This window comes from Gossypium hirsutum, chromosome D03 (genome assembly GCF_007990345.1).
Source record: "Gossypium hirsutum isolate 1008001.06 chromosome D03, Gossypium_hirsutum_v2.1, whole genome shotgun sequence".
NCBI classification, from domain to species: Eukaryota; Viridiplantae; Streptophyta; class Magnoliopsida; order Malvales; family Malvaceae; genus Gossypium; species Gossypium hirsutum.
The window spans coordinates 51,784,141-51,907,605 of NC_053439.1; the positions used below are offsets into that span (position 1 = coordinate 51,784,141).

The 123,465-nt window shown below is 32.1% G+C and overlaps 13 protein-coding genes and 1 long non-coding RNA gene across 22 annotated transcripts; 9 read left to right on the forward strand and 5 right to left on the reverse strand.

The window, feature by feature from the left end:
* The first annotated feature begins 1,636 nt into the window (after positions 1 to 1,636).
* Positions 1,637 to 4,839, forward strand: LOC107929188 (replication factor C subunit 2). The gene is made up of 7 exons (XM_016860553.2): positions 1,637 to 1,870; positions 2,343 to 2,449; positions 2,542 to 2,643; positions 2,887 to 3,082; positions 3,872 to 4,000; positions 4,080 to 4,274; positions 4,371 to 4,839. Exons 1-7 carry the CDS (start codon positions 1,712 to 1,714, stop codon positions 4,479 to 4,481), a joined length of 999 nt encoding a protein of 332 aa, XP_016716042.1. The 5' UTR covers positions 1,637 to 1,711; the 3' UTR covers positions 4,482 to 4,839.
* Positions 4,840 to 9,069: 4,230 nt separating this feature from the next.
* LOC107929308 (RHOMBOID-like protein 2) lies at positions 9,070 to 11,939 on the forward strand. Its single transcript, XM_041090494.1, has 5 exons — positions 9,070 to 9,762; positions 10,669 to 10,832; positions 10,950 to 11,113; positions 11,245 to 11,495; positions 11,598 to 11,939. Exons 1-5 carry the CDS (start codon positions 9,467 to 9,469, stop codon positions 11,707 to 11,709), a joined length of 987 nt encoding a protein of 328 aa, XP_040946428.1. The 5' UTR covers positions 9,070 to 9,466; the 3' UTR covers positions 11,710 to 11,939.
* A 13,895-nt stretch (positions 11,940 to 25,834) lies between these two features.
* On the forward strand, positions 25,835 to 27,354 carry LOC107929230 (protein AGENET DOMAIN (AGD)-CONTAINING P1). Its single transcript, XM_016860607.2, has 3 exons — positions 25,835 to 26,392; positions 26,539 to 26,992; positions 27,106 to 27,354. The coding sequence occupies exons 1-3, from the start codon at positions 25,898 to 25,900 to the stop codon at positions 27,111 to 27,113; spliced, it is 957 nt and encodes a 318-aa protein (XP_016716096.1). The 5' UTR covers positions 25,835 to 25,897; the 3' UTR covers positions 27,114 to 27,354.
* Positions 27,355 to 29,947: 2,593 nt separating this feature from the next.
* On the reverse strand, positions 29,948 to 31,475 carry LOC107929254 (protein AGENET DOMAIN (AGD)-CONTAINING P1). The gene is made up of 3 exons (XM_016860625.2): positions 30,907 to 31,475; positions 30,309 to 30,762; positions 29,948 to 30,193 (listed from the first exon to the last, which is right to left on the reverse strand). The coding sequence occupies exons 1-3, from the start codon at positions 31,399 to 31,401 to the stop codon at positions 30,186 to 30,188; spliced, it is 957 nt and encodes a 318-aa protein (XP_016716114.1). The 5' UTR covers positions 31,402 to 31,475; the 3' UTR covers positions 29,948 to 30,185.
* Positions 31,476 to 33,869: 2,394 nt separating this feature from the next.
* On the forward strand, positions 33,870 to 35,357 carry LOC121215596 (protein AGENET DOMAIN (AGD)-CONTAINING P1). The gene is made up of 3 exons (XM_041090496.1): positions 33,870 to 34,524; positions 34,650 to 35,073; positions 35,179 to 35,357. Exons 1-3 carry the CDS (start codon positions 34,030 to 34,032, stop codon positions 35,184 to 35,186), a joined length of 927 nt encoding a protein of 308 aa, XP_040946430.1. The 5' UTR covers positions 33,870 to 34,029; the 3' UTR covers positions 35,187 to 35,357.
* A 1,611-nt stretch (positions 35,358 to 36,968) lies between these two features.
* LOC107929231 (protein AGENET DOMAIN (AGD)-CONTAINING P1) lies at positions 36,969 to 38,419 on the forward strand. Its single transcript, XM_041090495.1, has 3 exons — positions 36,969 to 37,554; positions 37,676 to 38,126; positions 38,242 to 38,419. Exons 1-3 carry the CDS (start codon positions 37,009 to 37,011, stop codon positions 38,247 to 38,249), a joined length of 1,005 nt encoding a protein of 334 aa, XP_040946429.1. The 5' UTR covers positions 36,969 to 37,008; the 3' UTR covers positions 38,250 to 38,419.
* Positions 38,420 to 45,834: 7,415 nt separating this feature from the next.
* LOC107929255 (protein AGENET DOMAIN (AGD)-CONTAINING P1) lies at positions 45,835 to 50,409 on the forward strand. 4 transcript variants are annotated; one of them, XM_041090499.1, is made up of 4 exons: positions 45,835 to 46,079; positions 46,230 to 46,401; positions 49,588 to 50,113; positions 50,219 to 50,409. In XM_041090499.1, the coding sequence occupies exons 1-3, from the start codon at positions 45,916 to 45,918 to the stop codon at positions 50,095 to 50,097; spliced, it is 846 nt and encodes a 281-aa protein (XP_040946433.1). In that variant the 5' UTR covers positions 45,835 to 45,915; the 3' UTR covers positions 50,098 to 50,113; positions 50,219 to 50,409. The 4 variants fall into 4 exon arrangements, with proteins under 4 accessions (XP_040946433.1, XP_040946431.1, XP_016716115.1 ...); XM_041090497.1 differs by having other exon boundaries at positions 45,835 to 46,401; XM_041090498.1 differs by lacking the exons at positions 45,835 to 46,079; positions 46,230 to 46,401 and adding an exon at positions 48,884 to 49,451.
* A 2,272-nt stretch (positions 50,410 to 52,681) lies between these two features.
* On the forward strand, positions 52,682 to 54,138 carry LOC121215597 (protein AGENET DOMAIN (AGD)-CONTAINING P1-like). The gene is made up of 3 exons (XM_041090500.1): positions 52,682 to 53,229; positions 53,334 to 53,880; positions 53,986 to 54,138. Exons 1-3 carry the CDS (start codon positions 52,744 to 52,746, stop codon positions 53,991 to 53,993), a joined length of 1,041 nt encoding a protein of 346 aa, XP_040946434.1. The 5' UTR covers positions 52,682 to 52,743; the 3' UTR covers positions 53,994 to 54,138.
* Positions 54,139 to 55,199: 1,061 nt separating this feature from the next.
* LOC121215598 (protein AGENET DOMAIN (AGD)-CONTAINING P1) lies at positions 55,200 to 56,671 on the forward strand. The gene is made up of 3 exons (XM_041090501.1): positions 55,200 to 55,727; positions 55,818 to 56,367; positions 56,459 to 56,671. The coding sequence occupies exons 1-3, from the start codon at positions 55,245 to 55,247 to the stop codon at positions 56,464 to 56,466; spliced, it is 1,041 nt and encodes a 346-aa protein (XP_040946435.1). The 5' UTR covers positions 55,200 to 55,244; the 3' UTR covers positions 56,467 to 56,671.
* A 2,157-nt stretch (positions 56,672 to 58,828) lies between these two features.
* LOC107929302 (protein IQ-DOMAIN 14) lies at positions 58,829 to 63,256 on the reverse strand. The gene is made up of 4 exons (XM_016860686.2): positions 62,595 to 63,256; positions 60,466 to 60,666; positions 59,740 to 59,817; positions 58,829 to 59,655 (listed from the first exon to the last, which is right to left on the reverse strand). The coding sequence occupies exons 1-4, from the start codon at positions 63,060 to 63,062 to the stop codon at positions 58,933 to 58,935; spliced, it is 1,470 nt and encodes a 489-aa protein (XP_016716175.2). The 5' UTR covers positions 63,063 to 63,256; the 3' UTR covers positions 58,829 to 58,932.
* Positions 63,257 to 79,674: 16,418 nt separating this feature from the next.
* On the reverse strand, positions 79,675 to 89,799 carry LOC107929200 (probable serine/threonine-protein kinase SIS8). Of its 3 annotated transcripts, none has more exons than XM_016860572.2 (15): positions 89,426 to 89,799; positions 84,216 to 84,603; positions 83,979 to 84,095; positions 83,774 to 83,878; positions 82,874 to 83,423; positions 81,803 to 81,843; positions 81,640 to 81,708; positions 81,455 to 81,555; positions 81,122 to 81,200; positions 80,937 to 81,035; positions 80,784 to 80,852; positions 80,568 to 80,617; positions 80,390 to 80,471; positions 80,200 to 80,294; positions 79,675 to 80,104 (listed from the first exon to the last, which is right to left on the reverse strand). In XM_016860572.2, exons 1-15 carry the CDS (start codon positions 89,719 to 89,721, stop codon positions 80,002 to 80,004), a joined length of 2,244 nt encoding a protein of 747 aa, XP_016716061.1. In that variant the 5' UTR covers positions 89,722 to 89,799; the 3' UTR covers positions 79,675 to 80,001. The 3 variants fall into 3 exon arrangements, with proteins under 3 accessions (XP_016716061.1, XP_016716063.1, XP_016716062.1); XM_016860574.2 differs by having other exon boundaries at positions 84,216 to 84,641; positions 89,426 to 89,584; XM_016860573.2 differs by lacking the exon at positions 83,774 to 83,878.
* Positions 89,800 to 94,602: 4,803 nt separating this feature from the next.
* Positions 94,603 to 97,567, reverse strand: LOC107929250 (cytochrome P450 87A3). 3 transcript variants are annotated; one of them, XR_005911526.1, is made up of 10 exons: positions 97,227 to 97,567; positions 96,819 to 97,140; positions 96,571 to 96,720; positions 96,209 to 96,460; positions 96,037 to 96,126; positions 95,871 to 95,949; positions 95,658 to 95,764; positions 95,438 to 95,565; positions 95,154 to 95,342; positions 94,603 to 95,062 (listed from the first exon to the last, which is right to left on the reverse strand). XR_005911526.1 is itself a non-coding variant. In XM_016860620.2 (9 exons), the coding sequence occupies exons 1-9, from the start codon at positions 97,421 to 97,423 to the stop codon at positions 95,243 to 95,245; spliced, it is 1,425 nt and encodes a 474-aa protein (XP_016716109.1). In that variant the 5' UTR covers positions 97,424 to 97,567; the 3' UTR covers positions 94,603 to 95,242. The 3 variants fall into 3 exon arrangements, 1 of the variants encoding a protein (XP_016716109.1); XR_005911527.1 differs by having other exon boundaries at positions 94,603 to 95,076; XM_016860620.2 differs by having other exon boundaries at positions 94,603 to 95,342.
* Positions 97,568 to 102,138: 4,571 nt separating this feature from the next.
* Positions 102,139 to 106,836, forward strand: LOC121215599 (uncharacterized). Of its 2 annotated transcripts, none has more exons than XR_005911529.1 (4): positions 102,139 to 102,629; positions 103,672 to 104,934; positions 105,373 to 105,906; positions 106,691 to 106,836. It is a non-coding gene; the product is annotated as an uncharacterized lncRNA (long non-coding RNA). The 2 variants fall into 2 exon arrangements; XR_005911528.1 differs by having other exon boundaries at positions 102,140 to 102,629; positions 105,767 to 105,906.
* LOC107929216 (cytochrome P450 87A3) lies at positions 104,064 to 106,691 on the reverse strand. The gene is made up of 9 exons (XM_016860594.2): positions 106,403 to 106,691; positions 105,980 to 106,301; positions 105,738 to 105,887; positions 105,395 to 105,646; positions 105,224 to 105,313; positions 105,057 to 105,135; positions 104,835 to 104,941; positions 104,614 to 104,741; positions 104,064 to 104,506 (listed from the first exon to the last, which is right to left on the reverse strand). The coding sequence occupies exons 1-9, from the start codon at positions 106,597 to 106,599 to the stop codon at positions 104,407 to 104,409; spliced, it is 1,425 nt and encodes a 474-aa protein (XP_016716083.1). The 5' UTR covers positions 106,600 to 106,691; the 3' UTR covers positions 104,064 to 104,406.
* Positions 106,837 to 123,465: the final 16,629 nt, after the last annotated feature.

The window sequence follows — 123,465 nt, forward strand, 5'->3', positions numbered from 1 at the left end:
TCATTAAATTTATTTTCCATGGTGATACATTTATTTCTTGTGTTCTCATTGGGTAATCAGACATAAACCCAAACATATAATAATTCATAGCCATAGCGGAATACATTCGATCGTTCATCATCTTTTTTGGTTTTTTTTTTGCCATAAGTAGCCTTTTCTAATTATAGATCGTACTCAAGCAGTCGGTACGTTCGTACCTAGTTAAAAAGAAAACATAAAATTAGTTAACACTAGTCTCCAACGGCGATGCTAAAATTTGATGGGTTCGAGTCCACTAAAAAAATTGTTACGCTTAAACCGAAATTAAATTAAATTTGCAGTATAGTGAGTAGGGTCGATCACACAAAGACTGAACTGGTTAATTTTACGATTTCTTATGACCAAGATTAGACAAATTTTCAAAAATAAATAAAAGAGGGATTAAATCTAAATCTAAATCTAAATTAAATAATAAAAATTAGATAAAAATAAGTAAAACAAAATTAAATCTAAATAAAACAAATAAATGAAAACTCTAACCTCAAGTGTGATTTTGACTCCGACTACAAACTGATCTTAGACAATGGATTTTCTCTTTCGCCTAAATCAAAATTAAATTAAATTTACAGAATAGTAAGTAGGATCGATCCCACTGAGATTGAACTGATTAATTTTACAATTTCTTATGGCCAGAAGTAGACAAATCTGCTAAATAAAATAAAATAAATATTAGATCTAAATCTAAAATAAATAATATAAATTAAATAATAATGAAATAAAAATAAGTAAAACAAAATTAAATCTAAATAAAACAAATAAATGAAAACTCTAACTTTAAGCACGATTTTAACTCTAGCTATGAATTGAGCCCGAACAATAGATTTTCTCTTTCAATTGATAAATTGGTTATAGAGATTGAGGAATAGCCTCAAACCTCCTAATTTCTTTTGCAGTGAGAAATTAACTGGGGGAATAGCCCGATAGCTAGCCCTTACCAAGCGGATAACCTTAAAAGCAACTTCCACAATTTAATTCATTGGCAACCTTACGAACTAGAAGAACCTAACTCAAATCAATGGCTTCAACTGTTTGAATTGTTTAAACTTAATCATTAACTCTCTTGACGGATCCAACCACTCACTCGATAGTGACGTCAAATTGGTTCTTCAATGAACCGAATATGATAATTATGGATCATACCAATTCACTAATGGCATGTCGTCCAATACTGAACCGAGGGATACCTTTTCTCGATTTGATGCTAAAATGATGTTGTGAGACGACTAAATCTGTCATCTAAACCAAATAAATTTATTATTATACCAATTAAAATTATGTACAATTGAATGAAAACATTAATATCGTAATTAATTGTCTTTAAGTGCTCGCTTTCGAAATTGGTAGGGATTAAATTGTTCCGATTTTTTTAGAAAGATCAATTTGCTCAAATTTAAAATTGAGAAGGACTTGAGAGATTTTTTTACCTTTGATTAGTTCAGTAAAAATCAAATTATGCTGACTTATTCATATCACAAAAATCCTTCTCCATTAGCAGGGCGTTTACAATAATAATAAAAGTAAAGGGACAATATTGCAATTTTCAAATTTATAGACCCTCGAAACAAAATAAATATGAGCGGGGAAATGTTGTAGGTCTCGTTCTATTTCCCTCCAAATAGTGAAATACCATCGCTTTGCATTTGCAAAGCCTTTCACTGACTCAAAAATAACAATGACGTCCTCTTCATCGTCCACAGCCGGCGGTTACGACGTGCCTTGGGTAGAAAAATACAGGCCGAGCAAAGTCTCTGACATCGTCGGCAACGAAGATGCCGTGTCTCGACTCCAAGTCATTGCTCGCGACGGCAACATGCCCAATCTCATCTTATCCGTAAGTTCTTCGTAACTGTTTAAGTTCAGACCTCTGATTACGATTCAATTGCTTATTGGGTTTCTGAAATGCTTTGTCATTACTGGAATTGGCCGATTCGATTAGTTTAGTTAAAACCCTAACTCATAGTAGCAATGACTCTACTAAAATAACTGGTGGGATCTTCAGTTTTTTATTGAAGAATAATAACCGGTGGATTTTCATTAAGCGTTGGAAATGTGATAAGGTCCCGCAATTAAGTTAAAATTTTAGGGAAAAAAAGGGTAAAGTTGCTTGAAGGACCTTAAAGTAGGCTGATGACTTGCTTTGAATGTAGTGTAGCGAGATCTTGTATAGGTAAAACATATTTTTGAGTTATTTTTTAAGGATAAATGTCTTTGAGAATTAATGAATGAAAGCAAACTTAAAAAAAAACTCCAAGCAATGAATAAGAATTCTTAGTTTCGTGAATATTCTGCACGATATTTCTTAGGGTCCTCCTGGAACTGGTAAAACAACTAGTATTTTGGCTCTTGCACATGAGCTTTTGGGGCCAGTCTATAAGGAGGCTGTTTTGGAGCTTAATGCATCAGATGACAGGTAAACTTTTGGTGTTCGTGGCATTTTAGTTCCTTTAACTTTTGAATTTTAAGTTGGCAAATTCCATTGTTATTTTTCTTTTTATCTTATAGGGGTATAGATGTTGTTCGGAACAAGATTAAGATGTTTGCTCAAAAGAAAGTAACTTTACCTCCTGGACGGCACAAGATAATTATTTTGGATGAAGCTGACAGGTAAAATCTAGTGGTTATATGACATGAATCTTGATGTTGATCATGCTGCCTATTTCTTTTGATAATCTACTTGTATCTGCTAGAATTTGAATAATCAAACTACCTTGTGTATTTATGTTTTGTTAATTTGTGCTGGGAGCTTCTTTTGATTTTGAGTTTATAATGTTATAACTTACAGTTTCACTGGGTTTCTTCTTTTCTTTCTATTAAATATCTGGTATGCTTATATTTTTTTGCTGTTAGCATGACATCTGGTGCACAACAAGCCTTGAGGAGGACGATGGAAATATACTCAAACTCTACTCGTTTTGCTCTTGCTTGCAATACATCATCAAAAATCATTGAACCTATTCAGAGTAGATGTGCCCTTGTTCGATTTTCAAGGTTATCTGATCAGGAGATTCTTGGCCGTCTCATGGTGGTAGTAGATGCAGAGCAGGTATACTAGTTTTTTTGCAATAAGTTTTATTCCTGCATGTTACTTGATGTCTGTAGGGTACCTTTGGCCCCCCTACTTTTCTCATTCTTGTTATCATTAAGGATGAGTCTCTATGAAATGCTAACACTTTTGCTTGTTGCCAATTTCATCACTTCTCTTTTCAAGGGGGTGCCTTTGTCTATTTGCTTTTTAAACACTAAGGGTGTGTTTGGTTGAGTGAAAAAGTGAGGATGGAAGGAGGGAGTGGAAAAGTTATAAGAAAATAAATTTTGGGCGTGCTTGGTAGGAAAGAAAATCGAGATGAAAGAAGACAAGAGAGATGATGAATTTCTATCTTAATGCATAAGAAACAAATCATTCCAAATGAGAGGTGGATGTATTTTAGTTCAAAATTATGCATTTTACAAAGGTTTCATTTTCTGTCCTCTTATTTTTCAACTCTACCTAGCAATGACTAGAAAGAAAATTACTTTTTCTTTTGATTTTCCATCTTTCCTTCCAAGCACACCAATGGAAAGAAAAATTATATTTTCCATCTTTCTATTGATCTGTTCTTCCAATTTTCTGTCCTTCCTATTTTCTTTTCACTTTATCAAGTGAAGTCTATAAGTTGCAATGATGATTCCACAGTTCCATGTGTTAGCTGAAAAATACTAAAGAGGCAGAATTTTAGTTACTTTGAGATAACTGTTTACTGTTGAGTGGCTCAAGGATTTATTGTTCAGGACAATCAATGATGATTTCCATTGATGCAAATGTATAGTTGACCTCACTTTGCAATCAATGCAGGTACCGTATGTTCCGGAAGGTCTTGAAGCCATCATTTTCACAGCTGATGGTGATATGAGACAGGCGTTGAACAACTTGCAGGCTACATACAGTGGATTCCGTTTTGTCAATCAAGAAAATGTTTTCAAGGTTATATCTCAAAAAGTACTTCTAACAAATTGGTACGATATGTCTTTGGGAATGCTATAATATGTTTGTTTCTTTTCAGGTTTGTGACCAGCCTCATCCATTGCATGTGAAAAATATGGTCCGCAATGTACTTGAAGGGAAATTTGATGATGCTTGTTTCGCTCTGAAGCAACTCTACGATTTGGGCTATTCTCCTACTGATATAATCACTACCCTTTTCAGAATAATAAAAAATTATGATATGGCCGAGTACTTAAAACTGGAATTCATGAAGGTACACCAATCTTGCTAGGCCGGTATTTAATTTACATTTAAGTACAAAATCCAGTCTTTTGCCACAATATTTATTATTTCTTATGATGAGTTGCAGGAAACTGGGTTTGCTCATATGAGGATCTGTGATGGAGTTGGTTCATATCTTCAGTTGTGTGGTCTTCTGGCAAAGTTTTCTCAAGTTCGCGAAACTGCTAAAGCAACATAACTTAAGATGGTTAGTAAAATTAGAGCCTGCTGGTTTCTTACAAGAACCTTTTTTTGTGATGATAAGCAGATTTTAGCACTAGATGTCTTAGGTTACATGCATAGAAACCTATTTTGTTCATTTGATTGCTGAAGTTGCTTTTATATGGGCACTTGCTAGTCGCTACCGGTTCCTGAGCTTATTGCCTTTTAATTGGTTTCTCCTTCATGGCCTCCTGTGTGTCATGGTAGTGAATGGCGATGGCGAATCTTTTGATCGTTTTCGGTTTAGATGCCATTTTCCTCATGAATACCATAACGAGTTGTATAACAAAATCAAGGTTTTATTTATTTTAGCTTCAATTTTTAGTTAATCAAAACCTGATTGTTGTTGTCGTTCATAGTTTATTCATATTGTGAAACTTAGGCAAACCAAGAAATAGAAGCAGGGTAGTTATGGCTACGGCCTAAGCCCCTGAAGTGGCTCTAGAGAAGTGGGTTGTGATCATGGTTTGTGAATTAGGCCTAGGTCTAAGGCTTTTAGGCTTTAAGTAAGTGATTATAGACATGGAATGGGCAACTCAGCTACCTAAAACCTGGCCCCTGGGTTGAGACTTGAGACATAGGAAAGTGGATCCAATGGCTCTTTTAGACCTCACTTGGGTTGGTCAAGCTTGATTCTTTTATGACTCTAATTTATTATTTATTAAAAATAAAATGTTTTTATAATTAAATTTAAATAATAATTTGGGTCAGGCTGGTTTGAAGTCCAAATTTTTCTTATTTAAATTCATCTCGGTTGATCTGAATTGCTCAACTCTGCTCTTGAATAGGTCGTTTTTGTGATTTTTTTAAGATAAATTATGAATCGATAAAGATTTGCATCATTGGACGTCCAACATATTTAAGTGAAAAACAGTTTACATCTATAATGTTCGTCTTGGATGTAACTTCTATTAAAGATTTCATTTTTATCTAATCTGTAAATAAGATTTTTTAAAATTTATTTAATGCATTGAGAATCATGAACTATCACTAATTATTTAATTTAGTAATTTCTGAAAGTATTTTAATATAAAACACTAAAAAAATTGAAAAATACTTAAAAGGCAGGGACAAATTTTTGTCAAAATGCTCCTAAAATATTCTCGTATCGCCTGCTAAAGGGATGCTTAGTGTTTAATTATGAGTTTTAAGGCTAGAAATTAATGCCACTTGTTGTCAAACCATCTCAGTTTTATTAAGAAATAAAACGTAAAATGGAGAAGAGAGCATCCCTAATGGTTTATTTTATTGAGGTGGACCTGTTGATTAACACCAGACATAACTAATCAAAGTTCAAAAGGAATTATTATTATCATCCCTGTCTTGGTTCAACAATAAAAGCTGAGGTGAGCAATAGTTTTCAACCTTACTATTTCCTTTTATTTTAAACTTAACCCAAACACAAATACTAAGTAATCGGAAGAGTGGTAAAAGATTTGTATTCAAATTTTTAATGAATTACGAACTTTATATATAAAAAGGACAAGAAAAAACATTTAGTTCCAACTTAAGTTTCAAGACTATTGGGGAAAAAAAATTTAAGGATCAAATTAAAAGAAAGCTATCAAATTTAGGGGTTAAATATATTTTATCTCTATAAAGAAGCATAGAAATACTAAATTTAAAGTGGGTACAAAACATAGATGAAAAATGAGAAAGGAAAGTTCCCACATGACACATAAATATAGAATGAGAGGCAGAGGTTAAAAGTGGTTTTGGTGGATGAGAGGGACTGAAGGGAAAAAAGTCATAAAAAAAAAAAGAAAAGAAAAGAAAAGAAAAGGGGGCAGATGAGAGACAAATGGCAACGTGATGTAGATGAGAGAGTAGCTTGGAAGCAAGCAAGGCAGTCTACCATACCCATTTCACCAACTCATACTTCAACACAATTTGTGCATGTTCTCCTGCAGATTCGATTCATATTTCACATACATATTGATACGCACACGCTTCTTACAACCAACTTCATCATCTATTCCCTCCGCCTCCGCCTAATCTCAGCTTGCGTCACCCTTCCTTTTTCCATTTTGCCTCTGCGTTTTCATCATATCTAAATTAAAGGCCGCGTTGATTTGTGATTGATATAAAAATAATGATGATAGTGAAATTATATATTATATCAAAAAAAATTAAAACACGACATTAAAGATAAATGTTCATTTAAAAGGGCCTCAAGTCCTCTAAACGCGTTTAGAGATTTCATGTGGGGTTTAGGATTTCTTTTCACACTAATTTTTGTTTATAATTTCATTTATATTGTATGTTACAGAGAAATTATTTAAAGAATGATTAGCATTGAATAAAAAATATAAAAAAATTCTAACTATTACCCAAATAAACATAACATAATATTTGCAAACTAAATTTAATTATACCCAAATAAGACAAATGACGAACAATTATCATCCACAACTTCAACATTTAAGTTGTGATTTTTCTTTTATTAAATATTTTCAATTGTAGAAATAGTCATAACTTTGGACTTATATATAATCAATATTATTTCCCAAATTTAAATCTTCTTTTTGCAAATTTATTAGAAATATCAATTACAAACTTAATTTTATTTTTTTTAAATTGCACAAGTTTTTAAAATTAAATTAAATACAATAAACAAATAAAAATGTGTGATAATGATAGATTTTTGTAATTTCAAAAGTGAATTAAGAAAATCAAAGTCGAATTTGATGGTAAATGTATTATGTAGGTCTCCGTATTAAGAGTTAGATTACATATTGGCCTCTATACTAAAAAAGGTAGGCAAATTAATTCATGTACGTTAAAGAGCAAATTAGTCATTCTATTAAAAAGTTTATCTATTTCTAAATTAGTTATTGTATATCAACATGAGGTATACGTGGCACACCAAGTGTCATTGTCTGATTTTTTTGTTAGTTATGCCAGTTTTTAACAGTACAAAATCATAAAATTTTTACAGAAAAGACTAATTTGCCCCTTTTTAATAGATGGAGCAAAATATAATTTGATTCATAGTATAAAAAACCGCTATGATATTTGATTAAATTGAAATTTCTGGAAATTAATGAAAGCAATTTAAAAGAGAAAAAAAAAACATGTGTTTCCCCCATTGGAAAAAGACTTGTGTTTTGAAATATAATTGTTGATCTAAAGGTTACATAATTCCACCAAATATGTGATCTCATCCTATTTGAAAAATGCATTCAAAATCATTATAATTCCAACTTGGAAAAAAAAATCCAACTCAATAAGTGAAGTATTTAAGTGTAAATATAAATAAAAAAAACTATTATTTTTTTTTTACTTTTTCTACTTGTACTTGGAATCAATATTGACTTGAGCTAGTTAATAATGTATAATTTTTTTTTGAAATTTATATAAACTAATTTTAAAATGAGAAAAGTGGGTTAATCTAATGGTAAAAATATATTTTGATCCTTTAAAAATTAGTTTTTTAAAAAATTTAAAAGAACAAAGGATAATGGGTTGCCATTAGGAAAAATGGTTAAACCAAACTTAAAATTTAATTTAAATTGGTCAAAGAAAAAAAGAAAAATGAAAGAGAGGTTAAAATAATAAAATAAATGACTGAAATAAAAGAAAAATAAAGATGGACTTAAATATGATTAAAGTGTTTATGGGCTGAATTCAAATTAATTAAAAATTATATTTATTATATTTGAAATATATTAATATATTATAATAGTAATAAAGAAAACATGATTAAACTTTTCCTTTTGCCCTTTCTAATATATTAAAATGATTAAAAGAAGAGCTAAAAAAGGATTAAAACCTTTTTTATTGCTTTTCAAATCATCATTTTGTCTCCTAATCTCCCTTTTCCCCAAGTAATAATCTCTCCATCTTTTATTAGATAATTTTGCTTTCATTAAAAAAATTATATTTATTTATATTTATTTAAAAATCAATTTATTATTTGGATTATCATACCAATTTAAATCCAATTTAAGTGAATAAATAATTCAAAATATTTTAAAATATTTTTAAAATATGTATAAATTGATAAATATTTTAAAATACCTAAATTGGTAGAGCAACTTGATTAGAAGAATACTTTTTTTTGAAAGATTTAATTAAAGGTATAATAATAAATTTAGCTCTTAATATTTACATATTTTATCAATTTGGTCTTTATTCTTTTTTTGAGCTAAATTTGGTCATCAACCTTTTAAAAAGTGTAGTATTTGACCATCAGTCTTTTAAAAAAGTTAAATTTTTGTATTTTTTAAATGAAAACACTGACTAAAATATTAATTTTTTAAATACAATAACCCGGATAACAATCTATATGCATTTCATGCTATTTTTTTGAACTTTTTATAATTTTTTGAATCTTGATTTTTTAATAAAATATACATGCACTGTCATGCAAGTTGGCACATTAACATCTTTAAAAGAATAATGTTTTAGTTAGCATTGACTAAATTTAACTTTAAAAAAAGAATAAGGATCAAATTGACAAAAAATGTAAAAATTAAGGGCTAAATTTATCGTTACTCCAAAAACAGGTCTAAATTTTGTTGAAGATAGGGGTATATTAATAATTTCATATAGAGTACTTCCATATATTATTTATTGCATTAAAAATAGAGGAGTTAGGTTACCCTATCAACCCCCACCGCTTTACTGACAAAACTACCGAGAAGCTTCATCCCCCAACAATAGAAAGAGACAGACTGTGCTCCAAATCCTAAAAACCAAAGCGAAAATTTAGAAAGAAAACCACTCCCATGTTTTAACTTCAACGCTTTAACAACACCAATTACTTAAACAAAGCAAAACCCAATTATTTTTTCTCCTTTTCTTCCCATTTCTAGTCATCAATTTTTCTTTTAAGCCACTCTTCTTTTGAGTTCATATAAACTTCAACTCAATCCCCCCAAGAAAACCCAGAAAAAAAGATCACAACTTCGTTCATTAAAGAGTCAAAAAGGAAGGGACTTTTTGGTTTTTGAAGGAGAAATGGCAAGTGGGGATCTTGAAAGAGGAGGAGGAAGTAATGTGAAGAACAGGGGGAATAGCTATAACCAATCATCTTCTTCTTCATACTACGTGGAAAATAATGAAAAACAATGGACTTCATGGCTTGTTCCAATGTTTGTAGTGGCTAATGTTGCTGTTTTTGTTGTGGTGATGTATGTTAATAACTGTCCTAGGAACAATCAGGGATTTGAAGGTGGTTGTGTGGCTAGGTTCCTTGGCAGGCTTTCTTTTGAACCTTTGAAAGAAAATCCTCTCTTTGGTCCTTCTTCTAATACGTATGTATCATGTTCCCCCTATCTTTAAATTTCACTTCTTTTTGCTGTCTATGGTTTTCTGAGATTTTGTTCAGTTTTTTTTTTAATGTGATGGGAAATTGGGTTGGAATTGAAGTTGAGGGTCCTTTTGCAGCTTTCAATTCTAAAGAGGGGAAAAAATTGCTTGCAAGTTTTAGATATGGACTGTTGGTATCTATTAGAAGTTGTTCATGTAGGAAGTTATTATTTGATGATTCAACTGCAGTTCCCAATTGATCTTCTATAGGATTATCCTTGGATCATGCTAAAGGATATATCAATCTGTGATTTGTTTTGATTCTATTGGAAATTTGTGTCTGATTTGATTGATACTATTTAAGGTTATTATTAGATTTGCTCTTCCTTGTTCATTTAGCAGCAATAGGAATTCTCAATATGAAATGTCATGGTTTGCTTTGTCTATAGTAGGGGTGTAAAGGTGCTTGCAAACTACTTGAAGAAAGACTTGAACTCGGTCGAGCTATCAATTGAGTCAAATTTGAGCTTTGTTAAATAATGGCATGTCTGGAAATCATGGACTGGGTAATGAAGTTAGTTGCTTTGTTAATTTAAGGATTAATGGTTTTATAGGAACTTAAGTTAGTTGCTTTGTTAATTTGGGTAATGAACTTTGTCTGGAAATCAAGGACTGGTTAATGAAGTTAGTTGATTTGTAGCTTTATTTTTGTTTTTGTATGGTCTAATGCAAATCCTAATGTTTCTGATAGTAACTGGGTAGAAGTTCGGTTTTGGCTATTGTCATTCGGTATGTAAATGAAGTCGAACATGTTATATCCTATGGCTTAGCAACCCTTTTTTTAATTATGCCATGTCGTCGTTGATAATCGCGAGTTGTGTAATTTAATGTTGTTCTTTCTCCTTCTTCAGATTGGAAAAATTGGGAGCCTTAAACTGGGACAAGGTAGTGCATGGCAATCAAGCGTGGAGACTTATCACTTGCATCTGGCTGCACGCTGGTGTTATTCATCTGCTTGCAAACATGTTGAGCTTGATCTTCATTGGAATTCGCCTTGAGCAACAATTTGGATTCAGTACGTTATCTGTTCCCTTTTGCAATTGTATAATATTTCTAGAATATGTAACATTTATAAGCGTTTTGTCAGTCTTTGGTTGGTTTTTTAATTGACATATGTTCTTTATCCTGGCAGTACGTGTTGGGCTTATCTATCTATTGTCCGGTTTTGGTGGTAGCGTACTATCGTCTCTTTTCATTCAACGTAGCATTTCTGTTGGTGCCTCTGGTGCTTTATTTGGCCTTCTTGGAGCAATGTTGTCGGAGCTGCTGACTAATTGGACTATCTATACAAATAAGGTAATATTAGTTGCCTCGGGTTCCTATCTACTTAGAAATGCAATGAAGGGAAACCAGGGTTATAGGTGATTGCTTTTTTCATGTGGCTTGAAAAGTAATAGAGGATATTGATTTCTTACCTTAATTTGTAGGCTGCAGCTCTGATCACACTCATGGTCATCATTGTCATTAACTTAGCAGTGGGGATTCTTCCTCACGTCGACAACTTTGCGCATATTGGAGGTTTCTTAACCGGTTTTCTCCTCGGGTTCGTTTTGCTGCTTCGTCCCCAATTCGGGTGGGTGGGACGTAAACATCTTCCTGCCGGTGCTCGTGTAACATCTAAGCATAAGGCATACCAATACCTATTTTTGGTGATCGCTATGGTTTTACTCATTGTTGGGTAAGTTCTCTCAACCCTACATTACTAGTTTAGCAGCTCGTGTTTATAATTCTGGTCCCGTTTGTTTAATCTCCTCTGTTTTCCTTTTTCGAATGATGACAGTTTCACAGTGGGGTTGGTAATGCTGTTTAGAGGAGAGAATGGACATGACCATTGCAGCTGGTGCCATTACCTGAGCTGTGTTCCTACATCAAAATGGCACTGTGGGAACTAATCAGACCTTTATTACATATCGTTCACTGATTCTTTTCTGGTTTCCTTTACATTTTTTACATTTGTTAATTTCTTGGTGTTGTTACGTGCCTATGTTTATATATATACATACATACGTACATGGTTAGTTTTTAGACTTCGAGTTATTTTATTCACTGTTGTTATGTGATTTGACATTTTATACGCAGCTTGGTCTACATATATATTATAAGCGATTTTACTTGAAGAAAATACAAGAATATCTTTCAGTTTTTCCCTATAGTTTTAGCTAAAGGTTTTGGCTTTGCATTTTTGTCTGTGCTGAGATCAATATTTACTTTCTCTGTGGTCGTATCTATAATCTGTCTCTTTGCACATTAAAGGATGAAAGTTTAATTATTAGAGATACAATATCTCTAGTTTCCGCATTAAATCGTTCAATCGGCCGGTAGTATGTGATAAAGAGGAGCGGTTCCAATCTTGCAAAGAAGCAGCACAACAATCCACCTTATCCATAACCTCACTCGGATCCGATCATCCCCAACTCTCCTGAATCACCCTCATAAAACCCTCAAGCGAGAGCCATTTGTATTCACACGCCATAATGGAGCCATCGTTGAACCATGCAGTTTTATTGGACTATGATCAGAATAAGAACAAGCTAAATTAAACAAACTATGAAAAGGAAATAAAGCCGCCCACCCTTGATTAGAAAGCTCTGTCAAGGCGTTCCCGAACAAAAGCAGCAGACCCCCGACCTCTTTCCTAAGTAAATAGAAACCTAGTTAATGGAATTTCAACAAGCTCACAATCCAAAATGCAGTCCTTGAACCCCTCAAGCCAAGCAGTCGGGTAATCACCTCCACCCCTTTTGTCATTAAGAGAAAGGAGATTGTTAAAATCACCAATGCATACCCAAGGTAACTCTGAAGTACTTGCTAGAGAACAAAGAAGAGCAAAACTAGCAGCTTTTGTCATTAAGAGACGCTATTTACCCAATAACTCATCAGCCACAGTTGCAGCAATGTAATTTCTATAACTGATTGTTGAGATATTAGTTGTAACACTCCTTACTTGGGCTAACCCGAGCAACGAGTGTCACACTTGGACACTAAGAGCATTAAACTTGAACATCATCAAAATTCAATTCAATTTTAACCAAATTAAGCTCATTTGGAGTGGTCCGAGTCATTTTCAAGCTATTTTCAAAATTTGGTTGCAATTGGAACACATTCGGAACTTCTTTAGAGCAAAACAGGCCAAACTAGGTGATCTGTACCAGTTGTCCCGATACAACCATACCGATACAAGTACCTTGAAATTGTTCATTGGGGCATTCTGTCTACTTGTATTCATACAAGCCTGACTTGTTGAGAAATAAGTGTGCAAGGGCCCCCAAAACATGTCCGAAACACCTAAAATCAAGCCAAAACCATTACCAATCATTCCCTAATATTTCTAAACATTATAAAACATAAAACACCATCAAATCAACATATATTCCAAATAAAGCTTAACCAAGGTCATAGAGCTAACAAAATATTCAAGATATGATGAGATGAGTTAAGATGATAACTTCACTCTAAAGCTTTAAGTCGAGCCTTTACCTACGCATTGAAAAAATAATGCGTTAAGCTTGTAAAAACTTAGTAAATAGTCAAGAATTAAGCTTTGCCTTTGCAAGTAATCAATATTAAACATATAAATACTTTGTTTATGATATACTAAAATGGAATTAAGTAGACATTAAGCATTAAGATTCTCAAAACTATTTATTATATGTTACTTATCAATTCACTAATAAATTTCACTTACCGTTTCATTTTAGCCCAAATATAGATTTAATAGGACATAAGGATATGTGGATAGAACACTGAATCACTAGAACAAATGTGCGTACACTGCTATTGCACCAAAGTGCAAAGTCACTGAAATGCATCGAAGTGTCATTGTCATTCGCACTGAAGTGCGGTATTGCTGAATTGCATCAAAATGCCACTATTGCTGGCACACATAAGATTTCTTAATGACATGCCATCTATATCCTACTTCAAATATTGTCTACATCAACATTTAATATGTTAAAATCATCACATTCACTAAACAATTAATAACAATGCAAGCTTTATACTTTTTACAATTTAGTCATTAATCTCATGAAATTCAATAATCATCAAAATTTCACTTGGCATATAATTTCATATAATTAAAAAATTAATTTAATCTTTCTATTATAATATTTTATTTCAGTCCTCTAATTTTTATACACATTGCAATTTAGTCCTTACATCAGTAAACATAATCTATTCACTTTGTTATTTAAATTAAACTTATATCAACTTTTAACTTTAGATCAATTTCATAACAATTATTAACATGTTATTTTATATATTAATCTCATAAATATTTACATGACAAATTTAAAAAAAATTTTACTTAGGTTTTATTAGGTAAAGGTAAAACTTTTGAGGTACTTACAACCAAATGCTTGGATGAGCTTTCTTCTTCTTCTTTCACTCTTTAGCTATTTTCCCCCTTTGTCAACACATTGAAGTTCACCTTTCTTCTCTCTCTCTTAATCAACATAACACATATGCACAAAATTTAATATTAAAATAATGATAAACTGTAACCGTCTGAAAGTTAGTGGTGTCAAAAACGGTGATTTTAGAACCCCATTTCTGATGTCTGGGCCCATAAATATTATTATTTAATATTTACAAGTCTAATTTAGAGGTATATTGAGTTTTGGTCCCTTAATTTTATTGAATTGATGGCTAGTTAAGTTATAAGGACTAAATTGAAAAGTGAAAAAAATTAATCGCTATAAATTTTTAATTGGCCAAAGGTTTAAAAGATTTATATAGTAAATAAATTAAGGTTTTAAATGGAAAATAGGCCATTTTTTAAGTGTAGTGGACGATTGGTGGATGTATTTTTAAGCTCCAAAGGTTCTACCATAAGCATGATAAGGGATTCAAAGTAAATTTTATATTTTTGAGATCGTAGAAGCTCGATTTAGCTAACTTTTGTTTTATTATTCAAAACTGTTAAAGTTTTCAAATGTTACCATTGTTGAATTTGAAGCTTTTGGTACTAAATTGTTAGATTTTAAGCTTAGATATGAAAAATGACTAGTTTGTAAAGTGAAATTTGTTAGTTTTGAACATAGAGACTAAAGTGTGAATAATTCGAAACTAGCATGGAATTTCTTTAAAGATAGATATTAGAGGATTGTAGAAGGATGAAATTGAGATTAGTTTCATAATCTAAGTTCAAGTTTGAAAGATTATGACAAATTTGGTTTTAGGGACTAAATTGAATAAAATCTAAAAATTTTGAGAACTTCTAAAAAATAAAAATTTATAATGGCATATGCATATAACTAAATGTTATAAGGTATTTGGAATTGATAAATTGAAATAAATTATTATATAGATCGTGAATTAAATCAACCGGGGATAACCAAGGAAAAAGAAAAATTATAGTTTAGCCCTCACGTGTGTGTTGTTTTTCACAGGTAAGTTCATATGGAACTTACTATATTAGTTCTTGTTCTTGTTTTTAATATTTTATTTTACTTTTTATTTGAGTTGATGTGGATTTAATGATTTTTGGGATTGTATTGACTAAATTGTATGGCGCATGTGGTAATTAAGGGCATATATGATGTATCGAGTGGATACGAAATGTTTTTAAGATGAGATGATATGTACATCATGACACTACAATGATTTCAAGGGGTAGAATACCATATTAATGCCCGTGTGAACATAGTAAACAATTGGCATGCCAATAGGGTAATTTTACTCGCTTGTACGAGTTTTGCACTTTGGTGCTCTCTATTTAGCACTTCAATGCTATTTGCTTAGCATCTGGTGCTCTCTGCTTGGCACTTCAGTGCTCTCTGTTTAGCACTACAATGCTCTTTGGTGTGGTGTATTTACCCATGCATCCGAATTTATTTACTAGCGTTCATTAGGCTAATTGGTAAATGGAAAACGAGAATAAAAAAATGGAATCATATGATAAATATATATGGATGGTTAAATGTTAAAAGGATACTAAAAATAGTAATTGGATTGTTAATTTCATATGAATATCATTGACTTGAAATGTTAAATGTTTATATTGTCATATAAAATGTTTTATGAGGGACTCACTTTGTTAAATGTATTACCATGTATAGGCCTGTTATCAAGTTGAGTAATTTATTACATTTATGTGTAAAATTGAGGTAAGTTGTTATTCATTACTTATGAACTTACTAAGTATTCGAAATACTTACTCTGTTGTTGTTTTTTTTTGTAATTGTTAGCTTGTGGGATGTGTCAATCGGATTAACTCGAAGATCACACTATCCAACCTTTGATTTGGTAGCTTTTGATAGTTTTATGTCCAGTTATGTGCCATGCATATAGGGCTAATATATGTTATTTTGAATGGTAGTATTGGTTTGAATCTTGATGAATGTTGAATTTTGAATTGGTAATGCTTATATGAAAATGTGAATACGATGGTAGATTGTTAAATGATATAAGTATTACTTGTATGGAAAATTTGGCAGTTATATGACATGAATTATTTGATGGTGCATTGGTATGAATTGAATATCAAAATGACATAGTATTATATGTTATTGCGAATGAATGAAAGAATGATAGGTAGGTTATACTTATATTAAGATGTTTGAGGTATTTTGGTGCCAAATTAAGACAAGTTATTTAGAATGATTTCGGTATATGTTAAATGATGGATTGGTGTGTATGTTTGGAATGGTCTTAATGCAGGTTACTAAAGTGCTTCAATGCACCAAATGCTTATGTTTTTGGTTTGGGCATGAAAGGGGACCAAAATGGGAGTTTTTGACACTTTGGCTCCAAGGTATCGATACCTTAGATGAAGGTATCGATACTTGGCACTTTTCAAATAGCTTTTCAACAAACAAAATGCCGAAACAGAACTGATATTGGACTAAAGTATTGATACCCCACATTAGGGTACCGATACTTTACAAGTGTATCGATACATTTATACTTTGACTAGTTTTTACAAAATAAACAAAATCGTAAAATAATATCGATACTAGAACTTGGTATCAGTACTTATTAAAAAGTATCAGTACAATAAGTCAAGTATAATTACTTGTGGTTTAAAGATGAATTTTTCAAACATCGAAGCTAATTTTGGTATCAATACCTTTCAGGGGTATCGATACTTGTTTCAAAGTTTCAAAATTTTACACTTTGGCCCTATTTCATGTTCGAATTAGCAATCAAGTCCTCGCAAGCTTGATTGAATCTTGAAAAGTCTAATTTTCTTACTATGACTGTAATTGTGAAATGTTTGTATGTTTAAATGAATTATTTTTGATATTTTCGTCTGTAGTTGCTTCGGTAACAAATGTAACATTCTGTAACTTAAACTCGGTGATCGAGTTGAGCGAGAGGTGTTACATCAATAGATTAATGATGAAACTTTATCATCCTTACCTTATACTATTACACAAAACCCTAACTTCACAATTCTCTCTCCTCCAATATGAGCATTAGTTGTTTTTACAAGAAACTAAACTTACTATGAAGTTGCTCTATTGATTTTACTAAAAATCTATGGGAATATTTGAAATTTTCAAGCTTGGTTTGGTTAAAAATGGTGGAAAGGACCAAGTTGGAAAGGAAAGTTTCATTTCCTTTCATAAAATGATGGTAAGGAAGAAGAAAGAGTTTTCTACACTTTTCCATCAAAATATCTTATTAATTTAAGAAATAAACCATTAAAATATTATATCAAAATCTATTTATTATCATTTTAATCCAATGGTGGAGATTTATTCTCAATTTTCAATTTAATCCAAGGTGGAGATTTTGTCTACATAGGTAAGATATTCCCAAAATTATCTAATTAAGGAAATACCATTTTACCCCTTGAAAATATCTACAATTTTGACCTTGAGTTACTATATACCTTTGGTAAAATTACACTTCTAGTCTTTCTTATTTTTCCCTCCAATTCAATTTAATCATTTATACTTTTGATTTTCACGCTTCTTCTCTAACACTTTTCATACTCTTACGATTTAGTCTATATCCCACATTAATTTCTCTCCATACACAAGTCTTTTTAATTCTCTCCGGTATTCAACTACTTTCTCAACTAACACAAATAAATCCTATTTTATTTCTTTTGAAAATCCTAACACGTGCAATCTCGAAATAACACTATTCACATCTCAAGTCTCTTTATCCCACAGGAGAGCAAGTCTATTGATTCAGCCTAGGCGGTCAGCTCACAAACAAGAATCAAAATGTAAACTAACGCAACTCTTTTCCAACTTATTAGATGAAACAAATGTCTTAGACAAAAAATAAGACATTAGGCTTGTAAGCAGAAATGAGGTCCTTAAGGACCAGGACTGATCGGGCATTGCCCATACCCCAACAATTCCAAGCGATGCAAATCATTGTTCTCGACAGGCTCCAAGTCTAAAGTCTATCAATATAGAAAAAGACGAAACAAATTGATTCTCTAACTGAAAAGCTAACTCATTACCGTTTTTCGACTTATGCACAACCTTATCATCAAACACCCTAGGTCTCTTTTTCACAGCTTCAACATTGATGGATAGATTATTGATTGATAGGATTAAGAGAAAAACAAACATCTTATATAAATTTATATAATGGATTAGTAACACCATAATTTACTTTTTTTATTCCACAAGCAACCTTGAAAAATTGACACGTGTCTTTTTTTAATATTTACTATACCCTTATAAGACATTTGCCAACCGCCTAACCCTATTTGTAGAATCTAAAAACTCCACTAACTGTGTACCAAATAATTTCCCTTATATAATTAGTCATGTATTTTATATTTATATGATTATTCTCTTTTTAATATTAAATATGTACTTATCATTATCATTGGTTGATCTTTGGTTAAATAGAAGTAATTAATAATAAATATTATATAATTTAATTAAACTTAGTATACAAAGTTGGAAAATTATTTCATATACCCTCAATCTGCTTGTGAAGTTTAAAAAACTCCATAAACGATATATCAAATAATTATTTTAAATAGTTTATAACCAACATTATGTAATTCAATAGGTCAAGATGTATGGAAATTATTTATAGTAATTTTTTTCAAATAATTAAAAATAAAATAATAAAATAATATACAAATTAAAACTAAAATATATCACATAAAATTGGAATACTATTATTATTGTGTAAAATTGTTTTAAAATAATACATAATTATATTTATACTCAAAATGTGTGAGTGCTTTTGGAAAGCTATAAGATACTTGTACTTAAGTGTAATTGTTGAACAATTAAAATTTTGTTTAAAAATAAATAAACAAATTTTATTAAATAAACCACAAATAAAATAATAAATATATATGTTTCTTATTTAGATTTAAAATAATAAAGCTTGTTTTCTTTTTAATTAAATCATCAAGTTAGTGATATGCCATAAATTGATCTGTCAAATTAGACCTTGTTTATCTCTTAATGAACTTGCTTTCAAGTGTTTTTAGTGTATTTTTAGTACTTTTACGTAGTTTTAATTTTTACAAGTAGATTTACGAAATCACCTTTTTTTTCCTCATTTTTCGATCTAAAATAACCAATTGTACCATTGAAGAACTTAATGGTTGATTGAATGTTGTAAGAAAGTAGTTAACTATCAAACACAACGAGTTATGCGCAATTTAGCTTGTTGGACATTTTTTAATGATGCAAACTAAAAAATTAATGATTGGGAAATCTTTGGATAACCTCCTCAATAACTTTAGAATTTAGTATAAATACACACAAGTACTCCATAATATGAGAGTCTTTTTTTCATCTTGGTTCTAGACTCTTTCATACCCTTTCTCTACTGGCATATATAGGGGAATCTAGAAATCTTTTTAGTGAGGATTAGAATTGAATTATAAATTTTAAGAGGTCAAAATATAATTTTATTAATTTGTTTATTTTTTATTTCAACATTTTTGAAAGGATAACTCATTTTTATAGAGCTTACAAATATTCAAATATATCTTAACTTTTTATGAAGTATATCTTTGTTAGAACATTTTCAAATATTTATAGTGTTCCAATAACTATAAATGAATGGGTGTAATTAATCAAAGTTATATTATTTGATTTTTTGAAAAAGAATTATAACTATTTAAATAATATTATTTGAATAGTTATAATATTAAATGAATAATTATGTGTTTATTTTAAAGACATTATTATTCAGAAAGACACCTGTTGATGAAAGATGTCTCTATGAAGAGACATGAAAATTCCTATAAATAGGAATGTGATTTCATTTGGAAAACACACCAACAAATTATAATATTCTTTCTTTCCTTCCTTCATTTTCTAATATTATTAGATTATTTTATAAAGTATTACTTTAGAAATCCTTTATAGAAATTGAGTTTCTTGTCATACGTTGCTCAGTGTGTAGTGGGCTATTCTCGTCAATGCAAAACACAAATAGTCATTGGCTTCATTGTATCCTCGAGGTTAATTTGCTTGGAACTTATTTGCACACTGAAAATAGGTGGAGGCGAATATAACCTTAAAGATAGTGACTTGATATACGCCTTGGAGCCTTGTCCTATTTCTTCTTTTTCTATTCGAGTTTCGTTCGTGTGTTTGAGTTTTTCTTTACCGGAGATTTGTACTAGCAGTTTTAAGGTTATATAATTCATGATGACTACCACAACACATGAAAGTGGAACACTAAGGGAGTTGGCTTCCAACTTTGTCAAACTTAATCGATTTGATGGTGGCAATTTTCGACGATGCTAGAAAAAGATGCACTTCTTATTATCAACTTTGAAGATTGCTTATGTTTTGGATACTCTAAGACCTGAAGAGAATGATAACGAATCTGTTGCTGCAACCCAAGAAAGAAAAAATGGGACAATGCTAATTACATGTGCATGAGCCACATATTGAATGGTTTATCTGATGGTTTGTTCGACACCTACCAAAATAAGGTCACCGCTAAAGAATTATGGGACAAATTGGAGACAATATACATGACTAAAGATGTTACAAGTAAGAAATTTATTGTCAATCATTTCAATAATTATCAAATGGTTGATGGTCGTTCTGTTATGGAACAATTCTGTGATATTGAAAAGATGTTGAATCAATTCAAGCAATATGATATGAAAGTGGATGAAATGATTGTTGTATTCTCCATAATAGACAAACTTCTTCCATCTTGGAAAGACTTTAAAAGAAGTCTAAAACATAAGAAAGATGAAATATCTCTTGAGGCTTTGGTAAATCATCTTCGTATTGAAGAAGAATATCGAAAACAAGATCAGAACCTAAATTTTGAAAATGCCAAAGTGCATGTTACGGAGGAAGTACAAACTACTAAACCATTCAAGAGAAAGTTCAAACAGACTGATAGAACACCTAAGTTAAAAAAAAGGGCTCATGCTATCATTGTAGAAAGCCGGGAATGTCAATTTTTAAAGAATAAATCATCTTCTAAGGCTGATAATAACGAAAAGTTCGTTGCAATGATATCTGAAATTAATATGGCACAAGATGATAATACATGGTGGATTGATACCGGAGCAACCAAACATGTGTGCAAAGATAAAGGCATGTTCACAAAGTTCACACAATGTGAAAATGACAATGTCTTGTACATGAGAAATTCTTCCACCGTAGCAATCAAAGGCAAAGGGTCTGTTGAACTACAATTCACTTCTGGAAAGGTTTTAACCTTAAATAATGTATATTATGTACCAGAAGTTAGGAAGAATTTAGTGTCTAGGAGTTTGTTGAATAAGTTTGGTTTCAAACTTATTTTTGAGGCATATAAGTTTATTTTATCTAAGGGAAGAATTTTTGTGGGGAAATGGTATATGTATGAGAGTATGTTCAAACTCAATATTATTAATAAGAATAAAAATACTATTTATGCTTATATGGTTGAATCTTTTTGTTTGTGGCATTATAGATTAGGTCATTTGAATTATAGAAAATTGAATGACATGTATGAGTTAGATTTAATTCCTGTTTTTAATAATAATATTGAAAAATGTAATACATGTATGTTGACTAAAATTACAAGAAACCCTTTGCCTAAGGTTAAAAGGAAAACAAAATTGCTTGATTTGATACATAGTGATTTATGTGACATGCATAATACTCTTACATTAGGTGAAAAGAAATATTTTGTTACTTCTATTAATGATTGTTCTAGATATTGTTATGTATATTTATTGCATTCAAAAGATGAAACGCTTGATAAATTTAAAGTTTATAAATATGAAGTTGACCTTCAGTGTGAATCATTTATCAAGTGCTTAAGATTGGATAGAGGTGGAGAATATTATAATCCAAGTTATTTTGAATCCACTGAAATTGTCCATTAAGTTTCAACCCCTTACACACCATAACAAAATGGTGTAGCTAAAAAGAAAAATAGAGTATTGATGAAATGGTAAATTTAATGTTATCATATTCAGGTCTTGGACAAGGTTTTTGGGGAGAAACTGTTCTAACAACTTGTCATATATTGAATAGAGTTCCTAATAAGGAAACTAAAATAACCCCCTATGAACAATGGAAGAAAAGGCTACCAAACCTTAATTATTTGAAGGTTTGGGGTTGTAGAGATATTGTCAAAATTTTAACACCTAAACGTAAAAAGTTAGGTGAAAGAGGAATTGAATGCATATTTATAGGTTATGCACATAATAGCAAGGCATATAGGTTCATGGTAATTGAACCAAATGATTCAATTTCAATTAATACTGTTATTGAAGCAAGAAATGCTATTTTTGATGAAAATAGATTTAATTTTATATCAAGACAATTACAACCACAACAATTGATTCATTCTTCAAATGAGAATGAGATTCCATTGGAACAAATTGATAATAATGATGAATCTTGTCAAGAATTAAGAAGAAGTAAGATGATTAAAAATGTCAAAGATTTTGGACCAGATTTCATTATGTTTCTTGTAGAAGGAAAATGTGAAAGTATATGCAATAAGATACCTTATTGTTATAATACGAAATCTTATCCTATTGCATTTGAAGAGGCAATGAAATCTCAAGACTCTGCTTTTTGGAAAGAAGCAATAAATGATGAGATGGACTCAATAATTGGAAATCAAACTTAGATCTTAGTTGATCTTTCACCAGGTTCCAAACCAATAGGTTGTAAATGGATCTTCAAAAAGAAAATGAAGGTCCATGACACCATTAATAAATTTAAAGCAAGGTTGGTAGCCAAAGGCTTTACACAAAAATAATGTATTGATTACTTTGATACCTATTCTCCAGTAGCAAGAATTGCTACAATTAGACTCTTAATATCACTTACCTCTATATATAATTTGGTTGTTCACCAAATGGATGTTAAAACTGCATTTTTAAATGGTGAATTAGAAGAGGAATTGTACATGGAGCAACCAGAAGGATTTGTTGTTCCAGGACAAGAGCATAAGGTATGTAAGCTTGTTAAATCTTTATATGAACTTAAACAAGAACCAAAACAGTGGCACCTAAAGTTTGACAAGATTGTTTTAGCTAATGGCTATAAAATAAATGAATCCGATAAGTGCATATATAGCAAATTTGCAAAATGGAAAATGTGTCATAATTTGCTTATATGTAGATGACATGCTCATTTTTGGCACGAATTTGGAACAAATAGAAAACACAAAGAAATTCTTGTCAAACAACTTTGCTATGAAGGATATGGGTGTAGCAGATGTTATTATTGGGATTAAAATAACTCGAGATGGAAGCACTATAGCTTTATCACAATCACGTTACATTGAAAATGTGCTTAAAAAGTTTGATCTTTTCAACTGTATACCAACATCTACACCCATGGATCCTCAAATAAAATTAGTATCTAATGCTGGTAGGAAAATTGATCAATTGAAATATACAAGTCTAATTGGTTGTCTTATGTACATAATGACTTGTACAAGACCAGATATTGCATATGCTATTGGAAAATTGAGTAGGTACACAAGTAATCCAAGTAGTTTGCATTGGCAAGCTTTGAATAGAGTACTTAGGTACTTAAAGAAAACTATTAACTATGGATTATGTTATAATAGATATCTTCTAGTTTTAGAAGGGTATTCGGATGCTAGTTGGATTAGAAGTTTGGAAGATCATGCATCTACTAGTGGATGGATCTTCAATCTTGATGGAGGAGCCATTTCTTGGGGTTCCAAGAAACAAACATGTATTATTGATTCCACCATGGCAGCGGAATTTATTGCATTAGCCGCTGCATCTAAAGAAGCAAAATGGTTAAGAAATTTGCTTTATGATGTACCTTTATGGCCTAAGCCAATTTTACCTATTTCTATCCGTTGTGATAGTGAGGCTACTCTAGCAAAGGCATATAGCCAAGTATATAATGGAAAGTCTAGACACATTGGATTAAGACATAGTTATGTCTGACAATTAATCTTTGATGGAGTGATCACTATTATGTGAGGTCAAGTGAAAATTTGGCAGATCCTTTGACAAAAAGTCTTGCTAGAGATGCAGTAAAAAAGGACCTCAAAAGGGATGAGACTCAAGCCCATTAATTAGAGTCACCTATGATGGAAACTAGACTCAACGCTTGATATAACGTCAAGTCTTGAGTTCAATAAGACAAAGTACATCATTAGTATGTGACTGTTAGCACTATAAATAAATCCATCCTAAGATTAAATTGCTAGGTACCCGTAATAATAAGGGAATGATAAATAATGTACTCTTAATGGACCCATAACATAAATATGTTAGAGTGTTATAATTACGGGAACACTCTTGATGGGATCTATCTATGTGAGTAGAAGTGTGGCCGCTTCTAGGAGCTCAAGGGTTTAGCTCTGATGCCACTCATGAAAAGAGGACATAGACATATGGCCATAATAGTGCCCCTAGATACTATGCATTGACCGGTGTTGAAATAATTATGTGAGATGTGTTCGGTCAATCAAATGGAATAGTTGGTTCAAAGCTTAGTCTACCATGCAATTTCGATTAACTTTAACATGCTTTCGATAAGTGAAGGTTCAATCTTAAGATACCTTCATTTATGCAAATTGATTTCCAATAATATCAAAATCCAAAATATTTTGAAAATGGGGGGAGATTGTTGGAACATTGTCAAATATTTATAGTGTTCCAATAACTATAAATGAATGGGTGTAATTAATCAAAAGTTATATTATTTGATTTTTTGAAAAAGAATTATAACTATTTAAATAATATTATTTGAATACTTATAATATTAAATGAATAATTATGTGTTTATTTTTAAGATATTATTATTCAGAAAGACACCTATTGATGAAAGATGTCTCTATGAAGAGATATAAAAATTCCTATAAATAGGAACGTGATTTCATTTGGAAAACACACCAAAAAATTCTAATATTCTTTCTTTCATTCTTTCATTTTCTAATATTATTAGATTATTTTATAAAGTATTACTGCAGAAATCCTTTATAGAAATTGAGTTTTTTATCATATATTGCTCAGTGTGTAGTGGGCTATTCTCGTCAGTGCAAAACGCAAATAGTCATTGGTTTCATTGTATCCTCGAGGTTAATTTGCTTGGAATTTATTTGCACACCGAAAATAGGTGGGGGCAAATATAACCTTAAAGAGAGTGACTTGATACATGCCTTGGAGCCTTGTCCTATTTTTTCTTTTTCTGTTCGAGTTTCGTTCGTGTGTTCGAGATTTTCTTCACTGGAAATTTGTACTAACAATCTTTTGGTCTGATCCATAAACATTTACCTAATATATGTAAATCAATGTTTTTGGAACTGGATCGGTGGTTAAATTGGTTAAACTATTAATTCTCAAATTGATAAGTTAAAATAGAATGAATTATTAAAAAATACATAAAAAAATTTAAATATTATAAAATCCTGTTCAAAATATTCGTACTGATTTACGAATCAATTTATTTTTTCATTATTCGATGTATAGGTTGATTTTTGATCTAATTCAGAAATAATTATAAACAACCTACATATTAATATTTATATTATTAAACTATATTTAATAATATTACTAATTGTAATATAATTGAATTAATTTTTAATCCCGAATATAAAGATGAAACATATAAAAAAAATAAGAATCACATTTCACCATTTTCATCCTTCTCTGTTTCTCAGTCTCCAGCCAAAAGGAGTATGTCAAAAAGAGGCAGGTATGATCTGGACTCCATCCCCCAAGATCCACCATACCTGCAACCAGGTGCCCTGGTTGAGATTCAACCCCCCGAATTTGGTTACGAGAGTCCGTGGCACATCGCCACTATCGTCCAGCGCGCTACTCCAATATCCTCCAACAGGTTCGTGGTCCGATTCACCCATCTTTTCCAGGACCAAAAAACCGGGAATAGACCCTTAAGGATGATCAGCCTCGGCGATATACGCCCTCATCCCCCTCCACAACGTCCAAGAAAGTTCGAGAATGGTGACCACGCGGACGCTTATCACAACAACAGCTGGTGGGACGGGGAGATTGTTCAAGAGTTGATGAATGGCAACTATCTTTTTAGGTTTGCAAGTGATTATCAGTGGCCAAAGTACGTAGAGTTTGAAGTGAATCAATTGAGGCTTCATAGAACCTGGCTTCATGGGCATTGGATACCGCCATTGGAGGCATCTGAGATAGCTGTGGAGGTATATAAACTCTATTTGCCTATTTCTTGTCTTTTATTCTTTTCATCTATCTTTTGTGTATGAGCTTTCTTGGATCTTGAGTATATGCAGTTCTTGTTTCTTTGGGGGTTTTTTCCTCTAATATATGCTTGGTTCTTGGCATATAGGAAGTACAAAGGGAAGAAGAGCCAACAAAGAAAACGATGGAGATGGAAGAGTATAATGAGAGAGCACTTGTTGAGGTGGCCAATGATGAAGATGGTCCTAACCGTGCTTGGTATGCTGCAATTATTGTTACACCAGTGGGGAATAAAAGGTACCTCATTCAGTATACGACCATGAGAACCGACGATAACAGTGGTTTCTTTGGGAAAGTTATGGATACCTTGCACATTAGGCCTCGTCCACCTGATATTGAGGTGCCTGATCAATTTGTAATGCTTGATCAAGTTGATGCTTTCTACAAAGGTGGGTGGTGGAAAGGTGTGATAATTAAGGTCCTTTCTGATGATTCTAAATATCATGTCTATTTGGCTACACATGAAGAAATGGAATTTAAACACTCGGAATTAAGGCTACACCAAGATTGGATTGATGGAAAATGGACTAAACCTTCCCCAGGTGTGCATCTCTAAACCCTTTCGTATATATATATATCAGTAGATATGTGTTCTTCAATGAAGTTCATGTATAAGTTTCTTAACTGGTTTCTGGTTCATCATTTTTTGCTGCAGTGATATGAAGCATGTGCATGATCATAAACATAGTCAAGCTTGGAGCGTTTCTTACTATGGCATCTTTTCTCTCTCTCTCTCTTTTTTTTAGATACAATCTTTCTCTATTTTAACTTTGAAAGAATTCAGTAACTCTTGTTTTTCTGGTTTTTCGGTACTTCATATTATATCATTGTTGCCTGCTTAAAATTGATTTTGATGTCCTTGTATTGTTGTTGAATTACGGTTAAAAGCATTTTAGCTTTCATAGTTTAGTTCCGACTATAGTTGCTGTTATTTTATTTCCATCAAATTAATAATTTTGAATGTTTTACCCTAATTAACCTTATTTGGATGGTAAACGTAACACCCCATACTCAACTCGAACATTAGGTCAAAGCATCGAGATGTTACATTCTTTACTACACTATTTATTTATCAAATATATTTTTATAAATTTTTATAACTTTTTAATTTAGTCCCTTTTTGTCATAAAAGTTCATTATTCACTAATTAATCATATTAAATTAGTTTTCTTTCTTGTTACACATTAACCACATAATTTATCTCAATATCTTGTTTCGAATATCAAATTTCTATGTATTTCATTTCTATTATTTCATCTACATATTTTCTCAAGTTTAACAATTTAGTCATTGTCATCATAAAAATTTCATATTTTTCCACAATTTCACTTTTACAATACTTTATGCATATTTCATTATCTCATAACACATTCATTAAGCTTTAATCATAATTACCATATTCACATATTAAATTGTTTCACACTTAAAATTTTGCATAATTTTCAATTTAGTCCCTATTACTATGTAATTTATTTTTCACCATATAAGCACTTTAATCAAATAATTCATTATAATATCTTATTTCACATGACAAATTTTCATGCATATCACTTCTCTTATTTTAATTATAAATTTCACAAATTTTACAATTTACCTAATATCATGAAGATTCATTATTTACTATAATTTCACCTTAACATCACTTTGTAATCAATTCACTACTTCTTTTAAATAAATCTCAAATGTATGTTTATTTCATTGAAAAAAACTTTTATTAAATATTTTTTAGGAAAATATTTTACGCAGATTCATTCAAACACCAGAAAATATTAGCTTTTCCAGAAAAGTAAATCAGTTTCTAGAAATCATTTTCCAGAATCCATTTTCAATGAAACAAACGGAGCCTTATATTAATTATAAAAATTCTGATTGTATTAGTTGTTAGGATTTGGTATCCTAAGTGTAGTATATTTATCATTCCACACTAGTAATTTTTTGAATCAAATGGTTTAAAAAAAAATTCATTACTCATTAAGATCATTTGTATTTGCCCTTAACTATTTTTGCATGCAAAACAAAACATAAGCAAATATTAACTTTTTGATTATCTAATGTTTAATTAATATTAAGTTGCATTATATGATTGGATCATAATGCGATAAGACAACTTATATTAGTATATAATCTAAACAGTCCATAGTTTAATCGAAATTGAGCAAATTGATTGAAAAACTATTATGATGTCTATGAAGTCCAATTGGAGAGATACATTGTCTTAGGTATCGAAGAAAATAACTCTTATAAGATCGAGACATAGATGTGATTGTCTACACTAACAGTACATTGTCTTGGTGAAAACGCTGCCAATGAAGATTTATCTGTGGAAAGGTTGATCCCCAAAAAGGTTCGATTCAGAGATAAAGATGAGACTACGGATAGCAATAAGTTGATCGATCCATCCACTGAACAACCAATCTCATGGAGAGATAAGCTTGTAGGGCATCTTTCTAAGACTGATTTTAATGGCTTATAGGGGTGAGCAAAATCCGATTTGATTCAAAAACCTTGATAAAAATTCAAATTTTGAATTAAATAATTTGAGTCATTTGAGTTAATTAAGTTATTCGGATAAACTCGAATAAAAAATTAAGTTTTTCAGCTTAACTCGAATATGAATTACACAATTCGAGTTATTCGAAGATCTGAATAAGAAAAGGCAAATTACGTCATTTTGATAAATGTTTACTTATTAAGTTAAAAGGCAAAACCATTATATTGTTTATGTAGTTAAATAATTTTGTACTTCGTCTACTAGTTAAATAATTAGTCCATATAAACGCAACATTGAGTATAAATAATAGGATTCGCTAACTCGACTCGAAATTTTTTGACTCGATTCGTTTCGATTAAAAAAATTTCGAATTGGGTTTGGTTGCTAAAATAGGATTAGTCAACTCGACTAACTCAAATTTTTTTTACTCGATTCGACTCGACTCGATCGAATACTCACCCCTAATGGCTTATAATGGTGATTTCAATGCTATTTTGTCACCGTTGAACAACATGCAATTCGTTTTGAGTTATTTCTAGCTAGCAGAGTGATTGATTGGACATATATAATTAAAGTTTAAATATTTTACAATTAAGTGTCGGCTCTTCACCTATTAAATACAACATTATTTAATCATTGAGTCATTCCACTATAATACCATGACTGAACTCTCCCTTATTATATATCATTTTTGTCCAATGATCTTGTTATAGCTGTGTTACTCTCATATATACTTAATCTCTTTGGGATAAATTTCATTCTTCCGATATGATCATATTTTATCTAATTGTATCTATTACATCTTTCGATATAAAAAAGATAATTACTATGTGTTAGTAATTGTCGTAATATCTCAGTGCTTTGACTTGATATTCAGGTCGGGTATGAGGTGTTAATGTTTACCATCCTATTTTGTAAATAAGGTTAAGGGTAAACATTGAAAATTATTAATTTGATGGAAATAAAATAATAGCAACTATAGTCAGAACTAAACTAGCTAAAATGCTTTTAACCATAATTCAAGAACAACATAAGGACATCAAAATCAATTTTAAGCTGGCAACAATGATGTAATATGAAGTACCGAAGAACCAGAAAAACAAGAGGTACTGAATTCTTTCAAAGTTAAAATAGAGAAAGATTGTATCTTAAAAAAAAAAAGAGAGAGAGAGAGAGAGAGAGAGAAAAGATGCCATAGTAAGAAACGCTCCAAGCTTGACTATGTTTATGATCATGCACATGCTTCATATCACTGCAGCAAAAAATGATGAACCAGAAACCAGTTAAGAAACTTATACATGAACTTCATTGAAGAACACATATCTACTGATATATATATATATACGAAAGGGTTTAGAGATGCACACCTGGGGAAGGTTTAGTCCATTTTCCATCAATCCAATCTTGGTGTAGCCTTAATTCCGAGTGTTTAAATTCCATTTCTTCATGTGTAGCCAAATAGACATGATATTTAGAATCATCAGAAAGGACCTTAATTATCACACCTTTCCACCACCCACCTTTGTAGAAAGCATCAACTTGATCAAGCATTACAAATTGGTCAGGCACCTCAATATCAGGTGGACGAGGCCTAATGTGCAAGGTATCCATAACTTTCCCAAAGAAACCACTGTTATCGTCGGTTCTCATGGTCGTATACTGAATAAGGTACCTTTTATTCCCCACTGGTGTAACAATAATTGCAGCATACCAAGCACGGTTAGGACCATCTTCATCATTGGCCACCTCAACAAGTGCTCTCTCATTATACTCTTCCATCTCCATCGTTTTCTTTGTTGGCTCTTCTTCCCTTTGTACTTCCTATATGCCAAGAACCAAGCATATATTAGAGGAAAAACCCCAAAGAAACAAGAACTGCATATACTCAAGATCCAAGAAAGCTCAAACACAAAAGATAGATGAAAAGAATCAAAGACAAGAAATAGGCAAATAGAGTTTATATACCTCCACAGCTATCTCAGATGCCTCCAATGGCGGTATCCAATTGCCATTAAACCAGGTTCTATGAAGCCTCAATTTATTCACTCCAAACTCTACGAACTTAGGCCACTGATTATCACTGTTAAACCTAAAAAGATAGTTGCCATTCTTCAACTCTTGAACAATAACCCCGTCCCACCAGCCGTTGTTGTGATAAGCGTCCGCGTGGTCACCATTCTTGAACTTTCTTGGACGTTGTGGAGGGGGGTGAGGGCGTATATCGCCGAGGTTGAACATCCTTAAGGGTCTATTCCCGGTTTTTTCGTCTTGGAAAAGATGGGTGAATCGGACCACGAACCTGTTGGAGTGTATTGGAGTAGCGCGCTGGACGATAGTGGCGATGTGCCAAGGACCCTCGTAACCAAATTCGGGGGGTTGAATCTCAACCAGGGCACCTGGTTGCAGGTATGGTGGGTCTTGGGGGATGGAGTCCAGATCATACTTGCTTCTTTTTGACATACTCCTTTTGGCTAGAGACAGAGAAGCAGAGGAGGATGAAACTGGTGAAATGTGATTCTGATTCTGAGTCTTAGTTTTTTATAATTTTCATCTAGATTAAAAATCAATTCAATTATATTATAATTAATAATATTTTTAAATATAGTTTAATAATATAAATATAAATATGTAGGTTGTTTATAATAAGGAAAAAATAAATTGATTCGTAAATTGGTACGAATTGATTCAACATGATTTTGTAAGTAATATTTAAAGTTTTTTTTATCTATTTTTTAATAATTCATTCTATTTGAACTGGTCAAATCGAGAATTGATAGTCTAAGCAATTTAACCACCGATCCAGTTTCAAAAACATTAATTTACATATATTAAGTAATTGTTTATGGATCGGACCAAAAGATATACTTCGTAAAAAAGGTAAGACATATTTGAATATTTTTAAGCTCTTTCAAGATAAAAATGAGTTATTCTTTCAAAAGTGTTGAAATAAAAAATTAATAAAATTATATTTTGACCTCTTAAAATTTATAATTCAATTCCAATCTTCACTAAAAGATTTCTAAATTCTCGTTTATATGCTAGTAGAGAAAGGGTATGAAAGAGTCTAGAACCAAGATGAAAGAGAGACTCTCGTATTATGGAGTACTTGTGTTTGATAGTTAACTGCTTTCCTACGACACTTAATCAACCATTAGGTTTTTCAATGGCACAATTGATTATTTTGAATCGAAAAATGAGGAAAAAGAAGCAATTTCATAAATCTACTTGTAAAAATTAAAATTATATAAAACTACTAAAAATACTTAAAAACAAATTCGTTAAGAGATAAACGAGGTATAATTTGACACATCAATTTATGGCAGATCACTAACTTGATGATTTGATTAAAAAGAAAACAAGCTTTATTATTAAAAAGAAAACAGCTTGAGATATCCTACGGACTACACATGAAGGAAACAATTCTGTCAAGTAGTCTAAAATGCAGATGCTGACCATTAGATTCAAGACCTTGACAATGCAAGATTTGGAAACCTTAGGTGAATCCTATGCAAAACTCTACGATTTGGAAACATACTAAAGAAGAATAAAATAGTAGTAAAGTTAACAATAAAACAAGAGTTATACAATATTCAAACAACAACAACAAAATAGTAACAATATAATATCAAAATGACAAGAAAACAACAACAAAAAGTTTAGGCTAATCTGGCCAGGCTGGGTTTGGCCCAGACCAAAAAATCCTACCCGAGGCCCTGCCTATTTAGGAAATAGACCTTATTTTTTTTGTCCAAACCCATTTTTTGAGCTTAAATTTTTACCCAAACTCTCTCACTTTTCGAGTAGGCTTTTGGGCCCGGGCAAGTAGCCCGACTCATGATCAGTTCTAAGCATAACTTTCTACGTCCTCTTAACTCACTTTTGTCTTTCAAAAGCTCGAAATATCCGAATATGTCTTAGTATTTTATGAAGTATATCTCCCGGTCCAATCTATAAACAATTACCTAATATACATAAACCAATGTTTTTGAAACCGTACTAGTGGTCGAACTGGTTAGACCATTGATTTTCAATCGGACTAGTCGATCTGGTTAAAATCAAATAAATTATTAAAAAATCATATTTTTTAAAAAATATTTTAAACACTATAAAATCCAGTTTAACTAATTTTTTAGCTTGGTTTGTACTAATTCTTAGATCAATCGAATTTTACCTTATTTTAGAACGATATACTGATCGATTGTCAATATGATGTTTCAGTCCGGTTTGACAATTTTGATGTAAACAACCTACATAATAATAAAAATATTATAATTTCAATTCCTCTTATAAGCATTTTAATATGTATTTTCTCAATTCATGCTGTTTAAAGCTTTTTTTTATTTTTAATTAATATTTATAATTAATATATATATTATTTTCAAGTTTGTTTAATTAATAATTCTTTTATTTATAAAATCAAATAATAAATATGTAATTATTTTTTAAAAATATCAACTAATTCTTTAGCTATATATTTCTTTATATATAATATTTATATGACAAATATTTATTTTCTCCACCTATATTGTGGGGTATGGTGATTTCTAATATTAGAAATTCAAATAATTATTTCAAATATGTAAAATATTTCAAATATTATTGTTTTTCATCTACATTGTGGGTATGATATTTTAAATATTTTTATATGTGAAATATTTCAAATACACATACAAAAATATATAATATGTCAATTTACATGGATTAAAAATAAATATTATACATATAAATATTATATTTACTGAAAATAATTATGTTTGCAATAATTATTTGATTTTATAAATAAAATATTTATTAATTAAAAAATAAATTAAAAATAAAAATTTTAAAAAATTATAACATTAACTAAAAAAAGCTTAAAACAATATAAAATAAAAATATATATATTAAAATGGGTATAAAAAGAATCAAATTTAAGCCTCAATGATAATATCACAATTCACTGACACGCCATGTAAGACACGTTTTTCTTTCTCTCCCCTAAAATAACATAAATCAGTAAATATCGGAAGTTTTAACCTAATTTCTCGAATTATTTTTTCCGACATTTTCATCTTTCTCTGTTCCCAATCTCCAGCCAAAAGGAGGAGCATGTCACAAAAAGGGAAATGCGGCATCGGCGTCAACACCGAAGGCCCACCACACCTGCAACCAGGTTCCACAGTTGAGATTAAACCCCCCGAATTTGGTTACCAGGGTGCATGGTACACCGCCACTATCATCCAGCGCAATACTCCAATACCCTCCAGGAGGTTCATGGTCCAATTCACCCATCTTTTCCAAGACCAAAAAACCGGGGAAAGACCCTTAAGGATGTTCAGCGTCAGCCATATACGCCCTCAGCTCCCTCCACTACGTCCAAGAAAGTTCAAGCAAGGTGAAGACGCGGGCGCTTATCACAAGTACGGCTGGTGGGAAGGGGTGATTCTTCAAGAGTGGAATAATGGCAACTATCTTTTTATGTTTCACAGTGATAATCACTCGCCAAAGTACGTAGTGTTTGGAGTGAATCAATTGAGGCTTCATAGAACCTGGTTTAATGGGTATTGGGTACCGCCAGTGCAGGAATCTGAGCTAGCTGTGGAGGTATAAACTCAATTTGGGTATTTCTTGTCTCTTGATTCTTTCCGTCCTGAATCTTGAGTATATGCAATATTCTTGTTTCTTTGGGGTCTCTCCTTTAATATTTATGATTGGTTCTTGGCATATAGGAAGTACAAAGGGAAGAAGAGTATAATGAGGGAGACCTTGTTGAGGTGCGCAATGATGAAGATGGTTCTAACCGTTCTTGGTTTGCCGCAATTATTGTTAAACCAGTGGGGAATAAAAGGTACCTCATTCAGTATGTGACCTTGGAAACCGAAGATAACACTGATTTCTTAGAGAAAGAAGTGGATACCTCGCACATTAGGCCTCGTCCACCGGATATTGTGGTGCCTGATCAGTTTGTAATGCTTGATCAAGTTGATGCTTTCTACAAAGGTGGATGGTGGAAAGGTGTGATTATTAAGGTCCTTTCTGGTGATTCTAAATATCATGTCTATTTGGCTACCCGTGAAGAAATGGAATTTAAACACGATGAATTAAGGCTACACCAAGACTGGATTGATGGAAAATGGACTAAACCTTCCCCAGGTGTGTGCATCTCTAAACCCTTCTGTATATCAGTAGATAAGTGTTCTTCAGTGATATTCATGTACAAGTTTTTAACTGATGTCCGATTCATACTTTTTGCTGCAGTGATATGAAGCATGTGCATGATCATAAACGTAGTCAAGCTTGGACCGTTGCTTAATATGGCATCTTTTCTCCTTTCTTTCCTTTTTTGACACTATCTGTCTCTATTTTAACTGTGAAAAAATTCAGTAACTGTTGTTTTTCTAACAATACAATCGGATATCAATTACCTAAAGCTTTTAGAGTGAAATAATCTAAACTTTTTTCACAAAATAAAAACAAATATCAAATATCCAAATTGCTTAATCTTTTCATATGTTGTCAATTTTTTCTTTAAAAAAAATAAATTTGAAAGTAAGAGATTATATCTTATTAAACTTATATTAACAAGATGAAAAAGATTGGTGAGGTAGATAAATTCTTAAATCCAATCTAAGAGTTAAAAATATTTTGGTTCTCATGATTCTCATTTTAAGAGTTCTCACTATAGTTGATGTTGAGTCCAAATTGATATTTTAAGATAGATTCAAGCAATGCTCGTACCAATTTCAACTCCTTCATGCACATGTAATGAAAAGTGCATACAAAATAAATAATACTAAAGGTGTTTACGCAACTTGGTTTCCTAACATCTACGGGGGTTTGCCTAGAGAGAATATTTACCATCTTAGCGTATAACAAGTGATTCTAAGCTTTAACACTCACTAGTTTAGACTTCTCATTTTTTTTTATCTAAGATCTAAACTTTTTCCCTCTTAAGTTTTTCTTTGAAAATTTAAGACTCTAACTAAGTCAAAAGAATGCACTCACACAAATATTCTTCACTGAACAAAATAAAGTGCTCTCAATCTATAGAAAACCTATACAAATTCTCACAATATATAAGTTAGTATGACTTGTTAACATACTCAACCTGTTACAATAAATTATCCCTCTAAATAAGCACGATAAACAACACAAATAATATCGTTTAATAGCATGAGATAGGACTTAAATCAACTGGATATCCTTCCTTCAACAACATGGGTTGATCCAATCCATAAGGGATGATGATTGATTGGATCTAATCTAAAAAAATGTCTACAATCTCTTGCTAAGTGGAGTTTGGATATAAGAGACGGGCTGGCAAGGATCTCAATCAGGTACGAAAAATACAATCTAAATATATTTGTTGTTAAAATTTGCCAACACAATCATGACAGTTTTTCTGAGTCATCGATGCTATCGCAGATGACACTGGTCCAAGCATTGATCTCAAAACTCCTTGACCTTGTTTGCTATCCCATCACATTAATATTTTTCAATGTTTACGCTTGACCTTGTTTGCAAGTACAATTTTATTCTTAAATATTTATATTATTTATTTTTATATTATTTGTATTCGTATCACAAGTTAATGAGATTAATTGAAGAATTACTAAAAATCCCATATAAAACAATAAAAAATTATTGAAATAATATAAATAAAAAACTCATAATACATCATGTTCTAAAATTAGCTCAACAATTATTAGTAAGTTTTATTTGGGAATAATATATGACAAGTAATAAATCACACAGATGATGGATCTAATGAGGAATTTCTAAAGACTTACAAGATCATGTTGGGTAAATGGGAACAAGTCAGTGATGTAAATGTCAACTTGTTGCATGAAAACATTCGTTTGAAGGAGGAAAATTCTAAATTGATAAAACAAGTTGAGGCTAAAGAATCCCTGATAGCTGAAGAACACCAATTTTCGGTCCGGAAAACATTGATGTAAACAACCTAAATATTAATACTTATACTATTAATAAACTATATACATTATAATTGAATTGATTCTCAAACCAATTCATGCGCCGTTATTTGTTAATCCAACAGTTCGTTCAATGAATATATAAAAAGCATTCATGGGCAGTTTACATCTTTCTCTGTTCACATCTCCAGCCAAAAGGAGGACAATGTCACAAAAAGGGAAGTACACCATCGGCCTCGGCATCGAAGACCCACCACACCTGCAACCAGGTTCTAGAGTTGAGATTAAACCACGTGGATTTGGTTACCGGGGTGCATGGTTCTCCGCCATTATCATCAAGCGCGACACTCCAATATACTCTAACCATTTCGTGGTCAAATTCACCGATCTTTACCTAGATAAAAATACCGGGACAAGACCCTTAAAGAAGATGAGCATCGTCTTTATACGCCCTCAGCCCTCTCCACAACGTCCAAGAAAGTTCAAGATAGGTGACAACGCGGACGCTTATCACATGAACGGCTGGTGGGAAGGGGTGATTGTCGTAGAGTTGCAGGATGACAACTATGTTTTTTTGTTTCACAGTGAGTATCAGTGGCCAAAGTGCTTAGTGTTTGGAGTGAGTCAATTGAGGCTTCATAGAACCTGGTTTGGTGGGTATTGGATGCCACCAGCGCTGGAATCTGAGCTAGATGTGGAGGTATAAACTCTATTCGGGTATTTCTTGTCTCTTGATTCTTTCCATCTTGAATCTTGAGTATACGCAATTCTTGTTTCTTTGGGGTTTCTCCTTTAATATATGCTTGGTTCTTGGCATATAGGAAGTACAAAGGGAAGAAGAGCCAACAAAGATAACGATGGAGATGGAAGAGCTGAGTGAGGGAGCACTTGTTGAGGTGGCCAATGATGAAGATGGTTTTAACCGTGCTTGGTTTGCTGCAATTATTGTTAAACCAGTGGGGAATAATAGGTACATGATTCAGTATGATACCGTGCAAACCGAAGATAACACTGGTTTAGGGAAAGAGATGGATATCGTGCAGATTAGGCCTCGTCCACCTGATATTCCGGTGCCTGACCAGTTCGAAATGCTTGATCAAGTTGAAGCTTTGTACAAAGGTGGGTGGTGGAAGGGTGTGATTATTAACGTCCTTTCTGAAGATTCTAAATATCAGGTCTATTTGGCTACACATGAAGAAATGGAATTTAAACACTCTAATTTAAGGCTACACCAAGACTGGGTTCATGGAAAATGGACTAAACCTTCCCCAGGTGTGCATCTCTAAACCCTTTTGTGTATACATATATATCAGTAGATATGTGTTCTTCAATGAAGTTCATGTATAAGTTTTTTAACTGATTTCTGGTTCATCATTTTTTGCTGCAGTGATATGAAGCATGTGCATGATCATAGCTACTCAATAAGACATCTTTTCTTTTCTTTTCTTTTTTGTTGATATAATCTGTATTGTTGCCTGCTTAAAAGAGGTAACTGTTTTTCAGTCTCAACTCAAATGGTAGCCATTAAATCTATTAGCTTAAATGACATGTCTTTTTTTAGAGTATCATATGAAAACAACAAATTGACATGACATTAGACATAATATAATATATGTTTGTTTATTAATTTTATTGACTATTGTTTAATCATGACTAAAAATGATCAAATTATAGCATATAAACTAAATATATAACTTACGTGTAGTACAATGATATAAACATTTCATACGTTTAGTTATTACTATTTTTGACAAAATATTTTTATTTTATGTAATTAAATGAAAAAGAATTCGGTTTGCACTTTGTTCCAAAATAAAAATCGATAAAGATTCAAAGTGATAAAGGAGAGAACCAATAAATAGTAGTTGTTAACGCTGTTCAGATTCACTAATCTAATGTCTGTGGAGTCTCACTAGGAAAATGATTTTAGTTAATAATCCATCAGGTATAACTATTGACTAAAGCTCAATTTACCCTCTCCAAATGGGATAATTATAGCCCCAAAGTCGAGCCCAAATTATTATAAATCACTTTCCCCAAATATCTCACTTTACATTCGATATCTCCCCATACAAATACATAAACAAGGAATATTTAAATACACTCCAAACGACTAATGAGGAACTCAACCAACATCCTATTTATAGACTAATACAAGAGCTCTTCAACAATCTTGATAGAAAGCTCGAGTATTTATAATTCTTGTTTCTTCTAGACCTTTTCTTGAATGCTCTACTGAAGTTTGTGTGAGTAAAATCAATTGTTCTTGAAGATCTTCAATAGTAGCGTCACCTTCGGTTCTAACCAGGTTAATGTTGGGTATGGGTCCCACTATGTGGGAAACCCATATTTTCTGGCACAAATGTTTTGCCTTCCTTTTTCTTTTGGTTTTGTCAAAAGCCAATTTTTTGGCTTATTAACGGGTGTTGGGCAGAAATTTTTCTGCAGAGAACTAAAAAAAAAAAAAATAGAGAGAAAGAGAATAGAAGAAAAATCAGATTTTCAAGCTTGGTGCAGCAGTGATCAACTCTTCGATCGAAGGTCCATCCGTGGTTCGATTGAGCTGATTTTTGGACAGCAGCTAGGTGATAAGGTGTTCTTGACTTTGTACGGTCGGATTTTTCATCCGAGTCTTGTAGCGTCGGAAATACTCATTTTTCAGCAGCTACGTTTTTGGTGATGTTCTCTCATTTTTCTCTCTTTTGCTAAAGATTACATGTTGTTAGCCTTGTCGGAGTTGAATGCTTGTTGTAGGCTTGATATTGTGATCTTGTAGTTGAACATTTGATGATAGTGGAGCTCTTTATCGGACTCTAAAGTCCCGTGGTTTTTACCCTTAATTTAGAGGGGTTTTCCACGTAAAAATATTGGTGTCTCTATTTATTTTTGTTGTGGTTGCATTAGTTGATTTGTGGTTGATTAAGGTTGCTAGAGAACATATCTTGTGCTATTGTGCTTGCCATAATTTTTACAGGAGTTATAAGGAGAGAAAGAACACCGGTTATGCTTTCGCTTTGTTTCGGTTGTTCGGTTTCTTCCCGACAAACTGGTACCAGAGCTTGGTTATTGTGTCAGATAATTATGGAAATTAATACGAGCAAGATGATTATGTTGAATGGCACAAATTATCAACTTTGGCGGAATAAAATGAAGGACTTGTTGTTTGTGAAGGCTTTGCATCTTCCGGTCTTTACTACTCAAAAACCCGATTCGAAAAGTGATGAAGAATGGGAATTTGAGCATCAACAAGTGTGTGGCTTTATTCGGCAATTTGTTGAAGAAAATGTTTACAATCACATTGATCAGGAGACACATGCTCGAACATTGTGGGAGAAGCTTGAAAGCTTGTATGCTTCGAGGTCGGGCAATAACAAGTTATTTTTGCTGAAGAAAATGATGGCGCTGAAATATAAAGAAGGAATGTCTATAGCTGACCATGTTAGTGAATTTCAGAGTATGATGAATCAGTTGCTTGGTATGGGTGTCAAATTTGATGACGAGATTTTAGGACTTTGGTTGCTTGCTACTCTACCAGACTCTTGGGAGACCTTTCGAGTCTCACTCATTAATTCTGCCCCACAGGGTATTATTACTTTGAATTTGGCTAAGAGTGGTGTGTTGAATGAAGAGGTTAGAAGAAGATCTCAGGGTTCTACATCACAGTCCGAGGTGTTGGTTATCGAGAACAGTGGGAGAAACAGAGACAAAGATGGAAAGGGTAGAGATAAAAGCCGAAGCAAGTCAAGATCGAGATACAAGAATCTTGAGTGTCATCATTGTGGTAAGAAAGGTCATATCAAGAAATATTGCTTCAAGTGGAAGAAAGAGAACAAAGGTGGTGGTGATAAACACGACCGGAATGACGATGAAAAATCCGAGCGTGTTGCTACTGTTACTCGTGAAGATTTGTTAGTTATTTGTGATCAGAATTTGGTCAACCTAGCATGCGACGAGACTAGTTGGGTGATTGATACTGGTGCATCACTTCATGTCACGTCGAGGAAGGAATTCTTCACATCTTATACTCCTGGTGATTTTGGGGTATTGAAGATGGGTAATGATGGTTTGGTTTCGGTTATTGGTATGGGAGATGTTAGCTTGGTAAGTAACAATGGAACAAAGTTAACTCTCAAGGATGTCAGACATGCACCGGATGTCCGTTTGAATTTGATTTCTGCAGGAAAACTTGATGATGAGGGATTCTGTAACACTTTCAGTGAAGGGCAGTGGAAGCTGACTAAAGGCTCCTTAGTTGTGGCTCGAGGAAAGAAGAGCTCAAATTTGTACTTGATGCAAGCTTTGACTTCTCGAGAGACGGTGAATGTGACACTGAATGACAACTCAACTGAGTTGTGGCATAAACGACTCAGTCACATGAGTGAGAAGGGGCTTAGCTGTTTAGCGAAGAAGAATCAACTTTCGGGTTTAAAGAATGCTACACTGAAGAATTGTGCTCATTGTCTAGCAGGAAAGCAGAAAAGAGTTTCATTTAGAAGCCATCCTCCTCATAGGAAATCAGAGTTGCTAGAGTTGGTCCATTCAGATGTTTGTGGTCCGATAAAAGTAAGATCACATGGTGGTGCACTTTACTTTGTGACTTTCATTGATGATTGTTCAAGAAAGCTATGGGTTTACACTTTGAAGTCTAAAAATCAAGTCTTTGAGGTGTTTAAACAGTTTCAAGCATCAGTTGAAAGGGAAACTGAGAAGAAGTTGAAGTGCATTCGTACTGATAATGGTGGCGAGTACACAGGGTCGTTTCATGAGTATTGTCTGCGACAGGGAATCAGACATCAGAGAACACCACCAAAGACTCCACAGTTAAATGGGTTAGCTGAAAGAATGAACCGAACATTGATTGAGAGAGTCAGATGTTTGTTGTCAGATGCAAAGTTACCAAGATCGTTTTGGGCTGAAGCTTTGAATATAGTGACACATGTGATAAATCTGTCTCCTAGTGTTCCTTTGAAAGGTGATGTGCCAGATAGAGTTTGGTTTGGTAAAGACGTGTCATATGATCACCTACGTGTGTTCGGTTGTAAAGCATTTGTTCATGTTCCAAAGGATGAAAGATCCAAGTTGGATGCCAAGGCTCGACAATGCATTTTTATTGGTTATGGTCTAGATGGTGAGTTTGGTTATAGACTCTATGATCCAGTTCAGAAGAAACTCGTGAGAAGCAGAGATGTTGTCTTCATTGAGGATCAGACCATTGATGACATTGATAAGACGGAGAAAGTGGATTCACAAGGTAGTGGTGACTTGATCGATGTGAATCCGGTTCCCCTAGACTCTTCACCAGATCCTATCCAGGATGATGTGCATGGTGATGTTAGTGGTGACCATCAGACTATAGGTGACTTTGATACTCCCATGGATGATGTTGTGAATGATCAACAACAAGCACCTATAGCTCCACCAGCAGTTCCACTTCGAAGGTCTTCCAGAGATCGACGATCTTCTGTCAGGTATTCTCCTGATGAATATGTTCTTTTGACTGACGGGGGAGAACCTGAATGTTATGAAGAGGCTATGGAGAGTGAATGCAAAGATCAGTGGGTTGAAGCGATGAAAGACGAACTTCAATCCTTGCATGAGAACCATACTTTTGAATTGGTGAAACTGCCTAAAGGCAAAAGAGCTTTGAATAATCGGTGGGTTTACAGGTTGAAGCAAGAAGAGAAGTCTTCATCTCCACGATACAAAGCTAGATTGGTCGTCAAGGGTTATACTCAGAAAAAGGGGGTTGATTTTGAAGAAATATTTTCTCCGGTTGTGAAGATGTCCTCTATCAGAACTATACTGAGTTTGGTAGCTTGTTATGACCTAGAGGTTGAACAAATGGATGTGAAAACTGCTTTTCTTCATGGTGACTTGGAAGAAGAGCTTTACATGGAGCAGCCAGAGGGTTTTGTTGCACAAGGGAAAGAGGACTATGTGTGCAGATTGAAGAAGAGCTTGTATGGTTTGAAGCAAGCTCCAAGGCAATGGTACAAGAAGTTTGAGTCTGTTATGGGGGAGCAAGGCTACAAGAAGACTACTTCTGATCATTGTGTGTTTGTTAAGAGATTCTCTGGTGATGATTTTATTATTCTTTTGCTCTATGTTGATGATATGCTTATTGTTGGTCAGAATGCTTCTAGAATTGAGAAGTTGAAACAAGAGTTGAGTAAATCCTTTGCAATGAAGGATTTGGGGCCAGCAAAGCAAATTCTTGGCATAAGACTGACACGTGATAGAAAGGCCAAGAAATTATGGTTATCACAAGAGAGGTACATTGAGAAAGTACTTCAAAGGTTTAGTATGGACAAAGCTAAAGCGGTGAATACTCCCTTTGCTATGCACTTTAGATTGAGTGTTAAGCATAGTCCTTCCACAGAAAAGGAGAAGGAAGAGATGCAGAAAATTCCTTACTCTTCAGCCGTGGGTAGTTTGATGTACGCAATGGTTTGCACGAGACCAGACTTGGCTTATGCCGTTGGTACAGTTAGTCGGTTTCTTTCTAATCCAGGCAGAGAGCATTGGAATGCAGTAAAGTGGATTATGAGATATCTTCGTGGCACTTCCAACATGAAACTTTGTTTCGGCAATGAGAAACCTGTTCTTGTTGGGTATACAGATTCAGACATGGCCGGAGACATTGACTCGAGGAGATCTACTTCAGGTTACTTAATCACTTATGCAGGGGGAGCTGTGGCATGGCAATCGAGACTGCAAAAGTGTGTTGCATTGTCCACCACCGAATCAAAGTTCATTGCAGCAACCGAAGCGTGTAAGGAGATGCTTTGGATGAAGAAGTTTGTGCATGAGCTTGGTTTTACTCAGGAGAAGTATGTCCTGTACTGTGATAGCCAGAGTGCTATTCATCTTGGTAAGAACTCAACTTTTCATGCTAGATCTAAGCATATTGATGTGAGGTACCATTGGATACGAGATGTTCTTGAAGCTAAGCTGTTAGAGCTTGAGAAGATACACACTAATGATAATGGTGCTGATATGTTGACGAAGGCCTTACCAAGAGGAAAATTTGAAGCATGTTGTTTGACCTCCGGTATGGAGGCATTCCCCACATAGTTGGAGGGGGAGATTTGTTGGGTATGGGTCCCACTATGTGGGAAACCCATATTTTCTGGCACAAATGTTTTGCCTTCCTTTTTCTTTTGGTTTTGTCAAAAGCCAATTTTTTGGCTTATTAACGGGTGTTGGGCAGAAATTTTTCTGCAGAGAACTAAAAAAAAAAAAATAGAGAGAAAGAGAATAGAAGAAAAATCAGATTTTCAAGCTTGGTGCAGCAGTGATCAACTCTTCGATCGAAGGTCCATCCGTGGTTCGATTGAGCTGATTTTTGGACAGCAGCTAGGTGATAAGGTGTTCTTGACTTTGTACGGTCGGATTTTTCATCCGAGTCTTGTAGCGTCGGAAATACTCATTTTTCAGCAGCTACGTTTTTGGTGATGTTCTCTCATTTTTCTCTCTTTTGCTAAAGATTACATGTTGTTAGCCTTGTCGGAGTTGAATGCTTGTTGTAGGCTTGATATTGTGATCTTGTAGTTGAACATTTGATGATAGTGGAGCTCTTTATCGGACTCTAAAGTCCCGTGGTTTTTACCCTTAATTTAGAGGGGTTTTCCACGTAAAAATATTGGTGTCTCTATTTATTTTTGTTGTGGTTGCATTAGTTGATTTGTGGTTGATTAAGGTTGCTAGAGAACATATCTTGTGCTATTGTGCTTGCCATAATTTTTACAGGAGTTATAAGGAGAGAAAGAACACCGGTTGTGCTTTCGCTTTGTTTCGGTTGTTCGGTTTCTTCCCGACAGTTAACAACTTAAAAGGGAAATGTTCGTTTATCTTCTGGAATTTCTTTCTTAGACTCATCTAGGTTCATTTAAAATGTACTTGTAATGGCCCAATGGGCTTATCAATTTCCATTCCGTCTCTGAAAGCTGAAGTTTGATAGACAGACCACATAATTTAGCATAAAACTTACCAAGAGTTTCACTCTTCTGCATCCTGAGTGTCTCGAAATTAGTAGTCAACATTTGCAGCTTGGATCGCTTAACAAAGTTTGATTTCTTCGTGAGTTGTTTCAAAGATCATCTAAGCTTCTATAATAGTAGTACATTTTGAGATCCTTTTGAAATCTTATATATCTACACCACATAAGATGGCATGTAAGGCTTGGGATTTGGCATTTTCTAGCTTCTCTTCCTCAGTAGTCCAAGTATTCTCTGGCTTTGAAGTATCGGCACTTGAAACATCACTAGTTGGAGGCTTTTAGCTTGCGATGATAATTCATCATATGCCTTCTCATAAATAGGTTTTATATATGCCTTCAACCTTGCTTTCTAGCAAGCATAGTTGGCTCAATCCAGCACAGGGGTCGAGACACTAAAGATCTTTCCATCTTGAATAAAAATTAAACAAAGGATCACTATTTAGTGTGTCAAGGTGAAACTCGTATTAATTTCAGAAAAACAAATTGATTTTACTAGTAGATATTAATTCAAATATTTGATAAGTTGCAACTAAACTAAGTGATAAAGAAAAAGATAAACACCAAAAACTTGGTCATACTTAAATTCCTCTTATACCTGTGAGGTGTTGCCTAAAGAGCTCATCCACATACAAGTGATGATTTGAGTCCTACACTCTTATATAAAACCATCATTTTCTATTAAATTTTTTCACCTAAAAGCTTTGTTGGTGATTCTCTTGAGTTTACCTACAAAAATACACTCTGACCAAAAGTTGATCACTGGGCAATAATGCAAATGAAAAATAAATGATCGAGCAATCCTTGGAATCTTAGCACGTGTTTTATTTTATTTTCTCCGATTTTTTTTTATAGATAATGATCACATTTCAGCTTTAATTCTTATACTCTACTGATATTTAAAATAAAAATAAAACCGTTATTTGTTAGTTGACAGTTCGTTTAATGAATATATATAGAGAGAGAGAGAGCATTCATTGACAGTTTACATCAGCTCAGCCTCGTAATCACATTTCACCATTTTCATCATTCTATATTTCTCAGTCTCCAGCCAAAAGTAGGAACATGTCACAAGAAGGCAAGGCCACCACCGCCCCCGCCACCCAAGATCCACCATCCCTGCTGCAACCAGGTTCCTTAGTTGAGGTCAACCCCCGAGACAATGATTACCTGGGTGCGTGGTACCTCGCCGTAATCGTCGAGCGCGCTACTTCAACATGCGACGACAGGTACGTGGTCCAACTCCTCTTTCTTTACGAAGACATAAGTACGGGGACAAAAGCCATCAGGGAGTACAACAGCGTTGATATACGCCCTTTACCCCCTCGACACCGACCAAGAAAGTTCAAGGTGGGTGACTTAGTGGAGGCTTATTACAGATTCGGTTGGTTCGAAGGGGAGATTGTTGAAGAGTTGCATAATGGCAACTATATTTGTCAGTTGAAGTCGTCAAAGCGCTTAGAACTTGTGGTGGAACGGTTGCGGCTTCAAAGAAGCTGGCGTGATGGGGAATGGATACCGCCATTGGATGAATCTGAGCTAGCTGTGGAGGTATATGCAGTTCTTGTCCATTGCCTATTTCTTGTCTCTTGATTCTTTTTGTGTTTGAGCTTTCTTGAATCTTGAGTATATGCAATTCTTGTTTCTTTGGGGTTTCTTGGAATAGGAAGAAGATTCAACAGACGAAACGAAGCAGACGGATTCTAACACAGCTGGGATTATGGAGTCTGAGGCTGATAGTGCAGAATCAAGCACAGCAGGGACTGGTAACATACAGGAGGCGTCTGGTCAGGTAACAATAGAAGAAGAAGGGGTTAGCAAGGGAGAACATGATGAGGAGGCCAATTATGAAGAGTTATGAAGCATGTGCATATGATCATAAAAGTAGTCAAGCTTGGAGGGTTTCTTTTTAGCTACTTCATATTACATCTTTCTCTGTTTTAGCTGTGCAAAAATTGATTCTGATGTAGATATCATATATTACTGTTTTTGTTTTGGCCAATAAAAGGTTGAAGCAATCGAGTCAATCTTTGTGAATGTTTTTTTCTTAATTCTTAGTTTCATCATAGACAAATTTATTCATATTTTCAAAATATAATACAAATATCAATAAAAGCAAGGTATAATGATATTTCAATATTCACTTATCATGATAAATTTAGTTCAACTTTAACCTGTATAGTGGCCTTCGCCAAGGCGACTCGCTATCCTCATACTTCTTCAAGCCGAACGTACATCAAAAGTTGGCTAATGATTAGACTGAGCAAAGATTGTCCTTCGATGAACAATCTGTCGTTGGCTAATGATGCTTATTTATTCTTCAATGCCATTATCCACTCGACCAGAGCCTTGAAAGAAATTATTAAGAAATACTGGAAATGCTCAGGGTTATGGGAACTATATCAAATCTGAGATTTTCTTTAGCAAATTTGGGAAAGCAAAGAACAAGAAATGGATTACTGGCATATTGGGTGTTCATTGCACTGATAGGCCTGGGAAATATCTTGGATGTCAGTCAGGTCAATTTAATCAACGAAAGCTCTTTTTCCAATCCACCTTAGAACGTATGCAGCAGAAACTTGCAGGATGGAAGGGGAAACTCCTGTGACCCAGTGATACATTAGTCTTAATACAGTCTACTCTATTGGCAACACCAATTTACTCACCCTCTTGCACAAAAGCACCTAAGTCACTCACTAACCAGATTCACGAAATTATTAGGGACATCTGGTGGAGCCATGACATCAATAATAGAAAGCTTCACATGTGTAACTCGAATCAATTGTATTGGCCAAAACAAAAGGATGGATTGGACATCCGTTAAGCTGAAGTAGTGAACGATGCACTTCTTTGCAAACAAGCCTGATGAATACTCACAAGACTGCATGCTGTGGCTCATGCTACGTTCTTAACTAAATACTGATCTAATAAAAATTTTCTAGACGTGCAGGGATGATCACCCGACTCTTGGACGTGGAAAAGCATATTGAAGGGGTGAGATATATGCCTTCATGGCTTAGATATACAGATATGGACATGTCAAAATGTATCCATATCAATGGTAACATAATGGCACTCAGCCAATATCCAAACCAACAAGATTGGGGCAATGGTAACAATCGATTCAAAATAAGCAATATTCCAACATAACAATCCATTTAAACATATAAACAATCAATTCAAAAAAAAAGTAGTATTCCATCATAACAATCGATTTAAACATATAAATAATCTATTCAAAAGAAGCAATATTCCAACATGACAATTGATTTAAGCATAAAAACAACCGATTGAAAAGAATATTCTAGCATAACAATCGATTCAGTCCAAAATTGACCAATTCATGATCATCCAAAATCAACCAAATTTGATCATCCAAAAATAAGTATATTTTTCACAGTTTCCTAATCTGAAATTCACATAACTTTCGACTCGGTTAATTATTTCTTATTCCGTTTTCACCAAAATATTCGTCGCTTCACAAGCTATCATTTGATATAATTTTAAACAAAGTGATCAAGATTTTCTTCCTTCCTCCACTTTGGCCGAAACTTACTATAACATTTCTAACAAGTTAGAAGTCGTCTCTCAACCATTTTCCATCCAAAAACATACACATTTCACTTAATTTTATAAGCTTCTATCAATATTCTTTAATGGCAGTTTTTAATATACTTGATAAAGTAAAAAACTATTGGTACATATATGTATATATAAAACAAGCTTAAAATTTTCAAAATCTATGAAAAATTTGAAGAAAAACATACCTTATACTTACAATTTGGAGGAAAAATGATGAAGAAAATTTTTTTTTCTTTCTTTTCTTGCTAGGCAATATGAATAGAATAATTTAGCTTTTTCTTTTATTTTTATCAAGAATAATTTTTTAATATTAAAAAGAACTACTTATTTTTTAGAACGGTTATAATATAAAAATGAAAAGATAAAAGAATTAAACAATTAATTCATAAACCGTTATCCGTTAATCCAACAGTTGGCTCAAAGACTATATATATATGTAAGCATTGATTGGCAGTTCACGTCAACTCAGATACGAATCACATTTCTCCATTTTCATTCATCATTCTCTGTTTCTCTTGTCACTCGCAAAAAGAAGAAATATGTCACAAAAAGGCAAGCCCATCGACGCCCCCGCCACCGAAGATCCACCGTACCTGCAACCAGGTTCCATAGTTGAGGTCAACCACGAAGACAATGTTTGCCCGCGTGCGCGGTACACCGCTATAATCATGGAGCGCGCTACTTCAACAAACGACAAGAGGTACGTGGTCCAATTCACCAATCTTTACCAAGATAGAAATAGCGGGACAAAACTCTCCAAGGAGTACAACAGCGTCGATATATGCCCTCTGCCCCCTCCACAACCACCAAGAAAGTTCAAGGTGGGTGACATAGTGGAGGCTTATTTCGACGACGGCTGGTACGAAGGCAAGATTGATCAAGTGTTGGATGATGACAGGTATATTTTTCGGATGTCATCCATGTTCTTACTGTTTGGAGTGAATCAATTGAGGCTTCATAGAACCTGGCTTAATGGGAATTGGGTACCACCATTGGATGAATCTGAGCTAGCTGTGGAGGTATAAACTCTATTTGGGTTTTTCTTGTATCTTGTATCTTGATTCTTTTCATCTTGAATCTTGAGTATATTGCAATTCTTTCTTTTTCTTTGGGGTTTCTTTCTCCTTTACTAAATATGCTTGGTTCTTGGAATAGGAAGAAGATTCAACAGAGAAAATGATGGAGTCTGAGACTGACAATGCAGAAGCAAGCAAAGCAGGGACTGGTAACATATTGGAGGAGTCTGATCAGAAAACAAAAGAAAAAGAAGAAGAGTTTAGTGAGGGAGCACATGTTGAGGTGACCAATATTGATGGAGATGGTTCTAACCAAGCTTGGTTTGCTGCAACTATTGTTAAACCAGTGGGGAATAATAGGTACCTCATTCGGTTTGAGACCTTGAGAACCGAAGATGATACTGGTTTCTTAGAGAAAGAGATGGATAGCTCGCACATTAGGCCTCCTCCACCACATATTCCGGTGCCTGACCAGTTTAAAATGTTTGATCACGTTGAAGTTTTGTACAAAGGTGGGTGGTGGAAGGGCGTGATTGCAGAGGTTCTTCCTGACGATTCTAAATATCTGGTCTTTTTAGCTAACTATGATAAATTGGAATGTAAACACTCTGATTTAAGGCCACGCCAAGGCAGCATTGATGAAAACTGATCTAAACCTTTCCCAGGTGTGCATCTCTAAACCCTTCTGTATATCCGTAGATATGTGTTCTTGAGTGATGTGCATGTACAAGTTTTTTAACTGATGTCTGGTTCATCATGTTTTGGTGCAGAGGTATGAAGCACGTGCATATGATCATAAAAGTAGTCAAGCTTGGAGGGTTTCTTTTTCTGCTATTTTGGCTACTTCATATTACTTTGTTGTTACCTGTTCAAATTTGATTTTGATGTCGATTTCCTATTTTAGTGTTTTTTTCTTGTCAGTAAAAGGTTGAAGCAATCGAGTTAATGTTTTTTCCCTTAATGCTTAATTTCTTTTTTGTTTTGAAAGTTCTAATTGCGTAATTTCATCGTACTTAATGGTTAACTCAGTTCCAGTCCATTAATCAAATTAACCAAAATTAGTAATAAAATAAGTATAAAATATATCAAAAATAAATAAATTGATAATGTTCATTTGACTAAATTAACTGAATTAGTAACAATCTAATACATATAATATATAAAATTATTTATTAAGTTCGATTAATGAATCAATTTCAAACCGAATTAACCATTAACCGAAATTTTAAAAAATCTTTAACCAACTACCAGATTATTTATTAAGTTCTCATATTTGTTTTATGTCTCTTTTAGAAATTAAGATTAATACTTAATCTTTAACAAACTATAAAAATGAGGTATAATTACTTTCAAGTCTTGGTTTAATTGCATCAAGTCTTTTTCCATTAATTTCATCATTTCCTTCCTTCACACATTTGGCATGCCCATTCTCTTTTTCTTGCAACTCAATTTTAGATGTCTTCCCCGATGTCTTATTTAATCGATAAATAATCCACATTTAATCGACACTTGTACTTGAAATTTTATTTATTCGATCACCAATATGATTTGAATTTTGACATCAAAAGTTTTGAAATGTTACATTCATTGATGGGTTTGAAGCATTCCATGATATCAACACAACCTAAAGATATATACAACTCAATATATTGTCAATCTTTCAAATATGACAAATTGCTATTTTGTTGCGGTATTGAAAGAAATGAGCACTTCCCTTAGTATATTGCAGCGACTTTAAATATCTGAACATTTAAGATATTTACATAAATTTTTAAGATAAATTTATTCTTTTACCTTTATTAAATCTCATAAGTGTTTGAAGTCTATCTTTAATTACACTTTATTATAATTTAAACTATTTAATTTAATCTATAAGAAATATCTTATTTTTAAATTATTTTATTATTTTATGTACATTAGTTTTGTAGATTTACAATATATCCATCTTTTAAACCTGGACATTCATATTTCTTTAACAATTGTTTTGAAAGGTAAATTCATTGATTTATTCAATGAATGGAACCATACAATTTAAGGGGGAAAAAATAACAAACATTCGTCGTAGATGGTGAATGACAAGGTCCATCAACACAACAAATGCTTTAGCCTTAGCATCAATAGAACATCATGACATGTTGACAATTGGCTTTGTTATAACTCAAGCACAACATATCTAGAATGATTACAAGCACTTAATACGATAAGAAAATTAACTCCAGATGCTCTAAAGCGGGGAGCAAAAATCGACAAAAGAATCGAACATTCACCAAACTAAAGAGGACGACAAAAAACTATCCCTAAAATCACTTGTAAAACTAAGATTACATGCATAAGCAAGACTAAAAACGTACTACAAGAGCAGACAAAAACTTCTAAAGCTGAAAGCTTATTAAATAATGGAAAAATAAACAAAAAACATATAAAACTTAAGACAACACGAGTTCAAATCGACTCGTGAAATCATTTAATATTCTGAAATATTTTCAAAATAGAAACATATTAAGAAGCTGACAAAGAGTCACCCACTTTCCAAGAAAAATTATTGGTGGCTGGTGGAGTTTTAACGAACGATAGACATCGCATCCCATCTGTCCATCACAACTTGTGAAGACAATAAAGATACCCACAAAATAGATCTACAAATTGAAAAGAGAGAAAACATGTGGAGTGAATGAGAAGAAGAAAAAAAAAGGTTGGAGAAAAGGAGAAAAGGGCGAGCAATAGGCAACCAGGAGACTGACATCGCCGCTAGGCAAAACAAAAAATAAGAAACAAACAGCTCGGAAAAGAAAGTTTTTAAAATTTTTAGGTTTTGGTCTTTGATTTGCATCTTCAATAAATAAAAGCTTTTTTAAATGATTGCAATTACAAAAATTTATATTTCTTTTAACATATTAAAAAAATGAAAATATAAATGTGGATATTCACATCCAACTTGCATGATATCGAAGACTAGTTAGTGAAGCATACAATTTTTATGATTCTCTCAGACTCCTTTCCTACTATCATTTTTTTTTATTACGAAGCACTTGTGCAGACTAAAAACTTGAATTACATAAACACGTACAAATTAGTTCTCAAATTTTAAAGTATTTTAATTACATCTATAAGCCATCGATGTTATGTCAATTATTAAAACTATTAATTTAATTATTAAATGATATAATTTAAAATTAAAATTTTATAAAAATAAAAAGTAAGAAAGAGTGAAAGATAAAGTTGTTGTGAATTAATATTTTTAGTTAGTAAATTTTCTTTTCATTTTTATCATTCTCTGTCTCGCGCCAAAAGCAGTATGTCGCACAAAGGCAAGGCCATCGACGCCCCTGCCACCGAAGATCTTGACTACCTGCAACCAGGTTCCGTGGTTGAGGTCAGCCACGAAAACAATGATTGCCTGCGTGTGTGGTACACGGCCACAATCATCGAGCGGCGCGCTACTTCAACAAACGACGAGAGGTACGTGGTCCAGTTAACCGACATTTACCAAGACAGAAATAGCGGGACAAAACTCTTATTGGAGTACAATAGCGTCGATATACGCCCTTTGCCCCCTCCACTGCCACCAAGAAAATTCAAGGCCGGTGACATGGTGGAGGCTTATTACCAGAACGGCTGGTACGAAGGGGAGATTACTTTAATGTTGGATAATTACAACTGTATGTTTCAGATTTCATCAAGGTTCTTATTGTTTGGAGTGAATCAACTGAGGCATCATAGAACCTGGTTTAATGGGGATTGGATACCGCCATTAAATTTATATGTGACAAAATCTATTTGGGTATTTCTTGTCTCTTGATTCTTTTCATCTTGTATCTTGAGTATATGCTATTCTTGTTTCTTTGGGGTTTCTCCTTTAATTAATATTCTTGGTTCTTGGAACAGGACGAAGATTTGACAGATAGAATGATGGAGATAGATTCTAACCAACTGGAGTGGGAGACTGACAGTGGCAGTGCAGAAACAAGCACAGCAGGGACTGGTAACATATTGGAGGAGTCTGATCAGAAAACTAAAGAAGAGTTTAGTGAGGGAGAACGTGTTGAGGTGGCCAATATTGATGAAGATGGTTTTAACCAAGCTTGGTTGGCTGCAACCATTGTTAAACCAGTGGAGAATAATAGGTACATCATTCGGTATGAGACCTTGAGAACCGGAAATGATACTGGTTTCTTAGTGAAAGAGATGGATAGCTTGCACATTAGGCCTCCTCCACCGGATATTCCAGTGCCTCACCAGTTTAAAATGTTTGATAACGTTGATGCTTTGTACAAAGGTGGGTGGTGGAAAGGTATAATTACACGGGTCCTTCCTCGTGGTTCTAGATATAAGGTCCATTTTGATAACAACGGAAAAGTAATGGAATTTAAACACTCTGATTTAAGACTACACCTAGACTGGATTGATCGAAAATGGACTAGACCTTCCCCAGGTGTGCATCTCTAAACCCTTCTGTATATCAGTAGATATGTGTTCTTGAGTGATGAGCTTGTACAAGTTTTTTAACTGATGTCTGGTTTATCATTTTTTGGTGCAGAGGTATGAAGCATGTGCATGATCATAAAAGTAGTCAAGCTTGGAGGGTTTCTTTTTCTGCTATTTTGGCTACATTACTTTGTTGTTACCTGTTCAAATTTGATTTTGACGTTGATTTCCTATTTTAGTGTTTTAGTTTTTCTTGTCAGTAAAAGATGAAGCAATCGAGTTAATGTTTTTTCTCTTAATGCTTAGTTTCATCTTGGAAGAAAATTGATGTAAATCTTAAATCATATGTCATATTCTTTCTCACAATAACCCAACTTGAAGATCACTTAACTCTTATTTCTAGGCTTCCAAAAGTATTATTTGAAGATGCTTGGCATTACATGATAGAAAGTAATGGTGTTGGTCTAAAATTGATTTAATTATTGTAGGTTAGTAATTGATTTTTTCGTGGAAGAAGATAGGATTATCATTTGATAAAATAATGTCATATTGGAAGAACGATATATCCTATAAGAACAACACACGTATGATAAAGTCATTTGGCGAGCTCTTAATACGCAGCTTTCGTAATGGTTCAACCATGGTACTTTAGTGGAATGACTACATAACTAGTTATAATATTGTAATTAATAGGCGAAAAGTTAGAACCTAATTACAAATTATTTGAGTCTAATTATATATGTCTAACTGGTTCCTCCGTTGGCTCGATACAAACTCTAAACGGTTTGCAAACTGAACCAAAGTGAATGAATTAAAAACAATGAGTTAGAGAAATAGATCGCAGTGAATGCATTTTCTCACAATATACAAGAGATGACTTAAAAAATAAATGAATTTCATTGAATTATTATTTAATTATTATAATTAAATAATTAAAGTTTGGAGTGGAATTAAATTAATTAGTCATCGGGCTCTCACTAAACGAGCTAATTAAATTAATTTTTCATAGATTCCCATTACAGTGAAGCTTCATAACTTTAACCTGATTAGAATTAAATTAGTTAAATTTATTTTAAATGAATAAATAATAATATGGGACAGAAAAATAGTGAAGTTGTATAAGCAATTAACAATATTAATAATTATATTATTAGTAATTTTATTATATTTGAACCAATTTTAAATTATCTTAATTCATAAAGAATTTATTCCGAATATAAAAAATGAAAACAAAATAAAAGAATTAAACGATTATTCATGCACCGTTAGTCAATCCAACAGTTGGTTCAAAGAATATATATATATATAAGCATTGATTGGCAGTTTCATTCATCATTCTCTATTTCTCAGTCACCCGCCAAAAGAAGGAATATGTCAGAAAATGGCAAGGCCATCGACGCCCCTGCCACAGAAGATCCACCGTACCTGCAACCAGGTTCCATAGTTGAGGTCAACCCCCAAGACGAAGATTGCCCGCGTGCGTGGTACACCGCTATAATCATCGAGCGGCGCGCTACTTCAACAAACCACAAGAGGTACGTGGTCCACTGCACCGATCTTTTCCAAGAAAGAAATAGAGAGACAAAACCCTTCATGGAGTACAACAGCGTCGATATACGCCCTCTGCCCCCTCCACTGCCACCAAGAAAGTTCAAGGTGGGTGACATAGTGGAGGCTTATTGCGGTGACGGCTGGTACGAAGGCAAGATTGCTATAGTGTTGCATGATGACACCTATATTTTTCAGATGTCACCAATGTGCTTACTGGTTGGAGTGAATCAATTGAGGCTTCATAGAACCTGGTTTAATGGGAATTGGATACAGCCATTGGATGAATCTGAGCTAGCTGTGGAGGTATAAACTCTATTTGGGTTTTTCTTGTTTCTTGAGTCTTTTCATCTTGAATCTTGAGTATATGCAATTCTTTCTCGTTTCTTGGAATAGGCAGAAGATTCAACGGAGAAAGTGACGGAGATGGATTCTAACAAAGGTGTGATACTGGAGTCTGAGGCTGACAATGCAGAAGCAAGCAAATCAGGGACTGGTAACATATTGGAGGGGTCTGGTCAGATAACAATAGAAGAAGAAGTGTTTGGTGAGGGACAACTTGTTGAGGTGGCCAATGATGAAGATGATTTTAACCAAGCTTGGTGGTCTGCAACTATTGTTAAACCAGTGGGGAATAATAGGTACCTCATTCGGTATGAGACCTTGGGAACCGAAGGTGATACAGGTTTCTTAGAGAAAGAGATGAATAGCTTGCACATTAGGCCTCCTCCACCACATATTCCAGTGCCTCGCCAGTTTAAAATGTTTGATAACGTTAATGCTTTGTACAAAGGTGGGTGGTGTATGGGTGTGATTATACAGGTCCTTTCTGGTGGTTCTAAATATGAGGTCTACTTGGACAACCAAGAGAAAATGGAATTTAAACACTCTGATTTGAGGCTACACCAAGACTGGATTAATGGAAAATGGACTAAACCTTCCCCAGGTGTGTGCATCTCTAAACCCTTCTGTATATCAGTGTGATGTGCCTGTACAAATTTTTTAGCTAATGTCTGGTTCATCATTTTTTGGTGCAGAGGTATGAAGCATGTGCATGATCATAAAAGCAGTCCAGCCTGGAGGGCTTCTTTTGGGCTACTTCATGTTACATCTTTCTCTGTTTTAACTGTGCAAAAGTTCACCATTTTAATTGTTCTTGTTCTGCTTTTGACCTACTTCATATTACATCATTGTTGCCTGCTTAAAATAGGTTCATAATACATTATATTAATATATTTAATACTTGTTCAAACTCAATTCAGCTTAAAATATGAGTTTAAAATTTAATTTTAAAATATTATTATAAAATAATACATGTCTATAATTAAAATTAAAAACAATAATGCTTTATTCATTTAAACATTTTATCATGATTACTAATTAAAAATTTTAAATTAGAATTGGTTAAAAGAAAATATCATAATTGTAGGAAATACCAGTGATATATTTTAATGTACTATGTATCTTTATTTTAAAATATTTTTTTTATATTATTTAAATGTTGTAAGGGGCTATAGCAGAAAGAGTGTCTCCCCTCGATGTGCTTTGAAGATTGACTTGCAGAAAGCTTTCGATTCTGTGAATTGGAAAATTTTTGCTTGCTGTTTTGTCAGCTATGGGGTTTCATCCTGTGTTCATTTCTTGGATTAAGGCATGTATCACCACTCCTAGATTTTCTTTAATAGTAAATGGAGGACTAGTGGGGTGTCCATAAAGGAGATCCGCTTTCATCATATCTCTCTGTGACTGCAATGAACGTTTTGTCGAAGTCGTTAGTAGCTGCTGTCAAATATGGAAACATACAAAGGCGTTATTCGGTTGGTAAAGTATGGAATCAATTAAAACATGGAAATAGTTAATTTATGTCTATTTTAAGTTTCCCAATATTATTATTTTTAAATTTTAATATGTTTTTTATTGAAATTTTATACTAGCATTATATATATTATTATAGATTTAAATTTTTTATGCATTATAAATTACATAATATATTACAAATATAGAAAATGAGTTCAAACCTTGAATATTTAAGCTCGATTCATATTTTAAATAAGCTTATTATCTTGACTAATCCCATTTTTAGAGCTTAATATTTTGGTCCAAATTAAGGATGGTAAAATAATTCAAATCCGACAGGTTTCAATCCGACCCAATTTGTTAGAGTCAATCTTTTTGGAAAATCAGGTTTACGCTAAGTAAGTCGAATTTGAAGTAAATCCACCCTAACTCGAGATATTTACAAAAATACCCTTAATACATATAAATATGTTAATTATTTATTTCAATAAATAAATATATATTAAATTTTAAGTGTAAACTCAAAAAAATAATCTTATTTGCTTCAAAATGAAATAATTAAATTAAATTTGAGTTAGAGCTAAGCCGGGTTTGCTATTAAATTTCAAATTCAGGATTTGGGCTGATTTTTTTTTCTTAAGAATCAAGGTCGAGGCAAATTAATCAAGTTTTAGGCCAGGGTCGAGGCAAGCAAAAATCTATCTCGTCTCGTTGCCATCCTTAACCTAAATCCTTCCTAATTTCGAACCAGCCTTCAGACTTAATAAATAACTCAATCTTTGAAGAAGTCTAATTCATATCAAAGATTAGTAGATTGCATAAAATGGGGATATAACAAAATATAGAGATATAAGGAAAAAAATGTAAGGATTGGCAATTCAGGTTTTCCACCCAATCAAATTTTAAAAGTTGAATTCAAACATCACATTAATTAAAAAATTAACAAAAAAACTAAATTAACAAAAGAATAAACATTTAGAGCCCAAATTTATAGTTATGCCTATATATATATGTTTCATAATTTTAATAGAAAAAACACGTGAGAGATGAAAGAGAAGATCAACCCCTATATACTTCTTGAATAATACCTTGACACCTACATGCCAGCCCAATAGAGACATTTCAAGACAATATGTACTGTTTATCTTTGACTTCTTCATTCATACCGTATTACCGTAACCTGACTGGTATCTTCAGTTTTTCTAGGTCAGCTTAGCACATCTATTCCACCCACCGCCGACATCCCTACCCCCCAATATCTTCACGTACATATACCTCCTTACCCCACATAATCCAAGTGGGGGCACACCTTCACCACCCCCTCTTGCTTCATAATTATAAATCCCATAGCCATAATATGACTTTTGCTATTTGAAAAGGACAATGATGAACTCACTAAAATGGCTTTTCACAACTAGAGTTCATAGCCACCCTTTTGAGTTTTGTTAGCGACTAAAGCTTTGCATTAGTTTAATCACCCTTTAATTAAAAGGAATATAAGAAAAAGGATGAAATGACAAAATTATGATTTAACCCCATATCATATTTTTCATAATTTAACTTCTTGTAAAGCAGCTACTATTCTTTTTAACTTGGGAACTCACATGCACTAAAACATTAAAGGATGGATACATTAGGGTAGGTGAGAGTCATCATCGTTAACATCTAAACATAAACTACATAACATTCCTTAGCCAAATGGTAAAACCATTATTTAGTATCTATACCCAAGGGGCATTCCTAGCCTGTCCAACCTACCCGAACCGGGGTAAGCTTTGCTGGCGAAGTTTGCATGCATGGCAGACCTTTGTGTAGTTGATTTCAATTCACCAAAACCATGAATGGAGTACCTCTTTGTTGAACTAGATCTTTCATAATGAGGCCTTTGTTTTGGAGCACTGAAAGACCTTACCTTAGCTTTTGACGATTCAGTGTAAGACATGTAATTTGGATGGTCTGAGTAACCACTTAGGTAGCTTCTAGTGCCATCACTCTTAGCAGGAGTGAAGGGGCTTCTCTTGGAACTAGCTCCTTTTGATGATGCAGAATAGAATTGTGGACTATTATCATCAACAGCACCGCAGAAAGGGCTTTCCTGTATTGCTTCAGAGTGAGACAGCATCAATGGAGTTAAAGACTGAACTTCACCAGATGAAGGACTAGGAGCTGTTTGGTGTGAGTCTCTCGAATTAGTGAAACTACAGCTATATAAATCAGAATTCAGAGAAAGATGTGTTGAATGAAAGAGGTTTCTCCGTTTAGAGATGAAATTTGGTTTCCCAGTGTCAACTTCAAGGATTTTGTCATTCTTTTCATCATCATTAGGACCAATTCTTGTTGAATGCTCCCATGTTTGCTCATCAACACGGCGATACCAACCTGAGTGTAATTTCTCTTGATTATCAACAGTCCTTCCACTTGACTTTGATCCATTTCTCTGATATTGTTGAATCAAGTTAATTAAACACGAATATACAATGGCAAAAGATACACATAAAGATCAAACATGTGAAGAACATACCTTCAACATTGATGATTGTTCATATTTTGTACCCTTGGATCGAATAACATGTTCAAATTTTTCAGGGGTTGCTGGATCCTATACAAAAAAAGAGATTTCATGGTCACCGACAATTGCAAAATAGACAAGTTTACATCAATTTAATATACAAAGAAAAGTATGTCCATGCAATAAATCCAATCATGTCAATCAACATAGAAATGAAAGCAATGGCTGATAATTATTCTCAAAAAATTTCCTTTCAGCAATAAGCTTAAGATCATACCACTCAAAAGATAAACATAAAAAAATGGCAGCTTACGATTAGTGGCAAGCAATATATACATCAAAGAAAATGACAGGTTTCCATGTTAAAGATTTAAGTGCAGGAAGTGTCATTTCGTCAAAATAACTCAATTGGTCCCATAATTTTCGCAATAAAGTAGCTACCAGTCATTTTAGTGTCCACCATGACCATGTTTTCTTCAAAGAAAATTAAATTTAAGCATATATTTATTGATATATTGCTGCATCACATTTGTCATAATTCCTACAAAGTTGACTTTTATCCAGCATCAACCGACTTCATTAAAAGCCTTAAATTCTTTCTTGAGCTTTGAAAGTTGTCTACAGGTATAAAGTAAAGGAGCCCATGGTACATGAAGCAGGTGTATTTTGGCAAAAAGAATACCCCGTGAGAAATTTCAAGGAAAAACACAGGAAGGAAGAACAGATTCTGGCTTTTACCGGATGATGGAAGTGAGACGATTTGCAGCTTGATTGGGAAGACTCGGAAATTTGGGCCCGGCCAGCACGAGCACGTGCTTGTGCTCTCAATAATGCTTGCATCCTTCTTAACCATTCTGCAGTTCTCTTCCTTTCTATATGACCTCTAACCAATGCTTGGAGTCTCACTAATCCTTTTAGTGCTCGCAATGCTCTTCTTGCCTTCAAAGGTTACATTAATGAAAAAATGTATAATCAGGCAAACAACAGAAACATACAAAGGGCATCACTCAAGCAAAATCTTCCATTTTTCTATCAAGTAAAGAGCTTTATGTAATTATGCTAATGACTATGGATGCAAGCAACAGAGACAAATAAAAGCACCTGAAAAGGGAAGGAACCAGGTGCCCATGAATAAAGGGCGTTCACAAAGGCCTAGTATGTAGCAACCCAAGGTTCAAAAAACAATGTAGAAGGACCACAATGGATCATTTATTAAACTAATTAATTAACACGAAATTTTAAAAATCTGGCGCCATGGTAAATGTAGAAACCAAGTACTAGCAACAAGAAAATTTTAAATGGTCACTGGCGCCATGAAGATAATAGGTAAGTCGTAGTAGTATACAAGTGGTACTAAAATTTCCCAAAATATTCAAAATTCTGATGTAATATGAAATGGGAAAAGGACTTCACACTAGCCGCCCTACCACCCCAGACCCCTAGTACAAGCCTTCCCAATAATGCTCTGACCATGGCTAAAGGGTTCTGCATTCCACTTCTGGTACCCCAACAAATACCACCAAGCTTTCTATATCATCTCCATAAAAAGTCATACAAAGTCATTTTGGTTACTTTAGAAAAATCATACAAAATCATTAGGGTTACTTTAGATAAACATAAACATTTGTTGGATCAAATGGTACGAAATTCGACCCGTTAAGTGACACCTCCTGGTTTTGAGATTAGATCGAAACTCAATGTGACTACTAGATAACAAATGAATTCAAACAAATATATATTGGATACAAAGATAAATGGAGTTTTTTAACCCACAAGGTTGAAAAACTATACCAAATCATAACCCTTTTATCTATGTTAAAAGCTCTGCCACATATATCTTCAGTATTACCCACAAAAAACTTTTTCACTGGTTTTGGACCCACCCCTTTCAGAAATCAAAATTTGCAATTACCCAGAAAAGTTCAACCCAATATATGCAAAAAACCACCCTCAAAAAAAGGATAGGCAAAGAACCAAGTCGTCCAAATTCTCAAAAAAAAAAAAAGTTTAATTGCATTCAAAGTCTTGTGATCAGAAAATGCTGACAAATGGGTTGATCCTTTATTCAGTAAGATAATAAATTATTGCATAATTATTGACCCTGGCAACAGAGTAGTTGGGGGGGAGTAACCCCTTCAAAGCTTTTCAATAATTAGACACCAATAAACTAACTAATCCACTTTATTTACCACCCAATATCAAATAATTCTATTAAACTTGCTATACTTACAGTAGTACTATAAAATGAAAGACTACCTAAAAAAAACCCCAGAAATAGTATCAAATTACTCAAATCACCAAACCTCAAAAACTATGCTCTCCGCCTCCCCCCCCAAAAAAAAACAATTAAATGCTTGAAAACGCCATGACTATGAAATAGTAAGGTAAAAGCTTGCAGGTGATACTGACAGAGATCAAACAGGGTAGTTTTCTTTATGGAGAAGGGTGCGCATTGTGCAAAGTAAAGCATGGCAATACATATACATATAAAGAGAAACAACTCAGATGTATGAAAATGGAAGCTTGGTGGGTAATTTCTTTTGCTATCTACTTGATGGGAAAGGAAGATGAACTTGAAAACGACACGATTTGTGTAAAAACGTGAATCTTGCAGATAACTAAATTAAGTAATGGGAACAAAACACGTTTTCGTGCTTTGCTCTTTTTCTTTATGGCCATTTGAATAAAATAAAATGAAAATATGGAAAAAGAATTTTGGGTTTTTGCAATCACAGCAATGTTCAACGAATTCAACGCCTTGGAACCGTAAGTGGGGGTGATTAAGCTGAGGAAGAAGGACACGTGTCAAGCAATTAAAACGTTATCATTTGTTAATCCCGGAAAATTTTCATTAAAAAAAAACTTACCAGGTATCCACGAAATGCAGATTGTATCTTAATGGCGGATGACTCATCGTGTGCTATATAGCTATTGTTGTTGCAAACGTAAACCGCTGCCGATTCACGCGCGCACCTACCACTGTTACTAGTGAGCCTAACCACCGCAGCGGCAGCTTGAGCAGCCGCAACGGCTGCTTCGGCAACGGCGGCAGTAGCGGCAGCAACAGCGATGGCGTGCTTGCTAGGATCCGTTACTTCATTGTCACCTTTCCTTTCAACGAAGGAAACAGAGTCTTTCTGTTGCTGCGAAGACGACGGCAACTTCGCATTACTATTGTTCGTGGAGGAGTCTTTTTCACGGTACGATTTGACGAAACTCCAACGCCGTTTGTCTTTATGGGAAGTTGGTTTTGAAGAAGAAGGAGAAGGTTGGTTATGGGGGTCGGATTTTTTGAAGCCGAGGATGCTGCGGAACCACTTGGAAGCTTTACCCATTGCTTTGATTTTGTTCGTTGTGTACGGAAACGTTAGTTTGGTGATGGAGAAGAAGGTGAAAAAGGGTAAAAAGATAAGGGTTTGGGAGGTTTCTCGGGATTCATTTGCAGAGAAGAAGCGAAGAAGAAGTTTCGTAAGCTTACTGAGGAAAGGAGGGAGAGAGGAAGAGGGAAATTGGTTTGTATATATTATGATATGTGGAAATTATACGGTAAGGTGTATTTTGTTTACTTATTTTTTTTAGGATAAATTTCGCCTAAGTCACTAAACTATTGGTAACTTTTCGTTTTGATCACTCAACTTCAAAAAGTGACAAAATAGTCACTAAATTATTAGAAAATTTTCATTTAAGTCATTAAGTTATTAAAATCATTATTGTATAGCCTTCTCCGTTTGCACCACCAGCACCAATTAGCTTGGAGCTAAAATATGTTATTCTACTCATTGATGTGTACTAATCTACCGTACCGATTGCCAAATCTTCGCTGAGGGCTCGATAACCAGACTTTAAAAAACCTCATTGTCTAGTGACTTAAAAAAAACTTTCGGATAGTTATGTGACTTGAATGAAAACATTTGAACATTTCAAAGTTGTATTTCAAAGTTTTAAATTATAATTTTTATTTACTTTTCAAGTAATATTGACGTAATTATTGTGTGTCTTATTTTAAATACGTCAACATTCACCTAATTCTTATTATAAATCGAGGTGAAATGTGTAGAAAACTAATTTAAAAAATTTAACCGTTACGCGAACATTCGTTAAAAAGATTAACCCTTATTTGAACATTTAGCCTTATTATTATTAGTCTTCTTTCTATATTCTAAGTGGTTTTAACTAGAGTGGCGTTAGAAGACTTAAATGAAAAATAAAATTCTCTTAATCATATTTTTCTTTGTACGAGACTCGAACTTAAAGCCTTACTTCCACGGATTGATAGTCCATGTTAATTAATTATTAGTTATTTTTATTAACATTACTAAAATTGTAAAATATATATATGTAATGCATGATTTTATTTTTTATTTTCATTTATTTTTTTACTCAATTTTTTTATTTTATAAAAAAATTATAGGCAATTTTAAAAAGGGTAAATTCCATCTATAGTCACTCAACTGCAAAACTCAGAATAAAATGTTTGCAATTTAGACACCCACGTTACATAGTTTGTTAATTTTGGTCACTCCCGTTAAAAACCTTAACAGAAATCTAACATGACATTTTTTTTACACATGGATCAATCATTAGATGACACATGGCACAATGTACTATAGAACGATCAGGGTAACCCAAACCCAAAAAATAATAAAATATTTTGTTTTGGTTGATAATTAGTATTGAGAAAATTATATTTTGGTCTTTTTTAAAGTAGTATGCAACATTTATAACATGATAAATTGTGCCATGTAGCATCCATGATTGGTCAGTGTCAAAAATATCATGTCATATTTCGGTTAAAATTTTTAACATGAGTGATCAAAATGAATAAACTATGTAATGTGGGTGTTTAATTTTGAATGTCTAAAATGAGAACCGAGAATTATTTATAGTTAACATTTTTAAAAATAAAAAATTAGTTTAGTTTTTTTATATACTTTTACGGATAACATTTAAAAAAAACCCAATTGTTTTATTTAGATAAGCCTTGTAATTTTTTTCATTTAAATAATCCCTTAATCTTAGGTTACTTTAATAGAATTAAGGGTTTATTTAAATATAAAGTAAATGTTGAAAGGTTTATTTGGATATAAATTAATAGCTAAAAAGTCAAAAGGTTACAAAATGTGCGAGGGTTTATTTAAATTAAAGGACAATTTGCATACTTTCTGAAATAGTTTAGCTTAATTTGATTAGTAAAATAGTATGATTTGAGTATCACATTTGTGGAGTATGTTTCGTATTTCAGGCTAAAACAGAGAGTAATGTCATAACGAGGGAAGACATGATGTCGCAACGAGCAATCAAGACAAAGACGCAATGAGATATGGTAATATGTAGATGATTTATTAGACGATAATATTGAGATTATTTCTTAATTAGATCTCAAACATTTAATAGTATATTGCATCAATTAGTATCTAAAGTGTATCTAGGGTAAGTGAGCACTAAGTAACATGTAACGTATATAAGTCACCTTAGAGTCACCGGGATTAGTGTGTGAGTTAGACCTTTATTTTAATTATCTCCATCTTGAATTTTTCTCTTATTAGTGAAATATCATTTTGTTCGTGGTTTTTTTATCCATTTCGGAGGAATTTTTTCACGCAAAATTATGTGTTCAATCTTTTCGATTTATTTGTTATTTTACTTGTTCGTTACTTATACGGATTTATCCCCAACAAAATCAAATTCAATATTTCCTTTATACAATAACTATATAAAAACAAAACTAATACAATTTTCTAATTATTATTACAATTTTATGTATATGTTTTTTTTTTTACATTATTTTTCTCATTAAGTTAGTATATGTGAATCTAGCACCACCCACATTGTGGGTATATAGTTTTTGTCACAATACAAATAAAAAAACTATAATACATATATTTATTAAAAATATATATAGAAATTAAATGATATTTTTGTTGAAGTGATAAAGTTAAAGATTTAAAATTCATAATATTTTTGTTTCAAATTCTATCGTAATTTTTTATTATTTATAAAAATATGAAAAGATAAAAATACTTTTATAATATAACTAAATTTATAAAAAAACATTTTTTTGGCAATTTTCTATTTAACTTGAGATTTGAATAAACACCAACATAATCACTGTCAGGGGCAAAGTCAGAATTTATTTTTAGGGGGTCGAAATTAAATTGTATATTTTTAAAATAGTAAAAATGTAATTTTACCATTTTAATATCTACATCTTTATAATTTTTTAAAAGATTAAATTAAATTTTTATCATTTTAGGGGGTCAAAGTATAATTTTACCTTCACTAATTTAAATTTTTATAAATTTTAAAGGTACCTCAATTAAAAATATTTTTCATTTTAGGGGGGCCGAGGCTCCTGCCAACCCCTAACTACGCCTTTGAACATAACCCGAGACTTTATCGTAGTAGGGATGCATAAAAAGAAAATGAAAAAAAAAATAACAAAAAAATGATGATTTTTTATGTTTTATAAATTTCAATTTAAATTTAAAAGTAATTAAACATGCGTATTTAGACAAATAATTTAAATTTTGAAAAAAGAAAACACTAATAAATATAAAAAATATTCAAATTAATTTTTATAATATTTAAAATTGAGTAAAAAAGGACAAATAAAGAGATGCTATTTTTTATTAATAAAATAATGTAGCCAAAAAAGTATAAATACATTTGTAGAGAACATGGCTGTGTATAGATGCATAATTAAATTAATAAAATGTTTTAAATTTTTTTAAAAATTATTAATTAATTCCAAAATTTTGAATTAAAAATGTTGAAAATTTTGTTTATTTAGCTTTTATAATATATAATGTTTTTGAATTTTTTTAACTTTTTAATTATTATCCAATCATAAATAGACAGATGCAATTATCAACATCATATTTAATTATTATTTATTTGCTCACTTTAATAATATAAGAATTAAATTGCTCATGAGTTAATGAATTATTAACGAAATAATTAATTTTGTTATAAATTATGTTTTTTTCTCACTTTTTAATAATATGTTAATTAAATTATTCCGTTGATTTTTAAAAAAAAATTATTTTTCTGTTAACCCTATAATATAAAGAGGTCCTGAATATTTTTTCCTTCTAAAAAGTATACAACTTTTATTTTATTTTTATAATAAAAGTAATTATATATCAACTTTTGTAAAAAAATAATTGATAAAGGAGAAATGAACTTTTGTAAAAAGAATAATTATGTATACTATACCACTACTTTTTCGAGACTTGAAAACGTATTTGGCTACCCCCTACTACTATACTCTATTTGTAGTGTTAGTCAGACCGATTATATCGGGAATTGATCAGAGTATCATTCTGAAGAGAAGCTTTAAATTAATTGATCTGGGTAGTTGAATTAGATTTTTTTTAATCAAATCGGTGGAACATGTTGAATTGACGAACCGGTGACTTGATCGATTCGACCACCGGTCTAGTTTAAAAATATTGACATTTTGAAACTCGTTTTAAATTTACAATTTAAATAATTTAATTTAAAATGAAATTATAAATTTATTAAAATGTGTAAATATTTTCGTAATAAATTTTGCTTATGCGACATTAATTAATTAAAAATTTTAAATTAGTATGAATGAAGATTATGTTATAGAAAGGATTAATGCAAGTTATGGACTCTGAACTTGTCAATTAAATCCACCTTAGTACATGAAAATCTTTTTAGTTTATTTTGGTACTTGAACTTAACAACTAAATTTATTTTGATATTTGAGCTTGGAAAATGGGAAATGGAAAAGAATTAGTAAGCAATGATTCGGAACAATAGATCATTCTAAAATATGTTGCAACTAAGAATAAAACAAACGAAGATGTGAACAACAACAATAAGCAGCTAAGTAAATAATGCAAAACCAAGCTTTGTTAACAAAGTTCGAACACAGCGATCATACATTTACACAGCTTTGCTCAAAGTGTAATATTATTTGATAATCCTACCAAAAATCCTCATCAACTAAAGCCCAAACACTCCTTCTCAAATAGGATATATGTAGCCCTAACAGAGCAACAGAGTACCATCTATCACACTCCCAAACCTACACTCAACCAATAATACCCTTTACTCAGCACATGTACATTCTTCACTCAACTTATATTACAAAAAAAGAAGGAAGAAGAGTTGGAAACCAAAAATACTTTCAAGAAAATGCTCTAATCTTCCAGCAAATGCATGCTTCACCACAATAATTCACCAATAGGAAATAGAAGCAATCAACAAGGAATAATATATTGATAATTCATTCAAAACAATCCTTCAAATTCAAAAGAAACTAAGGATCAAGTCACAATCCTTATCCAATAACTCAGCTCATGGTGAATCATCGTTCGTCCAACCAAGCAAATAGCAAAAGAACTAATATTCATTTACCCAAATATCTGGCAAATGTTGCCCACAAAACTGTTTTTGTCAAATATGCCAACAAGACATGGAACAGTCAAAAGCTTCAATATAAAAAGGATATTTTCCCGCGTCATTAATTTCACTTTTTCAAGTAATAATATGACATAATTTTAAAGTACCGTATCATTAAATTTTTATATTTTTTTCAAGTAAATTGATCTCTTTAAAAAAATGAAGCAATTTAATCCTTATCAATTTTGAAAATGAGCAACTATAATTAATCACAACGTTAACGTTTTCTCTCAATTATACATAAATATGATTAGTATTATAATAAGTTTAGCCCTTAATATTTATATATTCTATGTAAATATCGTGAGTTAAATTTGTTAAATCGTAGCCAGATTGATAGAATATATAATGTTACAGACTAATTATTTTTAATTACTAAATTTTAAAATTGATAGAGATTTAATTATTATTTTTAAAGATAACTTTGCTCAATATTAAAATTAAAAGGGATGATGGAGGTGATTTTACCTACAAACAGAAATGTGATTATCTAAGCCACACTAACCTGAAAACCAAAAAGCAATTGTCCACATCGTGTAATAAATTATTGCTTGTATATACCAAAATAAACTAAAATAATGCCAGAAAGTGATGTCATTATTAAATATAAACAATTACATCAAATTAGAATTTCCGTATTACATTGCTTTCAAAAATTAGTGCACACTTTTGGAATTCATATAATTAAATTTATGGAAAATAACGAAAAACATTAAAACCATAAGCTTCCAAAATTAATAATGATTTTTTTAAATGATTAATTTACTCATTATTAAAAAAAATTTAATAAAAAAAATTAACTTATTTATTGATCTAATGTGTAGAGATTAATTTAGCTAAAATACAAAAGAGAGGACCCCCGTTACACAATTTTGTAATTACTTTTTTATTTTTTGACCAAAGATTTGTACTTTCATACTTTTTGATACGTATGAACACTCATGTCCCACGGCGTTGAAATAGTCTGCGATGACTCGGTCTACGACACTCCCACCCCCCCCCCCTAAGTATCCCTGCGTTCTAGAATAAAAATATATACCCCTAAAATTTGGACCACAGATCATGTAAAATTGTAGGGCTGGAGAAAGAAATGGAAAACCGATTTTTAAATAGTAAAAATAAATTAAATATATATAAAAATTAATTTTAGAATATGTATTTATTTAAAAAAAATGAAGTGGGGGCTTCCCACCCGACGGTAAATTAAGACGGCTCGTGATCCCACCCGACGGTGTTTAATCAAATGGATACGATTAGATTTTGTGCAATCATTGGGGGCTTCGCCTTCTTCGGGTGAGTTCTCAAATCAGAGCAGAGCAGGTAAACTCTTCCATTATGACGATGAAAATAAGGGTTAATTGCATCTGGCTCCTTCAAAAAATATTTTAATTTTTATAATTTGATCCTTATATTCTCATATATTCTAATTGAGTCTTTAAAATATCAATATCATATTAATTGGATCCTTTCGTTAAATGGTAACTCAAAGCTGAGATGCATATTCATTGCTTGAACCAATAACTATCTTAATTTTATTGTTGTCAAATTCAATCTGACATTTAATGCCTAAAAGAGAGTAACGTTTAAGGTGAGACATTATTATAGTTGGATCTCATGAGATCATTTATTAAATCAATGACTATAGTTAAAAGATAGAAACGAGGAGACTGTTATTTTTATCTTGAAATTAATTTCTCTTGAAATTGTTTGAACTAATTAGGATAAACTCGCGTATTTAAAAGAATTTCATTATAAATAAAGTAATATTTTGTTTTCGAACAATTTTATTATAGGTTCTGGTCATATCTATTCTTTTTTGACACAATGCTTAGAACTACTCATAATCCATCCCAACTTATATATATGAGGATAATACGCTTCAGCACACCCGAACTCATATTCTTCTGCATTGACAACAATAACCATGCCGATTGAGTATGTCAATCAAGTTAAGACTCAACCGACATCTATCTATACATTTAAAATCATATCGTATCAACATCATAATTAAAATATATATATTGGGAGTATAAAGTAGGTAAATTCTCTTAAAGTTCAAAGCCAATGTGCTGAAGAAATGACTAGAAACAGAATTGTTTGGTTTCAAAAGTTAAGGCAATATCTATTTTTGTTATTCTCATTCCCCTTTTTTCGCTTTTCTGATTGATGTTGTCTCGTCTTATCAATGGAAAATAAAATACACTTAACTGTGTCAGCAAAATACTACTCAAATTTTGACTCAAATCTCTTTTATATTTAAAAATTTGACTAAATAAGCGTGTTTTTTACACAGTTGGTAGGAAAATTCTTCCAATTGGAGAAAACACGTTTTCACACTCTTTTCAAAATTAATTTATTTTTTTAATCTTAAAAAACGACTTATTTGGTCAATTAAAAAAGTTAATTTATATTACATATTTGGCCTAAATTATACCAACAATTATTAAAAATATTAAAGATTTAGACATTCCTTTGATTCAACTTCTCAATAATTAGGATTAGTAAAGGAATGGATGTTGTTGAGAGTGAGAGAGAGAAAAGGTTCACGGGCTAAAATAGATTCCTTGGAAACATAATCTGAGATAAGTGTGGCAGTAAGGGTCATTTCTTCATACTGAAACACAACACTAAAGAGCTAAAAGAGATTATAGCCTACTACTACCCCTACCCTACTACTTAATGCTTAATGCTTAATGCCATTCCCTACATTCCTACTACTGTAGTAACCATATAGCCTTTACACATTTCCATTTCTTTTCTCATTCATTTTTATCTCTTTTAATTAACTACCTATGTCAGCTTTAAAAAACTTTTAATATTTATAAATTATATAATTTACTTTTTTATATATTTTCATAATAATAATTTTAATTTATCATTTAAATTTGATTAAAAATATATAAAAATGAAAACATTAAAAAATTTAAAATAATAATTTTTATCTTTTCTCATTCTTTTAAAATTAATCCTTAATGTCAAAAATAATAATAATAATATTCAAATTAACAATATCTAAATATTGAGAGTTGAAGTTTTTTTTTAAAAATTAATATTGAATTGACATGATTTATAAATATAGAGGGTTAAAATTATTATTATGTTAAATTCAAAGCTGTCACTTTTAGTCAGCTGATGGCCAAAAAAGATAAAATTAAATAATTTTGTACCATTTTATAACTTTTCATAATTAGGTGATCAAAAAATAGTGATAGTTTGATGGTTATTTTGTAATTTTTTATAGTTGAATCACTAAAAAAATACTAATAATTAGTTTACTATTGATGTAGTTTTTTTTAAACATTTATCTCATTATTATAAGTTCTTATTATTTTTTTTGATACAATGCCTAGAATTACTCATAGCCCCTCTTCAACCCTTAAATAAGAAGATAATATGTTTCAACACACTCAAACCTATGTCTTTTTGTACTGACAATAATTTCAATGCTAATCGAACTAAAACTCAATCCACATTGATTTAGTTGTTTAACTTGTTATATGAATATTGATGGTGATGTAATTTGGGGTTTATATTATGTGTTTGTATTGGTATTTAATGTGATGGTTGGGGGTCAAAACTAAGAAGCTTTAGGGTTGGAAATGGAGAGAAAAGAAGTGAGTAGAAGAAGAATATAGATGAGAGAAAGACATGGTTAGAAACGGAGAGGTGGGGTTGGGTGGTGTTTTGGAGACAAGACAACATGCGTCGACATATTGGACTTGTTCTATGCTGTTTACGATACCAACAAATCAATTTATAATTTGATATGTGTGTATTTATATAAGAAAATGATTTTTTTGTACTTGAGTATATGAAATTATCTCGACAGGGTGTCAAGTTTGGTTCTACATGTTGAACAGTGTGTTTATTTGCTGATAATAGAACTGTTGGTAATGTAAAGGGAGTAATTTTATATTGGTTAAGGAAATGTTGGGGTGAATAAAGAAGAATTACAAAAAATTAGAAAGTAACAAAAGTAGAGTTAAGCATTCTTCTCCATCAAATGTCAATTTAGTAATTTGATGAGTTTCTATATTATATTCTCTAAGGACATAATCAATGGACTAGAATGCCTCTTTTCGTAAGAGATAAGTAATGTGACTTATTAAAGTAGAATTTGACCCATTTAAAAAAGCTTCCTTAATGTCCCTAATGAATTCCAAATTACTGGTTTTATTTGATAATCTGTCATGAAAACTTCTTTGTGTCAATGTCACACCATCAAGAATGCCCCACAATTCAGTTTCATAAATAGAACAGTTTTCCACTCTGTGATTTTAACCAATGATCCAATCACAATTTTGGTCTCTCATAACTCCACCTGCCGAAGTGGATCCTATATTAACTTTAACAACTCCATCAGACCTAATGCAAATCCACTTTTCTGTTCCCACAAAGTCCTCCCTTGAAGTATGTCTACCAATTCTCTCTCTCTCTCTTACAAATAGAACCGTAATATTTCGCCCAATTGTAAGCGCATTTGATAATCTCCACTATACTCCATGGCACTCCTTAAAAGGTATGAATATTTTGATTTTTTCAAATTGGCCAAGCAAGAAGGCCAAAAAAACAAGGCCAAACAGCCTCCCCAAATCAATAATAATTTCGGTTGAGAAAAGGTTTTTAAGATGGATTAAATATAATCTTGCCTCTTACTCTTATTGAATAACTAGAGATAGAGGGCCAACACACACGTTGCTATCACTGCTTGGCCTAGTTCATGTCCGTGTTTTTGGAGCTAATATTATATATGTTCTATGTAAAGTATAAGGAAGTTGTGTTATTGTGTATAGTTGTCATTGTAGCAAGTTAATGTTAATTTTGTTAGATTATTTATTTTTTAGAATAATTGGAATGTTTAGAATTTCTATATTATTATTATTGTTACATTTGTTAAATATGTTTTACATGTGGTATAAAAAAATTTTGTTATTGTTTTAGCTTTTCATGAAAGTAAATAAGTGTTAATTTTGTTAATAAGAATTATAAAAATCATTAGAATTATTTGTAAGGTTCGAAATTTAATATTTAACAACCTCGAGATGCTAGATTAATTTTTGGCAATAATCAATTTGAATAGAGTATGATTTCAACTGATGACTGAGTTTCATTCCAATTTGATATGACCTTTAAAAAGGATGATTCTTTGGATAACATTAAAGACAAAAAACCCGACAAAAACCTAAGTTGAAAGTAATGTTCTAGAAACCGGATCCAACCATCGATTCTATATTCAACCAATTCAATTATAGAAAAAAATAACTATATTTTTATTCATCCAACAATTAAGTTTTTACCTTTTAGGCTTCAAATATAAACAAATTATAAGGCCCAAAACCTATTTTTTTTGCAAAGCTTTGTCTTAGCCCATGATTATCCACCTATCTCATTACTATTTTTTTATGACCTTATGAATTGATTTTTAACTCAATTGGTATTAACACTGTTGTCATTGTAAGAAAATGTGAGTTCGATTGCGTTGAGGTTCCATTTAAAAATTAGGAAGCGACTATGATTAATTATTGATATTATGTTAAAAAAAGAACAAATATCAGAAAAACCTATAAGATTAATGTTAAAATATTATTTTGTATTAAATTTCCCTTTCTTTGAACTCTTCTCTGTTTCTCTTTTTATTGAAGTCTCTTCGTTTCTCTTTATTTTTTATTTTTCCAAATTTTCGCCTCTGTTTCTCTTTTTCAGTCTTTTTGGCATTTTGTCTTAAGTTCTACATTTCATTTCATTTTTAATTATTGTAGTTGAATTGTTGGACTTACCAATTTTGAACCCATTCGATCCAGATTCATTAACACTGGTTGAAAGTATTAAGTGCATATCTAATATAAATAGTTTTTTAAGACGTAGTATAAAGTGTGTGTAACACCCTCAATCCGTATTCCTCGCCGGAACCGGGTTATGAAACATTACCGGAGATTACAGATCAAACAGATAGAAATCTCAAACATTTTATATCATCAAAACAAGTCATCAAAGCATCATTTTAATCCAAATTATAAACTCTCCAAAATGGATCTTATAACTTCATTTACAATCAAACCACAAAATAACTAATATTTAGACACTTTAGGTACATGCTGACACAAAGAAATAAACATCACCATATTTGAGTTCGGGATCGTTGTTAGATGCTAAATCAGCGATCAAACTTAAGTACTTAACCTGCGCACGGAAAACAAAACCGTACACTGAGTAAAAACTTAGTGGTATTTCTATAATCTGAATTTCTTAAAATTAAAACAATGAAATATGTATAATAAAATGTTAAGCACAATTGAACATTTAAAATCACACAATACTCAATTGTCATCACTTGCTATATATAATACATTTCCATAATTTATTTACGTATCATTTAAACAATGACACTATCCATTCCACAATCAATTTATGAATATATAACTCGTGTATTCCATGTATTTACAATATATTTCACATTCTATTTTCAGTTTACTATCTTATATTCTTAGCTCAAAGTAGATTTTATAGAACACACTGGATATACGGAACAAATACAGAGGTGCATTATTATGCACTAATAAACAGAGAGCACAGATGTGCTAAACGGAGAGCACTGTCGTGCTAGTAATCAGAGAGCACCAATGTGCTAATAATCAGAGAGCGCGCTAAAGTTCATTAATGGCAGGCCACTAATATCCCAGTAGTTCTATATTCCGTCTACTTGGGCATTAAAATTGAATTTTATACATATAAAAAATAATCCAATTATCATATTTGCACAATTTCACATTTACACATATATATTCATAATATATATATATTCCAATTCAATTCAACCAATATAATTTCATCACATATCAAGACAATCCATTTCAATTGTAAAACACAATAATTCTCACCTCAATCACTTACTATAACATTTAATCAAAATACAACAATTATTAATTAGATTCAGATTAAAAATTTAAACCAGGAATTCCGAGCTATTCCTCATAACTATATTTTTCTCCTTTTTAGTCGAGAATTCCGGTACAACGCTAGCTACGGAATTAAAACAATTAAAAATCATCAATACAACACCATTCAATCTCACATTAAATATTTTAATTTTTACTCAATATTTGCCTAAATTCTAATTTAGTCCCTAAACCGAGACTAACTTTTATTGTCAAAACTAATTTAATATTTTCATTCCATTTCCACTTTAAACTAATTTAACTCTCTAATTTCACCATAAATCTCTAATTTTGAAATTCTCTCAATTTAGTCCCTACTATTCAAAACTTATGTTTTATTTTACAAATCAACCCTTTACTAACTAACTTGAAATTCAATCAATTTAACCCCTAATTCATCAATTAATTCAACATGAACAACATCTAAAAATTTACTAACTTTCAAAATTTTAACTTAAATCAAGTAGAATTTTATTCTAAGATTCCAAAAACATCAAAATTATAAGAAAAGGGACTAATTTAACTTACCAAATTAAGCTTAGAATTTCAAAACCCCAATTTTCCTTTTTCTTTCTTTCCTTCTCTCCTTCTCTGTTTCGTTTTTCAATTTTGTTTTTTCCTTCTTTTTTTGTTTGTTTTTATAATATAATATAATATACTATAATATAATATAATTAACTTTTAAGTAATATTATTATATTATAATATATTTTAACTTTAGATTTTTAAATAAATATCTACCGCCTCAACTTTAAGTAATGGCATAATTTTTCTTTGACCCCTTTAATTTTTTTCTATTTCATAAATAAACTTTCACAATCAATTTAATTTAGTCCTTTTATCTAATTAACCTTAATTAAGTCAAACTCACCTAATCAAAACCTAATTAACTACACAACTAGCTTTGTAAATATTTATTAAAAATATTTACGAATCCAATTTACCGGGACGGAGTCCCGGGAATGCATTTTAAAAAAAAATCACATTTGACTCGTAAATGTTAAATAATAATATTTACGAACTTATTTGTCAGATTTAGTGGCCTCGAACTACTATTTCCAACACCACTAAAAATCAGATTGTTACAATATGTAAATACATTACGATGGATCTCAACAATAATGAAAATATTGTGACGGCACTTGTAAAAGATAGAGATGTTGTTGTGGAGTTGTTAAAGGTTAAATATATAGCCAACATTGGCTATGAGCTTTTTAATTATGCAAGTTTATCAACTATCCCATTGCTTATATATCGGGAAATCCATTAATGTTGGATAGTCAAGGGTCTATAATGTCCAAGAATATCTTATGTTAAATATTTTCAGTACTAAACTCAAGAGTCCTCAATGTTAGAAATTCATGAGTTGTATGATAAAGGATTGGTTATGTCATTGTTCAGATAATCTCCAGTGATCAAATCATATTATCCAGATATGTTTATAAGTTATAGTAGGGGAGAATCTCTAATAAATATAGTCTAGGCGGAACCCTAACTTACATTTTTTTACAGTGTTCCTATAACTAAAATGTTATGATGATAATTTTGGTGATTTCATCTAAGCTAAGCTTGAGAAAAAACATATGTTGAAGTCATTGGCATAGTGATATCGAGCCACAAGATGAATCAATAGTTTTTGTCAAAATAAGCAGAAATAATTATACATAAAAGCCCCTAAACTGTGATCAGATGCTGAGTGTTGATGCACATAAACAAAATATGCCTATGAATTGTTAGATTTGGATTACCCTTTACTCAACCAATACTTCTATTAAAAATGTTTTGCAAAGAAGAATCAATGACTACAACATCAATATGTCGGTGGATTTTAGGGTCACATATAAATACATTAGTTATGGTAGATTGATTCGGGCATCTTATATATAGGGGAAATATAAGTGGGAAATTCACAAATATAGCAACCCACAAATATGCATATGGGCCACATCTCCTATAGTGGTCCCAGTAACAAAACTCAAACAAACTTTCCCCGTGGTGGCCATAAGAGCAGGAATTTGAAGAGGTAACCCTGAAGTGGTACCTGCTGTGTAAGTTCTGTGACATTTTTGTTTTGGTTGCAGCTGCACCCTAATTGACTTAGTAGATAAGGCCTCCGCTTTCTTATATAAATAATTCAAAAGAATAATTAAATATGAAAATGGATTGTTTTTAATTGTATTCAACCGTATCACTACTATGTTAGGCGACACTAAGCTACTTTCCCCTCAATCATGCTTTAGTTGTTATCTTAAAAGAATAATTTTTTAATGGTGCCGTCTGATACAGTGGAGATATCGAACTGAAGTATGATTATATAAAACATTCAATTTGATTAAGCAATTACCCTTTTTAGATCAAAGGTACATACCAGCCAAGGTGCCAAGGGCCATCCTTTGCATTTTTGGATCCAAGTCAACCATGAGATAATTTGGGGGTAGGTTTGTTGATTGTTATCTCACTTGACGCAGGATCTGCAAACACAGAACAAATGATTTATTAATCTAGCACCAATAAGGAAAACGATACAAGGGCACATACCTGTACCATGGTTTTCGAAACTCATATCCTTAGGTTCCATCATGGTTTATTCATATAACTTTCGCCTAGCTCCAAGGCTTAAGCTCGCATAGTCGTCAAGGTTCATGAGTCACATTAAGAGGGACCTTCACATCATCGGAGCTAACTTCTATTACGCTATTAAAAGAAGAGCTCGCCATAAAACCTCACCTAAGAGATTGACAACCTGGTGTTCTTCGACATGTGCTTTTGCATCATTGGCAATAAAAGAATTAGGTTGTGTACGAGAACCTTCAACAAGCAAAGTAGATTGGACATTGGCCCTATCAACTCTATCGACAATATTATTTAGCATTGAAAAGTTCACACCACCTTGGTCAAGGAAAAGGTTGTTAGATTCCACATTGAAAGATTTACAAGTTATTTAGGAGCTATGTGATGCATCTAGAGCACCTCGCAAAAGAAAAGATGCAAAGGCAAATGGGATTTTACTTCGAACACGTAATAACAAAAAAGAATTAAGGTTTCCATTAGGTTTGTCAAGTAGATCACTCAAACAATAGGGGCCTCGGGGACGGATGAAATCAAACTCGTAGTTATTGATATGTAGACTTCAACATCGTAGCAAACTTTCTAACTCCATTCCTCGATGGTAGACTATAGCGTCACTCTAGTCCCTACTTTGTCCTCTAATCTTTTCCATTTAGAACCTTGCGAAGTTGTCGCCAATGAACTTGCACTGCCTGTGCCCTGACTTGCCATTGCAGCTAACAATTGTTGAAAGTAGTAAATAAAAATGAAAGAAGAAAAATTCGAAACTTGCTGAAAGAAAGTGAAAAGAAGAACCATGTGCTTGAAACTAATAAAAGAGAAAATAAAAAAATAGGAGAATTTCAAAGAAATGCGATAGAAATATAAAAAATTCAATGCTATTGGTCTCTTTTTTATAAAGGCCTAAGGAGCAAAGCATGCTCTCAAAGTTTAGTGAGCATATGATAACGCCCAAGGCACGTGGTAGTACATTCCCCAATAAACTACCCTTCAAATTAGTGAGAAGGTGATATGTAGCTCAGTACACAGCAATAGTCTCCTCTCACACTGAGTCTCACACCCATTATGCCAATTGTAGCACGTCTAGCTTTGAATCATGCTCTTATCAAATCAACATTCATTTCAAATTTTTTATTACTTTCGAAGTTTATAAACACTTAAAGGACATAAAAAATTTTAAAGTTAGAACACTTACATTGCTTAAAGAAATCACACCTTGTAACAGGTACCTCACTATAGTTAAAGTGATCCTTACCAACTTAAAGGATAAATTACAGAACTCAATATCTCAAATGATATCACTTTATAACCTCCCATTCATTTAAGGGGGCAATTGTCATACTTATATCTCACAAACTCACCTCATATCCCTCTAACATTGAGGGCCACCATCCTTCACTAAGAAAGATCACCTAGTAAGCTAAAGACACCTACAAGCCCAAGACCTCGCCACTCAATATCATCGAGATCACACCCCTAACATGGATAGAGCTTCTACTATTTATATGTCACATATATCAACATATATGTCTATTGTCCTGACATAACTACTTATACTTACGATGACAAAACATCAATAAGTTGATTAAATCCCACTAACTCTAAGATTAATACACCGACATATGACACCTAGAAAATGATAATTGGTAACCCCTTAAAAGCCTATGAATATTAGGATAAAAAGCAAGGATACTAACTCTCCTCTGAATTCATTCTCATCTTTCCTTGTCTCTTCTTCTTATTGACTCCTCTTCAGACACCCACATTCTGATCATTCCAACTTCTTAGTACTCTTTGCTACAAGACTGAACCTTACAAACCATCACTACATCCCCCTTGTATCAACAAATTTAAATATTAACATAATACAATAAACATTATTTTAACCCCGAATCGCATCTTTCCTACTCTCATCACTGATGGTGGTACTTCAGGAACTGACCTTTGCAATACCAAATGTGCAAAACATGTAACATTAAAACTAATATCTATATAAATCTATACTATCTACTGAATAGCAACTACATTGGAATAACTTCATTTCAATCCATTAAAAAGATACATTAAATCCAAATAATAATTAAATTAATTATTGTAGCTTTGCTTTTCTTCTTCTATAAAAAACCCCAAAATCTTACATTGCAACACTCTTGGTCTCCCCTCTTCTTATTTCGTGTTTTCCAAAATGGGGAGGAATGGTAACTAAAGGTAAGCTACAAACTAAGGTATTTGTACAATGCATTTGTTTGATGTCTTTCTTCTGTTAGCCTAAGCTCTAAAATATAGCCAACCCAATGAATGAAAAAAGTGACATTGTTTCTAATGCCCCATTGCAACTTCAAGGCTCCGAGTGTCTTCGACCTAATCCAATGGCAGATTTTTGGACAATGCCTGTCATTCTATTGATAATGTCTTCAAACGATGGTCGATTTTCTGGATTACTGCTTGTTTGGAACACAAAGAAATGGTTAGTTTTTGTCCATTTGCTTCCATTTGAAAAAGTAAAGATAGGAAATAGAGCAAGATCAACATATACCTTTGCCAACAGTCACGGATGATAGATTCTATCTGAGGATCAAGGCCTTCTGGTAGCTCTAATCGTCTATCCATGAAGCCTACAACTCCAACTACCTGCATTGTGGTTTCAATATGGTATTAAGATCAAAGATTTATGTTAGTTTTGTAAGAAAGGAAATAAAGTTTTGAGGTGTGTTAAAGAGGAAGACCTGTAAAGAGTTGAGGTTGTTCCATGGAATGGAGACGGTCATTAATTCCCACAAGATAACTCCAAAACTGAATACATCAGACCTGTTTAGGATTGATGTCAGGAACCAGGGAAGGTTAAAGAAAGATCAACTTGATTCTTAATGTCTTAACTGGAAAAAACTAGAAACTAAAGATTACTTTTCATTTGAAGGCTCATTCCTGAGGACTTCCGGGGCCATCCATTGGGGCTGCAATTAGAGAAACATTGAATGAAGTTCAGCAACTTGTTGTGCAAGTGATTTTTATGAACAAGATTGATGCAACAAGTACGAAAAAACATATTGATTCTTCTTCGCATAATTTCTGCTACATGATCTATTAAAGGAACAGAAAAGAATAAGAAGGGGTCATTACCGTTCCTCTTCCAGACTTTGTGGTTAAGAAAGTTCCATTTTTCCACCTAGAGAGGCCAAAGTCTCCAACCTAAGACATTAATTGAACCGTAAGCAATCTGAAAATGATTAAACCAGCTCGAACCATTTGAAGATAACAACCGATGTATGTTACCTTGACATTCCAATTCCTATCAACAAGGAGATTAGAAGACTTTAGGTCTCTATGCACTATTGGTGGATTCCTATGATGCAAATAATTCATGCCTCGAGCCTGTGGAGAAAAATGTAGTGTGAGGTTTTTTTTGAAAGCTAACCAGCTGGGAACTTGGGATGAAGGAAAAGGGATGGAAAACTCACAACATCAAGGGCCATCCTCATGCGCCTTTTAACGTCCAATGCCTGATTATTCTTGTGGAGTGCTTTGAATAGGCTTCCCCTGGTTATCAAACAACAATAAATGAGTGCTACATACCACCAATAAAGGATCAGTATACATAAAACTTTTTTGAGTTGATCTTCTAGATGTAAACGGGTACTATCACAAAATGGGAAAGAGTGTTCTACATCATTCCTAGCACAAGCAATGGTCGAAAAGAATAAAGTAGGACACCGAAACACCCTCTGTAGAATGAATTATCAACAGAGGGTCATTGATAGAGTACCCCTTGGACAAAATAGCAACTTCATTACCTAGGCAAGAACTCGGTGACAATTGCAAGTCGTTCTTGTGAGTACACCGCTCCCATGAACAGCAGTACATTTGGATGTCTCAGTTTTCTCATTATATCTATCTGAAGAGTAAGAAACAAAACTCTTATGTATCAGATCATTTTCCACATGATATTGCCTCATCAAAAACGAAGAGTTCAGGGTACCTCTTTTTTGTAATCTAGTAATGTTGATTCTTTATATTCACCAGCAAAATAGACCTTAACCGCAACATCCTTCATGCAGCAAACGGTTTTTGTCCAAGTTAGTAAATGTTTTTACATGAATATTTGGTACAAGAAATTGAAACAAATGCATGAAAGAACTTACTGATCCATTCCAAATCCCACGATAAACAACCGCATAAGAGCCTGAGGGGAAAAGCAAACAAATTGATTGGATATTATAAAAAGTATAACACTATCATTGAAGGAAATAATAGAGTGCAACCAATAAACAACAATGGAGTCATATGTAATGACCAACGTACTTCTTGGAAAAATCACTTTAAAATGAAGGTCTAACAAAAGTAATAACAACCTTTAAAATGGTTTAATTTCAGGTAACATTTACCAGACACGCATCTTAAACTTCGCTTGAAACATGAGCCAGAGTAAGGGTCAGTTCTTCATTGCTTTTGAAAGTGCTTTTGAAAAGTGTTGTGGAAAAGTGCTTTTGAGAAGTGCTTTTGAGAAGTTTGGTTTAAAATTTGAGTGTTTAGCATTACTGTCAAAAAGTCCTTTTGAGAAATAAAATGTCCATTTTAGACATGTTATTATAAGTAACAAATATGCATTTAAATAATATTTAAATTAGTTAATATTATTATATGTTAGTAAGAATATAAAAAAATTATTATAACTTGTTAATATTTTAATATATGAAATATAAATTTTAAATATTTTTAAGCAATAAATATTAATTATTTATAAAATTTAATTAAAATATATAAACTATATTTTAAATATTTAAATATAACCATTAAATATTTGTAATTAGTATTTTAAAAAATATTTTTTTAATTAATGATTTTAACACAATTGTAATTAAGCACCAAGAAAAAAAAATAAAAATACCATGTTATTGGAAGGATGAAAAAGTAATTAAGCACCAAAAGTGCTTTTAGCTTCTCCTTTTTAGCTCCTCTTCAGAAAAGCACTTCTCAAAAGCTAAAAATTTTAGCCAAAAGCAGCTTGTTCTTCACAACTTTTCTTTCAAAAGTGCTTTTGGATTCAGAAGTGCTTTTTTAAAGCAATGAAGAACTGACCTAAGTGTCTTAAATAGTGCCAGAATCCACTTCTTACCGGTCATACTTTATTTTTTTTCTTTTTCTATTTTACTCAGGTGCACCAGCATGCAGGCATATATAAGCATGTCAAAACTCAAAAAAAAGAAGTTTACCTTGTCCAACCTCCTCCCCTAAATGTAGGTCTTCCCAGCGAATCTCACAGTCAACCATAGAGTTTGACTCATTGTTGTCCCCTTTGCTTGATTGATTTTCTTGGCTGCCTGTGCTGTTCCCTAAGCTTGAGAAGCCTTTACCATCTGTTTGCTTTTGTAATTCATCTTCCATCACTGATGCATCCATATTTAGAAACTCTAGGTCCAATTCATTTTCATTTACTTGGCAAGCTAATCCTGCGGTGGATTCTGTTATTCGGGTTACTGAAAATTTTCCATTGTACTCTCTCGAAGAGTCTACAACAGATCTCTCTTCAACAAGTGTTGGACTAGTGCGCTTTTCTACACTTAAAATTGCATTTTCAGCCATAGAGGAAGAATTGAGGTGGTTCTGAATTGATGTTTTTAAACCCCTAGAAACATTATGTTCATTTTTCACATCATTAGTTGCCGATCTACTAGTCGCATCCGTTCTCTGAGGACATTCATCATCTTCGTTGCTGTGGTTGCTAGGTCCCCCGATTTGCAGTTTCGCCAAGACTTTTGCAGCCTGCAGTCATTCCATCAAATATTTAGCAAAAAGTGTTCAACAATATGAAAAAGATATGACAGAGAGGTAGAATTGCTTCAACGAATGCAATCTTCAGTAGGGTGATAACATGATAATGTCTACTCTGCAGGTTTTAATGATTTCAGAAACAAATCGAAGTAAGATATGAACAAGCATAAGCAATTGGAGACACTTTAAATTCCCTAAAGAATTCTGAATTCGGAACTTCTCATCAATTAGTTATTATGCAATGCTATTTATCTACTATGAACTATGACATCCCAAAACTATCATTCAAACATTTGGTTGAGATAAGCTTATAACAAACTAAGCTGAAAGTATGTCAATACAATTTTCTTAGGTTGAGCAAGATCGAATGCAGTTTCATCCTTTTGAGAGCTAATTCCTACAGCTGTGTTCCTCCAGTCAAGGAAACTGGAGTTAAGTTCACCTTCCTTGAATAATACAAAAGAGAAAGGAAAAAAGAACAAGTTAGGTATCTAATTTAGAGATATATAGAACCAGCTGAAATGCAATCTCAGAACAAAGCCTTACTGCTATATTAGGAGTCTCTAACTTGTCTACTGTACTTGTTGCAGCATCCTGTTCTTCCATTGACTTAGTACATGAGTTGCTTACACCATCTTGTTTCTTGAGTAGAAATTTTGAAGCCTGGGTGTTTTGAGAGTGCACAATGTCAAGCTTTTTAGAAAAAAATGAAATTAGAACAAGAAATGGAAAATAAAGAAAGAAAAATGGGGCAAAAACGTTAGTAATGCTATACATAAGCACCAGATTAGAAACAGATGATGCAATCTGTGGCCGTGGTGGATGCCACTGCATGCCTTTCATCTTTGACCTCCTTGGTCTACTATGATCCTGATATGGTCCCGTATTCTCTGAATTTAAACCATTATAAATGGCCGCATCACTTGAAACTGTTACCACACCAGTAAGCTGACCATCTTCATACAATGGACTTTTACTCACCAAGGCCATAAATATTTCACCTGATCTCCTCTTGAAAGGGAACTGACCTGACCATGATTGCCCAGAGATCAACTTCTCCATAATTTTCTTAAGGGGAGCATGGTATTCTTCAGCTATTAGAAGTGCTCTCTCTCTTTGTCCCAAGACTTCATTGGACTTCCATCCGAAAAGATTTTCAGCTGAGCGATTCCTGTGGTAAGAGAACCCTTTTCTTTATCAGCTGCACAACTTGAAAGTGATGCATGATTTAATGAACATGTGACAAAAGGATTCAATAAAAAATAAAAATAAAATTCTTCAACTTTAATGGCAGACCATTTCAGTAATGCCTAAAAGATAACAATATTAACAGCAAGCTCGAAGATGCATTTTCTCTGAAAGAAAGCACGCATAAATAATCTCAAATCAGTTGAAGAGCTGGCCCTTGATTTTTTATCCTATAGCTTCTGTAGAATATAGCTTGAGAGACAAGCAACAAATATAAGTAACAAGTTACCATAGTCAAAGGTGAAATATTTTACCATTGTCCTCATTACATGTAATATAAAATAGAAGACACTTCTCAACATTCCTTAGGAATCAAAACTACCTAACGAATTTTTAGTTGAATATACATATCAATCAAGAAGAGAAGAATACAAACGAATTGCATCAAAACACATCTTATAAAAAAAAAAATTATGATATCAATTTCCCTGATTTTGTCCATGACAACAATTCGAAATGCCTAGACTCTTTTAGAAGAGGTCTAGGTCAAATAGCAATGATTTAAGACACTTATTTTTACACTATTTTAAAAGCTCAAGGACTCAGTCATATGAATACGTAGAATCTCCAATCCTAGCATGAAAGGAGCGAAACAGATACTCAATTTAAAGTGAGTAAACACAATTCCATACTCATCTCATAGGCATGGGAATCCCCATTCTCCATTAACATTATTAGCTAATTTGAACTTTACTAGATAAAGGTAGATGCCTTTGACACCATAACTCATACGAATGATATACATTTAGCCAACCAACCACTTAAAAAAAAACTGGGCTAAAAGAGGAAAGGACATGTAGACTATCATGTTTCTTGAAAAAGTGAGCTTATTACTCTAGTACTCTTTGGACTACTAATTATAGAAATTCTTAGAAAACTTGAATGCAAACTAGATATTTATGTGGTTTGGGTATCTTTTGACCAGCAGTTGTAGAAATTTAATCTTGAAAGTAACTGATGCCAATAAATTTCCTGCCATATGAAAATAAAGCAGAGCCATCCGTATTGAAGACCGACCAACTCTAAAAGGTTAGAAGAAAACAAAAAAAGAGGGTTTCGAATTGGATGCGAACTTTTGTCGAACATCTTAACTATATTTTAGAACTATACACTACAAGAAGAATACAACAAAAAGAATACAAAAGAAACCCAATCTAATGCTTCCTTATGTTGAATATTGGCAATATCCCACATTAGGAAAAGATAGAAAGGGAGGGGGTTTGGTTTGTTATATATAGAACCCCTCCCCCTTTGGTTGTATCATCCCAAAATCTTCTCCTTTGTAATATTTCTAGAGGAAATATTAATTTGGTAGTGTCCGAGGACGTAAGCTAAATTGGCCGAACCTCGTTAAAACTCTGGTATTTTATTTCTTATTTGTTTGCTTTTATTTAATAGCTTTATGTTGGTTATATTTATTTAGTTATTATTGCTATAAATATCTAAGTGAGTTCTGTCTAGTTGTTGGGTTTTAAGCGGGACCATTTGTGACCCCTCCAATTTAACTGGGAATTTTCTTAGTATAATTATTGGCATAATAATTATCTAAATATTTCTGATAATATTGTTATTAATATTATCGTCGCTTCCGCAACAATTGGTATCCGAGCCAAGGTTTTGTAGTATGCTCTGTGTTTGCAGCTTAGTCTGATCTTACACATCAGAAACATTTCCTAAAGCTTGTGGGTATTCTGCATTTGGTGGCTATTAAGTAGAAGCTATGGCAAAAATGACAGAAGAAAAACCATCCATATCAACAACTTCCACTTCGTACATTTTGCCGAGGATTGGAACTGCAAATACGAGATTTGTAGTGGAAATTTTTGATGGAACAGGTCATTTCGGCATGTGGCAAAGTGAGCTTCTAGATGCCCTCTTTCAACAGGGTCTAGATATTGCCATTGAGGAAGAAAAACCAGAAGGGGTTGATGATAAAGAATGGAAGACCATCAACCGATTGGCATGTGGTACAATTCGATCATGTCTTTCCAGAGAGCAGAAGTATACATTCAGTAAAGAGACTTCTGCAAGTAAATTGTGGAAAGCATTGGAGGAGAAATTTCTGAAGAAGAACAGTCAAAATAAGTTACATATGAAGAAAAGACTGTTTCGTTTCAGTTATGTTCCTGGTACCACGATGAACGAGCACATTACCAATTTTAATCAGCTGGTGGCTGATTTGTTGAATTTGGATGTGACTTTTGAAGACGAAGACTTGGCGTTAATGTTGTTGGGATCGCTTCCTGAGGAGTTTGAGTACCTTGAAACTACTTTACTTCATGGAAAGTCGGAAGTAACTTTCAATGAAGTAACTGCTGCATTGTATAGCTATGAACTACGCCGAAAGGATAAGTTGAAAGGTTCAAGTGAAGCAGCAGTGGAAGCATTGGTAACAAGAGATCGTCAGAAAAGTCAGTCTAAGGGGAAGAGAAGAAAGTCCAAAGGTCGAGTTGTTGCCAAAGATGAATGTTCCTTTCGCAAAGAAAAAGGACATTGGAAGAAAGATTGTCCAAAATTGAAGAAAAAAGGGAAGACTCCGCAAGATGCAAATGTTGCAGAATGCAATAGTGAAGCAGAGTCAGACTTTTCTCTTAGTATGACATCTTCAACATTATATGCAGATGAGTGGATCATGGATTCTGGTTGTTCCTATCATATGTGTCCCATTCGGGAATGGTTCTTTGAATTTCAAAAACTAGATGAAGGGGTTGTTTACATGGGTAATGATAACACATGTAAAATAGCCGGGATAGGTTCAATTAAACTGAGGAGTCATGATGGATCTACTAGAATTTTGCGGGATGTACGATATGTCCCAAAGTTGAAGAAGAATCTCATCTCTTTGGGGTCGTTAGAATCTAAAGGCCTAGTTGTGACAATACGAGATGGAGTTCTTAAAGCAACTTCAGGAGCATTGGTGATGTTGAAAGGCATAAGAAAGAACAATCTGTATTACTACCAAGGTAGTACAGTGGTCGGGACAACAGCAGCAGCAATTACGAGTACCAAGAAGGACGCTGAGGCAACACAGCTGTGGCATATGCGTTTGGGCCATGCTGGTGAAAAATCCTTGCAAACTCTAGCCAAGCAAGGATTATTGAAAGGTACAAAGACTTGCAAACTTGAATTTTGCGAGCATTGTGTTCTGGGAAAACAACGAAGGGTGAAATTTGGCACTGGGATTCACAATACTAAAGGTATTCTGGATTATGTGCATTCTGATGTATGGGGACCGTCCAAGACTCCATCACTTGGAGGAAGACGTTATTTTGTCACCTTTATTGATGATTTTTCCAGACGAGTTTGGGTGTTTCCTATGAAGAACAAAGATGAGGTGCTTGAAGTTTTCCTTAAGTGGAAAACTAAAGTTGAAAATCAGACAGGAAGGAAGATTAAGGTTCTCCGATCAGACAACGGTGGAGAATATAAAAGCGATCCTTTCCTGAAGATATGCCAAGATTGTGGCATAGTAAGGCACTTCACCGTAGGTGGAACACCGCAACAGAATGGGGTGGCAGAGCGTATGAATCGAACGCTTGTGGAGAAAGTTCGATGTATGTTATCTAATGCTGGATTAGATAGAAAGTTTTGGGCTGAGGCTGTGATGTACGCTCAACATCTCATCAATCATTTGCCATCATCTGCTATAAATGGCAAGACTCCTTTGGAGAAATGGTATGGAAAACCTGCTACTGATTATGACACCTTGCGCATTTTTGGTTCTATTGCATATTATCATGTGAAAGAATCAAAGTTAGATCCAAGAGCAAAGAAGGCTCTATTCATGGGCTTCAATGCTGGTGTTAAGGGATATCGTTTGTGGTGTCTAGAGGCAAAGAAGACGATAATCAGTAGGGATGTTACCTTTCATGAATCTGCCATGTTGAATAAGGTAAATCCAGAAGGAGTGAGTAGTACTTCGCAGCAGGTGGAGTGTACTCCGCAGCAGGTGGAGTTTGAGCAGAGTGTGGTAATTCCAGCAGAAGGTACCACTAGTGATTCTTCATTGGCAGATGCAGAGTCAGATGAGGAAGAGGTTTCTACCCAAGAACCTCAACAGCAATCAGAGCCAATTGCAGTCAGAAGGCAGAGACGAGAAATTCAGAAACCAGCTCGTTTCACTGACATGGTAGCTTATGCACTTCCAGTTGTTGATAATATTCCATCCACTTACACCGAAGCCATTCAGAGTTTAGAGAATAATAGATGGTTAGGTGCAATGGAAGAGGAAATGCAATCTCTAGAGAAAAACAAGACGTGGAAGCTGGCACAACTACCAAAAGGGAAGAAGGCGATTGGTTGCAAATTTGAAGACACTATTGAAGTTAGTGTTATGAGAAGATGTTCGAAGATGTGGAATATCGCCAAGGTGGAGATTTATGCCAACACCTTATTCTTTACATTAACATTCTTATATGCTTTAAATTTCATTAAAAGTCAACATTACTTCTTATCCTAAGAGAATGCATCCATTTTAAACATGATCTAGAATTCCTACCTTACCCAACTTCCAATTTTCAATTAACAGTACTAATGTTTATTACTTTAAAACCAAAATATACAACAAAAAACAGTTTTAAAATCTATAACAATTATCATACAAACAACTGTTTCATCATGAAAACAACAAAACACCCAGAAACGAGAATCAATCATTTCAAAAGAACCAACATAGTAACTACACAAAGGATCAATAAAAAACTTCAAAATTCTTTTTAAGAAATTAAAGGGAAAAAAAAAGGTACCAAAATGTAATCCTTCCCGAAGTAGTCGAGGAGACATGGATAGCATGTCCAATGGAATCCAACACGTTCTTAAAAGGTGTTCCCGTCGAGAAGTAACCGGGAAAAGTTACGACGACGGGATTTGACGTGGAATCGCCTGAATCTGACGCTACCATAACTTCTTCTTCATCACTTCTTTTATCTTGCTGCACAAGCTCATCAAACTCTTCTCTTAACTTAACATGACTCGCTTCCAAACTCAAACACCGATCCACTAAAACTCGATAGAGACTCGCTACTGAGTCATCCCCAGCCATTGAAAATCACTTCACCGGTGGTGACTCCTCGGAGATGGAAGCAACAAGTTTTTAAAAAAAAATGCTGATAGCCAGTTTGTATATTAGCTTTTGGTAATAAATAAAAATAAATAAATAAAAAATTATAATATAGTTTAATATCGAGGTGGTCGTTTTATCGTATTTGTTTTTCAGTATTTAAATATTTACTTTTAAAATAATTATTTTTATTTATTATTATTTTTTACGAATCGTGGGGTCAAAGGGTGGACGCCACGTGTCTTGGCCGGCTAGGTGAAGCCATCAGGTGCGGACAGGTGCAACGTCGGGAAACACAAAAGGCAAATGACGACGGGAATTTGATATTTTTAGAAAGCGAGTTTGCCATTGGTTAAGGAAGCGGGCAGCAAATTCAGCAATTTTTATGACGAAAATATCCTTGGATTTGACGGGAAAATTACTTCTCTTACCCCTGCCGCCATAAGTTTGAAATGAAGCAAGTGGGGGCGTAGGGGTGGGGTGGGGTTGCTTGTACTCAAACCATTTTCCATTTATTTTAATAATTTGCTGACGTGGAGTTAGTCTAATCACAGAGAAAAAAATCACGTACGGCTGGCATTATATTAGATTCCTGTTCTCCTTTAAAGCCAAACCAATTTCAAGGGTTCAAATTCTAGTTTTGGTCCCTCTACTATTCTTAAATTCGAGATTTAGTCAATATGCTTTGTTTTAACATAATTTGGCTCCTATATTTTTATAAATGACATTAATTAGTCTAAATAATTAACAATGTTATGGAGTGAATTTTTGCTCACCACGAGCCCAACCCGATTTTTATACCTCCTACCTCAACTTCGCCATAAACTCAATTTTAATTAAAATTTTGATATCATATCCCAACACACACACAAAAAAAACTTTGGATCTTACTTGACCTATCTTGGAATATTAATTTTCACAAATTTTAATGAAATAAATTTATAAAAATAAAAATATTTAACTAATATGTATTAAAAATAGTTAAAATCTTATAAAAGTATATAAATGTTCAAATATTTTAATTAAATTAAATAATTTTTTATAAAATTATTATAAGAGTATTTTGGTAATTTTCGAGGCGAAGCAATACAGGTTTCATCAAAATTCGACCTCAACCAAAACTCAAAAATTTTAATTGAAAATCACCCTGCCCAACCCATTTAATTGATTTAAATAAGTTTGCTTCTAAGGGGCTCATGTTTTGACACGATCAGTTTTATCTCAAGTGAACTACTTTGATTGTGCTATTTGTACCTCTTCTACGGGTGACATTATCACTATTAATAGGTTGGTTAATTTGGGTGAGTATGAGGGGAGCTAGCTTATAGTATATTGGGTGAGCTTATTGGCTCGGGTTTTAGGTGCTCTCATTGTTCCCTCTTTCTAGTCCATCAACGTTCACAGGCAAAGTGTAGTAGAGGGTCATGGCCCCCTTAAAAATGGTAAAATTTTAATTTAGGCCCTTTATAATTTATAAAATTTTAATTTAATAGTGGTAAAATTATACTTTGACCCGTTAAAATGATAAAAAATTGATTTAACCCTTTAAAAATTATAAGATGTATGTTAATAAAATGATGAAATTATATTTTTATTATCGCAAAAATATTTTTGGCTTTGCGATTGCCAACGTTTCTTTCTTTAACGATTCATGTTAGTATTTTAATCAAAATAGTTAATAGCATTAATTATTCGGACTATCTAAAAATATTATAAAAACAAAAGATCAAATCATTGTTAAATTAAAATAAAAATGAATGAATTACAAATGTGAACATAATAGAGGGACCAAAAGTAAAATTTGACTATACCAAAGGCTGATGAAGTCAGTTGTGAGCCGTTGATCGTTAACTGGGTTGACAAATAGAAGAGAAATCCAAAGGTCAGAATTACATGATGGCATTGGAGATGATGGAGTTGAAAAGAAAATGTGTGAAAGCCATTTGATGTTTCCATTTTATAAAGGTTTCATAATTGTGCCAACTGTACTTGCACTATATTTTTTATGGTTTAAAATTAAATACTTAGAAATATACAATAAAATTTTCAACACTGTGGCACCATAGTACGTATTTTTGATGACATAAGATTTCACGAGTTAAGGGCGTAGGGGTGGGGTTCCAGGTTTGGCCAACACTAGCGCTATATAATAATAATTGAATAATTAACAAAATTCGTTTGCACCACAAATTTTAAAAAGATATTTATTAAACTTACTCCTAAAAGTAATATTTATATTTTTATAAACAAAAAAAGTAATATTTATATTTGGATTTTAAAAGGAAGGACTTTTTTTTTTTGGTCAACAAAACAAAAAAGGACTCTTTTTTTTCTGTCTTGCTAGAATTGGTATAGGTAGATCATAAAAATCTCAAAAAGTTCCTTTTTTTTTAGTGAAAAGTTTTGTGGGTTTTTAATAATATTTGATTGTTTCTATTTTGGTATTTGAAATTATTATTTTATTATTGTATATTTAAATTTTAAAAAGATAAAAATGTAATATATTATATAACTATTGCGAGGTGTGTTGTTTGTCTTGCTGCAATGTGTCAATGGCGGCGCCCACTTTCATCACCATTGTGACTAACCAACAATTTATCTTATTTGAAAGATTGACAAATTATTGAAATAACCCTTTGGGCTATGTTGATATATTGAAATGATTCTAGCTTACCAATGAATATCAATTCACTTGGAGACACATATATTGAGGATCGGATCAATTATATAAAATCTCTTGGATTAAAGAAGTTGGATCAAACCAAAACTTGAAGACTTAAGTTAGCAACCCTTTTTACTTTGGTCATTAATACTATATTGTATTAAGCTATTTTAGTTGTCGTTTAGAAGGGATTGTGATTGATCTTTTTAGTTTGTTAGCAAGTCTTGAGAATCCCTATATATTTTGAGAGATTTGTAGAGGTTGTTGTACTAATTTTTTGAACTCTTATTTGTTCAATTAGAAACGTTATTTGTGAGTGTATTTTGATAGTAAAACTTTTTTTGTGATTGGTTTTACAAGCTAAAGTTCTTTGGGGGGGGGAGAATTTAGCGGTAAGTAGTTTAGTCTTTGAAGTACAAAAATGAGGATTTTTTACTAGGGTGTGCTAGAACTAGTGTCACTGATAGTATTAAGTTCAAAGATATTGAATCCATCTTATTAAGCTACGCTCTGCAGATGTAGGGAAACCGAACTGCATAAACAATTTTGTTGTTTTCTGTTTTCATTGTGGTTATCGTAGTTTGATCAAAAGCGTCTACTTCTATTGTCACTTATTGTACTTTTTTTTTACATTTTACTTACTAGTTCAAGTCAACAGTTTAGGTGGTGATTAGAGGTGAAGGGAGTTGATCTTGAGGATGAAGTTTGGAGTAAAGGATAAGAGATATATCTTATTCTTGAAGGTGAGAGAGGTATTTATAAGAGTTTGATTTTCTTAAGATACATGTCATCCTTGAAAGGTTTGCTAGTGTTTTTGGTGGTCTTTTATTAAGTAATTAATGTGACATTACTTAATTTGCAGAGTATGTGAGTGACAAGTGATGATTGTTTTGTCGAAATAACTTGATTGTTAGAAGTGTTTGGTTTGTGTGTTCTATAAGTCTTGGTAGAACAATGCTCACGGTAGAGCAGATATGGTTGGCGAAGTTAAGCAAGTGAAATCCAAGTGGTTATATGGTATCAGCGTAAAGGTCATTGGGTGGTAGAGTGTTTATGTAACAATAATAACTATAAAGATGTTTAGGTGAGATATTTAAAACTTGTTCTTTTATGTCTATATGTCATATGTATATCGAATAAATTAGAAATAACTAATATATATCAATTGTGGAGACTGAGATGATTATAGTTGTATTCGACATTCACAGATGTGATAATGGTATTCAAGTTTTAACATTCATCACATGACAAGATGGGGTCGGGGCAAAGCATACTAATAGTAGAGTGCTGCCCTCCCCTTGCTCCATTTTCTTTAAATAAAAATAATTTAAATATTAATAATTTTTTTAAATTAAATAATTTAGAATGTGTTTCGGTAAAGAATTTTCAAATTTTAGAGATATTTAAAATGCTAGCATTTCAAAATGCATTATTTTAGTGATTATTTTATTTAGATAAATATTTTTTTAGAAAAATTAAATTATTGAAATTTCATGAGTTAAAAAACAAAGTATAAAAGAAGAATAATGATATTAAAAATAAATAATATAAAAATGTGCAATATTGTCAGCTTTGATTGATCAGGCTTTTGAAATAACAAAGAGTTAAGAGATAAAAAAAATTATATATTTACTCCTAAGTTAATTTGTGGAACTATTATAAAAGATATCATTAAACACACTTAAAATTTTATAATACTCATCAACTTTTTAATATAATGATTTGATATGTTTCTCTAAAATGATTTTAAGTGTTTTAAGCATTTTTCAAGCATTTTAGTGGCTTACCTGGAATATCAATACATTGAGAAGCAAGATAGTCACAACCATTTTCTAAAGAGGGATAAACTATTGACACTTGTTCTTCGGCCCTCAACCTTAAGCCCACCACGGATTCTCTAGTTTTACCAGTGTATTATTTGTTTAACAGGAATTTAAGTCACAACTCTAATATTTATGTTGGGCTTTGAATTATTCTTTTAATCAACTTTAGTCCTATGTCTTTTTTTATTTTCTGTTCTCCTGTTTAGCTTATTTGCTGTCCTTTGCAAAGGCATGTACCTTCATCTTGTGGAAATATCTGTTAACGCTCAGTTTTATCAGCACTGTAAAAAATTATATGGAATGAAGGTAATGTAGAATCTGATTGCTTTCAACTTTATGTCTGTGGATAGTTGAGAAATTGATGAAATGAACATCATGTTGAGAAATAACGTCATTGATATTGAGATTGCTGCGGGAACAATTAAGTCAAAAGAAGTTTCAGCTCCATCTTTTAAATTCAATACAAAAACTGATCAGGCGGCATCTGGTAAGAAACAAGTGGCTTTCAGAGCATGTTACTTTTGTCTTTTAGCTTTTACCTTCCCAAAATGTAAGGTACTGGGATAGATGCATTATGCTGAACATGCTTTTGCTTGAAATTTCGATGCAGCTATATTGAAGGACTCTGAATTGAGTGAAGTTGAGGGAGAAGAGTGCCAATTTAGTACTCGGTTACACTTCTTGACAATGGATCAAGGTAGGACAATTAGAGTTTATAATATGCTTCTATGTTTTTACTGCCTTGAGGTAGAAGTCTATGCCAACAAATGGATCTGCCTTGAGGTAGTCCACTTTCTTTGTTGGATTACTTATATGTGTCGACTTTGTGCTATCTACCCTGGAATATGAAATCTTATTGCAGTAGCTTTAGTTCCATTTATTTGAATACAACCTTAATTACTTATGATGATGTTGTGTTAATGATATACCTGTTGCCTTTTGTTGTGCAGAGTGATATACTTGGGGTTTTTTTTTTCCATGCCTTTAGAGTCACGAGCAATCACTCTGCACGAACAACTTACTCCATTCTAGTTTTCTCCATAAGCCGTATGTGGAAGCCATCTGGAAGCTGTAAACCTGGAGTTCGGAGTATATTTCCTCCTTTGATTGGTTCCCACCTGAAACAAGGTTCAAGATTTATGAGTTTTTGTCTTTTGCTCTTTCACACATAATGTGCTGGGCATATATAAAACATCTTGTAATTTGTTCTTACCTGTACTTTGTAACCAGGCAATGGAGAAACACAGCCATCTGCACTTTAGCGAAATCTGCTCCGACGCAAAATCTCATGCCACCACCAAATGCCATGAAATTCTTTGTGGCTCCATTTATTTCTACGCCCTGCAGTTATAGAAGTGGAAGAATGGTTTTGAGTTTCAAAGTTTAGAATCAACTCGCAGGTAAAGCGGATGAAAATTTGAGTATTGACCAACCTCCCATCTTGATGGATTAAAGGTCAGGGGATCTTTATATTTTGCTGGATTCAAGTGCACAGCTGAGGGACAGACCATTATTGCCCAACCAGCTGGAATGGTATATCCTACATTATCACCAAATTTGGTGTGTTAGCTTTCTTATAAATTCATGGCCAAATTTTTTTAATATAACAATTGGAAAGTGGGTCTTGGAACAAATTTCATGCCCACCTTTAAAATGGATTTCTCTTAGTGCTTTTCTGAATATTACTGGCGCTATATTTGCTAGTCTAACTGTTTCATTGATGAACTGTAAGTTGTACTTGTCAGTATGGAAACAAACAACCTTTTACAACTGATACCATGTCCTTATAAGCTTAGATCACAAATTTCTCACCTGGAATGTGTATGCCATTGATTTATATTCTTTCCATGTAAGCCCAGAGTCTGTATTTTCCCTGTTTCGTAGAATTGTCTCATGCTCTTCCTGTAAGGTGGAAATACTAAGTTCATTTTTGTTCGAAAAAACGATTCCGATTTTGCAAATCCAGGAATATAAATTCACATACCCTTAGTTTTTTCAGCACTAAAGGGTTATCAGAAAGGGATTTTACTGCTAAAGTTAGAGCCATGGAAGTTGTTTCAAAACTGGCAAATAGTAGAAGGAACATCAAATCCAAAGCTATTTCCTCTGTTAGAATTGTTCCCTCTTTCTGAAGTTCTTCAAGGACAAAATCGAAGAAGTCACTTCGGCTCTTCCCTGGCATTGCCCGCCTTTCGTTTAGCAGGTTCTTTAGCATTTTCATTGCATTTTTCCTTCCCTGAAAATATAAAAATTTCAAGAACTAATATACAATAGAAAAATGGTTAACTACATGTAAACATTTGTTATTATGCTCTAGAATGGCCAAAAATATAACTGGTTAACTACCTGTAAACATTTGTGATATGCTGTTCCAGGAATATCCAAGGGAAAGGAGAGTAATCCTTTTATGAAGGCAACGAAGTTCTCCCTCAGATTCTGGGAGGCATTGTCTTGGTCGTAACTTATCAGCTTTTTGGCCGTCAGATCAAATATCATCTGCAATAAAAAGACAAAGGTATCATTACACTGTATTCTGAAACTTAAAAATTGAGATTTCTTCATAAATATGGGGGAGGGAGTATTTGTGTAAGTACAGCAGCGGTTGCTTCTTTTAATTCAACTGTTTCTTGGATTGACCATCGTTGTAACCTTCTACAAGCTGTTTGCTCAACTTCAGGGAGCATCTTTTTTATATTTTCAGGGCCAAAGAGACTAAGCACCATATTCTTTAGGTACTTGAACATGAAGCCATGTAAGGATCCTACATTTTGACGTCCTAAGATCTTTGTGAACGTATCAGGATACCAGCTCTGAAACAGTTGCCCTTCTTGAAGAAACACAAAGTGATTGAGATCCGGGTCGGTCAATACGATTACCGGTTGTCCCACTATGCTCGTCTTGAATACTGGCCCATACCTGCAACCAAGTAGCAATGAACATGTTATGGAGTGGAATAATTAAGAAGATTATCACGAGGAAAAGCCCATGGAGATTGAATTGACCTTTTCATTCTCTCTTTGAGAAAGGGGGCAATATCATTAGTAGTGTTGCGGCTGAAGAACTGAAGAGTCTCACCAAGAAGTGGGAAACCCATAGAACCTGGTGGGAGTTTGCCATTACATCTAGGATTCCTCCAGTGGTAAACCCAATATGTGATGCATATAAGGGGAACCAACGCTCCAATCCACAACACCAACATCTTTGACTGAAATGCTGATATATATAATTATGGTTTATGATGGATGAAGGAAATGGCAACGGTTGATGATGATATTAGCTGAAATGGAAGGGTTGTAGGAATAAAGAAACATGGAGAAGAAAGTGTTGGCAATTGGCATGCATATTATGATTCTTATCAGCCATGGGAAGTTCTCCTTAAATAGGTAAGCCGATACATTCAACTCTTCGATGAAATTGATTATATTTTACTGTTCACACAACAATTGGGTGAGTATTAAGTAAATATTAAATAATAAAAGTATTAACATCAAATAATAGTAAAAGAGGTTAAACTATATTCACACAACAATTGTGGAGCTAATATATAGACTCTTTAAGTGAACAAGCCGATTTTTAGCTTCAGCAAAAGAACTTAGTAATGAGTCATGCATTTTCTTGCATGTAAATAGAGTAAATAATTAGCCTTGAGCTAATATCATAGATTTTTTTACTCTAGTGACCATAAATGGATTGGACCCCCTCATCATGGATATGGATGAGCATATCCGAACCCCATTGATCGAAGGTCATCTCTTAGTGTGAAATTTTGGTGAGGAAAATCTTAAGGTTCTATTTGCATTAAGCTATATTTGTTGTGCAAATAAGTTTCAAGCAAATGAATCTCGAGATATAATGAAGTAGGATGACTATTTTCGTTTTGCATTGATGAAAAAGAGTCCATTAAGTATTGGGTAGAGTATAAAATGAAAATCAATTTCTATAATTTTTTTTTACAATAATTCTTTATAAAACAATCTAAGACTAATAGAGATGGAGGAATAAAAGAAAGAACTTTTTGAGAACTTTCTAAATGAAATCTCACTCCTATTTCTAAGAACTCTATTTCTCCTTGTAGAGACGTAATTGTTCAATAGGTGTTTTTCTGAATAATCATACATTTTAAATAAACATAATTATTCAAGTAATATATCTTAAATAGATATAACTATTCAAATAACATTTCATAAATAAATATAACTCCAAGTAATATTACTTGAATATTGTAATTATTTATTAAAAATCAAGTGATATAATTTTTCATTTTTAAGAGACATCACTCATTACTATAAATAATTATAACTCTTTATTAATAACCAAAAATGTTAGAGTTGTGACCCAAATGCTTATTAAAATAAAATATAAGTGGCAAGATAGGGGGGTCCACAAGGGCGAAGACTGAGGGCCGCAACCCATTATGGATCTCCAATAAGCAAGATATGGCCCCCGCGGTACGGTACTGGCTGCACAAGAAGAATCAATATAGAGGTATACTTCCTCTGTTTGATATTAATTTGAATAAGGTGTTTCAACCTTACTGCATTACTTCATTAGAGGTTGATTAGAATAAGATTTTTTAAACCTATAAATAGACGCAGTCTATACTCCTTGTAACTTATTCAAATTTGACATAGTAAATTTTATTCTCCTCTGCCCGTGGTTTTTTTCCTGAATGTGTTTCCAAGTAAAATCATTTGCGTGGTCTATTTCTCACTCTTTTCTTGTCATTATCAACATTCTATTTTTAACAAAGAAAATATATCTTTTGATTACTTGCACCATTTCATTTATAGTTATTGAAATACTATAAATATTTAAAAGTATTCCAGCAATCTCCTCTCATTTTTAAGATATTTTAGATTTTGATAATCTATATTTTAGATTTTGATAATCTTGTAAATCAATTTGCATAAATGAAAGTATCTTACAATTAAACCTTCACTTAGTGAAAACATGTTAAAGTTAATTGAAATTGCATGGTAGATTAAGCTTTGAACCAATTATTCAATTTGGTTAACTGAACACATCTCACACAATGATTTCAACATCGATCAATGCGTAGTATCTGGGGACACTATTATGACCATTTGTTTGTTCTCTTTTCATGAGTGTTGTTAGAGCCAAGCCCTTAAGCTCCTAGAAGCGGCGACACTTCCCACTCACATAAGTAGATCCCATTGAGAGTGTTATCGTAACTCTCACATATTAATGCTATGAGTCCACTAAGATTACATTACACATCCTTACTTTATCATTATAGGTACCTAACACTTTAATTTTAAGATGAAATTATTTATAGTGCTAGCAGTCAGATACTGATGATGTATTTTGTCTCATAGAACTCGAGACTTGATGTTACATCAAGCGTCAAGTCAAGTTTCAATCAAGGGAGACTCTAATTAATGGGTTTGAGCCTTATCTCTCTTAAGGTTTTGTTGACTACATCTTTTGTAACACCCTGTTCTCCGACCTGATTGTTGGGTTCGAGTTACAAGGTGTCACATTCGTTCCCGGAGTAACTACAATCAAATAACATTCGATTTAAAATCATTAACATTCAAGTATAAGTAAAACATGTGTATAAAATAATTTGTAATGACTTTTGGATCTTATATGAGCTTATGAAAGCTCTATTGCTAACCCGATGTCAAACTAGAACTAAATTGTAATGTTTTCAAAATAATGAGTTGACGTCGCAACTTTAAGGGTTCCTCGTCGCAACTTCGCTTTGACATTTGTTCAATACTAATTAACCTAGGTACATGCCATATAACGAATAAAAAGGGATCATATAAACATTGTTGAGTTAGGGATCACTTTTTAAATGCTGGAATTATTTATTGTGACTTTGAAATGTACCTAAACTTGTGCACGAGAAAAAAAACTGTATGCTGAACGATAATTGTCAGTGATAATTTTCATAATTCAAGTAAATGTAATATAAGTTTATATCAATTGCATTCATCCAATACTAATTTTATTATCAACTAATTCATATGTCATTAATGCCAATTCTTAATCAACACATCAGTCAATACATGTCATTAAGAGTACCAGTTATCTCTTATGAATGAACCCATACATAATTCAATTAATCAATCTAATGATCATATCATATTAACATACTATTGTCAATAATGTTTACAATCATATCCAATTAATGATATTTGATCACAACATTATATATATCATTTTCAAATCAAAATGATTGATTTGACAAATTCCATTTCGGCCCTCTAGGCTTGTATAATCTGTTTGCATGATCTTTCACATGCTATTGATATTCATATATCGCAATTTACATTTGAATCATCAAACCATGATATCAATCCAATTCATATATTATTTAACCTAATCAACATTTTATAATTCTATTAACTTGACTCGGATTTAAGACGGGTACACAAATTAATCAACCTGCATCCCAGTCTGACATTGCAGTGTATCATCAGATAAACCGAAGTAAATACACTAGCACACATAATGCATCATTGGATAAATCGAAGTAAATATACTAACACATAAGTGTATCATTCGATGAACCAAAGCAAATATATTGGCACATAAGTGCATCATCAGATAAACTGAAGTATAAACCCATACACAATCTAATTTTATGGCATGCCATTTATATCTGACTCTGCTCGAACAGTTAATAGGGTAATCAATTTTCCAATTTCATCACATAGTTCAATTCACATCCATCATTCCCAATTCATCATCAATTCACCATTCTAACACATCATATAACATGTTTCAACTCAATTTCATAACAATTATCACATATCAATTAAATCATATTGCTTCCTGTTTTATTCAATTTAGTTCTCTATATTGATACCATAACAATCACCACAATTTAATTCATACAACCACTATATACTCACCTCATTACTAAATCATGCAATTCAATATGAATATGCAATAATTAGATTGATCACGAATACTAGAAATACAAATCGAAAGCTCGTATCACTTGTTGTCGGCTCTCACTTTTCCTTTCCCTCTCGACTATTTTGCGTCGATGTTAGCTACATATAATCACAAAATATATAACACCATCAATTTTCATTCAATCCACAATCAAGTATAATATCAGACATATTTTACAATTTATTGAATTTAATCCCTAAACTCAGGACAAGCATAACTTTCAGTATAAAGCTTCGGATTAAAACCTAATTTCACATATATTCATTAGGGACCTCCTACTGTCTATTCCTATAAAAATTGCATAACAGTTTTACATTTTACTCAATTTGGTCCTTAATGTATGAAACTAACAATTAAGCTTTACAATTTAGTTTTTTTTTCATAATCTAAGCTTAATTTCTATTTTCACACCAAATTCATCCATTTCTCAAAAGTGACATCTTTAAAAAATTTTAACAGTTTTACAAATGGATACATGAACTAGCTAAATCAAGCTCCCATAATTTAATTTCCATAAAAATCAAAGAAAAATGACTAGAAATTACTTCAATCTTATAGCCGAATGTCCAAGGATTTTCAAGCTTTCTTCCTTTCCTTTTTTCTTTGGTTTCCACGGGTTGAAGATGAAGATGATAATATCTTCTCTTTCTTTCCATTATGTTTATTATTTATACTTAAATTAACATGTTTTAATCTAATTAATTTACAAAAATATTTAATTAGTTTAAGTTAATGGTATCCACCATCAAATCCCACTATCATATATTTTAAATTTAGTTTATTTACCATTTTAATCCTTTAAATAATTGCTATTTAAGTCTCCAAGCTTTTTCCTAATTAAAAATCTATAACTATTAAACTTTTACAATTTAATCTCCGAGCTTTAATTAACCACAATTTCAGCTAAATTACTTAACCAAATTTCAGTTCATCTATATATATTATGTTATTTATAACCTATAAAAATTAAATTCTGCAATTCACTGAAGTCTGCTTCGACGCAAAATCTCATGCCACCACTAAATGCCATGAAATTCTTTGTGGCTCCATTTATTTCTACGCCCTGCAGTTATAGAAGTAGAAGAATTGTTGAGTTCCAAAGTAAAATTTTATGTGATTATTGTTTTAGAAGCAATCTAGCGTGGATGGAATTTTATGTGAAAGTCGGTTAGTGACAATTATAAAATGCTTTCTCCAATCCCTCCATGTCCACATTGTTCAACGGTAGAGAAAAAATAAAAATAAAAAAACAGTTTGAAGAGGATGTGATTATCGGCAAACCATTTCTCACCTAAAGGGGTTTTTGCTTCAGTTGATATATCCTCTCCAACAAAGCTCGAAAAGTTGACGTTTAATTCTATTTTTAAAGTGGCGCGAGACGGTGTTTTTTATGGCGGAATTAGTGGAGGCGGAGAGGAATTCGACGGACGAGTTGCAGACGTTACGGATTCCGGCGATGATTAACAGTAAATTAAGTACGTTTCCTACCCGCTGTATGAATTTGACATGTATTCGCTATGTTCTTTAATTGAGAAAAGAATGAAACAGTTTTGCGCATTTTTAAATTTTTGAAATTTGGAGGGAAATCAAAACTTTAAAAAAAAAAATTGGGGGGCGGAGATCGTTGAGAAAGAATCTCTGTTTATTTTTTTTCCTACGATTTTCTTTTCCATGATGTTCGTTTTAAACCTCAAGAATTCTACGTTAAGACACGCAAATGCTAGCCAGATGCTTGGCCTGTCTTTCTTTGGTAAAGATATGAGAGAGGCTAGTAAAACTATTTCCAATTTAAATTTTAAATGGTGTTAAGGTTTGTTAATCTATTTATGGACATAATAAATGATTTTGCTGATTGTTTTCTAGCATCTGTTTTGTAAATTGCAGAATGAGGCATGGAGAACACTCAGTTTGTATTCAAATTATCACACAACTTGTTGAAGTCATTTTCTATTTGAATAGGATTTTATATTATTTGAATTTTCTGTTGCTAGATTAATGCTGTGATTTGAATTATTCTTTTAGTGAGCTTCAGTTTTATGTCTTTATGATCAAGGCAAAGAAGCTTCAACTCCATCTTTTAAATTCTATCTGGAAAACTTTATTTTACTATTACTGAACTTTGCTGGATTACTTATATGAAGTCTTATTGCAGTAGCTTTAGAAGTATTGTAACAAATTGCTATTGATGTGTGTGGCTATTGATTAGTAAATCTTGTAAACTGCGAATTCATTTTAGATTACCCCTGTGAGAATGTTGGAGAAACCTGCCTGTTATTTTGACAATTGCATTTCATGTTTTTGTTAGTTCTTTTTATTTGGAAATACTTGTGACGATGTTGTGTTAATGATACACCTGTTACCATTTGTTTTCCAGAAGGGAATGCTGGGGTTTTTGTTTACTTCAGTTATCATAAACAGCATCTTGATGAGTTTGATAGTGCCATTTGGTTTCCTTTTGGCTATATTTGAATAGATAATACCTTCTTTCTTATGAGGACAAGTTTGGGTTTGATGCAGAGATTCAGTATATATCTCAAGTCAGAATATTGGTATTGGTAGTCTCACATTCATGCCAGAAACCATATGAAATCCAAGCACCACAAACGTGGTTGTTGATATAAAAGAAGCATCGCCACCATGAGTACAGGCACAACCATTCAGAAAGGGCACACTGGTTATTCTTATTAGTGTCTGCATATTGTTCAAAAGGTAGATGTGTCAAAAGTTGTAGAATCATACAGTACACTTGGAATGGAGGAAATTTGACTTCTGATTGAACTGTTAGATTACTCACGTTTGAAGTTGCATTGCTAAGAAGTTCCTTTTTCCTCTTTCATCCGAGAATATGGATATGTAAAATTCTAAGAATAAAGCCTAATATTCAGAAAGAAGAAAAAAAACAAACAGGAAAAGCTGTGAAAAAATATGACCCGTTATATCATATTTCTTTTCTTTTTTTCTTTTTCCATTTTTCTCAAGTATATGATGAGATTACAAAATTTATATACGACCATTGGTGAAACTATGATTTAATCTTGGTTGGAGCAGTGACCGAATACATTCTCTATTTTCTAAATTTGTCTACAATATGAAGATTTACTAACAAGTTGTTATCCTCTTCTGCAGTCCAAGAAAAAAAAAAGAATAGTAGCAACGCTGATTGGTAAGATGCAAAGTTGGAACATTTTTGTGTTTTGCTTCTTAGCCATATAGCCTGACTTGGATTGACATTGTTTGCTGTTTCTGTAAAAGTTACTCCATTCTAGTTTTCTCCATGAGCCGTATGTGAAAGCCATCTGGAAACTGTAAACCTGGAGATCGAAATATATTTCCACCTTTGATTGGTTCCCACCTGAAAGATTCATAGATTTAGATGAGTTTTTTTTTTCTTTTGTCTCTTGCTCTCCCTGACACAAAGTGTGTTGGACAGATATAGAACATCTTGTAATTTGTTCTTACCTGTACTTTGTCACCAAACAATGGAGAAACACAGCCATTTGCACTTTAGTGAAGTCTGTTCCAACGCAAAATCTAAGGCCACCACCGAATGCCATGAAACTCTTTGTGGCTCCATTTATTTCCACTCCCTGCAGTTAAAGAAGTACAAGAATCATTTTATGTGATTTTGATTTAGTAGCAATTTTGCAGGTAAAAGTTGATGGAATTGTGAATTAACCCACCTCCCATCTTGATGGATTAAAGGTCAAGGGATCTTGGTATTTTGCTGGATTCAGGTGCACAGCTGGGGGACACACCATTACTGCCCAACCAGCTGGAATGGTATATCCTGCATTATCATCAAATTTGATGTGTGTTAGCTTTCATATTTATTGCAAGGATAAATTTTTTTTTTAATATAACAATTTGAAGGTGGGTCTCAAAATATTTTTGATGCATAATACCTTTGAATTGGATTTCTCTTAGTGCTTTCCTGAAGATTCCCGGCACTATATTTGCTAGTCTAACTGTTTCATTGATGAACTGTAAGTTGCACTTGTCAGTATGGAAACAAACAACCTTTCACAACTGATAATATGTCCTTGTAAGTTTAAATCACAAATTCTCTCACCTGGAATGTGTATGTCATTGATTTATATTCTTTCCATGTAAGTCCAGAGTCTGTGTCTTCCCTGTTTCGTAGAATTGCCTCATGCTCTTCCTATAAAGTGGAAATACATAAGTTCCATGTTTGTTTAGAAAAGGATTCGGATTTTGCAGATTCAGGAATCATTTCACATACCCTTAGTTTTTTCAGCACTGAAGGGTCGTCAGAAAGGAATTTAATTGCTAAAGTTAGAGCCAGGGAAGTTGTTTCAAAGCTAGCAAATAGTAGAACGAACATCAAATCCAGAGCAATTGCCTCTGTCAGAATTGTTCCCTCTTTCTGAAGTTCTTCAAGGACAAAATAAAAAAAGTCATTTCGGCTATTCCCTTGCATTGCCCGTCTTTCATTTAGCAGATTCTTTAGCATTTTCATTGCATTTTTCCTTCCCTGAAAAAGTAAAACATTCAAGAATCAATACACAAAAGAATGGATTTTTTTTAACCTTGTTATTTTGAACTGGAATGACAAGGTTAACTACCTGTAAACATTTGTGATATGCTGTTCCAGGAATATCCAGGGGAAAGGAGATTAATCCTTGTATGAAAGCAACAAAATTCTCCCTCAGATTCTGGGTGGCATTGTCTTGGTCATAACTTATCAGCTTTTTGGCCGTCAGATCAAATATCATCTGCAAATAAAGACATAAGGTATATCATCATTAGACTGCATTCTGAAACTTAAAAACATGAATGTGGGGGGACGGTGTATATGTGTAATTACACTAGCAGTTGCTTCTTTTAATTCAACTCTTTCTTCGTTTGACCATCGTTGTAATCTTCTACAAGCTGTTCTCTCAACTTCAGGCAGCATCTTTTTAAGGTTTTCAGGACCAAATAGATTAAGCACCATATTCTTTAGGTACTTGTACATAAAACCATGTAAAGAACCCACATTTTGGCGTCCAAAGATCTCGGTGAACGTATCCGGGTACCAACTCTGAAACAATTGCCCTTCTTGTAGAAACACAAAGTGATTGAGATCCGGGTCAGCCGATACAATCACCGGTCGCCCCACTATGCTCGTTTTGAATACCGGCCCATACCTGCAACCAAGTAGTAACCAACATGTTATGTAATGAAAAAAAAAAAACCAAAAACAGAAAAAAGAAACAAAAGATTATCATTGAGGAAAAAGCAAATTGACCTTTTCATTCTCTCTTTAACAAAGGGAGGAATATCATTAGTAGTATTGGGGCTGAAGAACTGAAGAGTTTCCCCAAGAAGTGGGAAACCCATAGAACCTGGTGGGAGTTTGCCACTACATCTAGGATTCCTCCAGTAATAAACCCAATGTGTAATGTATGCAATAAGAACCAAAGCTCCAATCCACAACACCAACATTCTCTCAAAAACTATTTATACACTGAAGCTATATGTATATCTTGGATTGAAGGAAGAAGAAGATGAATGCTGATATATATTTATGGTTTAGGATTGATGAAGAAGATGATGAATGATAATTAGCAGAAATGGAAGTAAAAGAAACGTGGGAAGAATAGACAGGTAGGAGAAGAAAGGGCTGGCATGTATCTTATGATTCTCATCAAACCATAAGAAGCTCTACTTAAATAGCAAGCTAATGCATACAACTGTTCAATGTAATTAATTATATATTATTTTTCCTTTTTCACTTTATTATTATTTTTGTACTCCAAGTATACAACTAGAATGAATAATTTAGAATTCACTCTGTCTAGCAACTGTTCATTTTGTCAACGCCTCACCAGTTGATACCAAAGGAAAAAAAAAAAGCCTAGCATGACTCGAAGCATCACACGATGCTTCCCTTTATTTCCTTTCTCTCTCTTCTTTCTTCTTCACCATTGGATGGATATTTGTTTTTTTTTTCAAGGGAAAATATTGTTTACTGTTTGATTTACAGTTGAATATTTAATTTTTTTTATATTTTAGATATTAAGATTTCTTTTAAATTAAGGTATTTATCGTCAGTAGCAGTGATTGATCATAAAATGTGCTCCATTTATATGATCGAGAATTAATTCCCTAACAACATCATTAAAGAATGAGGTAAACAATTATCACAACTCATAATTAGATATTAAATGGTGCAGGTATATAAAATTTTTTACTACCAAGGGTGGGGTAAAAGGAGCTTAAAACATGAAAAGTGAAGAAGCACGAGGCTGAATTTTAGCCTTTTTTAAGGAGATAATGGAGGAACACAGAGCAAAACAGTAGGTTTGAGAGGATCGATGGAAGTTCAAAGGGGATCATGTCTGACCAAAAATATATGTACATATATCTTTTAAACCAATCTTACATCATTGAATACCCAAAACAAATCTAATATAGACTTCTTAACCAAAACATCTTCAAATTTGTCTAAAAAAAAAAAAACAAATCTATGCTAAATTTTCCCATATATCTATGTGCTTAATTTTGTGCCAACAGAGTTTTCCATATATTTTTTTCCTTCTGTTATGGAATCATATCTCCCCTTTTAGATCTTCTGTAGCTGTGTAAAATCCCAATGTCAAACCCCTAATCTTATTTGCATACATCACTAAGATTTTTTTTCCCAATGGGAATGCCTTTGGATATGCATGCAACTACTGTGTTCATATGCATAAACTTTCTCATAATTGAGTTCATTGGTTAAAGGCTAAAAGATTATATTGTTGTTGAGATTTTAAACCAATTATGAATACATAGAGCACCGGCCCACCTGGCCATTGAGTCACGGATTTGAGAACCAACTACAATTTGTAGGTAGGTAGGTTCACTGTGTTGTTAAGTTTCTTTGATAGTATCCTCCATTATTATGCCATTTTAGAGGGGGGTAGATTATGTATTTATTACAACGTTTTGTCATAATGATATTGGACAAAACTCTGTGTATAAGCCTTAGAGGATGGGAATTCATAAACATGGTGTTTGATTATTAGCTTTACCTATTAAAATATTATTAATTTTTCTTATATAAATATGGGTATGATTGGATATTTATATTCAAAGGTAGTAACTCAATATAAGCACTCAAATTCTTATTTCCTTATACGTAGTTTTGTTGTGGAATGGTTCACAAGTGGAATGGTAAAAAAATTGTGTTTAAATTTTTAATTGATACTTATCTCGTGTTAATCTCTAGATAACTTTTGCTCTTTTTATTATTAAAATAAAGCTTGTTTTGCCTGGTTTGAGATGAAATAGGACCCATGATTCTTTCATTTCTTATAGTTTAGTTACTTGTTAAAGTTTAAAAATTGATTCAATATTTGAGAGGGTTTAGATGAAAATGTTTGGTTTAAAAAACGAGTTGGGGCAAAAAGTATGGCCATTTAAAACGAGCCATGCTCGAATTTTGAAACTCAAAGCCCAAGCTTGGCCTAATGTATTTTTAAGTTTATATAATATATTGTTTTTCTTTTATTTTATATAGGTTAAGATATGCTCCAAGTCATTGTACTTATCGTGATTTGGAATTTAGTCGTTTTACTTTTACTTTTAGGAATTTAGTCTCTCTAAATTTAGATTTTAAATTTTAGGTCTAATTATTAACACTAGTAAAAGTACCATGGAGGTTCTTATATTAGGAGTCGGATTGCATTTTGCCTCATCTACTAAAAATAGGACAAAATGGTCCATGTACGTTAGATCAAAGAGCAAACTGGTTCTTCTTTTTAAAATGTCATCCATTTTTGCTATTAAAAACTGATCATTGTACATCAACATGAGGTATATGTGATGTTGTTTGATTATTTCATCAATCACGTTAGTATTTAACAATACAAATGAATGAATTTTTTAACTAAAAGGATCAATTTGCTCTTTGATCTAATATATATGGAAGTAGAATGGGCAAAATGTAATCTGACTCCTAGTACAGAAACCTCTATGATACTTTTACCATTTTTTGTCACATGCATTGCTACCGACTTTCCCTTTGTACTTGACCTTTATGTTTTCTTATCTATTATTATAACTCTTACATAATCAATAAAACTATTTTTTTTTAAACAGGCGTTATCCGATTATAACTATGATGGTAAAAGTATCATCAATGTCCCTATATTAGGAGTCAGATTATATTTTTTTCTTCTAAAGAAAGATAAGCAAATTAGCCCCTATATACTAGATCAAAGAGTAATTTGATCTCTCTTTTTTTTGTTAAAAACTTTACTCGTTTGTACTATTAAAAAATTAACATAGTTGATGAAATAACTAGATAGTTACGCGTGGCATGCCACATATACTTCATGCTGAAGTACTAGGAACAATTTTTAACCGTATAAATGAAAGGAATTTTTGGTAGAATGACCAATTTACTCTTTAACATTAACGTATAAGGATAATTAATTATTTTTTAAAAATAAATAGAATAAAATGTAATCCAATTTCAAATAAAAATTTATAAACCGAATCAAAATCAAAATCAAAATTAAATCAAACCCGATTCAGAGTTATTATATATAAATCCTAACCATTACCCAATTCCAACCCATCTAGAAACACAAAATAGATAGTCATCTTGATTTAAACAAATATTTAATGGTAAATAGATTTTGTATTTTATTGTGGACATTAATTGAAAAACAGAAACAGTTTTAAAGCTGTAAAGTCCAATGCCAGTTCTAAACTTGCACGTGCACACGCGGTTTTTCCCTTCTCCTCCGTATATGCATTTTTTATTCACTTTTTAGTTCCTCCGCTATTAATCTTTTTTATTTATTTATGCTATTAATTTTTATTAAAAATAAATTTATATATTATTATCCAATTAAATTAATAATTTATTTATGAATTGATAATCATATAGAAATTGTATAGACTCAACTATTATAAAAATCTTTAAATTTTACATTTATTTATTTTAAGGGATAATTTTTTTTCTTACTAAGTTCAGTTTAGTATTTATATTTTTTTAATCAATTTTAATACTTAAATTTGATAATTAGGTTTATTTTGGTCCCTGAACTTGAAAACTATAAAAATTTAGTGATGTGGCACTATGAGATTATGTCACATCATCACTTGAAAATTAAAATATTTATAAATTTTTATATGATGATGTAGTACAATCTTAGAGTGTCACATTCAATGTTTTAATAGTCGGACTAGTGGACTATCAGACCGTTGGACCTATAATAATTAATTAATTTAAAATTCATAAAAAAAATTTTATTAAACCGATTCAAACTATTCGACTATCAAACTGTCTCGATTTTTTATTTTTACCAATTCCAAGTAGTTTTCGAGTAAATTGATTCAATCCTTTTGTATCGATCAATTCTCGATTTGTCCAGTTTGGTCCTGTTCTAGTGACATTGATCACATCATTAATCTTGACAGAATCCAAATTTAGGGATCAGAATAGATTTAATTACCAGCCAAATAATATACAATTACTAAAATAAATCTAGTTGCCAAATTTAGAAATCGAAGTAAATTTTATATTTTTAAGATTCAAACTCATATTCTATTTTTGATAGCGCAGCACGACTTATCACTTCACCCCTTATTTATTATTTTAATAGATGTAAAGGGACGTGGAGTAGCTTTGATTTACAACCCATATCGGCAAAGAAATAGATGGATGATACTCATGGATATCTCTATCTATACATCCTCCTCAAATTCTCTGTACTTGCACCATAGACACCTCTAAAGCTATTTTTTGCGGTGATTATTTTTTCCATTTGTGAAGTGTAGTGTGGTTTCTGATGCAGAAAAGTTCAAAACTTGTTGAATGGGGATGACAAAGATTGCGTAACTGCTGAGAATGAGCTTGGAAAGGGTCTCTACTATTACAAAATTTGTACAGTAAGATGGCAACAAAAGGCCATGGAGGTGCACAAAATGACAGCTCCTTGCTTTAATTATAAAATTATGAACACCCAAACACTTGATTCTCTAATTATATTAAAAAGATATTGCTGCCAAAAAGAAAAAAAAACCCATTGATGTGTGTGCTTAGCTATTACTTGCTGTGACTATCCTCCTCATGTCGGATTTTTCATTCCTTACGAGATTGTCTTTTCAACAAATTGGTGCCTTATTATATTTTGTCTTCGGATATGGGTTTTATTTTCTTTTCTTTTTCAACATATGCTATATTAGATTATTAAAAAAAGAAGTTATTTGCCAAAACTTCGTTCAAATATTTTGATTTTATAATCGTTTTATAATCCTTAAATCGAAAGAAAAATATATTTAAATGTGTCCTCAAACTTAGAGCATGCTAACTGAATTAATCTATCGGATAATTTTATTAAATTATTTTTTAGACATGGGATATAGCATATACATTTTGACATTTTCTTATCTTTCTTAAATATGAACCAAAAAATGTCCTAATTTCACAAAATTATAACATATGTCCAACTCTTTGCTAGACCTATACAAAGTTTTTCTTCCTAAATTACTAATTTTTAGTTTTCTTTTTATTTTAGATTTTTAATTTTAATTTTTTATTTTATTTCTAAGACGTATACATGATGAGTTTTTTTTTCTAAATTATTAAGTTTTTAGTTCTAGTGCTTTTCTATTTTATGTTAGATTTTTAGTTTTAGTTTTCTTTTTTTTTTACTTTTTTATATAATATTTATTACTAGATTGGTTTACATAGCAATTCGCAATATCATTATGATCAATACTTAATTCAAATAGAAATAAATTTAAAAATATTATTTTAATTATTTATATAATAGACACATGTTCAAATCATGTGACTTTTATCCCCTGTCCCAATATAAAAAAATTAAGAAAAAAATTATTCTATTAATTAATTTCAATTTTAGTTTTTTTAAATGATAAGTTTGAAGGTTTGATACTCATAACTCGATTGACATATGTATTAAATCTGTAAGTAAAAGAAATTAAAACATTATTTTATTAACTGCATTATTATCCATAGCAGATCCTTTTATCTTTTTATTTATGAGTTAAGGAAGGACTGTGGATAGTTCTAAGTAATTTATCAAAAAGAACAAAAATAATCAGAACCGAGAGTGTTCAAAAAATAATTATTAATTTTAGTTTTTGTTTTAAAAAATATTTAAAGGAATTAGTCCTCATGTTGATCTTAAGGTCCATATAGGATCCTTATCTAATATTCTCTTAAAAATGTAATTTTTTTAATGATATATTTAAAAGAATTGTCCCATATATTAATTAGCCAATGATTTAGAATTTGTACTCCATCCGCTAATTGAGTATTAGTTTAATTGATATGGTTATTGTTATTAATGCAGGAAAATATAGATTCGAATATATTAAACCGTATTATTAAAACTTATAATGAGATTATTCAAAGTGATACAAAATCTTCTTGGTAGAAACCTGCATGCAAATTAGGGTTTTACACAAATAAATTTAATAAATAAAGAAATAAAGAGGATCTTCTTCTTGGGTGTATTTTGAAAATTCCATAAGATATATAGAATTAAAATAACAGTAGCTTAGCTACTCATTTTTATTATAATGTTTTTAGGTCTTATAATTGGACGGTTATGATTCTCGATCAAGTTGACTTCAAAGATATCTTTGATTAGTTGTTTATTCTTCTTTCTCTTTTCCTGTGTGCGCTACATTTAGTCCATAAGCACGGTGATGCATGGTATGATATGATGCCTCAAAATACAGCTGGGTTTTCTCTTTATAAATTTCCTTCTCATTTATTTTTATTTTTTTCAGTTATTATATTATTCTATCGAATTAAAAAAAATATCGACTAAATCATAAATGGCGATAAAAGTATCATGGAGGCTTCTTTATCAATAGTTAGATTGAATTTCGCCCTCTTCACTAAAAAATAGGTAAATTAATAATTGTACGCTAAATTAAATAACAAACCGATTATTCTGTTAAAAATTTCATCTATTTCTATTGTTAAAAATTGACATGATTGACGACATATCTAACAAATTACACGTGGCACGAGGACCAACTTTTAATAGTAGAAATGAATAGAATTTTAACAAAATGACCAGTTTGCTATTTGATATGACATAGAAGGATTAACTTGCCTTTTTTTAGTAGAAAGGAAAAAATGCAATCCGGCTCTTAGTACAAAGATCACCGTGATACTATATTAGCAAATAACTCATGTACAAGTCTTCAATTGATATTAATTTCGAATCCAGTTTCTAAATAATCCCTATTATTCATTATACTTATATTTTGAGAATTATATAATTTTGAATGATGAAATATATTTTTTATCGAATTCAAAGTATTCACCGTTAGTAGCAGGGATTAATTTTCTTGCTGTGAATATTTTTCTAATAGGTAAACGATTAACCGCGAAATATATTTTATTCCCATTGAATACACCTTTAAAATGATTGGGAAAGAAAAAAAAAAGGAAAATTAGATTCAAATAGAATTTTTTTTAAAAATCCAAGTAGTGATGAAAAAGTATTGATAAAATAAAATAGAGTAATGAATAGAGAAATAGTAAAGAAATGAAGAGGGATGGGTAATGGACTACAGAGAAATTCAAAGTTGAAATAGTGTGTATATAAATAAATATAAAGAGGAGGTTTTGAGTTATCCAAGGAGGGGAGAAAGTTGTTATTGTCTGTGCCTTTACACATAGGGAAATGTATATGAAGGAACATCAACTGTTTTAGTCTTATCATTATTATTCTATTTTCAAATATTGAGAAAACCTTTTTGTCTTAAATTAAGGGGAAAACTGGATTTTTAATTTCAATTATAAACTTTTTGAATCGAACTGAATTCGTCCATTAAATTGATTTAATAAGTGATAGATAATTTTTTTTGATACAATGCCTAGAAGTATTCTTAAATAGGAGGATAATGATCTTTAGCGCATTCGAATTCACATCCTCCTACATTAACAATAATATCAATGTCATTTGACCTAAGACTCAATCGACTATAATAGTACACACTTAAATATATTTGAATCCATAACATCCTTTAATTGTGACAACAATAAGTCTAATCAAACTAGGACTTTTGTAGTTGAATGATATCTCTTTACTGTAGGAAGATATATATATTTGGTTATTTTAATATAAATTGAATACGTGTGGATAGTGAATTTTGTAGGGGGTCCCTAAAAGTTGTTTTATTGAAGAGTTAAAGTTTGACCACAAGTCTCCCTTAATTAAGACAATGAAACAAGGATGCTAACCATTAAAGGAATAGGTGATGATGATTTGTACCCCTCACACCGTCGCTCTTATGCAAAATTGTTATTTTTGAATGAAACAATTAAGGCAAAGCTTTAAATAGTGAAGACAGTTGGAAAAAGATGACCCAAGTTTGTATTCCCACTTTATGGTTCAATGTATGTTTCATTATAAATCAAAATCAATGTCTTAATTTGTCTCATTTACTTTCTCCAAATTATATGTTACTAAATTCCAAATAACATTGGTTTTGGATTAGGAAACAGACCCACTACTTAAAAGGATAATGACTTTAATATTTAACTATTGCATTAGCTTAGATGACATGCATGCATGTATGGAGTGTTTTTTTCTTTTCCAAAATGGGGTACATTGAAATTTTTTTATTCCCAAATGGGACTACTTATAATCTTTTTAGCTTAAATGGTTTTTCCTATATCATTCGATTGAGTCTTAGTTTGGTTGGCATTGACATTATTGCCAGTGCAAAATAATGTGGGCTCGAGCGTGCAGAAGCGCATTTATCCTCCTATTTAAGGGTTGGGATGTATGAATAGTTCTTAGCATTGTATCAACCTAAATACTTTCACAATTGACTTAGGTGTAGTGTTGAAATTCCATTCATCAGTAAAAACTCTAACAGAATATTGATTTTTACTCTTCAATTTTACATTAAGTTGTAATTGGACTAAGTCACTAATGTAGGCAAAACTAGAGAAGGACACTAAAAGTTTGTTTACGCAGTTCGGAAGCTTTCTCTATCTATAGGGGCTTTCCTATAGAATTAGTCCACCATGCTCAAACTAGATAACTCTCTTTCTAGGACTTTCTCTCTGAATGCTCATATGTAAACTGATTGATTCGATTTTTAATTACAAAGTTTTGCACTCAAAAAAAGAGTTACTCTATAAACAAATAAAGCGCTCTCTAAAAAATGCGCCTAACTAACCGAAACAAGCTATGTATATAAAGAGTTAAAAAAAGGCTTGTTATTAAAAAAGGCTTGTTAAGTTACAATAAGTTAGAATCACCTATTTTATTAAAATAGAAATATATAAAAGTCTTCAATAATGTATCTTCAATTACCCTCATAGTGGCAAAGATCTTCTCCATGCTAAACTCTCAAGTATAATTACAAAGTTATTAGTTTTGGTGTCATACAATTAAAAACCGGAGACTAAACTCTTGATTATAATTATATATCGTTATGAAATCTATCAAATAAATTTTAATAATCGGTAGTCACATAATTTATACAATTCAATTCTAATTCTATTAAAATTATGTAACTTTACCATATTAGAATCTATGTTTAAATTGACTTAATTGTCCAAATAGAATATAATTACGATGATTATTTAATTTAATTTTTACTTTAAACTCAATTATTTAATTCACTAATCCAAATAAATTATAATTCAAAGAAATCAATTCTAACTCATCTTTTACCTTCTCGAGAAAATGCATTTACTGTAGCTAGTAATACATGCAATCTATTTATCATACGCCATTTTCATCCATACATTCAATGATTCTTATTATACAATTCGTAATTAAGGTAAAAGATGGACCAATGGAACATATATAAATATTAGGGTTTTAATTATTTGTAATTAAATTCTAACTCTTTGTTTATTAATTATATAGTTATTTAATCATGGAGTCAATCCACTAAAAGTATTATATACCATTATGGAAGCTACATATACTAAGCTTTTGTTTAATGACCTTGTCATATGTGTTACTCTCATAGGATATCCATAATCCCTTTAGGCTAAACTATTCACCTAATTTGGTCCATTTTATATCATGGTCACCATTGTATCTTCTGCGAAGAAAATGATCATTACTTACAAACAGTAATGATTAGTCATTCATCTTAGACGAACGACTCATGTCCATGTTCCATTTTCATAATTCATACAATGCCTATGATAAGATACCATTTAATCTTCCAATCAAGCTATAATTACATTATTGTGAGTGAAACCATGTCATGCATAAGTTATGTACACAACAAATCAACTCTCATTTTACCACGGTGATAGCACAATTTCCATTATATCAAAGCATATGACTTATAAACGCATGGTCATTTGCGTACTCAATATTAAGTTAAGTCACACCATAAACTTCAGAAGTGAATAAATTCATAAACTAACCTAGGATAAATTTAACTTGGGTCGTGTCTGATGCATTATCAATCTAAATAATCACATTTATATTTCTATCTCTAGGAGTTGAACTAGCTTTGATTGCAAAGACAAATTATCTCACTCATTAGACTTGCAGATGACATAATGGTTCTTTAAATGAATAATTTGTTCAATCTTATTTTATAGATTATGAACAATTTAGATTACTTACCATGAAAAATAGTTCCTCGAATGATATGTTATTTTAAACTAATAGGAAAAGAGTCAAAATTCAATATTTTAGAGACACAACAGGGATTAAATTACCCACGTTCCTTCACTTTACTTCAAAACACGATAAGTCAACATTTTTTGACTTTCAATTACACCACAAACTATAATATTATATAATTCCTTAAAAAATAATGCGTAAAGACTAAATTGATTGCTTTTATAGTAAAAAAATCTACCTCACGAAGTTATGGATAAGTAATAATAATAAAATTAAGAGACCCCTCTTCCCTTCTAACGGAACTTTGAATTAGTCTAATTAATCATTGTTTAAGCACCTGGTTTGCCCTATCTTATGACCAATTTACACTTCATAATTCTCATGTTTTATTCTAACTAGCCTTTTCTTTTGGTCAAAAGGCTACCATCAATGACTCAAGCTTTGCTCTTTGACCCTACATTTCATCGTATATGTAACTTTCTCGAAATTTTAATCATTTATTTATAAGAATTTCGTAATTATATGGATGCCTTGGGTTACAAGGTTTGACTTTGACCTTCAACTAATCTACCACTGATCTTTCCTTACAACCATAATTTATGTATAAATAAATAGTTAATGAGAAGATTAAAGGCTGCCACGTCTATGTACGTATAAGTTATACGACAAACCCTTTTTTTTTTTTACAGTTCGACAATCAAGATTTAATTACACGTGACATACAAAGAATATATTTATTTTATTAATATTTTGAGATAAATATTTAATTTATACATTAATTTTGATTTCAAATGTAAGTTGATGCACGAACTTTGAGTTGGTGTAATTATATACATGAAAATTGAATTATGGTTGATATGTATACACAAAACTTTAATTTTGATTCAATCCTACACATTTAAAGAAATAAATACATACATTTATTTTCATATCGGAATTAATATAGTTGTTTGTGTATGCAATATATAAATGTAAAATGATGTTAATTCGATAATGTTGTTAGTGATTTGTAAAAATTGAATCGAATCAAAATTGTATATATAAAATTTCATAAAATCAAAGTTCATGTATAACATTGTACATTGACTCAAAATTTATATATAGTTTTGATATTAATTTTTAATTTTTAATATCACATACTTTGCGAGAAATATTATGTAAATTATTTAAATATAATTAATATGAAGTAATATTATTTATAATAATAATTAATAAGCATAATTAAAGTATATCAATTGTTTTAATAATTTAAATATTATAATAATAGATTACTAATTATTTTAAAGTGTTCATATAATACTAAAAATTTGATATAATATTGTAAAATAATTCTCATCCCTCCTGGATTTTTATTTTTCTCGAATCTCAGCTCTGAGTCCAATGAATTTAAATAACAAAAGCAATGTGGTGTTTGAGTGATTTACTCTTACTAAATGTGATAAATAATAATAAAAATATTTAAAATAACAAAATTAGTGATATAATGATAAAAAAAAGTTTATGTTGAGCGGATTGATTTTTCTAAGAGAAATCTTTGAAGTATTGTTTTTGGGGACGCTGACCCAGCCCCTCAATAACGAAAGGTATTGTCCATTGGAAAGAGTTTTGTCCCTCATCCACAAAGAGCCGTGTACGATTCATGAACGAAGGCACATTGACCATACATGGATGTACGACCACCCACCAAGAAGCGACGTGAGTGTTTCGCCCTTCGTAAGATTTGAACCCCTTAACCTATACTGTTTAGGTCATGAAATATAATGTTAGTTTTAATAAATTTTTTTCTATATTCATAATTTAAATCATAATAAAATTGTAATTTAATATGGATGTGAAATATAAAAATAGTTTTAATAAGATTTTTCAATATTCATAATTTAAAAATAACAAAAAATACCTATGTAGTGTGTTGTAATATAATAAAAACCATATCCCTTATTAACCATTTATACTTAGTTTATTTAAATTTTTTTGGACTTAAAATCATAAACTTGGAAGGTGTTATACACTTTGATACCTTTGTTGTAACGCGTTAGAATATGATAATGTGACACTAGTTGCCAATAATACAACACGTGACAATCTCATATTATTACACACGACAAGCACTAATATTAAAATAAAAAATAAAAATACTTAAAATAAAATAAATAAAGTTATAAAAAAATAAATACCACATATTGATTGTCTAGATTTAGATCAACTTAGTTTTTTTTTTCTTGGTCTAGAATAATTTTGAATGTAAATTTTAGTGATTTATATATTTTTTATTTCAAAATAATAATATAAAAAACCGATAGTTTTATAAATAACTTACGATAAATAATTATAATATTTTTTTGAATAAGTATACTATTTTTATAATATATAGCATGAACACATAAATAAATTATGTCCATACTTCTTGACCATAATATTTTATAAGTAAATATATTATAACACTTTTATAACATGTAAATTATTTTTTATAATAAAATTCTTGGCCTTAACTTTAGAAAGATTTTAGGATTTAAATAATATAATTTTAGGTTACAACTTTATAAAATACATAAATTATTTTATAATATTTTATAAGATTTATAATATAATAATTTTATTATTATTAATAGTATTGGTTGTAGGTATTTTAGTGTATAGTTTAAAGTTTATTTTATTTTTAAATATTTATTTTTTATTTTTAAATAAAATATTATATATAAATATATCTTAACTACACACGTACAAATATATTTATATCTAAATATAAAATATAATATTAATAATTAGGTTCAATAATAAATTCAATAATTATATTTTTTAATGTAATTTTTTAAAATAAAAATAACTAATGCACAAAATATATATTTAAAATTGATTAAAAATATCAAAATTTTGTATCAATAAGTACAAGTTAACATTATGCCCGTGCAAACTAGTATTGATTGAAATGAACCGGAACATATTGAAACAAGAGAAACAACTCGAAACATTCACCAAAATGAAAATAACTTATGACCAGAATGATTTGTACCAATCAATACGTTTGATATAACCAGTATCGATATAAAACCGACAATCATGCACCAATCATTAAAATGAAAATATTATTTTTTATTAATTAAATAAAAAATTGATACAATCATTTATAAATTGAATAAACAAATGAAACCATTGAGCAAAGGAAGGTATAGTGGTGTGATATAGTCATTGGTGACGTACGATAAACCCAAAATTCATGGCCTAGGAAACATGACCATAGTTGCTTTTGTTTATTTATTTATTTATATATCCTTAAGTTATGGAGCCTTGAAGAACAATCAATTTCCATGTTCTTATATATATATTCATGTGATGTTAAATGATATTCTTCAATCTTCATTTCTTCGCTTGGATTAAATTGTAAAGACGTGACCATTCCCAAGGACCTAAAAGTCATCTTATTGCCTTTAACCATTTTGATTCATTGGACTATACTTGGTTTGGGCCTATTCCCTGTTCAAGTCTTCATTGTTACAGTCTTTTGGGCTTCTTTGTTTTTACTTACTAATTAAAACTGATGTTGTAAGAATTCGAATGGATTAAATTATCGATTTTTAATTCAATTAGTTAAATTTCTAGTTCAACAATAATTTAATAAAAATTCATGATTGGTTGAATCTGTTGAACAATCTAATTTTTATGTTGATTTTGCAACTTCAGCCCCTAAAAAAATTTTCTGGCTTCGCCCTTTAGTTAGACCACCCATTTCTTTTTAATTTCAACAACATTGATTAAAACTCAATTCTTTCATCATGTACTATTATATATATATATATATGGGGAGAAATACACTTACACTAGTGTCACTTTCATGACTTTTTGTATTGTTAATATTTTAACAATCCAACTATTATATTTTATATTTTATTCATGTAAATGTCGTTTAAGCCAATTAAAAACATCTTCTAACTATTTGTTTTATTTTAAAAAATTTAACCGTCAAATATATCTATATTGTTTATTAAGTGCTTTACTGAGTTGGTGTTATCCTTAACTGAGTCACCAACTCAATTGGTAAAATTACGAAAATATTTTTTCATAATTAAAATAAGTTGAACTATTTGAGGATAATTTAGTCTTTTTATTTTAACAAAAATCAATAAAAACATGCATACGGTGGGATTTAACTCCACGCCAATCAAATTAGTAAAACCTTAAATTTACCACAACTAGAGCTTTATTTTGATATATTTTATACATTTCTATTTTAATATACACAATTTATTATCTCCATTACTTACATATATTAATAATATTGTTAATTGAGTTGATATCACAAGTTAACTCAACGCTAACTCAAAATTGATGAAAAAACTATGATAAATAATTATAGTGCGTTTAGTATTATTTATTTGATGTATTTATGTGTTTAAAATTTTGTCTTACACATATTTTATGTGTTATTATAATTGATCAGTTTCAAATCATACGTTTCATTGTTTACTATATGTTATTTTTAAACGTACATTTATATTTAAAATTTGTGATTCCACGTGCATACGTGTATCGTAGAATTTCTAAAAAGTTAACAATGAATTAATGTGGTTAAATCAACTTGTATGCATAGATGATGACATGCATGTTTGATATTTTGTGGATATGAGAATCTCAATTATTATTGAAACACAAGATAATATCTTCATCACAATCCAAGTACACCCTCAGCATATTCTCAACACATTCTATATGACCCTTCTTCTCTTTTGGGTATTAAAAAACTTACCCAATTGCCATTTATAAACAAGATACCTATTGAGTTATGTATCTATTTATATATAATAACAATTCATATTTTATGTTGATTTTTTTTAATTATTTTCCATGTTAAATAATTATGGGTGTGGTTGAAGAAGTAGATGTATCATTCCATCAAAGATTTGATCATTTTAATTTAATAGATTAGCATCAAGCTTGAAAGATTGCAATGTAAAATATTTTTAAAATTTGTTGGGTAAATTAGTAGACTTTGTATGCTTTTTTTTGCTCCTTATCAGCCTAACCATTATCAAACAGTTGACATAAAAATATATATACATATGTGGATTATAAAAATAAAATAAGATAATATATAATATACATATTTTAATACATAAAAAAGCATATATATAGATATAAAATAATAATATTTTATATATACATATTTTAATAATAAAATATATATATAGATAGATATGTATATAAAATTGAGTATTTATATATTAAATAAGTTAGAAAAATATATATATACGTATATGTATAAAAAACAACTATATAATAATATAATAAAACACATATCTAAAATTTACATAAGTGAATATAAATAAAAACATAACAATAATATTAATAAATATAATAATAACAATAGTAAAGATGATAATAATAATAATAAATATAATAATAACAATAATAATAATAATAATAAAGAAAATGATAATAATATTAAAAATAATGAACAAAATAGTGAAAATGCTAAAAGGGGGGCTAAATCAAAGTAAAAAAAAATACTGGGCGAATTTGAAATAAAAAAAGACAGAGGGGACTAAATTGTAACGCACGCCAAAAGGGGGGACCAACAGGGAAAATATCCCCCACCGGCCAAACGACACCGTTCATGCGAAGTCCAAGCTCAGGGTCCATGGACCAAATCGAAACAAAAGAAAAGTTCGATGCCAAAATTGCAAATATGAAAAAAAACTGTATTAAAAGCAACACGAAAGAGGAGGGACCAATTATGAAATTAACCCAAGAGCCAAAAACACGCGGATCCTCCACCAGGGTCAGGTCACCGCGCGGGTCAGGGTCAAAACGGCGTCGTTTTGGCACCTGAACCTAATAGCCAAACGACGCCGTTTTATCTTGGGTATTTAAACTCAATTTTCCCCAAAAACCTCATTTCAGCCATCAGATTTTAAAAAAAAAATTGCAAAAACCTTTTTTTTCTCTCAAAAATCCGGCCGTTGGGGTTCTAAGGCCTCCCTGTCGCGCCGGTCGTCGGTTCGTCACACCACCACCGCGCCGGCGTTACACCGGCCACCGCACGCGGTGGTCGGAAAATCCAAAAAAGGTAAAAATTTTATTTTTATTTTTTTTCGCCAATATGAACTGTCTTTTTATTATATATGTATGTATGTATGTATAAAAAAATGAACGAGTATGAAAAGAGAAGAGATGCGAAAATGAAAAAGAATCACCTTTGATTTTTGATTTTTTTGTGAAAATGTTACAAAAAGACAAAAAAGAACAGAGAATCCCCCCTTACATTTTTTGAATGGCCTTTTCAATAGCCATTTTTTACATCTTTTTAATCTGTTTTCGTGCACTTGTCACTTCTTTCTTTCTGTTTGCAGGCGCAAGTGGGGTGAGCACGTGGGCGACGGTGACGTGCGGCGGTGGCAGTGGCTAGGGCGGCGGCAGTTGGGTCTGAGGCGCACCTAGGGTTAGGAAATTTTGTTTTTTTCTGTTATGGGCTAGGGTTAGAGAATTGGGCTGAAATTTTGAGTTGTTGGGTTTTAAATTGGTTTGTTGTTTGTTGGGTTTAGGTGGGTTTGGCTAGTTGGGCTCCGGGTTTGGTTTAATTGGTTTGGTTTTTTTGTTTTTGTAATTGGGCCCGGGCAAATGGGCTTGTACAAGTTTATTATTGGAATAGTATGCACCGACCGTGCAACAGAATTGATGCGGAACCGACTACATTGATTTAAACTCATGTCAAATTATATTGAAAGAA

Bases quoted from the DNA above. Each gene is read 5' to 3' on its own strand.
- LOC107929255 (XM_041090497.1), top strand. From the start codon at position 45,916: ATGTCACAAGAAGGCAAGGCCACCACCGCCCCCGCCACCCAAGATCCA. The intron at 46,402-49,587 runs GTATATGCAGTT...TTCTTGGAATAG, and splicing joins AATCTGAGCTAGCTGTGGAG to GAAGAAGATTCAACAGAGAA.
- LOC107929231 (XM_041090495.1), top strand. From the start codon at position 37,009: ATGGGCAGTTTACATCTTTCTCTGTTCACATCTCCAGCCAAAAGGAGG. The intron at 37,555-37,675 runs GTATAAACTCTA...CTTGGCATATAG, and splicing joins AATCTGAGCTAGATGTGGAG to GAAGTACAAAGGGAAGAAGA.
- LOC121215596 (XM_041090496.1), top strand. From the start codon at position 34,030: ATGTCACAAAAAGGGAAATGCGGCATCGGCGTCAACACCGAAGGCCCA. The intron at 34,525-34,649 runs GTATAAACTCAA...CTTGGCATATAG, and splicing joins AATCTGAGCTAGCTGTGGAG to GAAGTACAAAGGGAAGAAGA.
- LOC121215597 (XM_041090500.1), top strand. From the start codon at position 52,744: ATGTCGCACAAAGGCAAGGCCATCGACGCCCCTGCCACCGAAGATCTT. The intron at 53,230-53,333 runs GTATTTCTTGTC...TTCTTGGAACAG, and splicing joins ATGTGACAAAATCTATTTGG to GACGAAGATTTGACAGATAG.
- LOC107929302 (XM_016860686.2), bottom strand. From the start codon at position 63,062: ATGGGTAAAGCTTCCAAGTGGTTCCGCAGCATCCTCGGCTTCAAAAAA. The intron at 60,667-62,594 runs GTAAGTTTTTTT...TAACCTTTGAAG, and splicing joins CTGCATTTCGTGGATACCTG to GCAAGAAGAGCATTGCGAGC. The intron at 59,656-59,739 runs GTATGTTCTTCA...CAACAATATCAG, and splicing joins AACAATCATCAATGTTGAAG to AGAAATGGATCAAAGTCAAG.
- LOC107929188 (XM_016860553.2), top strand. From the start codon at position 1,712: ATGACGTCCTCTTCATCGTCCACAGCCGGCGGTTACGACGTGCCTTGG. The intron at 1,871-2,342 runs GTAAGTTCTTCG...GATATTTCTTAG, and splicing joins TGCCCAATCTCATCTTATCC to GGTCCTCCTGGAACTGGTAA. The intron at 4,275-4,370 runs GTACACCAATCT...GATGAGTTGCAG, and splicing joins TAAAACTGGAATTCATGAAG to GAAACTGGGTTTGCTCATAT.
- LOC107929254 (XM_016860625.2), bottom strand. From the start codon at position 31,401: ATGTCAAAAAGAAGCAAGTATGATCTGGACTCCATCCCCCAAGACCCA. The intron at 30,763-30,906 runs GTATATAAACTC...CTTGGCATATAG, and splicing joins CATCTGAGATAGCTGTGGAG to GAAGTACAAAGGGAAGAAGA.
- LOC107929200 (XM_016860572.2), bottom strand. From the start codon at position 89,721: ATGGCTGGGGATGACTCAGTAGCGAGTCTCTATCGAGTTTTAGTGGAT. The intron at 83,424-83,773 runs GTATTGACATAC...GAATGACTGCAG, and splicing joins TTGCTCAACCTAAGAAAATT to GCTGCAAAAGTCTTGGCGAA. The intron at 80,295-80,389 runs GTCTTCCTCTTT...ACCACAATGCAG, and splicing joins ACAACCTCAACTCTTTACAG to GTAGTTGGAGTTGTAGGCTT.
- LOC107929230 (XM_016860607.2), top strand. From the start codon at position 25,898: ATGTCAAAAAGAGGCAGGTATGATCTGGACTCCATCCCCCAAGATCCA. The intron at 26,393-26,538 runs GTATATAAACTC...CTTGGCATATAG, and splicing joins CATCTGAGATAGCTGTGGAG to GAAGTACAAAGGGAAGAAGA.
- LOC121215598 (XM_041090501.1), top strand. From the start codon at position 55,245: ATGTCAGAAAATGGCAAGGCCATCGACGCCCCTGCCACAGAAGATCCA. The intron at 55,728-55,817 runs GTATAAACTCTA...TTCTTGGAATAG, and splicing joins AATCTGAGCTAGCTGTGGAG to GCAGAAGATTCAACGGAGAA.
- LOC107929216 (XM_016860594.2), bottom strand. From the start codon at position 106,599: ATGTTGGTGTTGTGGATTGGAGCTTTGGTTCTTATTGCATACATTACA. The intron at 104,942-105,056 runs GTATTATGCATC...ATGATAATGCAG, and splicing joins AAGAGAAATCCAATTCAAAG to GATATACCATTCCAGCTGGT. The intron at 104,742-104,834 runs GTGGGTTAATTC...CTTTAACTGCAG, and splicing joins TTAATCCATCAAGATGGGAG to GGAGTGGAAATAAATGGAGC.
- LOC107929308 (XM_041090494.1), top strand. From the start codon at position 9,467: ATGGCAAGTGGGGATCTTGAAAGAGGAGGAGGAAGTAATGTGAAGAAC. The intron at 9,763-10,668 runs GTATGTATCATG...CTCCTTCTTCAG, and splicing joins TTTGGTCCTTCTTCTAATAC to ATTGGAAAAATTGGGAGCCT. The intron at 10,833-10,949 runs GTACGTTATCTG...TTATCCTGGCAG, and splicing joins TGAGCAACAATTTGGATTCA to TACGTGTTGGGCTTATCTAT.
- LOC107929250 (XM_016860620.2), bottom strand. From the start codon at position 97,423: ATGTTGGTGTTGTGGATTGGAGCGTTGGTTCCCCTTATATGCATCACA. The intron at 96,721-96,818 runs GTACTTACACAA...TTTTTATTGCAG, and splicing joins TAAAAGAAGCAACCGCTGCT to ATGATATTTGATCTGACGGC. The intron at 95,950-96,036 runs GTGAGAAATTTG...TACAACTTACAG, and splicing joins CAATGGCATACACATTCCAG to TTCATCAATGAAACAGTTAG.